We start from the raw sequence: 144,179 nt of genomic DNA, 5'->3' as shown, positions 1-144,179 counted from the left end.
GTGAGAGGTCCAGGAAATATGAGCACTGGTTGGACTGACTAACAGACACACACACACACACACACACACACACACACACACACACACACACACACACACCCTTGATATAACTTAGAGTTACCTGGGAAGAGGAAACCCAAATTGAAGAACTGTCCAGATCAAACTTACCTATGGCAACATCTGTAGGGATATTGTCCTCATTGCTAACTGATTAAGGGGGGCCAATCCCCCTGTGGGTGCTATCATACTATGGGCCCGTGGATATATGCTGACAAGAACTACAGCAGAGGATAAGCTGGGAAGTGGTGCAGTAAGCACGGTATCTACAATGTTTCTGTTTCAGTCCTTACTTAAGTTCCTGTTCTGACTTTCCTCTCTGAGAAGTTGCAACTTGGAAATGCAAACAGAATGGAGTCTTTCCTCGCCAAGCCACTCGTGGTCAGAGTTACAACAGCAACAGAGAAGCAGATTAGAACATTATCTGTCTGCAAATTCAGATCTATAAGGACAGTTGCTACCTGTGAATACAAAAATCTTTACTTGAATTGAGCAAATAGGTGCAGAGAAGACAGAGAAGTCACACCAGAGTCTGGGTCATGGGGTTTGTGAGTGTATTCACCGCTCTCGGCAAATTTGCTTTTGCATTGATGATGATGGTGACGAGGAGTACTATGACGACGATGACAACGACAACGGCAACGACAGTGTGTGTGTGTGTGTGTATGTGCGCGCTCGCACGCGTGTGCACACGTGATATGTTGTATACAAAACTGTGTATTTCTCTGTACTCTATGCTCACTGTGGAGAACAGGCTATGTCCTACTTTGAAGAAAGCAATGTCTTTCATGCTGTGCCTTGCCCTAGGAGACTACATTTTACAAGCTAGCAGTTGGCTCCATTTTAACCTCAACTACAGATTAATTCTACATCTTCTTTGCAAAGATACCATTACCTGCCTCACAGGAACTATGAAGCATGGACTGATAAATAACTTTTCCCTACAGGCAAATAGGTACCTGATCCAAAAGACAAGAACACAAAGGCCTTTTAAAACTATTAAGGAAGGAAGGAAGGAAGGAAGGGAGAGAGGGAGGGAGGGAGGGAGGAAGGAAGAGTGAGTTTGGTTCATGAATCTATCAAACAATAGGTCAAAAAGAGTTCAATAGATGCACCTGAACTACATAAAAGAGAGGATACCTAATACTGCAATGTCAAGGCCGCCATTGCCTTCCAGGTGATGTGTGTGTGTGTGTGTGTGTGTGTGTGTGTGTGTGTGTGTGTGTGTAGTATGTCTGTGCATATTTTGTATGTGTGTACTATGTATAGTATGTATGTGTGTATTGTGTATGTGTGTACATGATCTGTGTATGTGTATATGTGTTTGTGTGTGTATATATGGTGTATATGTTTGTGTATGTGTTTGTTGTATTTATGTATTTGTATGTTATATATATGTGTATGTGGATTATAAGTGTTTATGTGTATGGGTCCATGTAGTGTGTATGTGTATGGTAGACAAAATTATGTATATACTGTGTGTTGTATATATATATATGTATATATATATAGTATGTGTGTAGGTGTGATATGCTTATGTGGTATATATATGCATGTTTGTTGTGTGCATGTGAATATGTGGTATGTGTGTGTTGTATCTGTATATGGTTTGTTTATGACTTATGAGTGTATGTGATATGTCTTTGTATGGTTTGGTTTGTGTATATGCATGTGTGTGTCTGGCATATGTGTCTGTGTGCAAAGGTACAAAGACATTATTGTGTGACATATAGTGTGTGATCTGTGAGTTAACACTAATAATTTCCACTGGTATGAAGGAGCCTGTGATTGACGGTGGCCATGCTACTTAAGAAAATCAGGATTGCTGGGCAAATTTCAACAAACGAAACTACTGTAGCTTGTGAAGTTAATATTCTGTAAATTTTGATATTGCAAAAGAGCAAAACCATAATTGTCTCTGTTGCTGATATCGCACACTCATCACACACGCACAGGCACACGTGCTCACGCAAACCGACATAACACTTGGAATCTACTTTTTGAAACAGTTTTAAAGACTTACAGGTTTATTGGTAAATACGCAAAAATCAATATTTATATTTGCATTAGGATTATGAATTTACTGTTTGGGAAACATCATTTTATCGGTTTCAGAGTTCCGCCACGGGAGCCTCAGCGAGGTCACCTGGGAGCTTAGGTTGTTGACACATCTGACTCATAGGTTTTCTAACCCTCGGTTTATATTTCTTCGTGTTTTATTACTTTCTTCCCCTCATATTTAAATATCTTGAGAAAAGCCTGAATAGCAATGAATGTTAACCTTTGCTGGCACTGGGCATAGTGGTAGAAGCTCTGCAGTTAAAGCACTGGCTACGTTTCCAGCAGACCTGGGTTTGATCCCCAGCACCTAATACAACTCACGACTGCTGTAACCCCAGCCCTACGACATCTGTTTGTCCTTCCCAGTGTCCTCAGGCGCAAGACACACATGTGCACACAAAATACCCACACAAATAAAACTCTAGTTTAAAATCTTTTCTGACATTGGTGTTTCCATAAGCCTCCACACTAATTATGTGTGAGAGGCTGTGGTGTGGTTTGCGTAGTATGATAATTTATTCTACCACAGCGACAACAGTGATTAGAAAACTGATTTTATGCTGTGACTCTTCAATGATATCTGTCAGATAGATAATAGAAATCCATTCTCCGACAAGAGAGAAGAGACAGCCAATCTGGTGTATACTTTTGTTTTGTCTTGTTTCCATTTGTGTGCTCAGATTAATTACAAATGTTGTGTCCACTGATAATAGACAGGTCTTAGAGATCTGAACTAGAAATTTTTGTGCTTCTAATTTAGTTTTGACCTTTGCGTGAGGTCAAAATACTATCAGTGTGTTGCTGGTGTACCTACCTCTCTATATGCCTGGAACTGAGAAAGACCTTTGTGATCCCAACTATTTAATTATGGAGTGCCTTCTTGGTTATGATGAATTGCAATAAATTAAATTTTAACCTATTTTTAAATCAAGGCTTTTCATTTTGTTGGATTTTCTAGGTTTATCCAATCAGAAACGTCCATGCCTTAGGCTACATTGGGCTAGACTATTCTACAACTAAATAGCAAAGCTTATGGCAATACAACTGAATAATGTTTGGATATATGAAACTTTTTTCTTTTTGCAAGTGTAGGTGTTATTGGAACGTGACTTAGTCAGTGTTCTATTGCCATGAAGGGACACCATAAGCAAGACAGCTCTTACAAAAAGAACAACATTTATTTGGATGCTCATTTACAGTTTTGGAGGTTTGGTCTATTATCGTCATGACACTACTGAGCAGTGGCTGTGAGTTACACCCTAAACTCTAGGGAGAGAGAGCAACAGAGAGACTGGGACTGGCTTATGAAACCTCGAAGCCCACCCGCAATGACACACTTCTTCCAACAAGGCCATTTCCTAATCCTTCTAACCCTTTGAAATAGAGTCACTCCCTGCTAACTAAGCATTCAAACATGTGAACATATTGGGGTCATTCTTATTGAAAATACCACATTCTCTCCCTGACCTCCATAGTCTTACGGCCATATCATGCCAAAGCCATTATTCTAAAACTCTTCAGTTTAGCATCAGGCAGATTTTGGACAGTATGAGAAAGCAGTCATATTCTTTGCTAAAATATCATAAGAATGGTTTCTAGGCTACTTACTAATATTCTTCCCCTCTAAAACTTCTGGAGGTGAGCCCCCACAGTTCAAATCCCCTTCAGAACTGTCTCTCACGCCATTACTGAGGTGGTAATTAAGCTCGGCCTGAAGCATCCCAGAACTTTTCTAGCCCAAAGTCCCAGAGTCTTCCACATTCCTCCAACAAAGAGCACGGTCAGTCCTATTACAAACGTGTTACACTCCTGGGTGCAACTTTCTGTCTTCATCACTGTTCTATTGCTGTGAAGAGACACCATGACCAAGATAACCCCCCCCCAAAGTAATTTTCTCAACAAATACTTTGCATTTATACTGCTGTGTAGTAGTTTCCTCTGAGATTAAAAACTGGGTTTTAGAGGTAAACTCATTAAGAGAAGGGCTGTTAAGAGAGAAGGAAAACAACAGGCTGTCCCAAGGAGAGGCAAAATATTCCACCCTAAAGGGAAGCTCCTGAAACTCAGGACCATGCATTCAGAAGTCCCTGAAAAAAAAAAAAAGACTAGGCAGGCCCTCCCTCCCCAAGCTTATAGAAACTGTAGGAACAGTGAACAGATACTCTCAGACAACAGTGACTGTATAGAGGAGACCAGACTCACTGACCTACCTAAAAGGAACAATTTCCAGTCTGCTGCTACAGGTTGCGAAATAGGTACCAGATTCCCAGTGTCCATGACTCAATATCCATGCTGCGGTGGTTTTGGTAATGGAGCTGTCTTTGAGTCATTTCTGCTCTGTAAGTGACCTTCCACCCATATTTCTGTAAGTTGCCACGGTGAAACGCATCGACTCACCAAGGTGAACTTTAGCAATAGCCATAGGTAAGTCTGTTTGTTTGCTCTTTGTGTAGGGTGACTAGAATTTTGTTTCTGTCTCATCCGGGATAATGTCACACTTCTGGACATGTGCATCAAGTTGCATATCATAATAGATAGATAGATAGATAGATAGATAGATAGATAGATAGATAGATAATTTAAAATGTTCCACATTTTCATTATCCTCTTAAACGTTACTCTTTGGTCTTATTCACTGGTTTTCTTTTCTTTTTTTTTTTAAATTTATTTAATACTTAATAATAATTCTTTGGTTTCCGGGCAAACATCGCCCTCCCCCCTCCCCTTCCTTATGGGTGTTCCCCTCCCAACCCTCCCCCCATTGCCGCCCTCCCCCCAACAGTCTAGTTCACTGGGGGTTCAGTCCTAGCAGGACCCAGGGCTTCCCCTTCCACTGGTGCTCTTACTAGGATATTCATTGCTACCTATGAGGTCAGAGTCCAGGGTCAGTCCATGTACAGTGGCCCAGACCCTGGAAGCTCTGGCTGCCTGGCACTGCCGCACACATGGGGTCCCGAGCCCCCTCAAGCTCTTCCAGTCCCCCCTCCGACTACCTCAACGGGGGTCCCACTAACAGTTCAGTGGCCCGCCGCCAGCATCCGCCTCTGCATTTGCTGTACTCTGGCTGTGTCTCTCAGGAAAGATCCACATCCGGCCCCCGCCCGTCTGCACCTCCTTGCCTCATCCATCCCGTCCAATTGGGCGGCCACATACATATGGGCCACATGTGGGGCAGGCTCCGAACCGGAGTTCCCTCAGTCCCCATCCCAATCCCTGCCTCTCTCTTCCCTGCCAAGGGTATTCCTGTTCCCCCCCTAGAGAAGGAGTGAAGCATTCACATTTTGATCATCCGTCTTGAGTTTCATTTGTTCTAGGCATCTAGGGTAATTCAAGCATTTGGGCTAATAGCCACTTATCAATGAGTGCATACCATGTATGTCTTTCTGTGATAGGGTTAGCTCACTCAGGATGATATTTTCCAGTTCCAACCATTTGCCTACGAATTTCATAAGGCCGTTGTTTTTGATAGCTGAGTAGTATTCCATTGTGTAGATGTACCACATTTTCTGTATCCATTCCTCTGTTGAAGGGCATCTGGGTTCTTTCCAGCTTCTGGCTATTATAAATAAGGCTGCGATGAACATAGTGGAGCACGTGTCTTTTTTATATGTTGGGGCATCTTGTGGGTATATGCCCAAGAGAGGTATAGCTGGATCCTCAGGCAGTTCAATGTCCAATTTTCTGAGGAACCTCCAGACTGATTTCCAGAATGGTTGTACCAGTCTGCAATCCCACCAACAGTGGAGGAGTGTTCCTCTTTCTCCGCATCCTCGCCAGCATCTGCTGTCACCTGAGTTTTTGATCTTAGCCATTCTCACTGGTGTGAGGTGAAATCTCAGGGTTGTTTTGATTTGCATTTCCCTTATGACTAAAGATGTTGAACATTTCTTTAGGTGTTTCTTAGACATTCGGCATTCCTCAGCTGTGAATTCTTTGTTTAGCTCTGAACCCCATTTTTTAATAGGGATATTTGTCTCCCTGCGGTCTAACTTCTTGAGTTCTTTGTATATTTTGGATATAAGGCCTCTATCTGTTGTAGGATTGGTAAAGATCTTTTCCCAATCTGTTGGTTGCCGATTTGTCCTAACCACAGGGTCCTTTGCCTTACAGAAGCTTTGCAGTTTTATGAGATCCCATTTGTCGATTCTTGATCTTGGAGCATAAGCCATTGGTGTTTTGTTCAGGAAATTTTTTCCAGTGCCCATGTGTTCCAGATGCTTCCCTAGTTTTTCTTCTATTAGTTTGAGTGTGTCTGGTTTGATGTGGAGGTCCTTGATCCACTTGGACTTAAGCTTTGTACAGGGTGATAAGCATGGATCAATCTGCATTCTTCTACATGTTGACCTCCAGTTGAACCAGCACCATTTGCTGAAAATGCTATCCTTTTTCCATTTGATGGTTTTGGCTCCTTTGTCAAAAATCAAGTGACCATAGGTGTGTGGGTTCATTTCTGGGTCTTCAATTCTATTCCATTGGTCTATCTGTCTGTCTCTGTACCAATACCATGCAGTTTTTATCACTATTGCTCTGTAATACTGCTTGAGTTCAGGGATAGTGATTCCCCGGGAAGTCCTTTTATTATTGAGGATAGTTTTAGCTGTCCTGGTTTTTTTGTTATTCCAGATGAATTTGCAAATTATTCTGTCTAACTCTTTGAAGAACTGGATTGGTATTTTGATGGGGATTGCATTGAATCTGTAGATCACTTTTGGTAAAATGGCCATTTTTACTATATTAATCCTGCCAATCCATGAGCATGGGAGATCTTTCCATCTTCTGAGGTCTTCTTCAATTTCTTTCTTCAGAGTCTTGAAGTTCTTATTGTACAAATCTTTTACTTGCTTGGTTAAAGTCACACCGAGGTACTTTATATTATTTGGGTCTATTATGAAGGGTGTCGTTTCCCTAATTTCTTTCTCGGCTTGTTTCTCTTTTGTGTAGAGGAAGGCTACTGATTTATTTGAGTTAATTTTATACCCAGCCACTTTGCTGAAGTTGTTTATCAGCTTTAGTAGTTCTCTGGTGGAACTTTTGGGATCACTTAAATAAACTATCATATCATCTGCAAATAGTGATATTTTGACTTCTTCTTTTCCGATCTGTATCCCCTTGACCTCCTTTTGTTGTCTGATTGCTCTGGCTAGAACTTCAAGAACTATATTGAATAAGTAGGGAGAGAGTGGGCAGCCTTGTCTAGTCCCTGATTTTAGTGGGATTGCTTCAAGTTTCTCTCCATTTAGTTTAATGTTAGCAACTGGTTTGCTGTATATGGCTTTTAGTATGTTTAGATATGGGCCTTGAATTCCTATTCTTTCCAGGACTTTTATCATGAAGGGGTGTTGAATTTTGTCAAATGCTTTCTCAGCATCTAATGAAATGATCATGTGGTTTTGTTCTTTCAGTTTGTTTATATAATGGATCACGTTGATGGTTTTCCGTATATTAAACCATCTCTGCATGCCTGGGATGAAGCCTACTTGATCATGGTGGATGATTGTTTTGATGTGCTCTTGGATTCGGTTTGCCAGAATTTTATTGAGTATTTTTGCGTCGATATTCATAAGGGAAATTGGTCTGAAGTTCTCTTTCTTTGTTGGGTCTTTGTGTGGTTTAGGTATAAGAGTAATTGTGGCTTCATAGAAGGAATTCGGTAGTACTCCATGTGTTTCAATTTTGTGGAATAGTTTGGATAATATTGGTATGAGGTCTTCTATGAAGGTTTGATAGAATTCTGCACTAAACCCGTCTGGACCTGGGCTCTTTTTGGTTGGGAGACCTTTAATGACTGCTTCTATTTCCTTAGGAGTTATGGGGTTGTTTAACTGGTTTATCTGTTCCTGATTTAACTTCAGTACCTGGTATTTGTCTAGGAAATTGTCCATTTCCTGCAGATTTTTAAGTTTTGTTGAATATAGGCTTTTATAGTAAGATCTGATGATTATTTGAATTTCCTCTGAATCTGTAGTTGTGTCTCCCTTTTCATTTCTGATTTTGTTAATTTGGACACACTCTCTGTGTCCTCTCGTTAGTCTGGCTAAGGGTTTATCTATCTTGTTGATTTTTCAAATAACCAACTTTTGGTTCTGTTGATTCTTTCTATGGTCCTTTTTGTTTCTACTTGGCTGATGTCAGCTCTGAGTTTGATTATTTCCTGACTTCTACTCCTCCTGGGTGTATTTGCTTCTTTTTGTTCTAGAGCTTTTAGGTGTGCTGTCAAGCTGCTGACATATGCTCTTTCCTGTTTCTTTCTGCAGGCACACAGCGCTATGAGTTTTCCTCTTAGCACAGCTTTCATTGTGTCCCATAAGTTTGGGTATGTTGTACCTTCATTTTCATTAAATTCTATAAAGTTTTTAATTTCTTTCTTTATTTCTTCCTTGACTAGGTTATCATTGAGTAGAGCATTGTTCAATTTCCACGTATATGTGGGCATTCTTCCCTTATTGTTATTGAAGACCAGTTTTAGGCCGTGGTGGTCTGATAGCACGCATGGGATTATTTCTATCTTTCTGTACCTGTTGAGGCCCATTTTTTGACCAACTATATGGTCAATTTTGGAGAAAGTACCATGAGGAGCTGAGAAGAAGGTATATCCTTTTGCTTTAGGATAGAATGTTCTATAAATATCTGTTAAGTCCATTTGGCTCATGACTTCTCTTAGTCTGTCTACGTCTCTGTTTAATTTCTGTTTCCATGATCTGTCCATTGATGAGAGTGGGGTGTTGAAATCTCCCACTATTATTGTGTGAGGTGCATTGTGTGTTTTGAGCTTTAGTAAGGTTTCTTTTATGTATGTAGGTGCCCTTGTATTTGGGGCATAGATATTTAGGATTGAGAGTTCATCTTGGTGGATTTTTCCTTTGATGAATATGAAGTGTCCTTCCTTATCTTTTTTGATGACTTTTAATTGAAAATTGATTTTATTTGATATTAGAATGGCTACTCCAGCTTGCTTCTTCTGACCATTTGCTTGGAAAGTTGTTTTCCCAGCCTTTCACTCTGAGGTAGTGTCTGTCTTTGTCTCTGACGTGTGTTTCCTGTAGGCAGCAGAATGCAGGGTCCTCATTGCGTATCCAGTTTGTTAATCTATGTCTTTTTATTGGGGAGTTGAGGCCATTGATGTTGAGAGATATTAAGGAATAGTGATTATTGCTTCCTGTTATATTCATATTTGGATGTGAGGTTATGTTTGTGTGCTTTCATTCTCTTTGTTTTGTTGCCAAGACGATTAGTTTCTTGCTTCTAGGGTATAGCTTGCCTCCTTATGTTGGGCTTTACCCTTTATTATCCCTTGTAGTGCTGGATTTGTAGAAAGATATTGTGTAAATTTGGTTTTGTCATGGAATATCTTGGTTTCTCCGTCTATGTTAATTGAGAGTTTTGCAGGATACAGTAACCTGGGCTGGCATTTGTGTTCTCTTAGGGTCTGTATGACATCTGTCCAGGATCTTCTGGCCTTCATAGTTTCTGGCGAGAAGTCTGGTGTGATTCTGATAGGTCTGCCTTTATATGTTACTTGACCTTTTTCCCTTACTGCTTTTAATATTCTTTCTTTATTTTGTGCGTTTGGTGTTTTGACTATTATGTGACGGGAGGTGTTTCTTTTCTGGTCCAATCTATTTGGAGTTCTGTAGGCTTCTTGTATGCCTATGGGTATCTCTTTTTTTAGGTTAGGGAAGTTTTCTTCTATGATTTTGTTGAAGATATTTACTGGTCCTTTGAGCTGGGTTTCTTCACTCTCTTCTATACCTAGGTTTGATCTTCTCATTGAGTCCTGGATTTCCTGTATGTTTTGGACCAGTAGCTTTTTCTGCTTTACATTATCTTTGACAGTTGAGTCAATGATTTCTAGGGAATCTTCTGCTCCTGAGATTCTCCCTTCCATCTCTTGTATTCTGTTGGTGAAGCTTGTATCTACAGCTCCTTGTCTCTTCTTTTGATTTTCTATATCCAGGGTTGTTTCCATGTGTTCTTTCTTGATTGCTTCTATTTCCATTTTTAATTCCTTCAACTGTTTGATTGCGTTTTCCTGGAATTCTTTCAGGGATTTTTGTGTCTCCTCTCTATGGGTTTCTACTTGTTTATTTATGTTTTCCTAGAATTCTTTCAGGCATTTTTGTGATTCCTCTCTGTAGGCTTCTACTTGTTCTCTAAGGGAGTTCTTCATGTCTTTCTTGAAGTCCTCCAGCATCATGATCAAATATGATTTTGAAACTAGATCTTGTTTTTCTGGTGTGTTTGGATATTCCATGTTTATTTTGGTGGGAGAATTGGGCTCCGATGATGCCATGTAGTCTTGGTTTCTGTTGCTTGGGTTCCTGGGCTTGCCTCTCGCCATCAGATTATCTCTAGTGTTACTTTGTTCTGCTATTTCTGACAGTGGCTAGACTGTCCTATAAGCCTGTGTGTCAGGAGTGTTGTAGACCTGTTTTCCTGTTTTCTTTCAGCCAGTTATGGGGACAGAGTGTTCTGCTTTCGGGCATGTAGTTTTTCCTATCTACAGGTCTTCAGCTGTTCCTGTGGGCCTGTGTCTGGAGTTCACCAGGCAGGTCTCTTGCAGGGGAAAAGTTGGTCCTACCTGTGGTTCCAAGGCTCAAGTTTGCTCGTGGGGTACTGCCTAAGTCCTCTCCGCGGCGGCAGCAACCAGGAAGATCTGCGCCACTCTTTCCGGGAGCCTCCGTGTACCAGGGTTCCAGATGGCATTTGGTGTTTTCCTCTGGTGTCTGGATGTGCACAGAGTGCAGTCTCTTCTGGTTTCCCAGGCGTGTCTGCCTCTCTGAAGGTTTAGCTCTCCCTCCCACGGGATTTGGGTGCAGAGAACTGTTCATCCGGTCTGTTTCCTTCAGGTTCCGGCGGTGTCTCAGGCACAGGGGTCCTGCCGCTCCTGGGCCCTCCCCTCCGGGAGCCCAGAGGCCTTATACAGTTGCCTCTTGGGCCAGGGATGTGGGCAGGGGTGGGCAGTGTTGGTGGTCTCCTCCGCTCTGCAGCCTCAGGAGTGCCCACCTGACCAGGCGGTGAGGTCTCTCTCCCACGGTGTTTGGGAGCAGAGAGCTGCTGCGGGCCGGGATCCGCGGGTGTGGGACTTCCGGTAAACACAGGAAGTGCCCGGTCCTAGAGGAATTTTGCCTCTGTGTGTCCTGAGTTCACCAGGCAGGTTTCTTGCAGGGGAAAAGTTGGTCCTACCTGTGGTTCCAAGGCTCAAGCCCGCCCTCGGGGCACTGCCCAAGTCCTCTCCGCAGCGGCAGCAACCGGGAAGATCCGAGGTGCTCCCCCCGGGAGCCTCCGTGCACCAGGGCTCCGGATGGCGTCCGGTGCCCTCCCCCGGCGCCTGGATGTGCGCAGAGTGCAGCCTCCCCTGGCCTCCCAGGCGCGTCTGCCTCTCTGAAGGTTTAGCTCTCCCTCCCACGGGATTTGGGTGCAGAGAACTGTTTATCCGGTCTCGTTTTATTTTCATATTATGACTTCTGGTAACTCCATAGCACTTGCTGCATATCCCACGTGTATGTAGAACATAAGTAAGCTGATTCCTATGAAAAAGCCCTTATTGTTAGAAAAACTGTGTCTTCCAGAAAAAGAAAAAGTTAAAATTATAAAGGCATTCATAAAACCAGGAAAACACACCAAAAGCTCAACGGTTGGGCTTAGCCAGCTAGTTTGCAAGGTCAGTGACAATTCTCTCTAAACTCACCTCAGGCTGTACATCCTAAGGGTTTCGCATGAGTACTCTTTTTGAGGAGTCTCTCCTTGCTTTGTGGGAACTCAGTTTTTTGTTGTAGTCTCAGCTGTAAATGATCCATGTTTCATTTGCTTCATACTATGCAACTTTTTAATTTCCTTAATATCTTAACGCTTTCTGGGAGGTATATTTTTCACAATGAGGAACCAAAACGCCCAAGATTTGTGCTGCAGTTAGGAGAGTGCACTGCTCTTTCAGAGGACTCAGGTTAGACCCACGGCTGCCTGAAACTCAGAACATGTTTTTCACCTCCAAGGGCACTTGCACTCACAAGCACACAGGCACACACGTAGAAATTTCCTTAAGTTCCCAAGTGTTGTAGTGTCCTTCTGTTGGTTCGAGGAAATACTCAGAGTAAAAGCTACTTTGCAGAGGAGTTTACTTCTTCTGAGATGTCCTTGTCACAGTCTGCCCCTGGGGACAGTTAGAGTAAGAAGTAACAGAAGCAGAAGCCATGGAGGGACATTACTTGCTGGTTCACTCCTCCCGGGCTTAGGCTTAGCTTTTCCATATATCCCAGGACCACCTTCCCAGGAAATGATGTCATGGATAGTGGGCTTGAAAGGAAAATTATACAGATTTAAGGTTTAAAAATATGAAGTTAAAAGAGTATGTTTCAACTCAGGATTAAACACTGTGAAAAGCAAGTCCAGGCAGCCCTGCCCTGCCGCTAGAACTAACAGACCATAAAAGGAAAGGAATGCAGAACAGACCAGGAGTACCGGATCTGACTCACAGGCCACCTGGCAGGAAGAGATAAGTCCCCAGCCCCCGACATCCAGGACGCCCCAAACCTGCCAATGTGTGTAGCTATACCTTATTACCTCATCATGTGAAATAGCCAATCATATGTGAACATGTCTATGTGCCTCGTTTGAATCCACCAATCCCCGTAACTATGCATCTGCTTCTGTACGCCCGCTTCTGCTTCCCCAATCCCTATAAAAGCCCCATGCTGGAGCTGCTGGGCGCGCAAGTCCTCCGAAGAGACTGTGTGCCCGCAGGTACCTGTGTTTTCCAATAAACCCTCTTGCTGATTGCATCCGAGTGGACTCGGCTCAGTCATTGGGCGCTTGGGACTCCTCCTGAGGGAAAGGTCCTCTCCGGGGGTCTTTCATTATGGGGGCTCGCCCCGGGATTTGGAGACCCTCCGCCCAGAGATCACCGACCACCCACCGGGAGGTAAGCCGGCCCGTGTTTGTCTTGTCTGTTGTGTCTTGTCCTGTGAACGATCGATCAATAGGCTCAGATCTGGGGACTATCTGGGCGGGCCATAGAAGGAGCTGACGAGCTCGGACTTCTCCCCCGAAGCCCTGGAAGACGTTCCAAGGGTGGTTGGAGGAGAGGGAGATCCGGATCCGTGGCACCTCCATCCGTTTTCGGAGGGATCCGCACCCTTGATGACTCCGTCTGAATTTTATTGGAGTAGAGGATCCAAGACGCTCGCTGACTCCGTCTGAATTTTTGGTTTCAGTTTGGTACCGAAGCCCCGCGGCGCGTCGCGTCTGCTTGTTACTTGTTTGACTGTTGGAATTGTTTGTTTTCTTTGTGACCTGACTGTGGTTTTCTGGACGTGTTGGTGTCTGTTAGTGTCTTTTTGACTTTTGTTTTGTGTTTGAATTTGGACTGACGACTGTGTTTAAAATCTTGGACCGACGACTGTGTTTGAAATCATGAAACTGTTTGCTTTGTTTGTCGAAGAGTTTTACTTGGTCCCCTTAACGTTTAGTGAGTAAGAAACTTAATTTTGTGGACCCCGCTCTAGTGTCGGTGTGTTGTTTGATAGCCAAAGTTAATTTTTAAAACATAGTGTTTTGGGGGTTGGGGATTTAGCTCAGTGGTAGAGCTCTTGCCTAGCAAGCGCAAGGCCCTGGGTTCGGTCCCCAGCTCTGAAAAAAGGAAAGAAAAACAAAACAAAAACATAGTGTTTTATCTGTGCTTGTGCTCGCAGCCAGCTGTGATGAACTGAGAAAGATTTAAATTTTCCTTGAGAGTAAGGAATCTTAAAGGCGGTGTTTCAGCCGGTATGGCACTTAGTGCGTAGCTGCCTAAAAGATCAGAAATGCTGTCAACAGGCTATAAAAAAAGGGACAGGCTGTGTTAGAAATGCTACGGGAAGAACTATCTAAAAAGGCTGAGAGCGAGGTGGGAGAGGACTATAAGAAAAACAAGAAAGGAATTTCTGACATTTGCTCACAGAAGGAGAGCGCTCATTAAGAGAAGTTCTTTAAGGAAGCCTGCCTTATCTGCTGTCCTTATTCCAAGGGAGGAGTCAGTCTCCAACATTAAATTACTTTTCTCGCTGATCATCATTAACATGGAGAGTGACTTTGGTCCTATCCCCACAGCAGCCAGTTCCTGCCCCTATGGTTAAAATGCCCCAGGTTGGGGGACAAAAAGAGCCCCTAAAATAGTTTCAAAGAATCTACAACTGTGAAGAACTTTGTTTTGCCAGTCAGGATTAATGTTTTCTTTTCCATGGGCCTATAGCCCACTGAGACAGTTTGGTAAAGGGCTGCTACTAAAGTCCTGAAAGCCCCAGGTGAACTGGTTACAATTCTTTTGTCAGCTGCTTAGTATCTAGCACCCAGGTTCTAACCATCTCTCCATCCTTTTGTTATTAGTTCTTAGTGGAAGCCTAGTGTCATTTGGAGGCTGGTTCTCTTGAGAGGCAAAACCACCAAGCTGACACTGAAGGGAGGTACTCCTTAAGGGAAAATCTAAGTCCAGAGAGACAGCCGGTAACAGATAGGCTGCCTCTCTGCTCACCTTTCTGTTTCATAGACAAAGCTTGTGCTTATTTGTACAATGGCTTTTTTTATCCAAGAAAGCCTCCTGGTTTAGCTGTGTGACTAAATGCTGTTTGCCCTCTTCAGTAGACCTCTATTCTCAAGATTCTCTTGTTTTCTCACCATCCCATTTGAGATGCTTGTTAGTAACTGTTACAGGTCTTCTTTACCACTGAGGAAAGACAGAATCCTACTAGAGGCCAGAAAGAATGTTCCAGACATGGGTGGAAGGCCCTCACTCCCGACTGACTTCAATACGCCTGAAGGTAGGGAGTGCTCCAGGTCTGCCCCCAGGCTCCAAGGGTGGGTCTCCTAGGGGCTGGAAAATGCCCCACCAATCTGGCTAAGATAAGGAAAGGGTATGAAGAGAAAGTTACAGAAATTTGAAGGGTTAAGCTAAGTTGCTGAGAGTTAGTATAAGTTACAGAGAAAGTAAGGTTAAACAAAGAGAAAGAGAAAAGAAGGTAAAAAGAGCAGGAAGCTAGGGAAGAAAAGAGACTAAAAGAAGAGGAAGCTAGAGAGCTAAAGAGAGATAAAAGACAAGAGAGGAACATATACTGGCCACAGTAGTTAGGGAACCTAGGAAGACAGTACCTGGCAACAGAGGAGAATTCCTGGCTAAAGATCAGTGTGCCTAATGCAAAGAAAAAAAAAAGACACTGGGTCAGGGACTGCCCCAGAAAGAACAAGAGAGGACACTGGAGAGCCTCTCAGTCCTGGAGTGCTGGCTATGTGCAGAGATAGGAGGGAAGCCTGCCCAGTTGTTTTATGGATACAGAGACCCAATGCTCTGTGCTCCTATGCTCCAGTGGGCCAGTATCCAAAGACCTTGGGTACAGGGGCCTACTGGCAACAAACAATACTTATGGACTGCCCGAAGAACAGTGGACCTTGGCGTGGGCCGGGTAACCCACTAGTTCATAGTCATCCCTGACTGCCCCCATCCCTTGCTCATGAGAAAATTGCTCCCCAAAATAACTTGCGTGGGCTAAAATGGCTGGGTGAGGCCATGTGTATGCATATCTACAGACTGTGTATGCGGAGCTTAAGACCTGTCTCAGTGCACCAGTACCTGATGCTGGGAGATGAATGGCTTAGCGCTGTTCTGCTTGGAACATATCACTCCTGCCAGCCGGGCACTAACAATTATCACCCAATCCAGGACTTAAACTGTGATAGAGTGGCTGATGTTTGCCTTTGAATAGAGTGTCCCAAAAGATGGGACCACTGGTCAGCTGCCATGGACTAGATTCTCCACCTGTTGGGGGCAATCTGGTCACCTTGCTGCCCAATCCTGACCTGGAGCCACCACAGCACGAGTGTCAAGCACTGGCAGAAGCCCATGGGTGGAGGAAAGACCTCTGCGACTGGCTGATTGACCCCTGCTGAAAGCCGAGGCTACCTTGTCCACAGATGGGAACAGTTCTCTTCATGAAGGTCAGAGATAAGTGGGTGCTGCCATGGTGGACAACACAATGTCATCTAGGATGGCTGAACCTCAACCCCCCCAGTACATCAGTGCCGCAGATGCCTTTTCCATCTCTTGGATGCCCTGGTGAAGCCAACAACTGTGAGTACTATTCATTGCTCAGGATATCAGGAGGGAAGAGATTCAGTGGCATTGGGCAGTAACAAAGCAGATAAAGTGGCTCGGGAAATGGCTATGTAGGAGCCTATCCTGGTTGCAGGCCTGCAAGAGACAGCCACTGAGAACTAGGATCGGACTAAGGGATGGCCTCACTTAGAAAAGGCCCAAATTGCTTAAAAGATAAAGGACAATGGCACACTTGAGGGGAAAGCTATACTCCCCCAGAGAACAAAGAAAAGACTCACTTTGCCAAATACAGAAATGGACTCATTTAGGAGATAAAAAGTTTGTCCAAGTAGTTACGTGTATGTAATAGACTTTAAGATTTTAGCCAGAGAGGCAGTAGAAAGTATAAGGTATGTCAGTAGTGAATGCTTAGCAAGCAAACAGGGCAAAGAGACCTAGAGAGTTTAGTGAAAAGTCGAAGTGAACTTCACTGAGATAAAACCAGAAAAATATAATCACAAGTATCTCCTAGTGCTTGTAGATACTTTTTTAGGAATAGATAGAAGCTTTCCTCACCAAACGAGAGATGGCCTCTGCAATCATCAAGAAGATACTGGAAGAAATCTTCCCCCGATTTGGAATGCCCAAGGTAATCTGGTCAGACAACGGCCCTACTTTCGTTGCCAAGGTAAGCCAGGGTGTGGCCAAGTATTTAGAGGTCGATTGGAAATTACATTGTATTTACAGACCTCAAAGTTCAGGACAGGTAGAGTAAATAAATAGAACTCTAAAAGAGACCCTGACCAAATTAACCATGGAGACTGGCGCAGACTGGGTGACACTCCTTCCCTCTTGCTCTCTTCAGAGCAAGAAATACCCCTTCCAGATTCAGCCTTACCCCCTTTGAGATCTTAAATGGGGCCTCAGCCCCCCTGACTGTATTAGATGATGTTACTGAACCAACATGTCATAGTGCCATAGTAATAATGATTTGTGTGCCAGGCTAAAAGACCTACAGGTGATACAGAAAGAAATCTGCTCAGAGCTGGCAGCAGCCTATGCCCTGGGGACCCCTGAGACATCTCACCAGTTCCAGGTCGGAGACTCGGCTACATACGATGGCACCGAACCCAGATACTCACTGGAAAGGACCGTACCTGGTGCTGCTGACCACCCTGACAGCCATCAATTCTCAGCCCTCAGCAGCCGTGTACTAGCTGTTGGGTCTGAGAGCTGGGACCTAGAGGGAAACTCAGATCTTCAAAAAGCTCCCTAGACTTAATTTCATGTTTGCCCTGGGTTTTATCAAGATAGGTGTGGGGATAGGCTTGATTTCTATTACAAATGATGTAACATTGCATATGTTAGTACTCCTAACACTTCTTGGGACTGTGCCTCAGGGATCACAATCTGTATAAGTTTAGAAGTTCTAAAAGCTAGTCATGACCTTGGTGTGTAGGTTTAGATAGTGTCCAGATTGGAATCCTGACGCTAAAGACTTAGTAAAAAAAAAAAAAAAAAAAAAAAAAAAAAAAAAAAAAAAAAGAGTTGAGAATTACTTAAGGCTATCTAGGTGCTGCAAGGGCAGCACAAGGACATCTGCCATTGCCCTGCAATGCAAGGCTTATAGAGAATTCAGAACTGCCATTGACTCAGATATAAAAAGAGTGAAAGACTTTTTAGCTGACCTCCAAGAATACCTAACCTCTCTCTCAGAGGTAGTCCTTCAGAATAGGAGAAGATTAGACCTGATATTCCTTAAAGAAGGAACCTGTGTGCTACACTGAAAGAATGTTGCTTCTATGCAGACCATTCAGGAGTAATTAAAGACTCCATGAATAAACTTAGAGAAAGGTTAGACAAAAGACAGAGAAGTATATCAGGGATGGTTCGAGAGCTGGTTTAGTAGATCTCCTTGGATGACTACTCTGGTATTTTCCCTTATGGGACCCTTCTTAGTTTTGCTTCTGCTTCTGATTATAGGTCCATGTGTGTTAGAGAAACTAGTTAATAGGTTTGACTCCTACAAAAAGATAGAGACGCTCAACAAGGTTGGTTTGAGTCTTGGTTCACTCAGTCTCCCTGGATGACTACCCTACTCCCTGCTATATGGCTGGGCCATTACTAATAATTTTCTTGGTTTTAGTTTTTGGACCCTGCGTGACAAACAGGTTAATTGCTTTTGTTACAAATCGAGTGAGTGCTGTGCAGTTGATGGTTCTGAGACAACAGTACCAGTCAGTTTGGACAACTGGTGAGACCAAATATGAGACTTGATATCAAAATTCTAAGATTAGAATTACTTAGTAGAAGAAGAGGGGAATGAAAGGAAAATTATACAGATTTAAGGTTTAAAAATATGAAGTTAAAAGAGTATGTTTCAACTCAGGATTAAACACTGTGAAAAGCAAGTCCAGGCAGCCCCGCCCTGCCGCTAGAACTAACAGACCATAAAAGGAAAGGAATGCAGAACAGACCAGGAGTACCGGATCTGACTCACAGGCCACCTGGCAGGAAGAGATAAGTCCCCAGCCCCCGACATCCAGGACGCCCCAAACCTGCCAATGTGTGTAGCTATACCTTATTACCTCATCATGTGAAATAGCCAATCATATGTGAACATGTCTATGTGCCTCGTTTGAATCCACCAATCCCCGTAACTATGCATCTGCTTCTGTACGCCCGCTTCTGCTTCCCCAATCCCTATAAAAGCCCCATGCTGGAGCTGCTGGGCGCACAAGTCCTCCGAAGAGACTGTGTGCCCGCAGGTACCTGTGTTTTCCAATAAACCCTCTTGCTGATTGCATCCGAGTGGACTCGGCTCGGTCATTGGGCGCTTGGGACTCCTCCTGAGGGAAAGGTCCTCTCCGGGGGTCTTTCAGGCTGAGTGCTCCTACATCGATTAAGACATAACAACAGCGGTTCACTGACATAGCCGCAGGGCAAGTTGAAAAAGTCAATCAGTCAATTGAAATTGTTTTCTGCCTTTTTGGTTTTTTTTTCTGGTGAGTCTATACTGTGTTACAATTACTGTCAGTGCTAATTAAGACTCAAAGTCATATATATATATCTGTGTATATATATGTATGTATATCTGTGCGTATACATGTATATATACATATATATATTCAGCTAATATATATTAGCTAAGATAAAATACTTGGTTACGTTTTTTTATTAGTAGGATAAAATGTTAGGATCAAAATTAGCTTGGGGAAGAAAGAGTTTATCTCATTTTACAACCTGCAGCTGGTGATCAAGAGGAGTCAGATCAAGAAGCCGAGGTTGGAACCTGGAGGCAGGCACTGGTGCAGATTTCATGGATGGGTGCTGCTTACTGGTTCCTCCTCGTGGTTTGCTCACCCACTTTCTTATAGCACCCAGAACAGCTGCCCAGAGGAAACGCCATCCACAGTGACCTGTGCCTGACAATATCAATCATAAATTAGGAAAATGCACCGTAGGCTAATCTAGTGAGGGACATCTTTGCAATTGAGGTTACCTCTTCCAAAGTTATCTAGCTTGTGTCAAGTTGACATAAAACTAGCCAGCACATCTACATAGAAGGCTAATTTATGACCCACTTGTAAAAATCAACTATGAAATAACATTAAACATAACTCAAAATGTAACGTTTTTATCTAAGGATACCTGAGCCAATCTATATTTTAAGTGATTAAATATGATCTATTTGTAGCCATCTGTAGTGTGACCATTGAACTTTCTAAATATTCATAGGTACTAAGAAGAAAGCCATTCTGGCTGCAGATTGCTCAGAGAAAATGTTCAGATTTTTTTTTTTTTTAAGCAATAAAGGCAAGGAAAATCTTTCATTATATCAAAGATTTTTTTTTTAAAAGCACCTCTTCTGAGTATTTTTGGTAAGTTTTTCTCTTTGCACAAGATCTTAACCTTAAAGGAAAATGGCAATTTAATATAGTAAGGAAACAAAGAGTGAAGCTAGGTTACTCCTTCTGTGGAAGAAGCACCAAATGGCCAGTTCTAAGAAAACCAAAATGACCACCTAGACTGTTACTTTCATAGGCATCAATGCCATTTTAAAGTGGAATAGTAGCTAGTAATCTGTTGTATAAATTTATTGCTTCAGACAATAAAATTCACAATATTTTTGCCATCAATGTTTTAAAAGAATTGGATTAGTCCCTCTTCACTCCTGTTTTAATGAGAGACTTATTTATTTCTACGTGGGTGTGTGAGTGTGTATATATGCACGTCCACTGAATGCATGCCTGGTGTGTTTGTAGGCCAGAGAAGGTGCCATATTCCCTCAATCAGAGTTCTGGTTGGTAGTAAGCCACCATGTAGATGCTAGGAATTGAATCACCATCATCTCTCTTCCTCCACCCCTCTCTGATGTCTGTTTCTCTAAAGCACACACACACACACACACACACACACACACACACACACACACACACACGTACATGTGTGTGAGGGTGCCCCCAGTAGTTAGAAACCATTGTGAGCTCCTTACTCTAGGTGAAAAATACTATTTCCATCCTCCTGAAGAACATCAAGCTCTCTTATCCCACTGAGTCACCTCTACCAGCCAGTTCATTCTCCTGCCTTCATTATGATCAGCACTGCAAGGTCAAACTTGTTAGCATTTCCTTTCCAGAGACACAAGACTCTGCCCTGCAAAGTTTTCTTGCTGTCCTCTCTGGTAACTCCAATCTGTACAAACGTGGGGTCTCCTAAAGCAACTTGCATTCTTTGGTGGTACCCAAGGTGCCAGAATCACAGATCATTTGTTAGGGAGCTGAAGAGATATGTAACCAGCGGCCATCAAGGACCAACCGCCAAGCACCTCCTTTCCCAGCTCCTGCGTCCTTTCCTCACTTTCTGAACCAGCTGACATCCTGAGACACCGCCATTTTATAATGCAAGCCAACATCCTTGCCTGATTTCTAAGGTGCGGTAGATATTGGACCAATGTGTTTATACCCTCTGGAAGCTGCGGGTGTGTGGCAACTACTTGAAAGCAGCCCTGATCATCACATACCTAAGATTTGGGTCTTCGTCCAGCTGCTGCTGCTGAGATTAAGTCTCAGCTCAGACCGTATGGGGTGATGGTTTAGGTATAGTGGTTAGACATGACTGGGTCTAAGCTTGCTGCCAGAGTGACCAGACAGTCTCTAAATCCCTTAGAGTACCATCTGCGTGTAAATGTCACACCAGGGCTGTGACTGTTGACAACTGCCAATCGAAAACCCCAGCTGAAAGAACCAGAATAGCGGTGGTGGTCTTTAATTCCAGCACGAGGTAGGCAGAGACAGACAGGCAGATCACAGAGAAATCCTGCCTCAAAAAAAAAAAAAAAAATTGAAACAAAAAGTTTAAGGAGAAAGAAGGAAGACAAAAGAAACAAAAAGCAGTAGAGCCCAGACTCCTGGAAAAATCTCCACAAACTTCCAAAAAGCATCCGCACCCTTCCACGTTGTTAGCTCTTCCGCCCACACCCGCCTTTTAGCTTTGGAGTTTTCTAACCAGGAGGATCTCGCACCCGATTTGCCTCCCCTCTCCCACCTACAGCCAGGAGTAGCCCTTTCTTCACGGACACCCTTCCCCCAACCCCAACAAGAAGGAGCCGAAGAAACAAAAGCAACTTCACATATTTAATTCTAAGCTTTCCTTCTGTTGTCTCCATTAACCTTTCTATCCCCGTCACCTGCCTCACGCATCCTGCCTTTTCTATTTTTCTGATACCGTCCCTGAACACCCTGTAGCTTTGGGATTTGCTTGGATTTTGTTTGGTCAGGGATTTCAGCGCGTTCAGTTTGGGATGCACGTCCATTTAGGGCGACTAGAAATTCCCCAAAGCTAGTAGGACTGTGCGGTCATAGGAGCCCCCTTTGGGTTGGCTCTCTGAACTCACTACCTTTTGTTACCTGAGATGAAACGCTTGAAATGTAATACTCTACACATTGTTTTCTGGGTATTTTGATGCTGTTTTTCTTTCTTCCTGTCTGTTTTTCTTTTCTTTTCCTTCCTTCCTTCCTTCCTTCCTTCCTTCCTTTCTTTCTTTCTTTTCAGATGTATGTGGGGGGCAGGGTGGGGTAAATTTATTACCTGAGTCTTCACCTGGATTAAAATTGGAAATCCCTGCTAAAAGCTTTTAAAAGTCCCTTCCGCTTCGCTTCGCTTCATCTTCCCCGCTTGGAAAGTACGCGGTTAGGGCAAAACAAGGAAAAAGTGTTCCTGTGTGTCCTTGGGATGTTTTGCGTCTTGAATTGTCACAGAGTTTGCTGTGATAGGCAACGTGACGAACATCCAAGGGAAACTGGTTAGTAGAACGAGTCTGCTAAGTTCTTGGTGGCACATCAGAGACCCGGGGAAAGTAAGTCAATGGTGGGTGTTAAGTTTCAAACCCAGGCCAAGTGACTAAGGTGCTTATTTAACATATCAAAGCAGACTGGCCTCCAGGTTCTCCCAGTGTCCCTCAGTCCCTACCTGTTACAGGGTAATGCTGCCATACCCTGTCCTCTACACCGAACACTCCAGCCCAGGGACTGGGCTGCGTTAACCCCAGAGGGCCTTCCCTATATAACCCAGACATTTTGGGTTGACACCACTTTTTGTACCTTTTGTACTTTTGACCTTCTGGGTAATGTACTTGGTTCTCCTCTCTGTCTCTTCCCCTGACCCTCTCCCTTCCTGGTTCAAGGCTCTGACCACTCTGGACTTTTTCATATGTGTCTTCATGAGGCTTTGTCTCCCTTATATCTGTAATACTCAATAAAACTTTATATCTATAAAAATCAATTCTCTTCAGGTAGAAGAGGACTGCCTTGTCTGGCCTCAGTGGGAGAGGATCTGCCTAATCCAGTAGAGACTTGATGCCCCAGGCAAAGGGCACCCTCTCAGACGAAAAGAGGAGGGGGTACAGGGTAAAGAACTCTGGGAAGGGGTACCAGGAAGGGAGGCAACATTTGGGATGTAAATAAATAAAATTATTACTTAAGGAAAAAAATGAAAAAAATTCGTGTGGAAAAGTTAAAACAGAAAATGAAGTTTCTAATATGCAACTGTTTTAGCTAGATTCACTCCAAAACGCGTGGCTGAAACCAGACACCAATAGCCTGAACACAAAACATGCTACCTAAAATAACATAAAATAAAAGCAAAACACAAAATAGAATAAACTTTCTCCTCTGCCATACCTAGGAGCAGTCGTTTATTTCTTTTCCTTCCGTTTTTCTTTCTTTCCTTTTTTTTTTCCCCATTCAGTGGGTACAAGATTAAGCCATGACCGTTGGGCTCAGTCCCATAAGGGAGATAAGGAAAGGCGGTCCCTAGGATAGCCAGGTTTCTGGAGAGAAACAGACCCCATGGATAGTAGACAGGCTGAGTGAGTATGAACAAATGGCACTTATAATGGTGGATAATTAATTACCTGGCTCTGTACTCATCGTGGAAGGGCCGGAGAGCTGGGATTATGTCCTGTTGAGTTAGAGGGCCTGAGAGCCAGGAGAGCTGAGGGAAGACATTCCAGTCTGAGGCCCGGGAGGGCATAGGCACCGGTGTCTCAGATTATGATAGGCAGAACAATTCACTCAGCCTTTGGTTCTACTATGGTTTCCACTGGGTTCTGCGCTGCCCACTGTGGCAGCACAACATGGTTCTCTAAGCATAGTGGCCATTGCCACCTTAACTTGAGTGACTGGGGTTATTTATAAGAAAGGGTCCAGATCAGGCCTGCTAATGTTTCTTTACAGAGGAAGGGTTGGCAGTGGTCATCAGACTCTCCTCTGTGATCTCAGCCACTTCCTCCTGCATTTCTCCTTTAGCCAAATGCAATTCATCCCCAGGCATCCTATGATCTCACTCGGAGGTGTTAGATATTTAAAATAAGGAATGTTAACCAAGTGGGGATCCCATAGATGCATCTGAGGTTATCTTCCCTGCTGGGTTGAGACTTTCCAGTGATGTGGCCCTTGTGGTAACCCCTTCACTTATTTTCTATGCCAGGAAGGATTCATGCAACACCCACCCATGCCAGAAAAGGCAATCTGCTTACTCAGTGTACCAAGGGGAGACATTATCTTACCCAGAAGCATTCTCGAGGCGTACAGTAAATGATATTTAACCAGATGTTTGCATACCTAGGGCCCAATCTCAAGCCAACACACAAAATCAATCACTGTAGTTTGACTTAAAAGCCTATGTCAGAAAGATGCAGTAAGGACACCCTCCCTGTGCATCTTGGATCACCGATGCTCAGGGAAGAGGGATGTTCTTTATTTTATTTTATTTTATTTTTTTATTATCTTGAGTATTTCTTATATACATTTCAAGTGTTATTCCCTTTCCCGGTTTCCGGACAGACATCACCCTCCCCCCTCCCCTTCCTTATGGGTGTTCCCCTCCCAAACCTCCCCCCATTGCCACCCTCCCCGCATAGTCTAGTTCACTGGGGGTTCAGTCTTAGCAGGACCCAGGGCTTCCCCTTCCACTGGTGCTCTTACTAGGATATTCATTGCTACCTATGGGGACAGAGTCCAGGGTCAGTCCATGTATAGTCTTTAGGTAGTGGCTTAGTCCCTGGAAGCTCTGGTTGCTTGACATTGTTGTACTTTTGGGGTCTCGAGCACCTTCAAGCTCTTCCAGTTCTTTCTCTGATTCCTTCAACGGGGGACCTATTCTCAGTTCAGTGGTTTGCTGCTGGCATTCGCCTCTGTATTTGCTGTATTCTGGCTGTGTCTCTCAGGAGCGATCTACATCCGGCTCCTGTCGGTCTGCACTTCTTTGCTTCATCCATCTTGTCTAATTGGGTGGCTGTATATGTATGGGCCACCTGTGGGGCAGGCTCTGAATGGGTGTTCCTTCAGTCTCTGTTTTAATCTTTGCCTCTCCCTTCCCTGCCAAGGGTATTCTTTTTCCTCATTTAAAGAAGGAGTGAAGCATTCACATTTTGATCATCCGTCTTGAGTTTCCTTTGTTCTAGGGATCTAGGGTAATTCAAGCATTTGGGCTAATAGCCACTTATCAATGAGTGCATACCATGTATGTCTTTCTGTGAGTGGGTTAGCTCACTCAGGATGATATTTTCCAGTTCCAACCATTTGCCTACGAATTTCATAAACTCGTTGTTTTTGATAGCTGAGTAATATTCCATTGTGTAGATGTACCACATTTTCTGTATCCATTCCTCTGTTGAAGGGCATCTGGGTTCTTTCCAGTTTCTGGCTATTATAAATAAGGCTGCGATGAACATAGTGGAGCACGTGTCTCTTTTATATGTTGAGGCATCTTTTGGGTATATGCCCAAGAGAGGTATGGCTGGATCCTCAGGCAGTTCAATGTCCAATTTTCTGAGGAACCTCCAGACTGATTTCCAGAATGGTTTTACCAGTCTGCAATCCCACCAACAATGGAGGAGTGTTCAAGAGGGATGTTCTTAATCTCTTGTGGTAGCTTCTTCACTGTCAAATTATTTCATAGCAGAGAACTAGGGTGACCTGTGCTTACCTGGAATTCCAGGCTTTTGGGAGGCTAAGGCAGGATGACCATGAGTTTAAGGCCAGGCTGGACTGCATCCTGAAGTTGAGAGGCTATGTGAACAACCAAAGCACCAAGAACTGAGGGCCTCTTGAACTGCAGTGGGAATATTAAGTCCTTAGAGATTATGGTAAAATAACGATTTTAGGTCAATGGATGTTGGCAGCAATTCAAGCTGATGCCTTTGATGCTGGTTTAGTCCTGTGAGGTCTGAAAAGGAGAGATGGTTGTGTTGCCTCATCTTACCTTATACACAGTTCATCCTTTTAGAACACTTTGAGTCTACATAGAACATCCTGCAGGAGAAGAAGCCTGGTAAATCTTATTGTGGTATCAACCAGACTAAAATTTAGATCAGTTGTTGTCAAACATTTCACTAAAATCCAAAATAAAAAATCTTCTGGGATTGGGGAGTAATCTCAGTAGTAGAGCCCTTATCTAAGAAGCAGAAGGCCCTATATTGGGTTCTCTTTTCCCAGAAAACACACTAACACACACACACACACACACACACACACACACAGACACACACACACACACACATACACACATACACACACACTGTAATTACACATATGCGTATTTTCACATTTTAAACAGGAAAGAGCTTTCCCTAGAACACGTTCTATTTTCCACTCTATTATTGTATTCTTTCTATCTGATAAGCAAAGATAGTTTCTATCTGATAACTACTACTACTAGTTAGTGTGTAGTGTGAAACATGACCCCATATGGTAGAAACAGAACTGAGATTCTTGCAATGTATTTCTGATTCAAGTATGAGAAATTATATTCACTTATTCATGGTCTTCCACGGTCTGCCTGAGACATGTGAACATTTGAAGGTGACCAGGATTATGGAAATCTCTCAAGCTTCCATCTATAAATTATTTGCTCTTCTTTTATTTAGACTGGAAGCTGAGATCTACCCAGAAGGGTGGTGAAGGACAAATGAAACCATGCTTCGAAGCATCTCTGTTGTGCTCAAAGAAACAAAGGCTTTACCCCTCCCTCCCTGGAACCCGGTACTCTAGCTGGCTACCACTGTCCCTCCACGTGCACCGTTCTTTTCAAAGTCTTTCCTCAGTCTCTGCCCTGGTCCCTTGTATCTTTTCCATATGTTTCTTCCAAATGCTAATCTCTTTGAGAAAATTCTAAATTTGTTTTTCTGTTTATGGTCTTTCTGTGTCTCTTACAACCTGATAGATGATAAGCTATATTGTGAGATGATGTGGCCTACTCACCTTACTAGATCCTAAATTCTTTTGCATATCATGTTTGTTTTGAGCACAGTTGTGTCAGGCAACCAAGTCACATTTTACGTGTCCTAGATGTATTCCTGGAAGCTGCTTACCGTGAGGGTGACAGAGAAGAGTGAACACAGGGTCCAGGCACTGACCTTGAGTACAAATTGAAAACATTTAAAAGGTAGGTCATCAACCTTTTTCCCCTCTGAAATGGGAGGTTGTAAAGGTTTAGCTCTTTGTAGTCTCCTTTGAAACTATTCAACTCTCCAAAAGCAGTCAAAGAAGTGAAAGAAACCAAGGAACATGTTAATTTCTGAGTGAAACCTTATTTAAAACAGACAGTCAGGAGCTGAGAATTGCCTTAGACCTTGGAATCCAAACTTCGCATCTATAAAGGTCTGGGGAAGGAAGGAAGAGACTTTCTAGAGAAACTTTGAACAGAGTTTGCAAAGTAGTGTGGATTCCACCGGAGGTGAGGGGACCAGGACACGAACAACGAGGGTCACGTGGAAAGAAAAGAAAGCAGCTCAGAAGAGTATATCCTCTGATTTTTCAGGGATAAATGCTTTTTCCCTACACTCAGAGTCTTGGTAGAATTCCTCATCTATGTTGACTAAAATGACAGACATTTGTATTCCCAGACTTTCTGCTTGCTCAGGCAGACAGGTAGGTATTCTAGGCTCCGCCAACTGAAGACGGCTGAGGAGTCGTAAGCTCACAGCTACGGAAAGACATTCATCAGTTCGTCTTTGTCTGTCTCTTTCAAATCCAGCTTAGACTTAAAAGTATCCAACTTCGACATACATTAGGTAATACTTGACGTAAACCAGGTAAGAAAAGGATTTGTGAAATGCGTAATGACTTTAAAGTATTTTTTTTCTTTTTTTTTTATTGGATTGTTTTTTATTTACATTTCAAATTTATTCCCTTTCCCGGTTTCCCGGACATAAGCCCCCTATCCCATCCTGAGGACCCAGCTATACCTCTCCTGAGTGAGCATATACCCAAAAGATGCTCCAACATACCACAAAGACACATGCTCCACTATGTTCATAGCAGCCTTATTTATAATAGCCAGAAGCCGGAAATAACCCGGATGTCCCTCAACAGAGGAATAGATACAGAAAATAGTACATCTGCACAATGGAGTACTACTCAGCTATTTTTCTTGTTTTAAGAATGTCTGAGGTCTACTTATCACACCGATTATTAAAGGTCGTGTACAGATGTGGAGGGTTTTTATTTGTTTTGATTCTGTTTTTGTTTTGTTGTTTTGCTTTTTGGGGTTTTGAGACAGGGCTTCTCTGTGTAGCCTTGGCTGAGGTGGAACTCACTCTGTAGACCAGGCTGGCCTTAAACACAGATTCACTCTCCCTTTGCCTCCTGAGTCCTGGGATTAAAGGAATGGGCCACCACTACTCAGCTCTCAAATCTAGTATTAATGGTGGGCGCTGTGCTGCACGTGAGTCTGCAGGGCTGTTCACATACAGCAATGGAGGGTACTGTGCCGCACGGCGAGTCTGTAAGATTGTTCGCATACATTAGTAATGGTGGGTGGCCCTGTGGTACACAGAGAGTCTGCAGGGTTGTTCCCAGTGCTGAGCTGAAACCTTATACTCACTGTCTGGTTACTCCCTCAGCTACCTCAGCTAGGCTGAGCAACATTCCTCTCCAAGTCGATGACTTTACTGTTTTAGCTACATCATACAAATGGAATCGTGTGGAATTTTTTTCTCTGACTTACTTCACTTACTTAGCATTCCGTCTTTAAGGCTTTTGAAGTACTTGGTGAATGAATGGAAGAAAGGGCTCACAAGGCAGGTTCCTGTGGCAACCAGAGTGATGAGGACGGGGATCTGGCCTAGGTTAGAGTATTCAGAGAAATATGCGATTTCGAAAGACGGATATACAGGAGGTCGGATCTAAATAACATACATAGAAATTACACATTAATATTTTAAAATGCAAATATGCTTTGAAATTAGATTAAGCTAACAAGGGCACGAGCTTCAATAATTAAATGTAATATTAATAGGAAGGAGTACAGAGAAGCATGCGTTCCATTTTTACATCTCCCTTAGGACAGCTTTAGTGACACAGATAGCTGTGACACCGGGGTGGGGACTGCATACAAAACCCCTTCCACACAGGAAGGCAGGCGACCAAGGGGTGTAAACAAACATTCTGTGCTGGGGCGATAAACATCACCTCCACTGCAGCCTTCCATTCTCCGCTTGTCCGCATTACACGGGTTACGCTTGCTGCTACTTCTCTAACAAGCCTAGCAGTGGATTTAGTTAAGGAGATGAGGAGGATTTAAAAGATAAAACCAGACTGGCATTCAACCCTTCTTCCTTCTAAGCCCACTGGAGATGACTTAATAAGAAGGAGACAGAATATTAATTTTTCTGAAATTTTGTTTGGCTCAATGACCTTGGTAAAAGCCAGTAGGAGAATCTGGAAATTAGTTTAATTGACTGTTATTACTATTCTGCTATTTTACTGGAATAATTCACAGGTCATTCGAGTTGATTCACTAATGGAGCAGATAGATAAGGTGTGCGGGGACAGACTCTCCACTGGAGTTCAGTCATTTCCCCCAAGCCTGCTTCACATATCGTAAAGCATGGGATTACACTTAATGCTCTCAAAACAACACTCAGTAATGGACAAAATGGGGGTGTCAGAGAGCTGTTTGCCTAATACCCTTTTTGCTCCGATGTCCAGAATTGATGTTGGGGGAGGGGGAGGGGGTGATATACTCCGTCCTAAACCAACCAGACTCTTAAGATAATAATACTCTTGGATAAAATGGACAATGAATGCGGTCTAGGTAATAATGACCAGTGGGTCCTCAGTCAATTGTGAAGAAGACATGGGTTCTTCACCTCCCTCTGACTAATCTACATCAACAGTCTTGTCAGTTTCTCTGGCTCTCATCCTGCTCAAGTCTTGCTGATGCCAACATCACTGGTCATTCCCACTCTGATCCTCTTTTACCAAACAAGGAAGGGAGGCCATGTCACATCCAGACCTCCTAGCAACCAAAGGCACATCTCTTCTCTGCTACAGGTGTGTGAGGGAGACATCCTGGAGAGGTATAAATGAGCATCCTGGTGCCTGGAACCTCGGTCTCCAGTTGCCTAAACAACATATTTGGTCTTTTACATTTTCAAAGTTTTGGAAACATTGAGAATGAGGTAAGCTAACTGTTGTGGTAAAGATTCAAAATAGGTGTGACCGGTTCCCGTGTGTCACTGCTCCATGCTGGTACTCTCAGACCTGGACGGTCGCTCCCTGGCATTAGTTCTGGCTCCATAGGGCCATATGGAACTAACCTTAATTTATTTCAGCGGTGGCTGGCTTCCACGCCACGGAGGCTTAGCTATCTTCTAGTCCCAGCAGCCTCTCTGTTCCCATTGCTGGTCACCCTGCCCGGACTTGGCCAGCCATTCCACCTGGTAAAATCAAGACTCAACAAATTGTAACCCAACAATCAGATTTACATGTTAAATTCTCAATCCACAATACAGCCACAGAATAAATTCGCTGCCAATTAATAAAGATAGAAACCGCCCACCTAGACGAGATGAAATTGACCTAGACCGCCTGGATGGAAATCATCTTCCTCCGCATCTCCAGCTTGATTTTCCTCACTGCTCCTCCTCCTTTCTCCTCCCTAGGCTCTACCCTTCCCCATGTACCAGTGCTCCTCATCCAATGATGCGCTGGACCTGCCTTGCTGCGTAAGGACATCATCCTACAGCTATTAATTTTTTTCCTTAAAATAAGATTTGTGTGTGAGTGTGTATGCTTGTGTGTGTGCATGTGTGTGTGTTTGAGAGAGAGAAAGAGAGAGAAAGAGAGAGACAGAGACAGAGAGAGAGAGAGAGAGAGAGAGAGAGAGAGAGAGAGAGAGAGTGCTTGTGCACAAGACCACAGATGCCCACAAAGATCAATGATGTCAAACTCCTACAGAGTAACATGCAGTTGTGAGCCACCAGGCTGGGTGCTGAGAATCTAATCTGGATCCTCTGGAAGAGTGATAAATCCCTTTAAATTCTGAGCCATCTCCCAAGACCCTAAATTAACCACTCTTAGCAGCCAGCAGCATATGGACCTAATATCCAGGTATTAAGCGGGCAGAGATCATGGTGTCTAATATTATGTCACCAGAAAACGAACCGCAGTGCTCTCAACCACTGGCAAGCTTGTGAGCAGCATCTCCTGATGGCTTCTCTATTTTCTTTGAGAGTCAATGTTTTGAATTAACATACTTCTCAGACCGTTTACATGGAGATTAGCCTATAAAAAAGAGGGAATTTTTGCAGCAGGAAGGCAGCTAGGAAGCAAGGCGGAAAGGAAGATGGCTCCCCCACAGCCAGGTTTCATCAGCCTTGTTTGCAGACTGTGTCAGGCTCCTTGTGATTTATCCGGTGAAGGTCAGGGAGAGTACACATTAAATGCCTTAACTTGAGAAATAAAGCAGGGGACTTGGGTGTACCACTCCAATAAAACAACAGGCTGAAAAGGGGGAAATTTCACACAGCCAATAATTTTGTCTACCTGCCACCAACTAATACGTTGGTTTGTTTTCACTGGGAAGACGGATTGTTTGTGCCTCAACCACTATAAATACAGAGCAGTGCCATCATTAACATGCTTGGATCCCTGCAGCTAGCACGGTGTCTCACAATAAAATAAAGCCAAGTAAATACATTTTGAATGAGTGTGAAATGTTGCCTTCTGATTTTCATGCTCTAAAATTTCACAGTCCCTTATCTAATCTGCGCCTTTAACAGCGTCCGCAAGGCGTCTTGTTTTGCTTCTCTCTCCCTGGCCTTTTTTTTTTTTTCCTTCACTATAAACATCCCTAGCCCATTCCTGTCTGTGGAAGAGCTGACCCCACCCCATGACCTGTCCTCTATATGTTCACTTTCAAGGCAATTCTCATATACTGCAAATTCACTTGGACCCGTATCCAACTTTAAGTCTTCTCCTGCAGTTGAAAATGCTCCTGGTTTTGTTCTCCAATGTGTTCACTGGTTCTCTGCTCCCACTCTTTGACACTGGCCTGGTGTTTCTCATGTTCTCTGTGTCCTCTGCCTCTTCCCTGTCCCTTTTTGCTTATGTATGTATGAGTGGCATACGTGTGTGGCTATGTGTGAACCCACATGCGTGAGGTCTGATGTCTTCCTCAGAGGCTCATGAATCATCTAGTAGCCATCTTGCTCCGGTATTTGTTATCTGAGAATCCATGCACTGGGACTACAAACTGACCACCACGTCCACTCAGCTTATACCTGGAACCAGGAAATCACAACTCTGGTCCTCAAGCTGGACACTTGTGAGGAATTACACTTCCCCGACTAAGCTACTTCCTCAGTACCTGTGCCTGCCCAACTCTCTTTCTCAACATAAGAGAAAATAACCCCCACCACACACACACACACACACACACACATACACACACACACACACACATACACACACACTCACACACATACACACACACTCACACACACATACACACACATCCACACACACTCACACACATACACACACACATACACACACACTCACACACCACACACACACTCACACACCACACACACACACACACACGCACAATTTTAATGACCTCCATAGCTCATACCTTTCCAGCAAACAACATTCCAACCCCACTCAGGATTTCACAACTTAGCAATAAATCAGGACAGAACATGAAGTTCAAAGACTACATGTGAAGACACAGTGAAAGAGAGGGCTGGAGCATCTCAAACTCTGAGAAGTGATTTTGTGCTCTCGGTTATCTCTCTCGGGTGCTTGCAATGATCTTGTAAAATCTTCCTAATGCCCTCGGGGGTTGACATTGATCTCCCAGCCCCCAAACTTACATAAATCCACCTCCGAGTTACAATCATTTTATTATTTCAACATTTGACTGAACATATCAATGTACACTTGCCAGAGGGACTTACTGACATTTCAAGTCTGACCACTTACCTCTTGTCATGATTTGTTTCACCTGTCAACTGTAAGCCGTCTAGAATTGCTTGTGCAGAAAGGGCCAAGGACGGCTGGTCTGGATAACGTTGGCCTGTAGAGTTGCCAGTGGGAACTGTCCTTATTGCATTGCATTGATTGATGACATTGAAGTGAGAGTGACCGCCACTGTAGGTGCCATTCCCTAGGCTGTGACTCCTAGTTTGTAGAAGAGTGGAGACCGTGCTCTAAGCAGTGGTTAGGTCCACACATATTGGTTTATTTCTCTCTGTTCTCCACTTGGCATGTGAAATGACCAGCTGTTTTGAATTTCAGTCGACTTGACTTCTCCACGTTAATGACTATAACCTGAAATTATGAGAGAAAATAACTCTCTTTTAATGTTGCTGTCCGTCAAGGCATTTTGTCAAAGTAATCGATGAGTGATCAGAACACCCACCAACTGCTTTGGTTACCGTAGTTAGTATGAGCTGCTGGAACAAACATAATCAGCATCTCAGTTCAGACAAAAAATTTGCATCTCACAGCCATATCACAGCTCTGGGGTCCCTGCAGAAGTGGAAGAGGCTCCATTGAAGACGTCCATGATGGTCAGGCACAAGCGACATTTGTATTCTTGTCATTGCTCAGAGGATTGCATCCTTCTGCTTCCCCTTGGCAAAGGGGGTGGGGGGGGAGTGCAGGGTTGGTACAGGAATACTGTGTGCCAGAGTGCTGTGGAGCATGTGACAATGACGTCAGAATACTCTTTACCTTACTTGCTTGGATAGTCTTTGTTAACATCTGGCAGTCAAAAGCCTTCAGGGTATAGGCCTTTAATGTGGACCATAAGCCCACACCTCTCCATTCCATTTCCTGTCTCTCTTCTAACTCTACTTGGACTTCTGTCTTCTATCATTCCCTTTCCCTCTGCTTTTCCTTTAAGACAGTCTCAAGAGACTAGAACGATGGTTCAGTGTAAAGGGCATTGCTTCTCTGCTGAAGGACCCAGGTTCCCTTCCCAGCATCTTTAACACCAGTCCCCGGGGATACAAACCCTCTCTGAGCACCTGACTCACATGTGGCACACACACATTCAAGCAGTCAATAATCCATCACATGTAAAAGTAAATGGATCTTTAACCAATAAAATATATTTAAAAGTTCTATACATGCCTTTTCTAGGATAGATTTTTCACGAATGTGTATGTGTATTAAAAATGACCCACTTCTAACAACTTTCTCTTTTAGATGTTAGACATATCAACATCTACAGAAACCTTTGTTTAAGAAAGACTTTGTGTTTTGAACCCTTCCGCATCAAATGCTGATTCAATGAAATGTGTCTAGTTGAAAACTTGACAACTCACCACTTCAGGCATATTTGTTCAGGACACTTACAGAAGATTTACAGATGGCAAAGCCTGCCCCTGCTTGACATGGAGTCCTTTTCAAGCTGGCAGGAACAGAAAAGGATGCTAAATACTTGTGCTACTCCTTTCATTCAATCACCGGGGTAAGCACACTACATGTTTAGAATTAGGAGCGTGCTCTGGGTAAACCTGTCACCAGTCTCCAGAATCAGTGGCTTAGACTTAATCAAGGCTTTGCCTTTCCATATGGAGACCCCTATGTAAGGCCCTCTTGCCTAAGCCTTATGGATAGAACTGTTATTTTCCCATAAGCATTGGGTTTCGCCTAGATTAGCTTCTTAATGAGCCCCAGAGTCCTTCTGTTTCAGCCTCCCAATACTGAGCACTAACATGCCCATCATTTAAGGTGGGTACAATGTATCTGAACTTAGGTTCTTGTCCTTAGACCGCAAGACTATTCATTACCAATTGACCCATTTCATCATTCCTGATGTTTACATTTTTAACTTTGGTCATACATGTTAATTTCTTGGGGAAATTAAAAAATATACAGATTTGAGAATACTTCTCAAACCAGGTAAATAAAAAAGAAACCCGGATCTAGAGAACAAACTCAGAATTAAAAAAAAAGTATTTCCTAATTATAATTTGTAGGCAGGTTAGAATAAGTAGACTAAATTTTAAATTCCATCAAACTTGTGAGGGATGTCTTAACCATTGGTGTTGTTTTGTCATGAATATACTTTAGGCTAATTTTATTATCCAGAATGAATACTGAAAATGAAAAATTAACATGCACATGAAACCCACAAATACTTTATGATTCTGACAGCCCGAGTCACAGAAGCTCTGAAGTATAAATATGTCCTTGTGCCAAACAGTAACACTTTGAACAGTTACAATTCAAATGACGCAAATTATATTTTTCTGGGAAAGTGGCCATATTCAATATTACTAGAAAATATTAATTATGTATTGAATATAGCTTTTATGACTAATGAATTTATATTGAAAGAAAGAACGAAAAGCACGCCTCATGTTTACTTACCCAGGGTCTCATTACTAAATAGTTGGGAAATTCAACTTGTTTCATTACATATTCCCACAAACAGTTGTATGAAACAGCAGGATGGCAGGAGGTGCAAACATCCCTTCACAGATGAAACTTTGTAAATGATGGGATCTAAGGAGAATTTTCATAGTTGACATAATCTTCCTTTCAGGGTTGAAGTCACTGCCTCTGTCACTGGGGTGCGTCTTGGATTCAGAGCTTGCCCAGTGTAGGAAATACACAGTGAAAAACTCTAGCAATAAACCTCTGCTACTTAGTTCAAGAACCAGAAAAAGTCATATGTCAATATGTGTATTTTTTCACCAAGTAAGAAGGACAAAGGGAAATTCAAGGAGAAAATTCACCGTCTTAACGATGATGTTCACTGTAAGCTCACTATGTAGTCTCATTCCTTCTGTTAGTGAGGACTAGTTATAAAGTAATGGCACACCCATGCTGTAAGGGAGGCTGAAAGTTGTCTCTGTCATCTTCGCACATTACCAGATTGGAAGGCAACTTGCAGTCTCTCTTAGAGAGAAAGGTTGAGGACTTAGGGTCTTTGAAGTTACAGGACACTATGGAAGGAACTCCTTCAAAGGGGCCATCTGTTCCCAAGATCAGGATTGACAGCCCAGGAGGGAGATTCTGGTGATGCAAGAAGAGGTTATATGGAAACACCTTTGTGGTGCTGAAAGGGAAATCAAAGGAAGGGACAAAGGAACCTCCTGAATCTTTCGGGTGTAGGAATAGGAGCAAGATCAACTAAACCATCACACCACGACTGAATACAGGCGTGGAGTAAGAATTTCAAGTAACAAGCAGGCACAGTAAGAGGTGGGTAATGTGTGGTGTATACACATGGCTGTCATGTCTGCTTCAAGGAGAAACAAAAGAAATACAAATACTCCAAGAACAAAAAGTATAGTGTGTTCTGTTAGAGATGTAGGGGTGTGTGTGTGAGCATGTGTGTGTCTGTGTGTGAGCATGTGTGTGTGTGTGTGTGTGTGTGTGTGTGTGTGTGTGTGTGTGTGTGTGAAGTTTTCTGGAATACTTGGGAAGGAAGAAATACAGGAAGAAAAATTCCTACTGAGTGTTAAAGTTGAGGTAGGATTGTTCCAAGTGGCCAAAAGGAGGAAGAACACTAATATGAGGTAGTTATGGGAAAATAGAGCTTAGAACAGGAGCAGATGCAAGCAACATTCTTTTGAAACTTGACCCAAATTAATAAATATAAATTAATGTTTCTTAAATGATGAAATGCTACAACAAATTACCATAAGCATAGAAATGATAAATCTCCTTCTTTCAAGACTAAGTTAGGAAATGAACAGAAATGCTCTCATGAAAATATTTCCTACTGGCAATCAGACTTTTTTCCCTTCCTGTTCTATCTGAAAATACCCAGTCACTTTCAGCATAGAGAGACAGGATGGCTGTGTTGTCTTAAATTTAAGGGCATGAACTCTGGGTTTTAGAAACTCCAAGTTCCATGACTTTTCTGGAATTCCAGATGGATGGGAGCCTAGGTGGAGCTGAGGATAGACCTCCAGCCAGGTAAAGAAGGATCCTATCTGCTGCCCTATGGATCTTGAACTATCTTGTAGAATTCCATGAGCGAATGCTGTATGAAGAAGTTTACATGTTATGAAAGTCTGAGAAAAGATCCATTGGGATGCCTCTGGTATTTGTTGGTGAAAAGTGCTTACTACTTTTTCAGAATACCTTGGTTCAATCTCCAGCACTCAAATATTGATTTATAACTGTCTGTAACACCAATTCCAGGGAGATCTGGAACCCTCTTCTGGCCCCTGCATACACAGGTTACACATCCATACTTGGAGACAAAACTTAGATACACTAATCAAATCTTACAATAATTAGGCAGAAGACAAGCACTTAACATAGAGAGAACGACTGAACTAAAGAAATAGTCACAGAATAGGATGGAAAGATCTACATCAATGGGAAAATATTTAGGAGGGACTGGATAAATAAAAACGTCCAAGTAAATCCAAATTGAAACAAATATTACATTATTTTTTCTCTTACTGCTGTGATAGAACACCATAACTGACATAACTTATAGAAGGAAAAATTTATTTGGGGCTCACCGTTTCAAACGGATAGGAGTCCATCATCATCGTGGCAGGAACAAGAGCATGAGTCCCTCCATGTGGACTCTTTGGTTAGTGGTTTAGTCCCTGGGAGCTCTGGGGGGTCTGGCTGGTTGATATTGTTGTTCTTCCTATGGCATTGCAAACCCCTTCAGAAAGCTGACATCTTGATCCACAAAGAAACAAAGAGAATCTGCACAGCCCTCGCCCAGTGACACACCTCTTCCAACAAGGTCATACCTCCTAATTCTTCCCAAACAGTTCTACAAGATGGGGAACAAATATTCAAACATGGAGGTCCTGCATATTCAAACCACCCCAGGTGATAACATCCATTGACATATTAGGTCCTTATTTTGTATTCATTAAAATTAATATCAATTTTATTGTTTAAAACATCAAGGTTTCCATTTTGTTTTTATCTTCATTTATCTCACATTTGTGAGAGAAGTACACATATGGTAAGAGGTTAGAGAAGAAACATGTACCCAGAAAGGTGAGATTGTAATCTTTCTGGCAGAGAGAAAGCATCTGTCTACTTAGATACTGTGTTCTTTGATGAGGAGAAAAAATACTACATAAATATAATTATTATGCAATTTGACACATAGTATAATATCTATGGTGTATCTTAATAAGCATGACAGCATTCATTACAGCTTAGCAAGAGAAAATAAAAATTAGTTTTAGCAATTAACCTTATCCACATGTAAATGAGATTAATTAGTAGTTTTCCCTTTCTAATCTTTAGGGGAAAGCAGATAATTGTAATTATACTGTTTATGCAAATTTGTAACCAAATATGCAAAAGGACACAATAGTTGGCAAATTAAAGTTCAAATAAGATTATTCTAAAATTTACCTTTATAATGCTAAGATAACCATTTATAGCATGTTGACAACATATTAAAAGTAAATATAAACATTTTTTCATCAAAAGAACTAGCTTTTTTTTTTTAACTTTAAAAATTTGGTCCTCAATTTAGTTACAAAGTAAGTTTAAACACATGACTTGAATCTCTATTTTAATTGTAATAAAAGTAACTTTGAAACTATTGGAAGGCAAATCAAATTGTAAAAGTTATATATCTTCTCCACAATAATTGTTTTTATTTGAAAGAACCTCAAAATGTGAGGTCAAATGTAAGATATATTCCCACCTCAAAAAGGAAGGAGAATCAAATTTGAGAATTCTTCTCTTCTCTCTTCTTTTCTTTTCTTTTCCTTTCTTTTCTTTTCCTTTCCTTTCCTTTCCTTTCCTTTCCTTTCCTTTCCTTTCCTTTCCTTTCCTTTCCTTTCCTTTCCTTTCCTCTCTCTCTCTCTCTCTCTCTCCCCCTCTCTCTCTTTCTTTCTTTTTTCTTTCTTCCTCCTTTCCTTTCTTCATTTTTATTTATGTTATTTATTTTGTGTGTGTGTGTGTGTGTGTGTGTGTGTGTGTGTGTGTAGGGGGTGGGGGTGGATTCAATACAGGGTTTTACCATGTAGCCCTGGGTGTCCTGGAACTTACTTTGTAGTCCACGCTGGCCTGAAACTCAGAGATTTGCCTGTCTCTGCCTCCCCTGTGCTAGGATTAAATAGGAGTAAGTGTGTGTGTGCCACCACAAGCCAAATGTGAGAATTCTAAAAATTTACAACACTACTTCAGACAGGGTCTCTTTTTCAGTCCTGGCACCACTTTGCCAAGTTTCACTTACCTGAGATATACACAGTCCCAAACTATTACCTGGAAAATTTTCTTTCCTTGTGATGTTATAATCGTTTGTTTGCATATGAGTTATGGTTGTCAATTTATCCTATCCATAGTTTATAAATTAAACTTTCCCATGAGCATGTATACTCTGAGCCATCTCGTACACTCAAGTGTATGCAAGAGACACAGAATGAGACACTGGCTTGTGGCCTTTGGGCTGCAAAATGAAGAAAAAGCAGCTGTCCTCGTCAGCTTTTGTGGGTTTGTGTGAACTCGCTTAAGTTTTCTCCTGCCTGGCATTCTTGTCCTGGGAGAAATGCATGCTGCTTGTGCAGAACAAAGGAGAACAATTCTTCCTAGTCCTTGTGGAGACCCTCAGAGTTCCATTCTGACTGGTAGGATTCAGACCCAGGACAAACTGCTGAGGTGTACATTTTACATAACAAAAGGGGCCTGCACTCCAGGTTCTCCCAGCATCCTTCAGTCCCTACCAACCTCAGCATGACTGGCACACCCCACCTTCTATGCTGAACATTCCAGCTCAGGGGCTGGGCTTCCCCTCCAGTAGAAGCTCTTTCCTATATAACCCAGACATTGTGTTCTCTCTGCCTTTCCCCTTCTCAGCATTTTCTCTCCCCCTGTATGCTCACACTCTTTCTTTCTTTCTCTTTTCCCTCCTCTCTTTATCCCTCCCTTTGGAACAGTGAACCCACCTAAGAGCAGATTCCCAATAAAGCTTTAAATGCATTAATTGGGCTTGAATTGGCTCATTTTCTTGGTGGAGATAACTTACCAGCCTTGGAGTGACATCACTGGGTTATATATTTTTTAATTTTTTGTTACTTATTTACTAAATAACCTTCTAACTAATATTTCCTGGGTAATAATCTCTGTACTGTTATGTAATTTGTGACACAAGCTACAGTCACCAGAGAGGAAGGAGCCTCAATTGAGTAGGGTGTTTTCTTGATTGGTGATTGATGGCAAGGTCCAGCCCATTGTATGTGATCCCATCCTCTGACTGGTGGTCCTGAGATCTATAAAAAAGCAGAGTGACCAAGCCAGGAGGAACAGTAAGCTGCTAACCAGCGCCCTTCCTTGACCTCTGCATCAGTTTCTGCCTCCAGGTTTCTGCCCCGCTTGAGTTCCTGTCCTGACTTTGTCCACTAAAGAACAATGATGGTGGAAGCATAAGCTAAATAACCGCCTCTCTCCAGAATTTTCTTATGGCCAGGGCGTTTCACCACAGCAATAGTAATGTAACTAACACAGAAGTTGGTATCCGGACAAACATCCCCGGAAGAAAGGCGAGTACAGCAGGCTCACCTCTTTAATGTCTACAAAGACTGTATACAGTGTGACAAATTCTGTAACAGAGAAGTGAGCTGCAGGCATCTTTATCTTTGCTGCCTTGGTCTGCTTCCAGGATGGCCTGAAAACCCAGTCAGGAAGGACATGGACAAGAAGTATCCTGAGCAGGCATTTCATAAGGACAATATGAGTTTAAGGCGGTCCCAGTTACTGAGGAACCTGTCGCACCACACCTCATGCAGTCGAACATTTCTTCAACCAGAGATATCAAACCACCCGATTCCCCCGTGCCAACCTGTGAGCTAATCAAACCCTTAACAAAATCTGCACCAGTCTTTGCCCTGTCCCATAATGAGTTGCCTCATAACACGCTGAGGACTGGTGCCAGCATTTTGAGTAGAGATTGGCAAGAAAACAAGGGCTAATTTGAGACCCCAGAGACATGCATTTTCTGAATGAAAATATGACGTTCCTGACACATCAATGAGGCTACATTGATGCCAAATCCCAGGAAAGGAATGTGAGTTATTAGGGGCCCAGGCTTCAAGAAGTTGCAACAGGTGTACTAGAGAGAAGGCTAATGTCGTTGAAGTTGTAACTTGAGCTCAACGGTCCACGTTTGCATTTAGGTTAAGAGTTATTACCAAGACCATTCAGCCTGGGCTGTGGATTGCTCTCCCCTTCCCATTCTGAGGACTTTGTGCTATGAGACTCCGGTATTATGTGTGTAGTACATGGCAGAGGGCTCTTTGGGGACTGTTACAGCTTGGGTTCGTCTGAAGTTCCACAATGGAACAGACCTGGGTTCTATGTACTTCATGAAAGATGGTACCTCTTCTCCTGTTCCTAGCCTGTGTTTTCACATGTCCAGGAGAATAAAAGATAACACACTGGGTCCTGATGCATTCAATGGAATAAGATCAAGAAAAAAATTGTCACAGGAGAGAGAATCTTGCAAGGGATTACACTAAGTTGTTGCCAAACAGGTCATCATAGCTGATATCAAGGTTTTGCTTTGATCTGAAGGGAACTTAGATGAAGCAAAGAGAAACTTTTATGTTCCCCATGATGGCTACAAAACCAGGACATCAATCTTCAGAAGTCCTTCCCCTTCCTTTACTTTATGACAAAGGGCGGAGCTGTTGTCTCTACAGACAAATCAACAGACAATTTTCTTGTAATAGGTTTGATTTGTTGTATCTTTTCTCTTCTTTTCTTTATTTGGTTCTAGAATAACAGAGTAGAGAGGGTTCCCATATACTGCCCCTTGTGTTCAGGCTCCACTTCCTCACCCTGCAGTTATGTGATAAGCTACTAATACAACCAGTGGATGATGAAAGGGAACACGGCAGGCCAGCTGGAAGCCAAGAGACCTCAGACAGTGTGAGCTAGATGAGAAAAGACTTTCAGGAGACAACTTCCGTGAGACAGCTCAGTTTAATGGGGTGTGTATGTATGGGAACCCAGGCTATTTTATGTGGGGGGGTGTGGTGGGGGGGTCGAATGGGGCCAGAAGAAGCACAGGGAGGAGTTTCAGTGAGTTGTTAGAGTGATATGTTGTGACCAGGAAAGGGTGGCTCAGATCTCCTTGGTGAATTTGATTGCCACGACGTGTTGGTCGACTAGCACTGGTTCTGAAGCTAGAATGAGTTGTCGGAAGTGTATAAGCCAGCGGCAGGGTATTGAACAAATAGGCAGGAATAAACATGGCCGACTACTTCCATCTCCCAACATTCATTCTAGGTCTCTGGGGATTTCTTTGTTGCTTCAGGTACATCATATCCTGACATTCCCGTTCTGTAATTCCAATAGCAACAGCCCCCACAGGTGTCAGCATCTTGGAGACAGGATTCATCCCTGTTTGCTTGCCTATATGGGAAGCACGCAGGCACAAGGTGATTAAGGCCAAGAGAATCTGGATGTGTCAGAATTCCTAAAGGCTCCTAGAACTCTTTCAGAGGGCAATCCCCTGTTTCTATAACTTCATTGTATCCATAATGGGCTTCTCTAGCAAAAAAAAAATTTTCCAGGGGTGGGTGATGGGAAGGATAGGGACAGGCGGGGTTAGAATGGAGAATAACAAAGACAGCAGTAAAAATGGTGGGGAGAGAGGCCTGTGGGAGGAACATGGCCTAGACAGTGGCCACCAGGTCATGGATGTCCTTCCAGAAGAGCTTGCTGTCCCATTCAGGGTAGCATCTTCTTTGCCTCCTCCAACGAGACATGGGTCATCTTCTGGTTGGTGGGGTGATATTGGACCTTTCTGGCTGGCACACAAATAGGCCTGGGCAGGTTGTGTGGAAAGACACAAACCAAGTCCCTAACTTGTCATGAGGAGAGGGTCAATTGAGAAGGATCATGCCAATGTACCAGGATGGGCAGAGTTACTCCTAGTGTGTGTCAGTGAAAGGAGATAGGAGAATTTTGGAGCTTGTAAGGTATTAAATATATTTAGAATTGCTAGGGTCAGTGTTAATTGAGTGTTGAGGGGTGGAGGGGAGTAGGAAATATGTTTTTTATTTTTTTATTTTTTTTTAAGTTGAGCCTTTAAAGTTTGCTGTGTTCTTTCTATGATTCTTTGACTCTGGGGAGTGTAAGAAATCCCAGTGAGATTAGCAATCTCCCATTGTGAGCAGAAAGTCTTGATTTAGAAGCTAGTAAGAGTAGAGAGGGCCATTATTAGTTTTTGTCTGTTGAGGAATGTCCATGATGGCAAAGGTGGAGAACCTGTGTGAATTAATCTTTTGGAGCCTTCTCCCATCTGGGCTGTGGCCCATTTGAAATGGAAATGTGTATCAACAGTGACAAAAGATATACTTTTCTTGTCCCAATTGGGGAACATAAGTGACATCAATTTGCAAGAGAGCATTCATAGTATTTGAGACCTGGGAGTTAGTATCCATGGTTTGTAAGGCTGAGGTAGTAATAAGGGATGCACAAGAGAAACATATTTTGTTTTGTTTTTAAATATTCCTTAATTCACTTTACGTCCTCATTACAAATACCCTCACTCCTCAATTCTCAGTCCAATTCTTACAAATTCCACCCCCATTGCCCCTTAGGGGAGACCCTTGGGTATCACCCAACCCTAGAGCATCTAATCTCAACAGGTTTAGGCACATCTTCTCCCACTGAGATCCAACAAGGTAGTTCAAGTCAGGGGCAAGGGAACCTAATGGTAAGGAACAGAGACCAAGACAGCCTCTGTTCCACTGATTAGGAGAACCAGAGAAACATCAAGCTGTACATTTTCTACAAATGCATAGGGGATCTAGGTCCAGCTCCCATGTGTTCCCTGGTTGGTGGCCCAGGCGCTGTGAGACACCACGGTCCAAGGTTACTTGACTCTGTGGGTCTTCTTGTGGTGTCTTTGACCCCTCTGACTTGCTCACTTCTATCCCTGACTCTTCTACAAGACGCCCTGGGCTCTGCCCGATGTTTGGCTGTGTGTCTCTGCATCTGCCACCATCTGCTGCTAGATGAAGCCTCTCAGGAGACAGTTTCGTTAGGTTCTTGTTTGCAAGCATAACAATGTATCATTACTATTATCAGGGGTTGGCTCTCTCACATGGAATAGGTATAATGTTGGGGCAGCCGCTGGTTGGCTGTTCCCTCAGTCTCTGCTTCATCTTTATCCTTGAGCATCTTGAAGACAAAACAAATTTTGGGTTGAAAGTTTCATAGATGGATTGATGTCCCCCTCTGTCCTCTGGAAATCCTGCCTGTCTATAGGAGGCAGTCATTTTAGTCTATATATCCCCCCTCTGGTAGGAATCAAAGCTAAGGTGACCCTCATAGACACCCCATTGTGGTCTTCTAAAGTTGAGCAACAGAGAAGTAGGGAAAATGTGTGTGTGAATATAATTTATCTGCTTGTTTCTATAATAGAGGTCTGATAATCTCAGGTGTTTCCCTCAGATATTAGACCTGGCAGGGGTCTGTGAGATCTGACATGATGGAGGGAGAGGACAGTGGCTCTTCCCTGTAAGAGGGTGGAGACACAGACAAGCAGAGGAAATAGTGGGTCTAGTTTGACAAAAGATCTTGATACCACGGGAAACAAATTAACAGCACATACCGTCTGAGGAAAGGTTAAGGGGCCATTCACTTCTTTGAGGGCTACATAAATAGCATATAGTTTCTTATATGGGGGGAGTGAAGGGGAAACTCTCTGAATTGAATAATGGGAGACTCATCCCAGGGGGGTAGTATGTTATTGCTGTGGCTACCCTCTTTCTTTTATCAGTAAATATTGAGGGAACCTGGGTGATGGGTTTTGTTGCAAAGCATGTATGTGGAGTGTATAGCTACTGAAACAGAAGTAGGGCAGAAACCTATCTTTTGTTAGGATAATGATTATCGATTTGCCCTGGGAACACTATTAGGCTGATAACAGAGTGGAAGTGATTTCTTAGTAGCCGTTGCATATTGGAGAGAGAAAAGGGGGTAGCAAAGATTTTGGATTCTTTCCCTAAGGTTTGTATGGCTCTGTTCCTGCCATTTTAAATCATAATAGTGAGTGCATCAATCTCAGAATTTTAGGCATACTACCTACTTGGGTGTGGAGGCATTCTTGAACTCTCTGGGACTGGTGCAGTGCCCCCAGGAGAGTATGGGAGGAGTTAAAAAATAAGAAACTATACAGGCATTGTTGGATCATATAAAATGATTTCTATGTCTTTTAGGGATGTATAATGGTGTAAAACAATTCAACTTCCTTAGAGGAGAGGTTGTGTGTGTGTGTGTGTGTGTGTGTGTGTGTGTGTGTGTGTGTGTGCGCGCGCGCGCACGAGCATGCATGTGTATCAAGGAAAGGCTGTGGCATACTCCTGGGAAGGGAAAGCCACAATAAACACCAATTAAGGTTCCCCAAAAATGCTTGGAAGGAGGTTAATGTTTGAGGGAAGGATATAAGAGGACATATTGAGGTGGGGGAAAATCTCTCTTTCTATGAATGCAATCAGTAGAGTGAGCTGTATCTTGTGAGGAGCTATTTTAAAGTCTAGGGAGGATAGGGAAAGTATTTAATTGATCCTTAAATTGGATCGGGAGGTGGAAGATTCCCCCTATATTAAGACATCATCCATATAATGATAAATGTGGAGACTTTTGTCTAAGTAGGGCTTAATGGCCTCCTAGCAGAGGTAGGACTCTTTGCCATTTTTTTTTTTTTTTTGGTGGAGGATTGTCCCTTCAAATCATAAGGCCAGCCCAGAGTTGTTAATGTGGAGGGGGTTCCTGAGAACACAAAACTTTGGTAATCCTGAGAGGAGGGGGTGTGGGGGGGAGAGCACAATCTTAATGCCTATTGCTAGGAGAGGAACATGGTGGGACTGGCATAGATGAGGGGTAACTCGTTTGGGGGTATTACCTCCAAACTGACATGGCTTTATTAATTGCCCCTAAATCTTATAACAATCTCTATTCCTCTGAGTTACTTTTTATACAAACACAGGGGTATTTCATGGACTGTGACGGAAGGGCAGTTGTGATGGATTTGGAGTTGTTCTTGTATTATTGTATAAGTGATTCAAGTTTCTCCATTGATGGAGGCCACTGTTCAATCCAGATAGGATCACTGGACTGGCAGTCAAGGCAAGGAGTGCTATATTTAACAGCAGTCCTTAGAATTGGAGGTAGCTTGGGGGTGGGTTTTTCAATTTTTTATGAGTATCATTATTACCTCAGGTATAATCATTTACCCTACTATGATTTTTTTTTTTGGCTGACTGGTGAGGGTAACCTCCAGAGACTCCAGGATATCTATTCCTAGAAGATTCCTGGCAATGTTGGCTATAGGAGGGACTATCATGCCAGCAGACCCATTGGGAGCCTTCCATTTGTAGACTTGTTTGTTGTCGAAGGCATGGGAGCAGCCTCCTATGCCCAGAAGCAGGGGCCAGGGAACTAGTTCTCAGTCTTGGGGGACCCCTTGTTTCAAAATTGTTCTGTATGCTCCTGTATCAATAAGTCATTTGAATGGTTTGTCACTTATTTTCACGATTATCTTTGGGTAGTAACCTTCTGAGATGCTGGAAACCCATAAAGCAATTTTCCCTCTTATGATAGGGGCTAAAAATAGCCACATTCTAAGTTAAAGGCTCTGGGGGGCTTGCCATCCTTATCATAACAGGAGTGATACTCTCTCCTCCAGTGAAAGCCCATATGGGAGCAGAGACAGATTGTATTAAGGATGGTGGTATTTCTGTTGGAAGGGGCCCCCTTAGGGCATTCACTTTTCTAGTGCCCCTTTTCAAGACATTTAAAGTAAGCCCCTTCTTCTTTTTATCACTGCAGCAAAGGCCTAGATGAAGGAATCTGCTTGATGGTATGCTGTTCCAACTTCCTAAGTGGCCACAATGCTCACCTTTAAGGCCTTAGCAGGCGAGCCAATGGTGTTTTTAAGGAAAAGGCTTGTAGACTTTGGAATTCCACAGAGTAAAAGCAGGTAGGACACAGGGTCTTGGGACCTGGATGGTGGAGTAATTGTGCCCCAGGCTTGAAGCATGTATTATAATATCCGGCTGGCTGAGCTTCTTGCTGGGATCCCATGGAAAAAGATCCTTGGCTAAAAAGCTCATCACAGCCCCATGTGATGGAATTTCACCCCTGATTCCACCTGACCTTCTGGAGGCATTTGTCTCTGTAGAGGATCTCACACTGTAGGCAAAGTGGGCCTGCTAAAGAGAAGCAGCAAATATCTCTCAGCTAACCCTGGGGCGTGATGTTTAAAGAGACAATTTGACTTTTGAGGAGGGATTTCATTCAAGGGGCATGGATGCCGAGCCTCCTTTATGGCCTTCCTGATAAGGATACAGATTTAGAGGCTTAGCCTGGGTGGGGGTGAGTGTTGGGTGGTGGACACTGACTGGGAATACCTGCACCTCTGGAACTGACACAAGGTCCTAGAGGTAACAGAACTGCTGGGTGGTAGAATGAGGGGCAAAGAGAGAAGTGTCCTGAGGCACAAAATGTGGAGGCAAAGGAAGGTACAGGCAGATTGAGTGGGTCAGAGTGTGTGGAGGATGACAAGGAATCAGTTGTCTTGTAGATCTCCTCTATGCCCTTTTCTAGCTATTAGGTCTGCAACAGGATGGTCCTCAGGACATTCAGCAAAATCATCATCATCATCATCATCATCATCATCATCAGCAGCAGCAGCAGCAGCAGCAGCAGCAGCAGCAGCAACAACAACAACAACGTTTGATTGGGAGAGAGAAGGAGCGAAGCATCCTTGGTGGTCCTTGGATTAGAGGGACTCAAGCATTGGTGGACAGCAGATGTAATGGACAGAAAATGGAGAGAAGGGGCCTTTCTTTACTGACTTTCTCTGAGGCTGGTGAGAAAAGCAACCCAAGTTCACATATTTGGGTCATAGGGATCACGCACTGCCACCCATGGTGCAGCTTCAAGGTCCGACCTCTTTCCAGAAGGAAGTGGCTTTCCTTTGTGTAAGTTTCATTGTATGGGTATCGAGCAAGGTCCACAGCCCTCTCAATTGAGACTCGTTTTGATGTGATGAGATATTTTCTATAATAGAGAAATTTTGGGAGCATGGAGGTCAGAGAGGAACTTTCTTGGGTGGCCATGCAGCTCCGTGGAGGATTCCTCAAAGTTCCAGAAGCAAGCTTGCCCAAAAATTTCAGAGAAACCAGTGATTACACAAAGAGCTTTTAACTGGTCAGGGTAACTGGTGTTTTTCAAGAAAACAAAAAGATACAGGGTTATGTTCGATGCCCAAATGGGCTGTGGGGGTCTGGGCAGAGGACTGGGGTCTTTTTACCAGTGCCAAGCAATATCCTCGTTCAGAAGCGCTAGTTGCTCTTTCACAGTATCCAGTCCCTTGCTATGGTATAAACCGGAAGGAAGTAAGAGAGAAAAGGAGGAGACGAAAACAAAAACAAACAAACAAATAAATAAAAAAACCAAACAAACCAAACTTCGAGCCCTTGTCCCCTGTTGCAGGGGTGCTGCTGGGGCTTGGATTACTCACCTTCCTCCTGTGCATCCGGATCTCAGTGCTCCAGCTACCATTCAGGCTCTGCTTCTCTATTCATAGGCACCTGATGGACCAGGACCACAACCACTGTATACAGAGAGGGGAAGCAAGGCAGGATGACTGGGACCTCAGAGACCGGAGGCCGCAGTGAGTGTTTCCAGAACAGCTCCAGTGAGACAGCTCATTTGAATGGAGTGAACAAAGGCTATTTAAACCTTTGGGGTGAACAGGGGCTATTGGGTGTGAGTGTACATCATTGGCTAAGACCAGGTTGCTGGGGATGCCTCATTAGCATAAGGAGAGATTTCAGGTGCTGCTACTCATGATCTTATAAGCAGTAAGGAATTTTAACCTGGCTTCAGGGCTGATTGACCTCTTTCAGGGGGGCAACAACGGGGATACAAGGCTATCTGCCCTCGGTAACACAGGCCAGGAGACTGGGGAGTGACCCTATTCCTGCCAATCTGAGGCCGAGATTTCTGAGGTTTGCACGCATCTAGAGCCCGCTCTTCGGTCTGGCTCTCCATGATCTCACACCCCCTTAATCTTTTTCTTCTACTAAAATCTTATTGTGGTTTGAAAACAAAGGTAAATATGACAGAAGGAAGCAGGAAAAAGTAGATTTTGGGAAAAGGAATGGCAGAGAAAGCTTGATAGAAGAAAATGGGCATAGGCGAAGAACCCGTGAGTTCCCTGTGTCATGTGGGAATAACTGTAGGTTGTCACATGCTTGGGATGTGAAAGTAGTTTGGTCTCACCACCCTTGAAGGAAGCAGTGTTTCTAGCCACTTTTTCTTCCCACTTTAATTGGTTAGTTAATTTTTTTTCTTTTTTTTTTTTTTTTTATTAACTTGAGTATTTCTTATATACATTTCGAGTGTTATTCCCTTTCCCGGTTTCCGGGCAAACATCCCCCTCCCCCCTCCCCTTCCTCATGGGTGTTCCCCTCCCAACCCTCCCCCCATTGCCGCCCTCCCCCCATAGACTAGTTCACTGGGGGTTCAGTCTTAGCAGGACCCAGGGCTTCCCCTTCCACTGGTGCTCTTACTAGGATATTCATTGCTACCTATGGGGTCAGAGTCCAGGGTCAGTCCATGTATAGTCTTTAGGTAGTGGCTTAGTCCCTGGAAGCTCTGGTTGCTTGGCATTGTTGTACTTTTGGGGTCTCGAGCACCTTCAAGCTCTTCCAGTTCTTTCTCTGATTCCTTCAATAGGGGACCTATTCTCAGTTCAGTGGTTTGCTGCTGGCATTCGCCTCTGTATTTGCTGTATTCTGGCTGTGTCTCTCAGGAGCGATCTACATCCGGCTCCTGTCGGTCTGCACTTCTTTGCTTCATCCATCTTGTCTAATTGGGTGGCTGTATATGTATGGGCCACATGTGGGGCAGGCTCTGAATGGGTGTTCCTTCAGTCTCTGTTTTAATCTTTGCCTCTCCCTTCCCTGCCAAGGGTATTCTTTTTCCTCATTTAAAGAAGGAGTGAAGCATTCACATTTTGATCATCCGTTTTGAGTTTCGTTTGTTCGAGGGATCTAGGGTAATTCAAGCATTTGGGCTAATAGCCACTTATCAATGAGTGCATACCATGTATGTCTTTCTGTGATTGGGTTAGCTCACTCAGGATGATATTTTCCAGTTCCAACCATTTGCCTACGAATTTCATAAACTCGTTGTTTTTGATAGCTGAGTAATATTCCATTGTGTAGATGTACCACATTTTCTGTATCCATTCCTCTGTTGAGGGGCATCTGGGTTCTTTCCAGTTTCTGGCTATTATAAATAAGGCTGCGATGAACATAGTGGAGCACGTGTCTCTTTTATATGTTGAGGCATCTTTTGGGTATATGCCCAAGAGAGGTATAGCTGGATCCTCAGGCAGTTCAATGTCCAATTTTCTGAGGAACCTCCAGACTGATTTCCAGAATGGTTTTACCAGTCTGCAATCCCACCAACAATGGAGGAGTGTTCCTCTTTCTCCACATCCTCGCCAGCATCTGCTGTCACCTGAGTTTTTGATCTTAGCCATTCTCACTGGTGTGAGGTGAAATCTCAGGGTTGTTTTGATTTGCATTTCCCTTATGACTAAAGATGTTGAACATTTCTTTAGGTGTTTCTCGGCCATTCGGCATTCCTCAGCTGTGAATTCTTTGTTTAGCTCTGAACCCCATTTTTTAATAGGGTTATTTGTTTCCCTGCGGTCTAACTTCTTGAGTTCTTTGTATATTTTGGATATAAGGCCTCTATCTGTTGTAGGATTGGTAAAGATCTTTTCCCAATCTGTTGGTTGCCGTTTTGGTTAGTTAATTTTTAAAAGTAGAGTTTTACTCATAATTTAATTGGTTGACTCTACATCCTCTCCCACTGAGGCCAGACAAAGCAGTTAGAGGAATGGACCCCACAAAGAGGAAACAACTAAAGTTGTTAGGGAGAGCCTCTTCGATAGTTGTTGGAGGATCCACGTGAAGGCCAGGCTTTACATCTGTGAAATATCTCTGGGGTACTTAGGTCCATCTTGGGTAACTACCGTGATACAACACCAGGACCTTGGCAACTCTAATAAAAGTAATCGTTGACTTTGGGGCTTGCTTGCCATTTTAAACGTTTAGTTCATGATCATCTGTAGGCTTAGATTTTGAGAGCTACCTGTAGGCTTAGATATTTCAAAAGCTACTTTATTAAGAGTTCTGAAATGCTTTAACTTCCCTTCCAGCCCATCAACCAAAGGTAGGGGAGAAGAAAGGTTAATTGGAAATGGGTATGTAGACCTACTTAGAAGTAGATTTTTTTTTTTGGGAGGGGCGATTCCAAACACGAATCAGTATCGGCAGTCCAGTCCGATTGCAAGCATCAGACAGGAATCAACAGCAACAGCCTGATCCAGGAGGAACCAAAAGGCTCTGTTGACTTGGCATGAGTCCCCAGAAGGGTCAAGAAGCAGCTGGAATATCACAAGGAATCCTTTCTCTCTGAAGTCACAGTGAAGATCATGGGAGTTCAGCAGAGCATCGCAAGGTGAACCAAGGCAATGATGTACTCTTTGTATCTGTGAGGCTATGTTTATGCTATTTTTAAGCACCATGTGTGCTCTCAAGATGTCTGCTTCAGCAAACTATCACATGCACTCTCACAGGACAGCGTCCAGAAAAACATCAAGTGACACAACTGAGTCTCCAGAGACATTTCCACTTCAATTAACATGGCAGGATCATGGTAGCATGCAGGTAGGTGTGGTGCTGAGGTGGGGCATCAGGGAGGGAGAGAGGCGAACGGGGTGGGGGGGTGGGCAGGCCTCCCTGGGCCTTATCATAAGCTTTTGAAACCTTAAAGTCCACCTGCCAGTGACATAATTCCTTCAACAAGTCCAAACCCTCTAACCCTTCCAACTACTGCTGTTCTCTGATGGCTAAGCATTCAAGTTTATGAGTCTATGTGGACCACTCTTATTCACACCAACTGTGATGGTTTATATATGCTCAGCCTAGCGAGTGGGACTATTAGAAGGTGTGGCCCCATTGGAGTAGGCGTGGCCTTGTCAGAGTAGGTACATCACTGTAGATGTGGGCTTGAAAACCCACTTCCTAGCTGCTTGGAAGTCAATCTTCTCCTAGCAGCCTTCAGATGAAGATGTAGAACTCTCAGCTCCTCCTGCACCACGCCTGCCTGGATGCTGCCATGTTCCCACCTTCATGATAATGGACTGACACTGAACCTGTAACCCAGCCCCAATTAAATGTTGTCCTTATAAGAGTTGCCTTCATTTTGGTGTCTGTTCACAGCAGTAAAACCCTAAGACACCATCACAAGCAGCAATAAACAAGATATGCGAGTATTTCTGTGGTAAGTTGTAGCATCCTTTGGGTATATGGTCAGGAGGGATACAGGTGAGTCATATGGATTCTTAATTGTTAGTTTTGAGAATCCTCCACCCTGATTCTGTAGGATCATCACTGGATTGCTTTTACCAGGGAATGAGGGCTCTTTTCCCACATCTTCATCACCACTTTTTGTGATTTTCTTTTGTAATTTTTTGTAATAAATGTGTGTGTGTGTGTGTGTGTGTGTGTGTGTGTGTGTGTGTGTGTGTGTATGTGTGTGTGTAGGAGCTACATATGGAATGGCCTCTTGTGGCAGAGTCCAACTTTCAGGAGTCTGTTCTCACCTTCCACCGTGGCTTGGAAGGATCAAACTCACATTGCCACTCACATCACCTTTTCTTACTAGTCCATCTTACCAGCTACTCATTTAGTTTTGAGTGATGGTCATTCTGACTGGGGTTAAATGAAATCTCAAAGTAATTTTTGTTTGCATCTTCCTGACAGCAGGATATTGAACATGCTTTATTTTAAAATAGTACTTTTTATTTTTATATAATGTATTTTGATCGTATTAATCCTTCCCTGATCTCCTCCCACCTCTCTAAATACCCAACTTTGTGTTCTCTAAAAACTATTTGGTGTGAGGCCTGGCAAGAAGATGACTACCAGGTGTCAAGCCCTTAAAAAACTCCTCCCACAGCTATCAAATGACAGTAGTTCCTTGGCTAAGTGTGAGACCTCTTGACCAATGTCCTCTTAACATACCATGATTTTGTCTGGCTTACACATGTACAAGGTTAGTCTTCTATGCATCCATATGAGCAAGTGACCTGTGCTGTCCAGAAAACAGGTTCCCATGTAGTCATCCACCACCTCTGTCTCTTACTATCTTTCCAATGCATCCTCTGAGAAGATACTCAAACTTTGGGAAGAGGGATGTGAGATATATGTGTCCTCTTTGGGGCTGAATGCTACTAAGTCTCTATTGTCTACACAGTGACCATTGCCAGTCTCTATGTTAGTTGCCATCTGCCTCAAGAAGAAAGTTCTCTGATGAGGGGTGACAGAGATACTGATCTATTGGCATAACACTAGTCACTATATTTATTTGTTTCAGTGATAGGACATTGTAGCAGAGTAATTGTCGCAAGTTCTCTGCCAGGACATGGGATCCATCTAGCCAGAGGATTGACTTGATGTACTATTGCACTAGTAGGGCAGTCTTTACTGTAGCTCCATAGGGTTCCTAGCTGGGTAAGTCCAGCAATCCCTTTTCTCCTCTGGCAGTGTATATAGCATCTTCCTGCATGTTGAAAACTAGCCATTTATCTTTCATCCACATCTGAGAGAAAACACGCTATGTTTGTATTTCTGGGACTGGGTCGTCTCACTTAGAGTGATTGTTTATGGCTCTATCAATTTTACTGATAATTTTATAATTTCTTTTTTTTTTTTTAGGGAGGAATGGTTTATTTGGCTCTTAATTGGTAGATACAACCCATCGTGGCCAAGAACTCAAGACTGTAGGAGCTTGAAGCGGCTGGTCACGTTGACTCCACAGTCAGGAAGCAGAAAGTGGTTGATTAATGCTTGTGCTAAGTTCATCCCCTCTTTTTTATAAGATCTAGTATACTAGCCTAGGGTATGGGGCCACATGTGGTTTCTGGGTCTTTGAGACAGACTCTTACTATATAGCCAGAGATCACCTAGAATGTACTCTGTGTTCAGAGTTTTCAGTTCAAGAAGCTCCTGCCTGAGGCTTCTTTTTTTTTTTCCTCTCTCCCAAAGTAATTTGAATATAACCACCAAACTCATAACCATATGCCTTTTGATAATTAAAACAAGTCAAAGCAAGCAAGGTAATCTAAACAAATAACCATTGAGACAGTACTTCTTTACAACTTCCTGATTATTTACTTATAATTTAGGATGAAATGCCTCAATATATTATACATTTATGCATATTTAAATCCTCCCTACTATTGAGATTAATATTTCTGTGGGTACATATTGTAATATGCCCTTTTCATTTTATATAATTCTTTTTTTTTTTATTAACTTGAGTATTTCTTATATACATTTCGAGTGTTATTCCCTTTCCCGGTTTCCGGGCAAACATCCCCCTCCCCCCTCCCCTTCCTTATGGGTGTTCCCTCCCCATCCTCCCCCCATTGCCGCCCTCCCCCCAACAATAACGTTCACTGGGGGTTCAGTCTTAGCAGGACCCAGGGCTTCCCCTTCCACTGGTGCTCTTACTAGGATATTCATTGCTACCTATGAGGTCAGAGTCCAGGGTCAGTCCATGTATAGTCTTTAGGTAGTGGCTTAGTCCCTGGAAGCTCTGGTTGCTTGGCATTGTTGTACATATGGGGTCTCGAGCCCCTTCAAGCTCTTCCAGTTCTTTCTCTGATTCCTTCAACGGGGGTCCTATTCTCAGTTCAGTGGTTTGCTGCTGGCATTCGGCTCTGTATTTGCTGTATTCTGGCTGTGTCTCTCAGGAGCGATCTACATCCAGCTCCTGTCGGTCTGCACTTCTTTGCTTCATCCATCTTGTCTAATTGGGTGGCTGTATATGTATGGGCCACATGTGGGGCAGGCTCTGAATGGGTGTTCCTTCAGTCTCTGTTTTAATCTTTGCCTCTCTATTCCCTGCCAAGGGTATTCTTATTCCCCTTTTAAAGAAGGAGTGAAGCATTCAAGTTTTGATCATCCGTCATGAGTTTCATTTGTTCTAGGCATCTAGGGTAATTCAAGCATTTGGGCTAATAGCCACTTATCAATGAGTGCACACCATGTGTGTTTTTCTGTGATTGGGTTACCTCACTCAGGATGATATTTTCCAGTTCCAACCATTTGCCTATGAATTTCATAAGGCCGTTGTTTTTGATAGCTGAGTAGTATTCCATTGTGTAGATGTACCACATTTTCTGTATCCATTCCTCTGTTGAAGGGCATCTGGGTTCTTTCCAGCTTCTGGCTATTATAAATAAGGCTGCGATGAACATAGTGGAGCACGTGTCTTTTTTATATGTTGGGGCATCTTGTGGGTATATGCCCAAGAGAGGTATAGCTGGATCCTCAGGCAGTTCAATATCCAATTTTCTGAGGGACCTCCAGACTGATTTCCAGAATGGTTGTACCAGTCTGCAATCCCACCAAAAATGGAGGAGTGTTCCTCTTTCTCCACATCCTCGCCAGCATCTGCTGTCACCTGAGTTTTTGATCTTAGCCATTCTCACTGGTGTGAGGTGAAATCTCAGGGTTGTTTTGATTTGCATTTCCCTTATGACTAAAGATGTTGAACATTTCTTTAGGTGTTTCTTAGCCATTCGGCATTCCTCAGCTGTGAATTCTTTCTTTAGCTCTGAACCCCATTTTTTAATAGGGTTATTTGTCTCCCTGCGGTCTAACTTCTTGAGTTCTTTGTATATTTTGGATATAAGGCCTCTATCTGTTGTAGGATTGGTAAAGATCTTTTCCCAATCTGTTGGTTGCCGTTTTGTCCTAACCACAGTGTCCTTTGCCTTACAGAAGCTTTGCAGTTTTATGAGATCCCATTTGTCGATTCTTGATCTTAGAGCATAAGCCATTGGTGTTTTGTTCAGGAAATTTTTTCCAGTACCCATGTGTTCCAGATGCTTCCCTAGTTTTTCTTCTATTAGTTTGAGTGTATCTGGTTTGATGTGGAGGTCCTTGATCCACTTGGACCTAAGCTTTCTACAGGGTGATAAGCATGGATCGATGTGCATTCTTCTACATGTTGACCTCCAGTTGAACCAGCACCATTTGCTGAAAATGCTGTCTTTTTTCCATTGGATGGTTTTGGCTCCTTTGTCAAAAATCAAGTGCCCATAGGTGTTTGGGTTCATTTATGGGTCTTCAATTCTGTTCCATTGGTCTATCTGTCTGTCTCTGTACCAATACCACGCAGTTTTTATCACTATTGCTCTGTAATACTGCTTGAGTTCAGGGATAGTGATTCCCCCTGAAATCCTTTTATTGTTAAGGATAGTTTTAGCTATCCTGGGTTTTTTGTTATTCCAGATGAATTTGCAAATTGTTCTGTCTAACTCTTTGAAGAACTGGATTGGTATTTTGATGGGGATTGCATTGAATCTGTAGATCACTTTTGGTAAAATGGCCATTTTTACTATATTAATCCTGCCAATCCATAAGCATGGGAGATCTTTCCATCTTCTGAGGTCTTCTTCAATTTCTTTCTTCAGAGTCTTGAAGTTCTTATTGTACAGATCTTTTACTTGCTTGGTTAAAGTCACACCGAGGTACTGAGGTACTTTATATTGTTTGGGTCTATTATGAAGGGTGTCGTTTCCCTAATTTCTTTCTCGGCTTGTTTCTCTTTTGTGTAGAGGAAGGCTACAGATTTATTTGAGTTAATTTTATACCCAGCCACTTTGCTGAAGTTGTTTAACAGCTTTAGTAGTTCTCTGGTGGAACTTTTGGGATCACTTAAATATACTATCATATCATCTGCAAATAGTGATATTTTGACTTCTTCTTTTCCGATCTGTATCCCCTTGACCTCCTTTTGTTGTCTGATTGCTCTGGCTAGAACTTCAAGAACTATATTGAATAAGTAGGGAGAGAGTGGGCAGCCTTGTCTAGTCCCTGATTTTAGTGGGATTGCTTCAAGTTTCTCTCCATTTAGTTTAATATTAGCAACTGGTTTGCAGTATATGGCTTTTACTATGTTTAGGTACGGGCCTTGAATTCCAATTCTTTCCAGGACTTTTATCATGAAGGGGTGTTGAATTTTGTCAAATGCTTTCTCAGCATCTAATGAAATGATCATGTGGTTTTGTTCTTTCAGTTTGTTTATATAATGGATCACGTTGATGGTTTTCCGTATATTAAACCATCCCTGCATGTCTGGGATGAAGCCTACTTGATCATGTCGGATGATTGTTTTGATGTCCTCTTGGATTTGGTTTGCCAGAATTTTATTGAGTACTTTTGCGTTGATATTCATAAGGGAAATTAGTCTGAAGTTCTCTTTCTTTGTTGGGTCTTTGTGTGGTTTAGGTATAAGAGTAATTGTGGCTTCATAGAAGGAATTCGGTAGTACTCCATGTGTTTCAATTTTGTGGAATAGTTTGGATAATATTGGTATGAGGACTTCTATGAAGGTCTGATAGAATTCTACACTAAACCTGTCTGGACCTGGGCTCTTTTTGGTTGGGAGACCTTTAATGACTGCTTCTATTTCCTTAGGAGTTATGGGGTTGTTTAACTGGTTTATCTGTTCCTGATTTAACTTCGGTACCTGGTATCTGTCTAGGAAATTGTCCATTTCCTGCAGATTTTCAAGTTTTGTTGAATATAGGCTTTTATAGTAAGATCTGATGATTTTTTGAATTTCCTATGAATCTCTAGTTATGTCTCCCTTTTCATTTCTGATTTTGTTAATTTGGACACACTCTCTGTGTCCTCTCGTTAGTCTGGCTAAGGGTTTATCTATCTTGTTGATTTTTCAAAGAACCAACTTTTGGTTCTGTTGATTCTTTCTATGGTCCTTTTTGTTTCTACTTGGCTGATGTCAGCTCTGAGTTTGATTATTTCCTGCCTTCTACTCCTCCTGGGTGTATTTGCTTCTTTTTGTTCTAGAGCTTTTAGGTGTGCTGTCAAGCTGCTGACATATGCTCTTTCCTGTTTCTTTCTACAGGCACTCAGCGCTATGAGTTTTCCTCTTAGCACAGCTTTCATTGTGTCCCATAAGTTTGGGTATGTTGTACCTTCATTTTCTTTAAATTCTAAAAAGTCTTTAATTTCTTTCTTTATTTCTTCCTTGACCAGGTTATCATTGAGTAGAGCATTGTTCAATTTCCACGTATATGTGGGCATTCTTCCCTTATTATTATTGAAGACCAGTTTTAGGCTGTGGTGGTCTGATAGCACACATGGGATTATTTCTATCTTTCTGTACCTGTTGAGGCCCGTTTTTTGACCAATTATATGGTCAATTTTGGAGAAAGTACCATGAGGAGTTGAGAAGAAGGTATATCCTTTTGCTTTAGGATAGAATGTTCTATAAATATCTGTTAAGTCCATTTGGCTCATGACTTCTCTTAGTCTGTCTATGTCTTTGTTTAATTTCTGTTTCCATGATCTGTCCATTGATGAGAGTGGGGTGTTGAAATCTCCTACTATTATTGTGTGAGGTGCAATGTGTGTTTTGAGCTTTAGTAAGGTTTCTTTTATGTATGTAGATGCCCTTGTATTTGGGGCATAGATATTTAGGATTGAGAGTTCATCTTGGTGGATTTTTCCTTTGATGAATATGAAGTGTCCTTCCTTATCTTTTTTGATGAATTTTAGTTGAAAATTGATTTTATTTGATATTAGAATGGCTACTCCAGCTTGCTTCTTCTGACCATTTGCTTGGAAAGTTGTTTTCCAGCCTTTCACTCTGAGGTAGTGTCTGTCTTTGTCTCTGAGGTGTGTTTCCTGTAGGCAGCAGAATGCAGGGTCCTCGTTGCGTATCCAGTTTGTTAATCTCTTTCTTTTTATTGCAGAGTTGAGGCCACTGATTTTGAGAGATATTAAGGAATAGTGATTATTGCTTCCTGTTATATTCATATTTGGATATGAGGTTATGTTTGTGTGCTTTTCTTCTCTTTGTTTTGTTCCCAAGATGATTAGTTTCTTGCTTCTTCTAGGGTATAGCTGGCCTCCTTATGTTGGGCTTTACCATTTATTATCCTTTGTAGTGCTGGATTTGTAGAAAGATATTGTGTAAATTTGGTTTTGTCATGGAATATCCTGGTTTCTCCATCTATGTTAATTGAGAGTTTTGCAGGATACAGTAACCTGGGCTGGCATTTTTGTTCTCTTAGGGTCTGTATGACATCTGTCCAGGATCTTCTGGCTTTCATAGTTTCAGGCGAAAAGTTTGGTGTGATTCTGATAGGTCTGCCTTTATATGTTGCTTGACCTTTTCCCCTTACTGCTTTTAATATTCTTTCTTTATTTTGTGCGTTTGGTGTTTTGTCTATTATGTGACGTGAGGTGTTTCTTTTCTGGTCCAATCTATTTGGAGTTCTGTAGGCTTCTTATATGCCTATGGGTATCTCTTTTTTTAGGTTAGGGAAGTTTTCTTCTATGATTTTGTTGAAGATATTTACTGGTCCTTTGAGCTGGGAGTCTTCACTCTCTTCTATACCTATTATCCTTAGGTTTGATCTTCTCATTGAGTCCTGGATTTCCTGTATGTTTTGGACCAGTAGCTTTTTCCCGCTTTACATTATCTTTGACAGTTGAGTCAATGATTTCTGTGGAATCTTCTGCTCCTCAGATTCTCTCTTCCATCTCTTGTATTCTGTTGGTGAAGCTCGTTTCTACAGCTCCTTTTCTCTTCTTTTGGTTTTTCTATATCCAGGGTTGTTTCCATGTGTTCTTTCTTGATTGCTTCTATTTCCATTTTTAATTCCTTCAACTGTTTGATTGTGTTTTCCTGGAATTCTTTCAGGGATTTTTGTGTCTCCTCTCTATGGGCTTCTACTTGTTTATTTATGATTTCCTGATATTCTTTCAGGGATTTTTGTGTCTCCTCTCTATGGGCTTCTACTTGTTTATTTATGTTTTCCTGGAATTCTTTCAGGCATTTTTGCGATTCCTCTGTGTAGGCTTCTACTTGTTTATTAATGTTTTCCTGTGTTTCTCTAAGGGGGTTCTTCACGTCTTTCTTGAAGTCCTCCAGCATCATGATCAAATATGATTTTGAAACTAGATCTTGCTTTTCTGGTGTGTTTGGACATTCCATGTTTGTTTTGGTGGGAGAATTGGGCTCCGATGATGCCATGTAGTCTTGGTTTCTGTTGCTTGGGTTCCTGGGCTTGCCTCTCACCATCAGATTATCTCTAGTGTTACTTTGTTCTGCTATTTCTGACAGTGGCTAGACTGTCCCTATAAGCCTGTGTGTCAGGAGTGCTGTAGACCTGTTTTACTGTTTTCTTTCAGCCAGTTATGGGGACAGAGTGTTCTGCTTTCGTGCGTGTAGTTTTTCCTCTGTACAGGTCTTCAGCTATTCCTTTGGGCCTGTGTCTTGAGTTCACTAGGCAGGTCACTTGCAGCAGAAAAGTTGGTCTTACCTGTGGTTCCGAGGCTCAAGTTTGCTCGTGGGGTGCTGCCTACAAGCTCTCCGTGGTGGCAGCAACCAGGAAGATCTGCACTGCCCTTTCCGGGAGCTTCCATGGACCAGGGTTCCAGATAGTGTTTGGTGTTTTCCTCTGGCGTCAGAGATTTGTGCAGAGTGCAGTTTCTTCTGGTTTCCCAGGCGTGTCTGCCTCTCGGAAGGTTTAGCTCTCCCTCCCACGGGATTTGGGTGCAGAGAACTGTTTATCCAGTCGGTCCTTTCAAGTTCTGGCGGTGTCTCAGACGCAGTGGATCTGCTGGTCCTGGGCCCTCCTCTACCCCCGGATACCCAGAGGCCATATACAGTTTCCTCTTGGGCCAGGGATGTGGGCAGGGGTGGGCAGTGTTGGTGGTCTCTTCTGCTCTGCAGCCTCAGGAGTGCCCACCTGACCAGGCAGTGAGGTCTCTTTCCCAAGGGGTCTGGGAGCAGAGAGCTGCTGCCATAATTTCTTTTTCTAAAGAAATGAGTCATATTTTATTGCATGAATGGAATGCTTTTCGTTATCCATCCATCCATCAGCTTATGGACATCTAGTCTCCGTTTCCTGACTACTATGAATAGAACATGGATGAGGAAAAATCTCTGAAGTAAGATATCCTTTGAGTAGACAGGCAAGGGTGAGATAGCTGGATCACGTGGTAGATTTATTTCTAAATTTTTGAGGTCCTTCCACACCAGTTCTATAAGATAGACATTTGACATGTCTATCAGCAGTGTTTAAGGGCTGCCCTTTCCTGACATCCTTACCAGCATCTGCCATCATTTTTGTTGTTGTCCTTGTCTGTTTGTTTCTTTGATTCTAGCTATTATGACTGGGATAAGGTGGAATCTAAGCATGCTTTAATTTGTATGTCCTTGATGGCTACAGAGCATATATACTTATTGGCTATTTGTATTTCATGATTGAAGATTGTTCAATCCAGTATCTGCGACCTGGCTGGCAGTAATTTTGTGCTTCTTTTGTCATACTCTGTATATTCTAGGTACTATCCCCTGCATGAAGCATGGTTTTATACCACTCCTTCCTATCTCCCAAGTCGTTTATGTAACATGTCTATCTGGCTAAAATAATACCTTTTCTACAGAACACTGTGAAGATCTTGTCCTTCTACTGACTCAATTCATTCTTTTTTTTTTTTTTTTTTTTTTTTTTCGGAGCTGGGGACGGAACCCAGGGCCTTGTTCTTCTTAGGCAAGCGCTCTACCACTGAGCTAAATCCCCAACCCCTCCATTCATTCTTTATATCACTTCCAAATTATTCTTTATGCAAAAGGCAACAAATTATACCACTGACTATTTTCATCTCTTTAATTATCTCATAATCAATAATTAGATATGGGGTGTCAGTGATTACCTATGAGCGCAGGATGCTGACAGTAATTTATTTCACTGAGATCATAAGGGTTTGAAACAAATATGGGTAATGAGAGACCCCACTAACACTGTGAAGCTACATCTCCATTGGAAGATCATCCCTTGGGTTGAAAAGGGAACTAAAGATGACTTTACCTCTCACATCTAGATGTGAGATTTTCAAAGTTGCTGAGATTGATCATCTAGAGATTATGCCAGTGTCTAGCAACTTCAGGGCAAACTTCTACCTCTCTAAAGTGTCTGGCAATGGGCAAACCTCTGCTTCTCCTAAATTCAGTAGACTGTCTGAATTACAGGCCAGTACACTGGGTCAGCTGGCATGGAGAACAGAGAAGGGTAATCTCCCTATAACAAGAAAGACAAATTACTAGAAACTGAGTGATGTGAAGAAGTGTTTGATCTCAAGTCACACTATTTACTGAGTTGTGCTTCAATGTCATAAACCAGCAATGACAGCATGCCGATGGTTTTTTGTGGTTGTATGGTCTCTGATTGTAAGTTGATTTCTCTACTCAGAGGGATAAAGTTGGACTGACCGGGACATTAAATTCCAGTAGATGCTGGCTTTGAATTTTATTTCTCAGGACTCCATGTTAGCATACAATGTCCTCATGTTTTACCTGGGAAGATTTTTTATATCACTTTTCCCTCTACAATATCAAAAGCTCTTGGAATCCACTATCATTTCTATGATTCTGGTCTTTCTCCCCGACTTACCCAACTTCTCAGATCCCCACTTGGAATTACATGGCCCACACATACCTTGAGAGAGTTTGAACTCCTGAGGACTGTGCACTGTTCCTTAGCACTTTGGCATGTTGAAAGAAATCTTAGCATTTGTCCTTCACTATTCAGCTCCAAATTCTTCACATTTTTCTGGGACTTTCTGCCAAAAATCCAATTTCAAATAAGTATTAGTATTATTTGATATTCTTTGAATAAACATCTTGACACTAGCTCTACTGAGCTTCTGAGAGCTGACTAGGGGAAAGCTGCCCAAAAATGTGTAAGAAAATGGCCTATCATCCCTGAGTTGTCCCTCCATTTGCCTGAAGGTATGTGTGTAAGGTAAGTAAACTGACCCTCTATACACCACAGTAACAAGGTATCTAATCAATACATGTTTTGATTATATATATATGTGTGTGTATATATATATATATATATATATATATATATATATATATAGTATTATTACTGCAGTATTTCTACTGTTGGCATCGAGGCTATGTTTTTTATGTTTTTGGTCTTTGTCCTCAAAACAAAGGATAAATGCTTAATTTTGCCCATACTACTACTACAGTTAAAAATTATGTCCAAGATTTATTTTTACTGTTTTAAACTGTGTGTGTGTGTGTGTGTGTGTGTGTGTGTGTGTGTGTGTGTGTGTGTGTATACGAGAGAGGCCAGAGGTCCCAAATCCCTTGGTGCTGGATTTACCAGCTATTGTAAGTTACCTAATGTGAGAGCAAACTCGTGGTCTTGGAAGAGCACCGAATGCTTCTATGTATCTGTTATATAAAATATACTGAAAATGTGTGAAGAAGGCAGAATCTCAAGTATTCTCACCAAATTCACACAAGGTTTACCTACAAAAACACAAGATTACTCTGTTACAATAGCTCTTTCAATTATGTTGATTGTGGTAATCACCTTACATGTATGTAAAACATCACATTGTACACCTTAAGCATATTAATTTGTGAATTGTATAACAATAGAACTGAAGAGAGCTGTTGTAGAATAAGGAACAAAGCCAAACACCTCTGTGAAGAAAAGAGTGTATGTCTGCAGAGGAAATTGGTCACAAAAGCACTCTTTTCCCGATGAAGATGGGAGTCATGCTGGCCTAGCCAAGGAACTATCAGAAACTCAGAGGCCAAGAATAGATCTTTCCCTTGAGCTTTCTGAGGGAGTCTGGCCCTGTTACCACCTTGATCTCAAACTGCAGTCTTCTGAATAGGGAGACAATACATTTTTTCTTTTTGAAAGCTATCTGGTTTGTGGTCCATTGTTATCATAGCCTTAGGAAACTAATACAGACGTGACACTTGGGACACACTGGCAGCTCTGTTTGTCCCAGGTGCAAAAGAGGCATGCAAAGACAAAAAGGCATCAGCGTGTGGGGATGTACGTCTGCAAAAGCTGGAGCAAAGTCCCCGGGAGCCTTCGAGAGCCACATCTCAGGGTTATGAATTTCCCTGATCTTCAGACATTTCTTCAACTTTTCAAAGAAAAGTCATTTTCCTGCTCCCTTAAATGTCAAGGTAATTTCAATTCTTATCATATGCAAGTCAAAAAAAAAAACTGTCCCAGTATCTCATTTTGTATTTTCAATTATTTTGGTGAAATTTGATTTGGATTGTTTAAGAAATTGACATCGTTGTAAAATAGCCTTTCAGTTTCATGCACAGATATAGTCTTCCAGAGGGGTCACTGGGACCCGGCAACACTCATGCTGCTCAAAATCTCACTAAAGACATATTTCTATTATTGCATATCAGGTCCATTGTCATGGCTTGAAGTGTTGGAAAGTGTCTACTGACATGGACACAGAATCAACATTGCTTTCCTTGCTTCCATCCGCCCTTAGATTCTTTTAAGATAAAAATGTTTCTCTTGCATGCCAGTAGAAATAGTCTCTCTCTCTCTCTCTCTCTCTCTCTCTCTCTCTCTCTCTCTCTGTGTGTGTGTGTGTGTGTGTCCGTCTGTCTGTCTGTCTTGCCCCTCTGTGTAAATGTCTGTGTATGTATGTGTGTGTTTGTGAAAACAATATTTTTTTTTTATTAACTTGAGTATTTCTTATATACATTTCGAGTGTTATTCCCTTTCCCGGTTTCCGGGCAAACATCCCCCTAATCCCTCCCCCTCCCATTCTTTATGGGTGTTCCCCTCCCCATCCACCCCCCCCATTGCCGCCCTCCCCCCAACAATCTAGTTCACTGGAGGTTCAGTCTTAGCAGGACCCAGGGCTTCCCCTTCCACTGGTGCTCTTACTAGGATATTCATTGCTACCTATGGGGACAGAGTCCAGGGTCAGTCCATGTATAGTCTTTAGGTAGTGGCTTAGTCCCTGGAAGCTCTGGTTGCTTGGCATTGTTGTACATATGGGGTCTCGAGCCCCTTCAAGCTCTTCCAGTTCTTTCTCTGATTCCTTCAACGGGGGTCCTATTCTCAGTTCAGTGGTTTGTTGCTGGCATTCGCCTCTGTATTTGCTGTATTCTGGCTGTGTCTCTCAGGAGCGATGTACATCCGGCTCCTGTCAGCCTGCACTCCTTTGCTTCATCTATCTTGTCTAATTGGATGGCTGTATATGTGTGGGCCACATGTGGGGCAGGCTCTGAATGGGTGTTCCTTCTGTGTCTGTTTTAATCTTTGCCTCTCTATTCCCTGCCAAGGGTATTCTTAACAAGAATTCTTAAAGAATTCCCCTTTTAAAGAAGGAGTGAAGGGGTTGGGGATTTAGCTCAGTGGTAGAGCGCTTGCCTAGGAAGCACAAGACCCTGGGTTCGGTCCCCAGCTCCGAAAAAAAGAACAAAAAAAAAAAAGAAAGAAAAAAAAAGGAGTGAAGCATTCACATTTTGATCATCCGTCTTAAGTTTCATTTGTTCTAGGCATCTAGGGTAATTCAGGCATTTGGGCTAATAGCCACTTATCAATGAGTGCATACCACGTGTGTTTTTCTGTGATTGGGTTACCTCACTCAGAATGATATTTTCCAGTTCCAACCATTTGCCTACGAATTTCATAAAGTCATTTTTTTTGATAGCTGAGTAATATTCCATTGTGTAGATGTACCACATTTTCTTAATCCATTCTTCTGTTGAAGGGCATCTGGGTTCTTTCCAGCTTCTGGCTATTATAAATAAGGCTGTGATGAACATAGTGGAGCACGTGTCTTTTTTATATGTTGGGGCATCTTGTGGGTATATGCCCAAGAGAGGTATAGCTGGATCCTCAGGCAGTTCAATATCCAATTTTCTGAGGAACCTCCAGACTGATTTCCAGAATGGTTGTACCAGTCTGCAATCCCACCAACAATGGAGGAGTGTTCCTCTTTCTCCACATCCTCACCAGCATCTGCTGTCATCTGAGTTTTTGATCTTAGCCATTCTCACTGGTGTGAGGTGAAATCTCAGGGTTGTTTTGATTTGCATTTCCCTTATGAGTAAAGATGTTGAACATTTCTGAAAACAATATCTTAATACTAGCTTCTAGACTAAGCACAAAGTATGTTGCTATGAGAATTAGAATTCAGTCTTTACTTTTAAGAACCTTAAACATTTGGGAAGCAAGATTTTATATAAACAAATTGGTCACTGTGTTGGTTAAATGTATTAATGATAACCCAGAGACATTAAAATGTGTCACTGTTACATTAAGGGATCAAATCACATATTTCTTTTTGGATTAATTTGACCAAGACTGAGCATAGTTTGAACTCTCTCCTCTCTGTGTCTTCTGGTTGTCTATTGTTTGTGGTTGCTGGCCTGTTTGTGTCATCTGCCTGATGTATGTGTCTGATTTGCTCATAATGCCCGTGTGTCACTACCAAAAGATTGCTTTGCAGTTCTTGATGGAATAGAAATCATGGCACGAGAAAGGGATGAGGAACTTTAAGAAAATCTTTAATAGGATTTTTATAAGAGATTAAGTTATTTTGCTGACCCAAGACAACTCAGAAGATCTCAGTACTGCCAACAGTCTATATGCATATATCATTTCTAATATTTACCTTGAACATTGTTTGTATAAGGTTGCACTCAGTCTGCTGACTTGATTCAGTAAATTTTCACCACATACAAGTTAACACACACACACACACACGCACAGGCTACACTGCACCAGCGGTATCAAATAGTATGTAACTTAAGATTAAACAATTTATTAGCTTAAGTGGTATAAACTAATTACATGTTATATTCCAAAAATAAAAGTGGTTATTACATTGATTTCTTAAAGACAGATTAAACAAATAGGCTATGTACACAGTAGGATATCAAGCTAAGTCTTAGGTGGTCTCAAGGGTCACTATTAGCTTGATTATGAGGTCCAGAAAAGGTTAAATCTCTCTGTGTGAGATACTTTCATAAAATCCTATTATTACAAGGTGCTATTAAAAATATGTGTATATATGCCAACACATCTCTTTTGGTAGAAGCTTTCAATATAACAACTTCTCATTCTGTATGTGTTTTTTTATGTTAAAAGTAGAGTATTTGTTTTATATTGCATAAGAAAGTTCATCTTGATGAGAAACAAATCAATTCCACAGACTAATCTAGTGAAACTCTATGGCATTAATATATGTAGCACTTGACCGCAGTGCATTCTCCTGATGCCTTATATACACTACTTGAATATTTTGATCCTTTCAATTTGATTAACATATAGACATTTCATATATTGTTCATTCATTTGACAAAATGTTATTGAATACTTCTCCATTGCCAGAGGGGGGCCATCATTCAGAGCACAAAACAGTGCTTTGTTTTGTGGGCAACACAAATCAATATTCCTCTCCTCACAGCACTTAGATCTAGCAGGAAGAAATACAATGCAGAGAAACAAAGGCTTGAGATAAGAGAAGGCAGACGGATGCATTTTCTACTGACAATGACAGTTTATGTTTCCCTTTATATCTGCTCAGTTTTTTCTCTCATAAACTCGCTGGTTACTTTTTTCTGAACTGTGTTCAAGACTACTTATCGTAAAAGGGATCCTTGACTTTTTATTTGAATGGAGTGTAATGTTGGCAACTGCTTGCGATGCATGCTTTTATCACTGGAAGTAGGATATGTTAATATTTCTCCTGTGTCTTAATAAGAATATTCTTTATTTTTTATAGCACTGTGTGGATGTCTGGGTACCTTGATATTTACTGTGAGAGCCGAGAAAGGATGAGTTTGTGGCTCACTCTCCAGTGGTATAAAAAATTATGGTTTTGTGGTCTCAGTCATAACTCTCAGCCCCTTTCTGATATGTCCTTAGGATTCTAGTAGGCTCGTGTCACTGAGAAGGCATCTAAGAGGTAATTGTCTATTTACTTCTACTAAGAAAAATTTACCCACTGAACATTAAACTCGTAGGAGATTAAGAAGGAAAAAGGTAAGCGATGCTGTATATCTTTGAGACATGGACAAAGAATAAATTTGCCACAAAATTAGTAACTAATCTGACTGTTATCCGTTGAGTCCATGGCAACTTGTCCCCACTCTGGATGTGCTACGACTAGTTAGTAGAACAAAGCGTCATCCTTCTTCTACTATTGATTGCTCCCTTTCCACACAGGAAAATGCTTAAGCTTTAATTTAGCAAAGGTGAAAGCCATTAACTATGCGGTGGTACAATACTCTATCTTTCGTATAACAATGCATTTTCGACTTTTTCTTTTTGTGATCTTGGATATAAATTTTGTTATTCATGAAGACCCGTTCCAAACTGGGTTACCCCATTGTGCCTTGTCCTGATTGGCTAACTCGACTGGGGTTGGCATTTGTTTATTCTATTCCTATATTTGTGAAACAAAATCCAGCGATCCATGAAAAAAAATACCTCTGTGTTAGACCGTGGAAGCCTGGTCTCCTTTGGGAATTTGAAGTTTCCACTCAAGCTTTTGAATCTTATAATTCACCAGACTCTTGAAGAAACTCCAAGGATCTAACATTGTCGATGCTTTCTACATTAAATCCTAAGTCTCAAAATATCTGGGTTAAAATGCTCAATATTTTTTACTCCCATGAATGCTTTATTTTAATAATTTCTTACCTGAGGTAACAGGTGTCATGTTATCAGTCAGTTTAGAGAAATTTTTCTTCTCCTAAACTCTACAAAATGATTTCAGTTTTTCACTTTATTTGAAAATGACCTGATTGCAGCTGTGCAGGGGCAAGTACTTTGCAGACGGGCAGTGCCTCACCGTTTCTTCAGGACGCACCTTCATTCTTGACTTAAGCGCCATATTGACACCAGAATGTTCATTTTCCTTATGGAACTCTCTGCATGTTATTAGGTCTCGCACGATTTCCATCTTTTTCTCCTATGTCCTTGCAAGGATTATGGTGTCAAATAGCTGCTTTACTAAATTTTACAGTGGAAGTCTGAGAGGTAAAATTCTCTAATAACAAACACAGGTGTTGGCTTGCAATGGTTTTGTTGTGAAGAGTTATGGATTCGGCGTCTCTTTCTCTAGAATGAAAGATTACCGTTGCTATTCCATATTTTAAATATTGCCTTTTTATTCCATGGAAATGAAATTCTGAACTTGGCTTGAAATGCTGTATACCTGACTCCTGAATACATTACAGTACCTCCGATAGGCCATTTGCATATCTTTAACTGTTGGGTAAGCTTTCCCCTGTAAACAATGATATCCTGTTATGTTAGACTTTCACTTAGACCTTCACTTTACTCAGGGTTCACTGTGCCCTTGTAACTTCTTATAAGGCATGGACTTTCCTTAGGAAAGAGACTTTTTGGAGATGCTGAGGATGTTAATTGGTGAGTTTGGCCGAATATAAAGAGGATGAATATTTTCATTTAGAGAGAATTACTTGGGGGATTATACTTTGTATTTTGGTGTCTACTTCCTTTGTTTGTTTTTACAGACTCTGTGGTTCACCAGGAAGCAGTACTCAACACGGTCTGATTTGGGTTGATCTTCTGGGAATAACATCTAGACCAAGGTTTACAGCAGTCATTAATTTTTCCCTAGTCATGATGTAATGTACTTGCCACACATGCTTTAAGGCAGCTGTTTCCCAGTTTTGGATATGGATGGAGAGGGATGCTTTTGTTTGTCTCGTAGGTTCCCTTTAGTCTTACTATTTAGGTTACATCCCTTTCTCCATCCCCACTTAACCAAGGTAGTTGCCGTATCAGTACACAGCCTAGAGACGAATGACAATCTGGGGTTAAAGATCTCAGCCCTTGTCATTATTCTGAATGGAGAAGCTGTGCTAGGAATTTTCCCATCATGACCTCTGGAAAGCAGAGTACCCCATCCTGCTTCAGAGAAGGTTAACAGGAGATACCCACCAGCAGACAGAGCAGAGAGAACCCAGGCTACGGAATCACTTCATTTTGAAGATCAGCTCTACCGTTCTGCTGTCTTTCAGAGCTATTTATTATTTTGTTAATATAGTGCATATTTTGCCTAACCTGGGTTTCTTTGCTACTCTATGCCTACAAAGCATGTTGTTTTCCTTATTTAAATTGAGAAATCTGTCGTTATGTTGTTCTGAGTTATGTTGTAGTCATGTTACTATGCTGTTAGAATACAATTAAATATCACTCTTATTGGTATATTTCTATGTTTATAAACATTTCCAAAAGTAGAAATAATAGTGTTTTTATAACTCATACATATAGTATAAATGATTTTAAAATTTATAATTATTTGGCCAGCTCAAAATGTAAACATATTCACTATTTAACCATCTTTTGGCACTGGAAACAAATTAGGTAGACTAGTGGGACGGCTCAGTTAAGGAAATGCTTATTGTGCAAGCATAAGACTTTAGTTGGGTCCCCAGAAACCATAGAGAAAGCCAAGCATGGCTGTGTGAGCCTGTAACCCCAGAATGGCTGGGCAGAGAAAGGAATATCCTAGGTGCTCACTGGACAGTCTGGCTAGCCTGTAGGGCAAAATTCAGCTTCACTCAGAGAACATGCCTCAAGAAATAGGGTGAAAAAGTGAAGATAGCAGATTTCCAGATGTCAGCCTCCGGAATTCACATATGTTTGCACGCAAACATGTACACATGCTCACACACTGCATCCCATGTCACAGGAAGGAAAGTAAGTCACAGGAAAGCAGAGGGAATGGGATCCAGATAGCACAATATGAGTGAGTGTAAGATTATTTTGATAGTGAAAACTGGAAGTCATTTTTATAAGATAAAAATTGGAAGTGAATGAAGAAGGGTTCACTCTTTAGAGTCATTCTTTCCCCTGTGTCATCATGTTAATAATGTTTTATAAGACACATGACTAATAAGGAGAAGTTGTTTTTGATTAAGTCCACCTATGTTTGAATGTTTGCAGAATCCTCTTTTGTATACTATGTGTACATCTCTTCTCGTCAGAGGTGATCTTTAATGATAGCTTCCACATTTCTCTGTGTGTAGGAAATCCTGGGATTGTGGAGTTCTTGCTTTGTTAGTGTTTTAAAGGTGTAGATTGCCCAGGGATGGGCACTGGCGGTCTTTGACTAGAAATTACATCCGTTTGTTGTGCTTGCTGAAGGGCTAGATACACCTTCTCATCTGAGTCTAATTACTTTAGGGTCCCTGTAATGGCCTGGATTGTAACATGAATCCAGGAGAATCTTACAGTTCCTGAGAGGCCTTTGACAAAGCAGCAGTGAGAGTGAGAGTGAGAGTGAGAGAGAGAGAGAGAGAGAGAGAGAGAGAGAGAGACTCATTTTCTATTGTGCGGACTGCGCTGCGCCATGAAAGTTGATGTGCATGCAACATGTCAGGCAGTCTGAATCATGATGGTGTTTTTCACTGTTAAGAACATTTAAAAAAGGAGTGTCTCTCTCCTTTGCAATGGCATCGCTTGCTTCCTGAAGGCCTTTCTAGCAGCTGATAATATAGGGAAGTGAGAGGAACTCTTACCTGATGTCAGACAGCTGGTGCTTCAGTCTTGGCCACTCCTTTTACCTAGAGGAATGTTTAGGTATCACCGAACCTGCATTCTCATACATAAATTAGAGAGAACAATCCTTGTCGGAAAGCTATTGGAACAATTAAGTGAGAACAGTTACTGGTTATGCACTCATTTTCCCAACAAGTAGTAATAAATCAAGCATGGATAGTAACAAGGAGGAAGTCAGAGTATGTCACAAAGGACTGGATCCTGCCTCGATCTCTAAGTAGCAGTGTGACAAGAATGTAGAGATATAAGGGTGTTGAACCAACATGAACACTAATTCTCACGACAATGACACGAGACACTACAACTCCCATACCCATTTTTAGCTGTGTAAGGCCTGCCCGGAGATGGAATGTCTGACTCAGTTTATCGTATACCTCCAAGCAGCCACATGCTTTCTGTGCTGGTTAAATAAACAAGCTACTGGCTAACTAAGCAAAGGAGCCTCTTGCTTTCCGTCAGTCCGTTCAGGGTAAGTCCATGCTTCTGAACTTGACCTTAAAAAATAGCAATAATTGCTGTTGCACTTGAGTCTCTCAGTCAGTGCCCAACTGGGGCACTGCTACAAGAACCTTGAGTCTTTTAAGGTGCTCTGACCTCCTTCCTGTGTGCTGCCTTCAGTCTGGCAGTCTTTTTTGCACATAGCCATGACCTAGAGTCATGAGTGCTGGGTGCAGACCAGCAATAGTGTCTCCTCACCATGACTCAGAACAGGCCAACTCTGAACTGTAGCACTCAGGTCTCTAAGACAGCTAGAGTCCTCTTTCCTCTCCAGTGATTCATACACTGAAGGAGTGTGAATCCCCACCAGGATCAAAGAACAATGGCTTGTTCTCCACTGCTCTACTAATTCCGGCATTTCTCTGGCCTACAGAGGGTCATTGTACATTTTTTGTTTGTTTGTTTGTTTGTTTGTTTGCTTTGAAAACTCTTCTGGCACCAGACAGTCTGTGTATCTTCTTGCAGCCCAGACAGGAAATGGGGAATGGTAGAAACTACCTTCAGGGAGGCCATGTTGTTTTCTGAAAAGAGAAATCCTGCTAGTCATATAGTTTAGTTCAACTAATTTTCCGTAGCATCAGGAGTTGCCATCCATCTGTGCGTAAACTGATGTAGCCAGCTAATCCCTGGTACATCACGCCTTTCCCTTCCAGGCAAATTATGCTGGCTTTATATTGCTTTAGGAAATCCTTAATTATAATTTTAATTTCAAGATTTACCCGTTCACAGCTGTCTGAACAGCTCTCAGGTATCATCTCCCGCCAGTCTCTACTTTGGTGAGGAGATTTTATTGTAAGTAACTGTAGTAGTTTGAATAAGAATGGCCCCAGAGGCTCCTACATTGGAATGCTTTCTCATCGGGGAGTGTCACTTTGTGAAAAGATCAGAAGGATTAGGAGGTATGGCCTTGCTGTCCCTAGGGGTAAGCTTTGAGGTTTCAGAAGCCCTTGCCAAAGCCAATTTCTCATCCTCTATTTGTGGATCAGGAAGTAGCTCTTAGCTACTTCTCCAGCACCATGTTTCCATGCTGTCTGCTATGATAATGGACTAAGCTTCGGAAACTGTAAGCAAACCCCAGTTGAATGCCTTTTTTTTTTTTTTTTTTTTTTTTTTTTTTATGATTTGCCTTGGCCATGGTGTCTCTTCACAGAAATTGACAGTAGCTGAGCCAGGAACAAACTTAGATCCCCTGTGGATTCATGACATTTCTGTCTTCTGTACAGAAGCGTTTGGACACTCTAACTCCTTCTAAGTAACTTCATATTTTCTTCTCACTCTGACTTCCATAGACCCAGATTTTGTTAAGGTGAATTGTATTCAGACTGGAGAGATGCCTCAGCCATTAAGAGCACTGACTGTTCTTCTAGAGGTCCTGAGTTCAGTTCCCAGTAAGCACACGGTGGCTCACCACCATTTGTAATGGCTTACAGGCATATGTGCAGATAGAACACTCATATCCATAAAATAAATAAATACATTTTTAAAAAAGATAAATTGTATTCCTGAGTACTCAGCTGGGGTATTACTCCCTCTCGCAGCCTTTCACAGTTCCCTCCCCCGGAGACTGCTCTCTCTCCTATGTGCTGCCGTGGTCACGTGTATAGACAGCGGTTACTGCACTCATTCTATCATACTCTACTGATTTAACTGTGTGCTTCCTTACAGCATTGCTATCTGAGGAGCATAGATAATCGAATATGTTTTGCATGGCTCTACCACAGTTCTGAATAAAGATGTTAATACTTCTTTGACGTGCACCTACAGTAATGAAGCTATAATTATTTTTTGATGATATTTGAGCAAGTAAAAGCAATCTTGGTCTCTATCCCCTTCACATGTGACTTTCTGATAAGAGTTAAGTCTTTTTATTACCCTGACATTTTCCTGTAGTTCCCCCTAAAGCATCTGGCTCCTCTTCACTCTCCCCAACCTCACCGTGTGCTGACTGTTTGTTGGTCAATATGTATCCCAGCTCTGAATGAAAGGCCTTTCCTTTCCACAGCAGAGGAGGAGAGGGGATTTAGTAGAGTGCGACTCATTTCTCCTCTTTCCTTCTTGGCTATATTTGACCCACATCTTAGAAACAAACACATTTCTCAATGACTTGAACTTTCTCAAAGGTACCTAGAGGAAACCCATGTGTGAGCGAGAAGGGACACTGTGGATATGCCTAGGCAGCTGCCCTCCCAGGGTGTGTTCCTCCTCTCTCCAAATCTACTTTCTAGAGCTCTCTCCCAGTCTGTCTCCATGGCAATCTCCTCTCGGTCCACCAAGCATGTTTCCACACCTGGATATAAAGTGGAAGAAGAAAGGAATTCTCCATTAATTCCATGTGTGCTTTCACCTTAGATGTTGACACTACAGATGTGATGCCTCCCAGAAAAATGCCACTTCTACAAAGACAAGGAGCATTTACCCTTCACATAAACCTAGAGACGGCACATCTTTTTCAACATATCCACATGCGTGAAAGAAGGTCCACCTAAGTGCTTAACTATTGTGTATTTTTGAGCAGAGCAAGAGCACAGGTTTCCCTCATCAGAGAAGTTACTACATTTAAAGAAAGAGAAAACAAATGTTTAACCCACAGTGCACAAAATTCATGTATTCCTTGACTGATATACAAAAAAACTAAACTACCCTTTAAAATATTTTATTCCTTACATGTTTTTAGATTATATGTAATTGTTGGCATTTCTTCTAGGCTCCACCCCACTGTGACCTGGTAACAACTAGGTGTGTCTGACTCATTATTAAAGGTATATACTTCCCCTGTCCTCACTCCTCTCCTCTCCTCTCCTCTCCTCTCCTCTCCTCTCCTCTCCTCTCCTCTCCTCTCCTCTCCTCTCCTCTCCTCTCCTCTCCTCTCCTCTCCTCTCCCCTCCCCTCCCCCCTCTCCTCTCCCTTCCCTCCTCTCCCCTCCCTTTCCCTCCTCTCCTCTTCTCTCTTACCCTCTTGTCCCTCTGTCCCTTTTCTGTCCATACCTTTCCCTGCTCTCTCTCTTTCTGCTCATGGCCAGCCTCCTCTCTCTCTTTTTCTCTCTCTCTTTCTCTGCCTTTTTCTGTCTCTACTACCCCCTCAATTCCCTTCTTCATTCCCTAACTAAACTCTGTTTTGTACTATACCATGTGACTGGTGCCTCGGGGGCAGGGATACCTCAGCATGGGCCCACAGAGGCACCCCTTTACCTGTCACCATACTTCACCACCAGCAAACATGTTCCTGGCTTCTTTTTCTTTTTTATAAAACAAACAATAATGACATAAATTCTTTCTCTTGTTTTATCTTCATGAAAATGCCTCTTGTTCTGAAAAGATGTTTACATTCAGGTAAAGAGTATATTTCTTATTTGAGCAGAATAGTCAGGTAAAGAGCAAGAGTCGCATTGGTAGCCATTCACCTTCTCATATCTCTGTGTGGCTCATGCTCAAAGATGGCACAGACAACCAACACGTCTGTCTTAAGAATCTCTAAGTTTCTTTAAATTTCTCTAAATTTCTATAAATACCCTCGTATGAAGAATAATACTTCTGACCATTGTGGTCAGATGAAGAGCAGAGTATATGTGTGCCTTCTGTTTTCATTGCATCCATCTAAGCAACATGGCATGAATGAGAACTTGACTTCACTGTCTTGAGCAAGGAATGGATAGAACTGAACACTGTAGACACAGGAAGCAAGGCCATTGACTCAGTAACAGATTCATATGCACACTCTCTCTATAGGACAAAATAAGAGTTGCTTCTGCAGTCAGGAGTAAATCCTGGATAGGAGACACAGATGCTTCAGTTGGTCTAGGAGGTATTCTTCATTCATTTATCCATCCACCATTGCTTCTTCTTCATGCATGAGTTAGAGGAGTTCTTGAAGATTGTGTCATTTGAGCAACTGCCATCCACCTCGGTTAGTTACAGGAATTAAAAAAAAAAAAAAGACACGGCTGCAACCAACTTCAGCTTACGATGGGAAATCAAATGCAAAGTAAAAGACATTTAGAGAAGCCTTGTAAGAACAAAGATCTCCCTGGCTCATGTGAGTTCTGGGGATCATCAGGAACTATGCTATCCTTTACTCATTCTGTGAGTTGCAGGATATTTCTTAACCTCTCCAAACCTCATGTTATCATCCGCTACATCGGGACAATAAACTCTCTTTGAAGGGTTGTTCTCAGAAGGCACATTAGTGAGTCCCTGCTCATGAAGGGCAGCAGCGGATCTTTAAAGGGCATCCGGTTATTACATTACCACCACTATTTGCAGAAAATGACAATTATGTTTATGTAATAGTTTGACAAAAGACTCGTTTGATCCCAAGTGAACCTCTCATTACTAGGCTGACACTTTGCTTGAATAGACATTCACAGTCTCTTCAGATTTTTAAGATATAAATGCAGTTTCAGAGTGAGAAGATCATTGCTGGCGATAATGTCTCAAATTTATAAAATCAGCTCAGTGTTTGAGCCGATCATGCAAGGGCTAGTTGCTCCTTTTGAAGTTTTGAAGATTTATTCCCAATAAATTCTAATTTATTGCATATGCATTTCAACTAAGTTTATGAGAAATTCATTAAAAAACATGAAAATGTCAACATAGAATTTTAATTATTGTTCTTACCAAACACTTGAAATGTCACAAAATATCAGGATTATATGAGGCAAGCACAGGGAAAGCCTCTTTAGAGAACAACCATTTCCAGCATGAAGTCATCTATCCTTATTCCCTTAATGATTCATTGTTCAATAATGCTAATGGATGATGATACACTAACATTTTACAAAGTTAATAATCTCAGGCTCCCTTCACCCAGGGAATGTGTGAAAGTATCCTTTAAATGAGTCTTTGCTTTCGTTCATCAACTTCCTGTTTACAATGACTTGGGCTTTGAAAGTGATTTCCTAACTACATTAGCCTTAGTGTCTTAACCCAGAGCTTTCTAACCAATGATGAACGATGCACCCAGAATTATTTGGAGGATGCTTGGGGAGGATTTTCTAGCCTCAAGTTGGTGTGTGCGGTCTCAGGGACATAGTAATTGGGCTAACACCCACGAGGCACTGGGTTTAATCCTCAGCATGGGAATAGAAGTATAACTTTCATGGCTCTTTTTCTTAGGTGTTTTTTTCTGTGATGGTTGCAATTACATTGTTTTTCTAAGAAGGCCATGAAGAAGAAACTCTAACAGTGGGAAGCATCAACTCTGACGGTGAACGAAGTAATAAGAACAGAATAGAGTAAGACTGGTATAATTTCTAGAGACTATGCTTAATTTAAAAGCTTTCATATCAAATCATATTTTAATAATTCATTTATTTTAATTTATTATTAATATAACAATGCTTTCTATTAAAATCTTGTCTTAGAATTAATTGCTTTCAAAAGATTTCCTGGAGTATATAAGGCAGTTACAATGACATTTTATGTACAGATTTGCATCATGATTTAAGTTTTTATTTCTGCAGAAATTTTCACTTTATATGATAGAAATAAAACAAAACATTTTGTGAAGAACCAGTGTGAATGAAATCTGAGTGTTTATGGCTAGCTATAAGTTAAATTCTGTATGGAAGGCCAACATAACACAATGTTTTAATTCTTCGACAGGTACAGAGAATGAATATTATTGAGACTTCTCTATGCTGACTTAAAAAAAAAAGCAACATTAACTGGACATATTGGTTCATGTCTGAATCCCCAGCACAGGGATGTCTAAAGCAAAGGTATCGTGAGATCAAGGCCAACCTGGGCCTCTAGGGAGAACTTTATTTCAAAAAAGAAAAGGAAACATAATCAGAACCAAATACAAACATTGGATTTGAAAAGATCCTTTCTTCCTGTTGGAGATAAACATTGTGCTGATGTGGAGGATTAAAAACAATATTGGTGATTTCTTTTTTTTTAAAAAGATTTATTTATTTATTATACACTGTAGCTGTCTTCAGACACACCAGAAGAGGGCATCCGATCCCATTACAGATTGTTGTGAGCCACCATGTGGTTGCTGGGAGTTGAACTCAGGACCTCTGGAAGAGCAGTCAGTGCTCTTAACCACTCAGCCATCTCTCCAGCCCCGTTTGGTGATTTCTTTAGCACTGTGAGAATACAATGTCAGAAAAATAAGCAAATATGTTTGCTTCTGTTCAGTGAATGTTCTACTGCTGTGAAGGGTCACCATGACCAAGGCAACAATTATAATGGAAGACATTTGAACGTGGGCTTGGTTACAATTTCAGAGCTGTAGTCCGTTATCTTCATGGCAGAGGGCGCGGCAGTAGCAAGTGTGGTGCTAAAGAAGCAGGGAGCTAAAATATGATCCTCAAACCCAGAGTGAGAGACTGGTTCTAGGTGTGGGCTTTTGAAACCCCAAAGCCTACCCACAGTGACACCCTTCCTCCAACAAGGCTGAATCTCCTAATCCTTCTAATCCTATCAAATCAAAGAGTTCCACTTCTTGGGGACTAAGTATTCGAATATATGAGTTTATTGGGTTTTTCTTATTCATATCACCAAAGGGCTGTTTTGTAATTTAAGAACTTATTGAAAATAGCAATAAATTCAAAAGCTACATTGGTTTTATTGGCAATTAGTGATTAGACATTTTTTTCCTCTGCTTTCCTTTGATGGCCAAATGACACAAACATGGGGTCTTTTATATGAATCTTAACTAGTAATGTTAACTCTCAGAAGAATGTGAATTACACAACACACAGTAAATCTGTCCATCCATCCACTCACCATGTTGGTTACAGAATGTTTGGGAAAGCATCAAAGAGGCTGCAAGAAATTTCAAAGATTTAGAAGGAAGCCTCCCTTTGAAGGCAGACACAGGAAGTTTATGTAGATAAAAGGAGACACTGTGGGTGGTTAGACAAGATGCTAAGGAACACAGTTGGAGGCATGGGTCTAAGAGTCAAGCCAAACCCCAGAGCTGCGATAAACTGTGATGTTTAGTAGATCTATCTGGGGGAGGTGCGAGGCCATCAAGGCCATGTGAAATCTCAGATACCCTTAAGGTCCAGGCACAAACTGGGTCCAGATGAACAAATACATAACCTACATTAACAGTGAGAAAAAAGAACAATAGTCACCTCTCCACCCCGAGGTTAGCACCAGGATTTGAACATGAGGATTAGGTTCAAATGGCAAGAGATATGCAAAGCTAAGCAGTGTCAGTCAAAGTGTGGTTCAGTTCATCACAAGAGGTCACAGTTTCATCTCTAGTCTTTCATGCAAGGTTCTCCAACAAAGTGTGAATCTTTCTCCTCTAAAGGATAATATCCCTTGCTGGCTGGTCCCAGGGTTTTAAATCTTTTCTTCTCCTATCATGATATTCCTGAGGAAATTCCAATTTCTTGGGCTCCACAGTTTGAGTAGTCCGATTCTTGCCAGGAGAGTTACAATATAACGCTTCCACTGTGTTGGGTGTTCTTGTCTCTGTGGGAATCCCATACTTTCTTCATCTGGTGTGTGCAATAATTTCTTAGGTCTCACTTTCCTGATAGGATTTAGGGCATCCATGTGTGCTCAGGGTCACAATTTACTTTGATAATTTAAAAGGTGGCATCCTTTTTATTTTTAGTAATATATTGGTTTCCAGTCCATGTCTCCCGGGTGGTACAGACAGATGATATTATTTACACACCTAAGAAGGTATCAGACAGTTGTTGGGGTAAAATTAACTAAATGCTTTCTTGTAACCCACACTAGATCAGGCACCATAGTGTCCCATGACATCTGTTTGATATTTTCATCTCAGTCAGCAAAGCATCTCAACTGCTTTGCTCCATCCCATATCACACTGCCAATGGTTACTTTCTGAGCCTGGCATCAATCTCTCTACCCATTTAGTTCCCAAGGCAGGTTGCCACCATGCCAGACATACACATCCCAATTCCATGGCGGCCCAGTGTCTCCAGCCACCACACACTCTCTTGAATTCAATTAAATTGCCACATGAAAGAACATACAACACAATAACCTCTGATCCTATTGATAGGATATAATTGCCCACTTAACTAAGATATAATTTGCTCATGGCCATACAAAGCCCTGTACACATCCATCCCTTAAGAATAATCATAACAACCTGTAAATGTGCAGAGAGGAATCTTAACATCAGCCTCCATGTTCTTTCCTCCACTCTCCTCCTTCGCTCCAGTCTCCTCCTCCTCTCTAAAACTTTTCTCCCTCCCATCCTTCCTTCTTGTCCAATGACAGGCCTCATTCTATCTTGTACCTGCCTTCCCCTGCATAATGACCTCATCCTACAGACAGTTGGTGCTGTTTACATACATAACAAGGTGGAGCACCATCTTGCCTCTGTATTTGCACCCAAAATTGAATCAAATCCTACCCACAAAATGGGATCTCTCATGGCAAGGCACTGACTCCAATATGCAATGCAGAGTAGTTTGGAGCAGGGCAGAGCATCATCTCAGTCCTTGACTGAGATAAAAATAACCCTGCTGCTGGTCCTGATGCAGCAATATTAGTGGAGGTCCTAGCAAATGATACTCTTCTTGTTGAGGCTTGGAGACACAGGCTGGATGTTGTATAAGTTGAGATGTGTGAAGTCTAAAGTGAAGATTTCCATAAATGATGATGTTCTCGACATTTGTGGGGGAAAATAATATATATATATATACATATATATATATATATATATATTCTGCCAGACACTTTAAAAACATGAAATATTTTATGAAGTTGACGTGAGTTTGACAGTAAAATCTGACAGGACCAGAAGTGACTCATGCATGCCACAGTCATGTAATTATGAACAATGATGCACAATTCTAACTAAAATAGTAACACATTAATTTCAGCAATGTACATTGAGAAAGATATTATATAATGCAAAAGGTTGGCAAGTATATTCTACAATGTAAAGTTTGTTCATCGCTAAACATTCCCTACACATTCTTCTAAATATTCTTCTTATTTAAAATTCTGGGACTGGAGAATGACTCCATGGTAATAGTTCTTGCCTGGCAAGAATGAAGACATGAGTTTGAATTCTTAGCACTGACATAAAAACTAGGCATGACTTGACCAAGCTTGACTAAAACCCCCGCATTTGGGGGATAGGGATAGGTGGATACTGGTACTTTCTGGCCAGTTAGCCTAACCTGAAGAACAAACTCCAGATCTGTGAGAGACTTTATAAAGAAACAATGCAGTGTCATAGACAAGGCCATTCAGCATCTTGATCTGGCCTCCATATCCTCCACATAGGCATGGGCACATACACATGAACACACACACAGACAAACACACACACACACACACACACACACACACACACACACACACACCCTTACACATATACACACAAATACACACACATACACAAATATACACACATACACAAATACACACACATACAAACACATATGCACATGTACCCATACACAAATACACACACAAGCACACATATACAAATTCACACACATACACAAATTCACATGCATACAAACACATACACACACATATACACACACATATACACATACACAAATACACATATAAACACACACACACACACACACACATACACACACACGTCCTGGAGAACATAAACATAGTTGCTGAAAACACTGCATAAATGCTCTTAAAAAATTGAATTACTATTATAGAGAAAGCTATTATAAAATTAAGGCTAATTAGGGATCCAAATAATGTGATAAAGGACATCCAGAGAAACAGACATGGTACAATCCCCAGTGGCAGCAACACACTTCACAGTTATGAGCATTCACTTTGGAAATGGAATGAAGATGTGTGCAATGACTCCTAGTCTTCAGCATTGGAACCAAACAGAAAGAATATTGCTTTAAGTTGAAGAAAATACTAACCTTGGAAAAGAAAGCAGTGGTTTTACTACAGGCAAGGGAAAACCTCTCATTGCTTATGTAATCTTTGTAACAACTGAATTTCAAGTGAAATAAGAGAAGATTTTTACAACCAGCGTAACTAAACATTGTTCATACTTCATAAAACTCTGTAAGGAAAACATACACTCAGTTCAAAGGTGGGTAGAGAGTTTGAAAAGATAATTGTAAATGAATGTCCACACATATAATAGGAATGCAACAAAAGAGAATGACTGCTTTTATTAAGTCATTGGGAGATACAATCTATAATCAATAAATATGAAATTAAAGGAATGTTTTAGAGTTTTTATTGCTGTGATGATGTACCTTGGCCAAAATCAACTTGAAGAGGAAGGAATTTATTTCATCTTGTAGCTTGTAGTCTTCATCCAAAATAGTAGGGCAGGAACTTAGGCAAGACCCCGAGGGCAGGAACAAGAGCAGAGATAATGAAGGAATGCTGCTTACCAGGTCGTTCCAGCCCTGCTTATTCTGCATTCTTTTTTTTAAAATACTGATTATTTATTTATTTATTTATTTATTTATTTATTTATTTATTTATTTACTTTGCAACCTAATTGCTGCTTCCCCTCCCTCCTCTCCTCCCAGTCCCAACCCCATTCATCTCTCTGCCCCACCCACCTCCCCTTCCCATTTCAGAAAAGGCGAGGCTTCCCATGGATATCAACCAGCCTTAACATATCAAGTTGTATTAAGACTTCCTATATGGAGAGACCCAAGTCTCCAGTTGCATATGTAGAAGAGGATGGCCTTATTGGGCACCAATGGAAGGGGAGGTCCTTGGTCATTTGAAGGCTTGATGCTCCAGCATAGGGGAATGATACAGCGGTGACAAGGGGATCAGAGGATGGGAGGAAGCACTGTCATAGAAGCAGGGATTAGGGAGAATGGGATAAGGAGTTTGCAGAGGGAAAACCAGGAAGGGGGATAACATTCAAAATGTAAATAAATAAAATAACCAATAACCAATAAGATGTTTGAGAGAGAGAGAGAGAGAGAGAGAGAGAGAGAGAGAGAGAGAGAGAGAGAGAGAGAGAGAGACTACTTGGGGGAAAGGGTCCCAAAGGCAGGCATTGTAGTCAGAGACAGCCCTTGGTCCCTCTTTAGGAGGTCCACCTGTAGACCTATCTACCCAATGGTTACATATGTACAGAGGGCCTAGCACTGTCCCATACATCCTCTCTGGCACGTCACTCTATGTCACTATGGGCACAGTTTAGTTAATTCTGTCCTTGACTTCTGTGGTTCCCTCAATTCTTCCTCTCCCATTTCCACAGGATCCCCCAAACTCCATTTAGTTTTCAGCTGTGGGTCTCTGCATCTGTTTCCATCAGTTGCTCGGGGAAACTTCTCTGATGACAGTTTTGCTAGGCTCCCATCTGCAACAGAATAGCATTAATGGAGTCAGGTTTGGGTCTCAAGCCGGGCCAGTCATTGGTTGCCTATTCCCTTAAATTCGGATCCATCTTTTACTTCTGTACATCTCGTGGACAGGACATAATGTGAGCCTAAGGTTTTGTAGCTGTGTTGGTGTCCCAGTCCCTCCATTGGAAGTCTTTCCTGGTTATAGAAGAGGGCAGTTCAGGCACCATCCCCCGACTGCTAGGAGCTTTTGTGAGGGTCACCTTCATAGGTTCCTGGGGGTTTTCCTTGTCCCAGGTTTTTAGCTCATCCCAGTGATGCCCTTTTCTAATCTAGTTGTCTCTCTCAGAACTCTCATTCCATCCTCACCCCACCTCATCACTCCTGTTCCCATCTCCTTCCCTTCCCCGACCCAGGCCCTCCCTTCATCCACCCTGATGTCTAATTTATTTCCCCTTCTCAGTGAGAATCAAGCCATCTTACCTTGTTAGTCCCTCCTTGTTAGTTAACTTCTTTGGGTCTGTGGCTTATAGCATGGTCATCCTGTACTTAATGGCTAATATCCATTTATAAGTGAGTCCTTACCATGCATGTCTTTCTGTGTCTGGGTTACATCACTCAGGATGAAATTTTCTATATTGACTCATTTGCCTACAAATGTCATGATGTCATTGTTTTTAGTGGCTCAGTGGTACTCTGGTATGTAAAGGTACCACATTTCCTTTATTCACTCTTCTCTTGAGGGACATCTAGGTTTTTTCCAGTTTCTGGCTATTATGAATAAAGTTGCCATGAACCGAGTTGAGCAACTGTCCTGTAGTATTGTGGAGCTCCTTTTGGGTATATGTCCAGGAAGGGGAAAATCTGGGTCTTGAGGTAGTGCTAGTCCCAATTTTCTAAGAAATTGCCAAGTTCATTTCCAAAGTGGTTGTACAAGTTTGCACTCCCACCAGCAAAGAACAAGTATTCTGTTGCTTCACATCCTTGCCAGCTTAAGCTCTCACTTGAGTGTTTGATCTTCGTTATTCTTAGTGGTATACAATGGAATCTCAGAGTTGTTTCGATTTACATTTCCCTGATGACTAAGAAGGTTGAACATTTAAGAGCATCTCAGTCATTGAGAGTCCTCTGTTGAGAATTCTCTTTTTGTCTCTGTATCCTATTTTTAAATGTGATTATTTGATTTTTTTTGATTATATCATTTCTTGAGTTCTTTATATATTTTGGATGTCAGTCCTCTGTCAGATGTGGAGATGGTGAAGATCTTTTCCCATTCTGTAGGCTGCCATTTTGTCCTTTTGATGGTGTCCTTTGCCTTACCATAGCTTTTCAGTTTCATGATGCCCCATTTATTAACTGTTTTCGTACTTGAGCTGTTGGTCATCTATTTAAGAAGTTTTCTTCTGCCAATTTGTCCAAGCCCATTCCCTACTTCCCCTTCTTTCAGATTTAGTCTATCTGGTTTTATGTTAAACTCTTTAGTCCATTTACACTTGAATTTTGATCAGGAGAGATATGGATCTATTGCATTTATGGGGATGTTCATATCCAGTTAGACCAACACCATTTGTTGAAGATGGTTTCTTCTATCCACTGTACAGTTTTGGTCTCTTTGTCAAAAATAAAGTTTCCATAGGTGTGTGGATTTACTTTTGGTTCTTTTGTTCGATTCCATTGATCATCCTGACTGTTTTTATGCCAGTACCATGTCTTTCTTTTTACTCTTGTCATGTAGTATGGCGTTCTACATTCTTATCCCATCCAGGATACTGCCCAGAACTATTCAGGTGATGGACATGCTAATTAGCTTCACTGTGTTAATTATTTCACTCTGTGTATGCATGTCAAAACATAATGTTTGTGTCAACCATATGTCAATGAATCCCAAAGGTAAAAACCAATAATATCAGCTCATACAACAGTTCATCACGTATGTTTCTTAATGAGAATAAAGGATTAATAAGATTAGTAACTGCTATCAAACTTAAGTAGGTGTTATGAACTCAAATTAGACTTGTGTTATTTGGCATAACTTGTTTGGGGAGGGAAGGATTCGTCCATACTGCCTTTGACTTAGCCGACTCACATGAAAGAAAAGACCCCATGTCCCATCCATGCTCAGGTCCACACAGATATCTGAAGGCTATGGCTTCCTAATCCTTTACTTTTTCAAAGTAACTTTTTCTTTCAAGGCTAGAAAGTTGATATTTTAAAGAGATGAAAGCAGCGTTAACATTCTCATATTTGATGTGCTTATTTTATATCTATACTTTTATAGAAAGCTGTTTGAAGTTAATAATTTTCCCTCAGAAATACATGCCATCATGAAGATTTAGCTTCGCGAAGAAATGTAAAGGCACGTGCTTTGTTCTATGTTTTGGATCTCAAAATGGCACATTTTAGACTAGTGGAATTACTTTCCTTTCACAATCATCTTCATTTTGATATCTTATAGTTTTATTGTGAGCTGGTAATTAAAAATAAGAAAGGCCCAGCAAGCTATTTTCACCCAGCTGACGCGAAATCTCCAGTCAGTACTCAGCACGGAGTGAGATGGTGGTTTTATCACTATGATTTAATCAGCTTATAAGCTCTAGTTTAATAAACAGAAATATCTCATAGCAGAATATCTAAAAATGATAGGTAAAATGCAATATGGATATATCAAAGTGCACATGTGGACCAAAAGGAAATTCCGTAAGTATCCAGATGCCCGAGTGCAGAGAAAACAGGAGGGCAAACCAAGCAGCTGACAGGACCCCACAGGGGTGTTCCAGGGAGTTTTGCTAAATGTTTTTCCTTAGAAACTCTCAGTACTCAGAAAGATGTGCTAGACATCTAGGCCTTAACATGGCACAAGATAAACCCCTGATGTGAATCAGGGTCTTTTAAAGGCTATCATCTTGGATCACTGAAGGAAGACACCAGGAAAGAAAACTTGCTTATGTGGTTCCTTTACTTAGCCAGAAAAAGTAAATTAAAAAAAAAAAAAGAGTGCAGTCAACCAATGTTAGTACTAAACAAGAAAATTAGATACATAAACCTCACTGTGGCAAACTGTGTCACTCTATAATGATAAAAGTAGTTCTTAGAACATTTTGGGGATAACATTTCTAATTCATAACTCTTGATACAGGTAAATTGCCGATGGAAACAAGCATAGCTGAGCTAACAGATGAGCTACAACAGGAGATTGCTCTTTCAAATATCCTTCCTACCAACCAAGCAGCAAAAAGGAAAAAAAAGAAACCCATATAAAACACAAAACAAAACAAAAAATTTGCATTAAAAAAGCATGTTCCAAGATGCATATAGGTGTCAACTTCCACACTTAGAAAGTGTGCCTTTTCAATGACATAAGGCATTTGCAAATACTGATTGTGTAATAACCAACAGACTACCAGTAAATAGTAATGAACTTATATCATCAAATCATAGGCTTTGGGCACAATTTTGTTCAATTTGAAATAAAAAATAATTCAGGGTCAAGTGTTTGGGTATTTAAAACTCCACTTGTACATAATTGATAAACCCACCAAGACAATTGAAAATATGGAAAATGATGCAACACTGAGATTATTATATACAGCATTTTGTGGTAAAAATTAATATATAATCCTAAATTATTCTTCTAGAGAAGAACAAAGACCAGATGTCTATGCACACAATCTGATCAAAAGAATAAAAATGGAGTAAATGCACAATACCAGTTGTTTGGCAAAAGATCTAGAGGTACAATGTTCTTCATTAAAAAGACCGGTAAGTACTGTTTTATTAAATGATAAAGCTGATTGTATTTTAGAGGAAAAAGGAATGGAACAGTCTCAGCTGGGCATGGCACTGCACACCTTCAATTCCAGCACCTGTGTAGCAGAAACCCGTGCAGAAGATTCCCGTGAGTTCAAGACCATCCTAATCTACACAGTGAGTTCCAAGACAGCCAGGGCTACACACACAGACTCTACCTTAAAAACAAATGTGCAAAACTAAAGCAGATTCCTAAGTAGTCACGCAGGTCTGTTGTGAATTTACAGTAATTCCAACTATGACATTTGAGGGATGCACAAATCAATGACTGAAATACTAGAGAACGCAAGGAAAAAAAACCTATAAATGTGATAATACTGACAAGCCAACAGAGATGTTACTAGAAATCAGTGAGAAAGAGGACTGAATGTATATCCATAGAAACATGGGAAAGGAGAAAATCAAAGAAATGAAGAAACCAAGGGAAATTAGTTAAGTAAAGGCCTAAATGTGATAGGAAAAACAGATCACATGTTCTGTTAAAGTAAAAGGCAAAATGCTAGGTTAGGGCTGGAATGGGTTATAGCTTATGCCAAGTCAAAATAATTATGCAACAAAATACTTGTAAATAGTGACACACTTAAATTAAGCTGCTACAAAAGAGAGAAAAGACAAGAGAACCAGTTGGAAAATTTGCTTGCGATGTGTCTTTCTGTGAAAGAACTATAGTGTATAAAGAATCTCCACAAATTATCAGGAAAAAATTCAATTTAAAATTAGTTTAAGTTGTACACATTTTCATGTGCACACAAGTACATAGTTAGAAATAAGAATTGCTTTTAAAAACAACTTTGATATATTATAGAAGTAAAAAGAAGCAAATTAGATTCTTGGATAAGAATCTAATTACTACATGAAAACATACGCAATTGCATCAATTTTCAAGAAGATATCAGTTAAAAATGTCTTTGACATATCATTATCTAATTATAATACTCAAAAATACCAGGCCACTGGCCAATCCTGTGTACAGTTGAAAGCTCGCTGTGTGCAGCAGTGTGTTCTTGTTACCCCAGAACTTAGGAGATTGAGAGGAGGATCCAGAGGCCAAGAGTAGCTTTGACTTCATGAGGTCATAGTAAATGACTCACTGTTATTTATCAGGTCTAAAGGTAAGTGTCTCATGAACCAGGAAATCTACTTACAGGTGTAGAAGCACAATTTCATTATAATATCCTTGGCTTAGCTTGACTTGCTCCTTGTTCAAACAAATAAGCAAACCTCAGGAGATTGCAAACACCTCTCTTCAGAATTAATCAGTCATTTAGTAGAACTAGCTAATAAAAACAATGAGAGCTATGGTGATATGAGTCAACAGGAATGAATCTCATAGATAAGATGCTAAGAGATTGTCTTCCCCAATGAATTACATAATATCATGCCTAAAGAGATTCTACTTGGGCAAAGCTAAGCAGTACTTGAAATGACAGAACAAAGAAACATTTGTAAAATTTATCAGAGTGGCCATGGTGAGTGTTGTGGAGGGCAGAGGAAAACTGCTGAAGTTAGGGTGTGGTTTGTTAACTCAAGACATGTTTACATTAAACAGGGCATGTGCGTGCTGAGAAACTCTGACTGTGGTTTTGTTAACCTGACATGCTTCTAGCCAGGACAACTGATGGCCTAGCACCCATTCCAAGACCTTAGGGATGAAGGCAGTAATATACAGCTGAGCACTAGAATGACTGACCTCTGACGCGAGGCCTGGAATAAGCTGATCTCAGCTCTCTGGGAGGGGGACACTCAGCTACATTTGTTCTCTGGTCCCAACTAACTGGAACCTGGCTGCCCTTGTTGAGATGAGTCTTCCTCATGTAGTCTCCTCAAACTAACATGCTGCCTTCTGGAAATACGCTTACAGATTTGTCCCAATGAGAGTTTTACATGTTCCCAGGTATTCCTTAATCCAGTTAATAAGACATCTAAAATTTTCCATCACTTTACAACATCACAGTGAAAAACTACTTAGCATTCACAAGACATGAAAAACAGTCAAAGTGTTTGGTAGGGACCGAATGAGTAAGCTGATAGCTTCTGGTGTTGCAGAGGAAAATCTACCTAGAATGGGCATTTTGTTGTTTGCTGGATGGCCACATATTATTTCAATAGAACAACAGAGGCTGTGTTTTCTTTAATAAGTTCATAGCATACCTTCCCTATTTGTTGTAAATATTGGTTTGCAGGGCTGAAGAATTCACGTAGTTATTAAGAATGCTTACTGCTCTCCCAGAGGACTCAAGTTTGGTTCCCAGCACTTCTAGGCAGCTGACTACAGCCTGTGAGTAGACCTTGAAGAGATTTTTTTAATTAAATAATTAATTAATTTATTTATTTTATTAACTTGAGTATTTCTTATATACATTTCGAGTGTTATTCCCTTTCCCGGTTTCCGGGCAAACATCTCCCTCCCCCCTCCCCTTTCTTATTGGTGTTCCCCTCCCTATCCTCCCCCCATTGCCGCCCTCCCCCCAACAATCTAGTTCACTGGAGGTTCAGTCTTAGCAGGAACCAGGGCTTCCCCTTCCACTGGTGCTCTTACTAGGATATTCATTGCTACCTATGAGGTCAGAGTCCAGGGCCAGTCCATGTATAGTCTTTAGGTAGTGGCTTAGTCCCTGGAAGCTCTGGTTGCTTGGCATTGTTGTACATATGGGGTCTCGAGCCCCTTCAAGCTCTTCCAGTTCTTTCTCTGATTCCTTCAACGGGGGTCCTATTCTCAGTTCAGTGGTTTGCTGCTGGCATTCGCCTCTGTATTTGCTGTATTCTGGCTGTGTCTCTCAGGAGCGATCTACATCCGGCTCCTGTCGGCCTGCACTTCTTTGCTTCATCTATCTTGTCTAATTGGATGGCTGTATATGTATGGGCCACATGTGGGGCAGGCTCTGAATGGGTGTTCCTTCTGTGTCTGTTTTAATCTTTGCCTCTCTATTCCCTGCCAAGGGTATTCTTGTTCCCCTTTTAAAGAAGGAGTGAAGCATTCACGTTTTGATCATCCGTCTTGAGTTTCATTTGTTCTAGGCATCTAGGGTAATTCAAGCATTTGGGCTAATAGCCACTTATCAATGAGTGCATACCATGTGTGTTTTTCTGTGATTGGTTTACCTCACTTAGGATGGTATTTTCCAGTTCCAACCATTTGCCTACGAATTTCATAAAGTCATTGTTTTTGATAGCTGAGTAATATTCCATTGTGTAGATGTACCACATTTTCTGTATCCATTCCTCTGTTGAAGGGCATCTGGGTTCTTTCCAGCTTCTGGCTATTATAAATAAGGCTGCGATGAACATAGTGGAGCATGTGTCTTTTTTATATGTTGGGGCATCTTGTGGGTATATGCCCAAGAGAGGTATAGCTGGATCCTCAGGCAGTTCAATGTCCAATTTTCTGAGGAACCTCCAGACTGATTTCCAGAATGGTTGTACCAGTCTGCAATCCCACCAACAATGGAGGAGTGTTCCTCTTTCTCCACATCCTCACCAGCATCTGCTGTCATCTGAGTTTTTGATCTTAGCCATTCTCATTGGTGTGAGGTAAAATCTCAGGGTTGTTTTGATTTGCATTTCCCTTATGACTAAAGATGTTGAACATTTCTTTAGGTGTTTCTCAGCCATTCGGCATTTCTCAGCTGTGAATTCTTTGTTTAGCTCTGAACCCCATTTTTTAATAGGTTTATTTGTCTCCCTGTGGTCTAACTTCTTGAGTTCTTTGTATATTTTAGATATAAGGCCTCTATCTGTTGTAGGATTGGTAAAGATCTTTTCCCAATCTGTTGGTTGCCGTTTTGTCCTAACCACAGTGTCCTTTGCCTTACAGAAGCTTTGCAGTTTTATGAGATCCCATTTGTTGATTCTTGATCTTAGAGCATAAGCCATTGGTGTTTTGTTCAGGAAATTTTTTCCAGTGCCCATGTGTTCCAGATGCTTCCCTAGCTTTTCTTCTATTAGTTTGAGTGTGTCTGGTTTCATGTGGAGGTCCTTGATCCACTTGGACTTAAGCTTTGTACAGGGTGATAAGCATGGATCAATCTGCATTCTTCTACATGTTGACCTCCAGTTGAACCAGCACCATTTGCTGAAAATGCTGTCTTTTTTCCATTGGATGGTTTTGGCTCCTTTGTCAAAAATCAAGTGCCCATAGGTGTGTGGGTTCATTTCTGGGTCTTCAATTCTGTTCCATTGGTCTATCTGTCTGTCTCTGTACCAATACCATGCAGTTTTTATCACTATTGCTCTGTAATACTGCTTGAGTTCAGGGATAGTGATTCCCCCTGAAGTCCTTTTATTGTTGAGGATAGTTTTAGCTATCCTGGGTTTTTTGTTATTCCAGATGAATTTGCAAATTGTTCTGTCTAGCTCTTTGAAGAATTGGATTGGTATTTTGATGGGGATTGCATTGAATCTGTAGATTGCTTTTGGTAAAATCGCCATTTTTACTATATTAATCCTGCCAATCCATGAGCATGGGAGATCTTTCCATCTTCTGAGGTCTTCTTCAGTTTCTTTCTTCAGAGTCTTGAAGTTCTTATTGTACAGATCTTTTACTTGCTTGGCTAAAGTCACACCGAGTTACTTTATATTGTTTGGGTCTATTATGAAGGGTGTCGTTTCCCTAATTTCTTTCTCGGCTTGTTTCTCTTTTGTGTAGAGGAAGGCTACTGATTTATTTGAGTTAATTTTATACCCAGCCACATTGCTGAAGTTGTTTATCAGCTTTAGTAGTTCTCTGGTGGAACTTTTGGGATCACTTAAATATACTATCATATCATCTGCAAATAGTGATATTTTGACTTCCTCTTTTCCGATCTGTATCCCCTTGACCTCCTTTTGTTGTCTGATTGCTCCGGCTAGAACTTCAAGAAGTATATTGAATAAATAGGGAGAGAGTGGGCAGCCTTGTCTAGTCCCTGATTTTAGTGGGATTGCTTCAAGTTTCTCTCCATTTAGTTTAATATTAGCAACTGGTTTGCTGTATATGGCTTTTACTATGTTTAGTTATGGGCCTTGAATTCCAATTCTTTCCAGGACTTTTATCATGAAGGGGTGTTGAATTTTGTCAAATGCTTTCTCAGCATCTAATGAAATGATCATGTGGTTTTGTTCTTTCAGTTTGTTTATATATTGGATCACGTTGATGGTTTTCTGTATATTAAACCATCCCTGCATGCCTGGGATGAATTCTACTTGATCATGGTGGATGATTGTTTTGATGTGCTCTTGGATTCGGTTTGCCAGAATTTTATTGAGTATTTTTGCGTCGATATTCATAAGGGAAATTGGTCTGAAGTTCTCTTTCTTTGTTGGGTCTTTGTGTGGTTTAGGTATAAGAGTAATTGTGGCTTCGTAGAAGGAATTCGGTAGTGCTCCATCTGTTTCAATTTTGTGGAATAGTTTGGATAATATTGGTATGAGGTCTTCTATGAAGGTCTGATAGAATTCTGCACTAAACCCATCTGGACCTGGGCTCTTTTTGGTTGGGAGACCTTTAATGACTGCTTCTATTTCCTTCCTTGAAGAGATCTTATGCCCCCTTCTGGCCTCCTCATGCACCTGCACTTATGCACAAATACGTCTGAATGGATGCACACATGTACATAATTGGAAATAAGGATACTACCTTATATGGATCTAATATCCAGTGTAAAATAATAAAAAGAAAAAATAAAGACACATCAGCAATGCCCAAAAGAAATTACGGAAAAAATATCCTTTAGCATTAAGGATTGAAGTGGGATGATGTCCTGTGAAATCTTGAGGAAATTATTCTGCTGCTTCATTCCTCGTGCAGAAACCTGTCTTTGTCACTCCAAGATAATTAGTCCTGAGCAGGAAGGGAAAAGCCAGCCAAATACTTTTTTTTTCATTTCTCCCAAAGTGAGTAATTTGTCCGTTAGCATCTCTTTTACCCCAATTTCAAATTTCAAATCATGTCAGAAGTGTCAGGCTAATGGGACGTCGGGGTTTAAGAACTGAACAATGAGAACAAACAGCAAAAACCACACAGGTGGGATAGAAAGACAACATCCCTTTCCAGAAAACCGTGGCTGTGTTTTGTAATTCCTTTTTACACTATTATCGTCTATGTCAACAACATATTTGTGCTTTGAGAGGTGGTGTTGCTCACCGGTCGATATCAAAGTCTTTGGATTTACATAGAAGAAATTTATAACACTCGTTGACATCAGTGAGATATGGGCCAGAAGAAAACACTGGTTAGCATTGAACTTGAATTTTTGTTTTGCATGGACAAGTTGCAAACACACACGTTTATAGATACAGTGTGAAGTTTTGGAACGATTTTACTCAGTTTCACCGATGTTTCATCACCTCACATCCTTACAGGCTCCTTTCGTTTCCTTTACTGAGATATTTAAAAATCTAATCGAGCGATGTTACATTGAGCTTCCTTTGCCTGGCTCACTTATGGAGTGTCCCTCAGAATAATTATCTTTACTCTGAATTACACAGTCCTCTCTCTTCTTTTTAAAGGTAGATTGCATACAAATACTTCATTTTCTTTAGCCAGTCATCCAAGGGCAGTATAAATTGTGTCTATTTCTTGATTATTACAAATTAATACTGAAAAGAACACAGGGCAGGCTCACTCTTGAAATACTAAAGTTGTTTCCACTAGATACATATGAGAATCCTATGCTCATTCTACATTTAGTATTTGGGGCTACACTAGTTTATATCCTCACCAAGACCATGCCAGGGGTCCTGCTCCTGTCCAAACCGGCCAGCACTTGTCTTCTGTCTGTTTGATAACAGCTGGAGTTAGGTCATTAGATCTCCTGTAACTGGAGTTACAGGTGTGTATGGACACCCATATGGGTCCTGAAAGTGAACCTACATCTTCCACAACAGCTCCTAAGTGATGAGTCACTTCTCCAGCCCAAGACTCATGGCTTCTAAGAAGCCAAGTTGCATGTCTAAGTGGGGTTATAGAAATCAGTTCTAAGCCGGTTGTGGTGGCGCACACCGGCAGGATTTGCTGAAGGAGGCAGAGGCAGGAGGATCACGAGAAATCAGTTCTAAAAGGAATAATTGGGAAAGTTATAATTCACAGCTGGTGTGTTAGGGAAGATGAAGAAGTATTGATAAAGATGTAAAAGTAACTGAAAAGTTAATCTAGATATACACACAAACACACACACACTCACAAACACACATGCACACAGAAATTACAGATGTCTCTATATAACCAGAAATACATAGTGTATAAATGATAGTTTATTATCATCAAAATATAGCCATAGTCTTTTTCCTTTTGTTTATTTGAATTTTCTGACATTCTATAATCCATAAAGTCCATTGAGATTCAAGAAAACCTACAATGCCAATGTAAATAAAGAAATCTCTAATAGTTTTTGAGATAAATAGCATTCAAAAGGCTGTGGTATTTGACTCTATTGATTATTTATTTGTATTTCTCGATTGGGAGTTATTTAAAATGTACATGGGTTCTGGTGAATAGATGGTATTCACACAACCCTCCCTCCTAAGTGCATCTGTCCAGACAAAGCCTGCTCAGTCTTTGTCAGTTATTTACTCCCATCTTGTCTATCACTGGGAATTATTAAGGAATTTAGTTAAGTATACAGCACAGAAAGTAATAAGCAACATTGTTTCCAATTACTAATGAAATTACAATTTTACCAAGATTTCTCCGGAGAACACATTTCGCCTGGCATTTCAATAATTAAATAAATTCAAATGGCACTGTAAATTGTTTTTATGTAAATCATCTAATAAGGAATGGTATTTTTTTTTCATAAAATGATTACCGGGAAATTGTAACATGTCTAACTTGTCACAAGTCTTTGGAATATAGTTGCCAGATCTCTCTCTGGAAAAACCCGAAACAGCAATGGCATGTCTATTATGTTACAATTACACATATTATTCCCTCTTAACGATTCTATTGTTTTTCAAAAAATGAAAAATAAGTATCTCAAAATATTGTGTCTATTTCATGCAGTTTTGGATTCTTTGTTGTGAAAGAGTATTTATTATTTATCAAATTATCTTTAAGGATCTGGTGCAGTTGGAATTTCAGGATAGAACTCTGTTGTTTCCAGCTCACTCATCAGCAGGGAAAGCTTTTCAGTCAGAATTAGACCCATGAAGGAGACACAAACTTATATTTAATAATATTCATAAATGCTGATGCATTTGAATCCAAGTTGGCCTTAGAAAAAATTATAAAATAAACCTCCATGGAAGTATTTCTCTGTAAGGCCTCTGAGAGGTCCTATCAGAATCATTTTCCTGAATGATCATGGACTATAAGGAACTAACAAATTGATCTCTTTTTCCCCCTCAGGCAGCCAAGGAGAGAAAGGAGATGAAAGGAGGATAGGATCTGAGATTCTTTTAAAGCATTTTGTAATGCTTAACCGTATACTTTACTGCGTATTGTGGATTTGAGTTTTCCTTATCTTAGTTCCCTTTTCAGCTTAAATATCCTGTCTTCTAGACTCATTGCTTCTCATACGACAGTTACACAGAAATTAAGTTCTCTCTCCCCCACCCCCCACCCCAGCCGGAGGTGCATTTGTGCATTTGTGCCCATCTCCATACAGGGAAGCCAGAAGCCACAGATCTACATTGAGTGCCTTCCCAGGTTGCTTGCTTTCTTTCTTTCTTTCTTTCTTTCTTTCTTTCTTTCTTTCTTTCTTTCTTTCTTCCTTTCTTCCTTTCTTCCTTCCTTCCTTTCTTTCTTTTCTTTCTTCCTTCCTTCCTTCCTTCCTTCCTCCCTTTCTTTCTTTCTTTCTTTCTTTCTTTCTTTCTTTCTTTCTCCCTTCCTTCCTTCCTTCCTTCCTTCCTTCCTTTCTTTCTTTCTTTCTTTCTTTCTTTCTTTCTTTCTTTCTTTCTTTCTTTCTTTCTTTCTTTCTTTCTTTCTTTCTTTCTTTCTTTCTTCCAAACAGGGTCTCTCGCCAAACTAGAGTTCACTGATTTAGCTAGATTGGCTGTTGACTGAACAATTTAGATCCACTTGACTCTGAGCTGTGGTTACTGTGCTGTGAGTTTCTGCGATCCACCATCTTTGCTGTAGCTAGAGATATGCTGCTGGACCCAGCTTTTATGTAGGTGCTTAGGATCCAAACTCAGGTTCTCACACTTTGACTTCAAGCACATTATCTACCCATCCATTCGTCCATCTGCCCGTTCATTCATCTGTCCATCCATCCATCCATTCATCCATTCATCATCCATCTCTCAAAATTATTTAAAAAGTACTTCATCACCTCTCTCTCTACATGTGAACATGAGTTCCATACACAAAGGCCTTCCCTACTTATCTGCTTTTTATCTCTAAGGTAGAGAATAGCTTTAGTCTCACTAGATATTAACAAGTTATGGCTTTTACTAATAGTAATCTGTTCCCCATAATTGCTGCTCTAGATAGCTTCAGTTAGAATTAAAATAAAAAGCAAAGCACAGAAGCTGTTACAATTTGAGTAGCCAGAATGTATCTTAGCTCTTTCCATGATCCAGTGGTAACCCTCACTTTGCAAAATACTCATGCTTCTCCCTTCATGAAATACTGAATGCAACTGTAATCCCTGTACCAATAAGAAGTACTCATAGCTTCAGAAGAGCTATAGAGGGGTGGACATATCAAAGTATATGAATTCTTGCATTGATTAAGCATCCTGTACTGATGGCTTACATGCTATTCTTTTCTCTCCCTCTATACTGGTGGGTTTTATGTCAACTCACTACAAGCTACAGTCACATGACAGGAGGGAGCCTCAAGTGAAAAAATCCATCCATGAGATTTGGCTTGAGGCAGATAAGCCTACATTGGTGATTGCTATGTGAGTACCCAGACTCTTATGGATGGGCACACCTATCCACAGGGAGGGTGTTCCTGTGTTCTCCAAGAAAGCCGGCTGAGCAAGCCATGGGGAGCAAGATAGTAAGCAGCATTCCTCTGTAACCTCTGCATCATCAGCTCCTACCTTCAGGTTCCTGCCCTGATTGCCTGTGGTAATGAACTGTGGTATGAAAGTCTAAGCAAAATATACCCACCTTCCCCACGTTGCTTTTGGTTATGGTGTTTCCTCAGTGTAACAGAAGCCCTAACCAGGACATCACCTCAGTAAACAGGAGGTAAACATATTTGTTTCATGTGAGTGCTGGAGAGTTGTGCTAAATATCACATGCTCAGTCCACGATAGTAGTAGATTTAAAACTTGTTTCCCTCCAAAGCCCAAAGCATAGTCCACACATTTAGATCTGCTTTTCTATCCTACCTATGTCCAACCTCTGAATGTACACCACTGTCACCCAGACCCAAGTACCCTCAGTCCATGAGATTTAACTCAACAACATTGACTCTTTTTTCATCTTTCTGTTTCTTTGCTGTACACAGTGCCATATGGAAAAAAAATTTCATGCTAAGTAAACTACCCTCAGCTTTAAATTTCATGCCCGTGCATGATACCATCTCAAGAACATTTCCCTGCCCAGAGAACTCTGTTCTGACACTCCTTCTCTCCAGTTTTAGCTCCTTTGAAACCTCTAATTCTATGACCTAAGTTATTTTCTGCCTTAGGATAAATTACAGGATTTACTTCAAACCACCTCCTAAGATTCTTAATGTGTACATAAGTGTTTGGTAATTGGCTATAATACTAATATTAATGTTCATAATAATACTAATAATATTTATATATTATATTAAAACATTCACATGAATTTGTTTATTAATTTGCTTAAATATAATGGATTATATATTATATTTATATAGAATATAATACATTGCACAACATACTACTATGCAATGTATTAAAATATAAATTATTATACTTATATGCAAATATCCATTGTGTTTTAGTTTTAACAGTCAAGGCCTTCATTCATTGGGACTTTCTATTGACCTTGGTCTATTTTCTAAAACAGCCGTTACTTTTCTCAAACATGTGTGTTAAAGTACTCAGAAAGTCTGGTTCAAACATGGAAGTCGATAGGTATATAAATCTTAACTATGTGTGATCACATCAAATCACCATATTTGACACCTTAAACTCATATATTAACATTTATTTTCAGGCCTAGTGAAATGATTCTGAGGTAAGATACCTATTGCCAAGCCTCATGACCTGTACTTGATTTCTGGGATCCACAAAGTGGAAGGAGTAAATCTACTCTCAGAAGTTGTCCCTTGACCCCCCCCCCCCAAGAGGGCTTCTGCATCCCATGCATACCAATGGATACAAACATACACACACACACACACACACACACACACACACTCACACTCACACGCATACACACTCCCATACACACATACACATGAACTCACACTTTCACACACATGCATATACACATACACTCACATACATACACACGCCCACATGCAAACGCACACATGATAATGCATGTGCGCGCACAGACACACACACACCCAGACACACAGACACAGACACAGACACACACACACACACACACACACACCCCTTCCAAATTTCACGTTAATTTCTGTCACGTTAGTTAAGCAGAGCAGCCGCAAGCATAAAATAATCTATCATGAAATTCTGCTCTCTGTCAAGGAGAAGATTCAAATGCAACTCCTTCACTCTCGCTCTTCCCCAGTGGTCAAGTTTTACATTTTGCTTCACCTGGGAACTGTAGAGCTAATAATCACAGACCGTTGTAGCGCTGCAAGCAGACTTCTCTCATTAGACCACACTTGACTCCGCTCCTCTGTGGATTAAGCGGTCAGCTGCCTCAATGTTTTTCCTGCCAGGATTTTACACCTACTTGAGGGCCCTTCCTGTTTTCGGTCTTGGAATGCTCTATGATAAGCCTTCTGCTGGCACAGAGAGAACTGCTGGAGAAGGCCGTGTGGCGTGGCACAGCTGGCTCCTTGGTAGAGCTTGCCGTGCAGGTTCAGCATGGCTGGCTTCTTTTGGGTTCTCCACTCCCTCCCTCACTGACACACAGCACCGTTGGACATAGAGACTTTCCACTCCTTGATTTACATCTCCTGGAACCCTATTCCCACTAGGTTTCTCCCCTTTAATCAGTCCATCTGTTTTTACTTCTTCATTCATTCGTGTCTCAGAGGCAGATACGTTTTGGCAATAGTCAACTTAATTGGTGACTTTGCAAACCAAAGACCCACACACTGTGACCCCATGTTTTCTCACTTGGACAGGTATTCATTTTGGCACTTATATACACTGCCTACCTCCTCAGCTCATGCCCCTGTTCCCACCTTGGTCTTGTTCCTAACTACTTCAGTTTTCTCTATGAAAGTGATTTTAAAAAATGTATCTTCTGATCTCTTCCAAATATCATTGTTTTCTGTTGTCAATTAGTCTTTGGATGAATGACCCTGTTCCATTTAATTAATGAATTTCTACAATAACATCTTTTCTCCTCAACTCCAGAGACTTGGATGGAGGCCCAGTCACCCTGTGAAAACATTTCCCTTGAAGCTGCTAATGGCATAACGGTCTCCCTGTTTGTCCCAACAGAGCTGAATGTATGTTATCAGTGTGGACTCATTTTGTTTTCCTGATACTTTTTATTTTAAACTATTTATGTCAACTTACCTGTATTTTTGGAGACAAGGTGAAGAGTTTTGCATTATGAATGTAGCGTGAGCTTTGCAGATTAACGGTAGACTGTGACATTTTTAGAGTTGTATGTGGGTATCAGTTGACCAAACATAGTTTTAGGATGATTACCAAATTGACTGACATGAAGAAGGTATGGGAACTAGTGAAGAACTCCTCAGGGTAGATCCCTATGGGTATTCATACAGAGGATTTGTTAAGTTGACAAGATTAATTGGAAATCCTGAATTCTAGCAACACAACAGTTGTGTGAGCTTTCTTGAGAAGATAGGCACAGATCTCTATTTCCCCACAGATAGGATACCAACAATAGACATGGTAAATGATTCTATTTAAGACTGGTTTAGTAAATGGGTGAGGCTGTAGGGGTTTCCTAGAGGAATGTAGTTAACTACTTGGGGGAACACAGATGACACAGGGCAGCTACATCACTGGAAAGCTTCCTCACCTGGAGCTCCCTGAATGATTGACTGACAGCTCAGCTGGTAGGAGAGTCGTCCTGCCCAGGAGTTGTAAAACCTTTGAGAGTAACTTCATGAATTTCAGTGTACTGAGACTAAGAGTTGCTTATTAGGTGTTTCTGATCAAGAAAACAACAAAGGGTTCCGATTCTTCACCCACAGGCAATTTTAAGCTAAATGTAGTAAAAAAAAAAAAAGCCTCCTCCTTTTTTATGATTCACAAATAAATACTTTCTCACATAGAAAAAAAAGTAGAGATTATCATAATTAGTTTTATTTTTTGTTTTGCATTTGCTAGTGAAATCAGGTATTCAATAGCTTCAAAGATTATGACCTACAAAAGCTGTTTTAGCCCTTTGGAAGTAGACATTAGCTATACAAATGCTTTAATATTTTGTTTCTACAAATCAGTGTTCTGAGCCTGCTTCTCTCTTCAGGAGTGGATATTTCAATTCAAAGGAAATCACTACACAACATGGCTCAGTAAGCAGGGCAGATGATGTAGAAATAGAAAAAAAATGAGGGGATGTAGTCAGAACAGGCATTGTTTCTGTGTAGTGACCACTGTAATGCAGGCCTCTGTGCTGTGCAGTTTCAATAATGCACTGAAACCACGAGCATAGAAAATCCTCTCTCCCACGCACTGTGTAGCTCAGCATCAGCTCTTGGTCCCAGTGGCAGAAAAGCAATAAACACAGCTATCAGTTACTATTTTTTAGTATAGTGCTGGGGATTGAACTCGGGACTTTCCTTAAAATACCAGGCAAGCACTCTGTGGCTGAGATACATAACTCATCTTCTCCATCACTTTCTACAGTATTGCATTCTCGTTCGTTTTTAATCTATATTTTCTCTTCTCCAGCTTTGTGTTATTTTTAGCGCTGCAGTCTTTTCCTAACCTCACCCAATACTTTCCTTAGGCTCCGGAGGGCATCATTCCCTTATCTAAGCTTTGGAGTGAAATCCTTACGTTTGACCTTAATCCGTAACACATAAATTTCTCTGTAGGAATTTCCCCATGCATTTGTCTGTCTTAGTCAGTGTTGTATTATTGTGAAGAGACACCATGACCGTGGAAACTCTTATGAAAGAAAGCGTTTAATTGGGTTTTACTTACAGTTTCAAAGGTTTAGTCCATTATCATCATGGCAGGAAGTATGGTGGCCCACAGACAGACATTGGTACTGGAGAAGTAGCTGAAATTCTATATCTGATTCTTCAGGCAGCAGGAAAAGAAGCCAGGGGACCTGACTTGGGCTTTTGAGAATAAGTAGGGACCATTCTTATTCAAACCACCATGTAACTTTTATTTGCCAGATGTAATTGTTATCTTAAAGGATTACTAATAAATATGCCCAACCTTACTAGTTCTTTCTGAACTCTGACTGGGTGACTCAGTTTTTTTGGCTCAAACTCCTCTCCAAGCTGACTGATTACAACTGGCTTCTTTCTGTTCTGACTGGATTGCTCTGCTTGACCTCAAACTAAATATGGCAATCTGTTGTAATCTTCTGGTTTTTCCTATTCTCCGGTTGTATCCTGTCTCTGTAGAACTGTCCCAGTAAAACTGCCTCCTCTCTTTTTCTCTGCACTGCCCTCTTCTTGCCAGAGTTGGGGGTATGCTATCCTCATTCTGTCAAGTCTTTCTCTGATTTGTCACTTCAATTAGACATCACTTCCAAACATGGCTTCTTCCTACAAACTAACCTTACCTTCATTGTTTGGGATTAAAGGTGTGTACTAAATGGGTGTCTCTATTCTAGTGAGATCATACTGTAATCTAGAGCATGTCTGCCTGGCAGCCAAATCACATAGATATTGAAGGTCTTTGGATGTGATCCCTTGCCAGAGCAGCCAAGTTGCTTGATTAAAATTTCTCTACAGCACCACAAGGTCAAAGTTCAGTTTCTTCCTAAGCAACACGTTCTCCTTCCTAATATCTTCACTATTTTCTTTCTGAAGCAATACCATTTAGTCAAGACCATGCATGGCTTTGTGGCTCCTGGTTGACTTATACTTTCCAGAGGCTGCCAATAACAAGATTCATTTAGTGCCCTAGAGTCCCCTTTCTTCTTTTCTAACACCTCCTTCTATCTTTTTTGACCATGTCTGCTTTTCTCTAATAGCCACTCATTGTAACTCAATGCACCTTTCTTTGTATTAAATCATTAACTCTAAAAGTCTATACTAAATCATGTCCAGACCTTTATGTTTATCAGTCTGTGGCCAAGCCATGCATGAGCTAGTGAAACTCATTCATTTGCCTTTTGCCTTGTTCTTCCAAACAGCTGCCTCTGTGGTCAGCAGGTTGCCTGGTTGTTCCCACATTTGCGTTTTAACTTTATTTTTTATTTTTTATTTTTTTTGCCTAGAATTAAACTGTGTTGCCTCTCCCATTCCTCAGACTTTCCTCCATAGTTAAAGCTTGTGCTCCCTTTAAAGACCAGTTCTTCTTTCTGCAGCCTTTACCTGTTACTGGGTTGAAAGGACATTCCTTTTGACTTCCTTCTCTCACCGAGGATCTCACATTAAATATGTACTCACCTGAGCCCTTCCTTAGACATCCTATACATCAGTTCTCCAGTGAAACACTAAATGCATAGTCTTGAAGGCTATTCACTAATTCAAATATGTATTATGCTGATTTTCTAATAATTCATGGCTTTGTTTTGGGATTTTATAATAAAAGGGGCATAAAACTGGTTGCCTTGAATTATATAGAAAGATTTAATTTAATTTGGGTTCTCAAGACTGATTTTTTTTAATTGCAAGGTATTAGATAACCATTATTCATAGCTAATTCTTAGTTTAACACTATAAATTGTATCAACATTGCTGTTATCACAAATACAGACTAAAGACACTAGTAACATGCAAGTCATAAAAACTTACAAAATACACTTTGCATATTGACTCTTATCCACCTCCTTACTTTGCTCTCCACGTCATTTATCTTTCAGAATGTAGCAGACTTTAAGAGAAATGAAGCCTCAGACCTATTTTTTCACCACATTCTGATGAACTATATATTTTTAAAATACAGTAAAATCAAAACAATCTAGAAAGGAGATGCTGAGCTTTTGGAAGACATAAAAACCTGATAATAATATTACAATAAAAGTACTTTACAGTTATGATTCTTGGAAATGAAAGATTACAACACTGTTTAATCTTTGCTTTCTTTTGATCTGTTAAAACAGCCTTTGTTCATTACATTATTTGAAGGGTGATAGTTACTATTCCTTTAGCAAATATGGTGGAAAATTAAACTAAATACAATAAACTAAATTTTTCTCCAGGAAAACTAATTTAATTTATGAGGCCCAAAAGACTGAGTGATAAGTTGCTATGCTTTTCTTTAAATGACCATTAGATGAAGAATACAGTCTTTTCCTATATCAGCACTACATAAGATCTGAATTCCTGCCACTGACCTGTCATGGCCACTGGATGTCACTAAGACCAATAACATGGTCACAGAATGTCAGATGTTCATAAGGGATATGTCTTAGTATGTTTTCAATTTACTTTATGTAGCAAAACAGATTAATATTTATAAGCAATCATTGATTTATATAAAATAAAAGACTGCATGAGGGTGTAAACAAAGAAAAAATGGCAAAGGCAGAGAACTTCCATTCTCTCAGAATGAGATGGGTTGATGGGACTCTAATAGGGCACTGACTAACCTTAATGACGCAGGTGAAACGTTGATTCCATTTCTGCCTCCTGTTGCTATGACACATGCAGGCATTTTTCTGTGCCTCTATAAGTCCTTGTGGTAATGGACAGAGAGTTAAAATGTCTTTATTATTGATATTAAAACTTCTATCTTCAGATATGACTTTTCTTGGTGACAGGGGCTTTACACAGCTTTTGAAGTTAATGTAAGGTCATTAGTGGGGGGCATAATATCACCAATGTTCTCACAAAAATGAGAATTAGGATAGTTATTCATAGGACTGTGATCATGGGAGGAGGATTTGGGAATCTGGAAAATCTAAAAACAAATAAAGCCAGCCTGGAGTGGGTCCTTTCCTCACAACCCTCACGAGGACATTGATTCCATCACACTCCTGCACAAATAGTACAGCGCTGTTAAAATTTAGATGTCAGTGAATTGTCAAACAGGGATTGTCAAAATCCAAACATAAACTGCTTTATGATGTTGATTATGTTTTCTTCACTGTTAACACTCTAACAGAAAACAGACAGGTGAATTCTTGTGAACGCTGCCACTGAATTTTCTCATGTGAATGTTGCCACAGACATTTTTACTCATATTTCTAATTTTAGTAGGAATAAACTAAAAATATCGTGAGCCACGATCCAAACAAAAACGTGATCATTTCAGTGACAGCCTCAAAAGATTACATTGGTGCAAGAAAAGTCGGCAAGTGTTTACAACAAGAATTATCAATATCAATCATTGTAGTAGACGGGAGGCTTCCACATGAATGCATGCATTCTAAAACAGGAAACACAGCAGTGACAAGTCTACACTGTGCTAGAGGTTCTTATTATAGTCCTTTTTGTGCATGGTCCTGGGGATTAAATCCAGGGCTTCGTACGTGGTAGGCAATCACTTTAGTAACTCTAGTACCTCCATTCCTACTTTTAAACATTGAGACTGAATCTTGCTAAGATAACCTTCCAGGTTTTCAGTTTACTGTAGCCAAGGGAGGTCTTCAATTGCAACCCTCTTAGCCCAGCTTTTAAGGTAGCCAAGATTATAAGATTGAACCACCAGAATGGACTTATAATATGCTCCATTGTCTGAAAGTGTCAGATTGACAATGAGAGTTGGAGGCAAAAAAAAAAAAAGTGTTGCCTATGAAGGGATTCATATACTGTCAAAGAATATGTAAATACTGCTGTCATAAGTTTTGACGCCATAGATTAAAAACTTATACGTTGTGAATCATTGTGAATGAATAAGTATTTTGGTGCTTGAGGGACTCTGTTTAGAAAAACAACAACAAAGCCCTTATAATCATGGGAATTATATTCACTCAAAGAAGACCAAGATAACACGGGAAATGCAAACAGCTCTGCCTTTGTGATTTGACTGTACACTCAGCCACCTGTTACCACCTCTGCTGCCAGCCAGCTAACTTCACGCCAATGCCCAATCCACATCTCAGGTGCTCCTTGTAACCAGAGCTAATATAACAGCATCTGTCAGCCCTTCCTCTTAATATTTTGGTCTTAAAAAAAAGACTCAGCCATGGGTTCAAGTATGTGCATTAACATAATGTGAACATGACTCGACTTATTTATAAAGTTTTCAATAATTCTTAAAAATCTCAACTGGAACTGGGCTGATGTTGCTCCGTTCTCAGAGTGCCTTTATTGATGAAGAGAAAGCCGCTGTGACTTGAGGATCATCGAAGATTATGGTTTTTCTCCTGGTGGCTCCGTTTTTAATGTTTGCATCTAGATTATCGTACTTGCTGGCATCAGAAAATGCCGACCCATCTTCTATCGTCAGAATTCTCATTTTCACCAAACCCATTGCAGTGTACGGATTGACCTGGTCATGCAGTCTCTCTGTTTATGATAATAATGACTATTCTATTTCTCAATACAATTCAGCTGCATACCCTTGTAATTTTTAGTCACTGAGAAATATTTAACAAGTAGTAAAATACATTAAATTATTTTCTTAGTTTAGAACAGTTTTACTTCATGACACCGGGTCACAGTAACTTTAATGCACGTGATTATATCCACTTCTGTCAGATATATTTTGAAACTGCGCTAGACACTTGAGGAGGATGCATTATTTACTTAGGAAAGCGTTGTTGGTTTGAAGATCCCCAGGAAGAAACTGAAAGCAATGAAGAATTCCCTAGTTGTCAAGTCTTTTTCCACCATGCTCTCTTAATTGTACCTGATAAATGTTTCTGAAGATAGATAACTTGTGAGAACGTCTGGCAACTCATGATCTATCAGAAACTTGGACTAGAGGTCAGAGTATCTTTTTTTTTTTATTTTAAAGATCTTTATATCTCAACCTACATTCTCAGACAAAAAATTAATGAAAAATATCTATCTACAGAGTAGTCCACAGTACATGTTTCATGATACTGAGTATTAATGTGAAAACGCATTGTGTTATGCAATTTTTTGGTAAAAACATAAATGTTATAGATACCATGCATTGGTCTGTAATTTCAGAAAGTTAATAGGTGTGGTGCTTCCTTAATGAGGCCGTGGATATAAATATCTGGATGAAGAGAGAGCAAGAGGTGTCTTTATGTAAAGGTCAATTAATGATTGATATGTATCATATGATATCATGATATATATATGTGTGTGTGTATCACACACACACGTATGTATATATACACATGTTCATGAAGCCCATTAGAAGTTTGAGAGTTGCTGAAGATAAACACCGGGTCTCACAGTTGGTCAAGGTCACATTCTCCTCCTGTCCTCAGGTATTGTGTTAGAGAATTGTTGAGCGTTTCATTGGGATTCTGTTGTGGATGACAGTCACAATAGAATAGTTATTTTCATGAATGCATTTGTTCAATCAAGGCTACGAAGCATTGCCACCGGCATTAGCAAACCTGACATGCTAAACCTTCATGTTTTCTTTTTATAGGAAAGATAAAGAAGACAGCCTAGGTATCTGCTCACCCTCCTGACCTGAGACGAAAAGACAACAGTTTACAACTAAGATCAGGCAGGTCTTTGCTCCCCACTAGGACCCCCACTGCCTGTGGACCAGTTTGACAAGTTCAAGGCCAGATGCAAGGTTGTGGACCTATCAGTTCTGTTGTCTTTGTTCAAACTCACCAACCCTAAATTGGAGGACCCCTTGAAACACCCCTTGAAGAACTTTAAAACTCCCAGACCTCAAGGAATGACTGGGCTCTGGCTTCCAGAGGCCTCCTTGGCCTTCCAGACTTTTTTTTTTTTCTCTGTGCGGGTTTCCTCTCCTGTAATACGTGCCCTTCTTTACTAGTTGGGAAAAAGGCAGCCTACACATTAGCTTCTTTATTTTTAACGGAAGTTAAAGCCAAACTTTTCATGAGGCTTGGGGATTCAGCTCAAATGGTGCTTTGACAGGTAAACAGATACTTGCTATTGTGCTACTGCAAACTTTATAAACCACAGGCTTTTGCTCACACCATGGACCCTAAAATGAAAAGTCTCGTGCTATTGCTGAAATGCTCTCTCAGCGACGCATCTCAGTTTCTGGAAGCCAGCCTTTTTCTAGAGCCATCTGAATGTTGACACAAATCCTCATGACAAATGGGAGCTAGTGCTCAACCAGACTTTAGCGAGTGTCTGGATGTTTGGCCTCGTGTACGGAAATTCCAGATGGTCGACTAGATTTCTCACTTTTCATTTCTATGTGTTCCCCAAGAGTTTCATTCAACTCTAATGTTCATACGCAGAGGCAGCTTGTCACAGACCCACGACTTTCTGGGATATTCTTATCTTTTATTAACAGAACATGAGGTGCTTTTAGGTGTACCATATTTTTCTTGTAGATTAAAATAACATTAGCATACAATTAAATTATTTGTGGGCTTGCAACCTGTGGTCTGTGTGGAAAAAAAAGTAGATTTTCTTCTCTAGTCTCATACACAATGCAGAATAAATCTCTGGCAGGGTGTGTGTGTGTGTGTGTGTGTGTGTGTGTGTGTGTGTGGTGTTTCACCAAATATCAAGAATTACATTCTCAGTTGACACTCCTCAGCTATAAAATAATTTGATGCTGGTTTGTGTCATCCCAGTGGCTAAGTTCATCCTCTCAAGACTGAATTTCTCAGACACTGATTATAAGTTCAATGTTCTGACCTGTCCTACTGTTTTCAAAAATAGATTTACTTAATTTTATTTTATGTATGTGACTTTTGTTTTTTTTCCCTGCTTATCAGTTAAATACAATGCATGTGTGCTTGGTGCCACCCCGAGCCAGAAGAGGGCGCTAGATCCCCTGGAACTAGAGTTGTGGAAGGTTTAAGCCTAATGCCGGTGCTTGAAAAACCAACCAGGGTCCTGTGTAAGAGTGGCCAGTGCTGTTAGCCACAGAGCCATCTCTCCAGCCCCAAACTCAAAGTGGTTTTAAACAGAAGCATCCCTTGACTTATTCACTTTCAATCACTGTCCTAGAGCATCTTAAAATAATCCTGGAAAACCCTTGTCTGAAATCTCCCATTTATTTGGGACTCTAGACATGAAACAATGGAGGCGTAGGGTGACGAATGTTGGTATGGACCCAAATTCTCACACCCTCTCTAAGAGCAACATCCCAGGCAGCACCAAGTCTTCATCATCTGAAATCTTTCTGACTTCTGGCTGCCACTTTTGGATTTAATGACTGTATCACATAGGCATGGATAACTACAGCATTAGCTACTGATTATCAGACAGTCTCATCTTCTAACCATGGTCTTTCTGTTGACCAGCCTCTGCTTTGGGGCTTTCTGGGGACACACAGCCCCTGATGAACTGTGGTTCATTCATCTTGGTCATTTTCTGTCAGTCTGAAGATTCCAAATGTCTCGGGAGCTTTCACTAGAAACAGTAGGAGAAAATGAATAGGTATTTCTTTCTAATCACTCCTGTCACCCGTTTATTGCAAATAGATGTTTTCTCATGAAATACCTTGATTACAGCAATGCCTTTTTATATCCTTTCACCTCACCCCTTCTCATCTAGATCCACTCTTTCTGTCTCTCATCACAAAATAAAGGGCTTTTAAGAATTAGTGTATGATAGTACAGAAATGAATACATCTGAACTGGACAAAACAAGAAAACAGAAGGAAAAGATCTCAATAGAAGGTATAAGAAATGGAGAGTCACTTGTTTAGACACTCAGGAATCCAATAAAAAATAAACTATAACCCACATACAGAGGACTGGCTGCAGACCTTTGCAGACCCTGTGTACTCTGCTTCAGTTTCTCCGAGTGCCCATGTGCTTTGATCAGTAGAGAACCTTGATTACTTGGTGTCCTTTGTCCTGTCTGACTCTTAGACTCTTTCTGTTTTCTCTTCCACAGCATTCTGCAAGCTTCAGCAGGAGGTTTCTGATAGAGTCACCCTGTTGCAGGGCTGAGGGTTCCAAGGTTTCTCATTCTTTGCATGATGATAAAGCCTGGCTGTGACTCTCTGTGTTTGTTCACATATGCACAGAGTTTAAGATGAAATAAGTGATCTTGATTTGCATTTCCCTGATGATTAAATATGTTGAAATCATCAGTGTTTCTCAGACATTTGAGTTAACTCTTTTGGCTCTGTACCTCATTTTTAAATTGGGTTGTTTGCTTGACGTCTAGTTTATTAAGTTCTTTGTATATTTTGAATATTAACCCTCAATAGGATGTGTACTTGGTAAAAATCTTGTCCCATTCTGTAGGTTGCTGTTTTGTCCAAATGATGGTGTCCCTTGCTGTGCAGAAGCTTTTCAGTTTCACAAGGTCCCATTTATTAATTGTTAACTTTAGCGTCTGTGCTAAACACATGTTCTATTCCCGAAGTCTTCTGTGCTGGCACACTCCAGGCTGCTGTTCACTTTCTCTAATACTGGGCTCAGTGTATCTTATTTTATGCTGGCATCTTTGATCCATTTGGAGTTGAGCTTTGTGCAGGGTGCTAAGTATGGCTCTGTTTGGATTCTTGTATACAGAGCCATCCAGTGTATTGAGCACCATTTGTTAAAGATTCTGTCTCCTCTTCAGAGTCAACTTCTGGCATGTTTAACCCAAATCAGGTCTCCATCAGTGTGTGCATTCATGTCTGTGACTTCATTTCACTTTAATTGATTAATGTGTTTGTGCCAATACCATGCTATTTTTATTTCTATACAATTGAAGTACAACCTGGGACAGTGCATGTTGATACCTATGGCAGGTCTTTATCACTCAAGATTATTTTAACTATCCTGATTCTTTTTAATGTTTCCAAATGAGGCTGAAAGTTGTCCTTTTACAATCTGCAAATAATTATGTTGTAATTTTGGTGGGGATTGCTTTCGGTAGGATGGCCATTCTTACTTTATTAATCATGAACAAAAGAGATATTCCTGTCTTTTGATATCTTCTCCAATTTCTTTCTTTGATGACTTGAAGTTTTTGTTATCCAAGTCTTCTCTTACTTGGTCAAGTATACACCACAATATTTTATGTTGCTTGAGTCTGTCATGAAAGATGTTGTTCCTCTTATCTCATTTTCAGTCTATTATTTGTAATAGGAGAACTATGGATTTTTGTGAGTTAATTTTATATGCAGATACTTTGCTGAAAGTGTTTATCAGCAATAGATGTCTTCTAGTGGAAACTTTAGGATCACATATTTATACTGCCATATCATCTGCAAATAAAGTTTTTATTCCTTTTTAATTATTCATTTGGTTATTATTATTTTTATTCCTTCCTTTCTAGCTTTTATCACTGTGATCTCCCTTTATTGTCTTATTGCTACAGCTGAGACTTCAAGCACTATGTTGAATATGTACAGAGAGAGTGGACAGTGACGACTTGTCCTTGATTTGGTAGAAGTGCTTTGAGTTTCCCTCCATTAAAGGTGATGTTGGATGTGGGTTTGCTGTATGTTTTCTTTATTATAATGAGCTACTTCCCTTATGTCCCTGATCTGTCCAGGACTTTTATTGTGAAGTGGTTTTGGACTTTGTCAAAGGCTGTTTCTGCATCTAATCAGATAATCCTGTGGTTTTTGTCTTTGAGTTTTTTCATATAGTGGATTACATTTACTGAGTTACATGTTGAACCATTCCCTATTCTGTGGAATGAAGCCTACTTGATCATGATGGATGATCTTTTTGATGTGTTCTTGGATTCGGTTTGCAGGTATTTTATTATTTTTGCATCTGTGCACATCAGGGGAATGGCTCTGTGATTCTCTTTTGCTGTTGGTTCTTTATGTGATTTAGATATCAGGATAGCTGGCCTTATAAAACTAACTAGTCATTGTACCTCCTGTTTCTATTTTGTGGAATAATTTGAGGAGTATTGGTAATAGTTCTCCTTTGAAAGTCTGGTAGAATTCTGCTCTAAAACCATCTGGCCCTGGGCTTTAGAGCTTGGAAGACCATTAATGACTGGTATTTGACTCGGGGGTTTTATGTCTGTTTAAATTGCTTATCCGATTTTGACTTAAATTTGACAGGCAGGAACTACTGAGAAAATTATCCACTTTTTATATTTTCCTATTTAGTGGAGTACTGTTTATTTTTAATTTTTCATTGTATTTCTTTTATTTACATTTCAAATGCTATCTCCTTTCCTGGTTGCCAGTCCATAAACCTCCTATCCCATCCTCCTTCTCCCTTCTTCTACGAGGGTGCCCCCCCATCCACTTACCCCTTCCTGCTCCCAACCCTGACATTTCCTTACCCTGGGGGTCCAACCTTGTCAGGACCAAGGGCTTCTCCTCCCATTGGTGCCCAACAAGGCCATCCTATGCTACACATGCAGCTGGAGACATGGGTCTGTCCATGTGTACTCTTTGGTTGGTGGTTTAGTCCCTGGGAGCTCTGGGGTTTATGGCTGGTTGGTTTTGTTGTTCTTATGGGGTTGCAAACCTCTTCATCTCCTTCAACCCTTTCTCTAACTCCTCCAATGGGGACCCTGCTCTCAGTTCGATGGTTGGATGCAAGCATTTGCCTCTGTATTTAGAAAGAGGAACACTCCACCATTGTTGTTGGGATTGCAAGCTGGTACAACCACTCTGCAAATCAGTCTGAAGGTTCCTCAGGAAATTGGACATAGCACTACCTGAGCACCCAGCTATACCACTCCTGGGCATATACCCAAAAGATGCCTCACTATGTCACAGGGGCACATGTTCCACTATGTTCACAAATAGTGGCCTTATATGTGATAGTCAGAAGCTAGAAAGAACCTAGATGTCCCTCAGCAGAGGAATGGATACAGAAAATGGGGTACATTTACCCAATGGAGTTCTAGTTTTTAATGTATGTCCTCACGATTCTCTGGATTTCCTCAGTGTCTGTTGTTATGTCCCTGTTTCACATCCAATTTTGTTAATTTGGATATTCCTTCTGCCTTTTAGTGAGTTTGGATAAGGACTTTTCTATTGTCTTCATTTTTTTTCAAAGAAATTACTGTTTCATTGATTCTTTGAAATTTTTTGTTTGTTTCTATTTGACTGGGTTTAGCCTCATATTTGATTATTTTTTGCTATATACTTATTTGGGGTCTGATTTCTTCATTTTGTTCTAGAACTTTCAGCTGTGCTATTCTCTTACTAGTATGAGATCTCTCATTCTCCTTCCTTCCTTCCTTCCTTTCTTTTATCTTTCTTTCTTTTTTTTTCATGTAGGCAATTAGTGCTATGAAATTCTACCTTGATCGTGTCCCATATGTTTGGGTATGTTACATATTCATTTTCATTCAACTCTAGAACAGTTTTAAATTTCTTTCATACTATTTTGGTAAAATAAAAGAAACACACAACCTCACATAAGAGTTGGGAATGTAAAGGCACTGAATTAAAAAAAAGATTAAATTTAGAGAAAAGTTTTTACCTCATTTTTAATTCAGTAGTGAGTTGTAATGTTTCCATGACTTTGTAAACTTTGCATTGTTTCTGTCAATGACACGCAGCTTTAATTTGTGATGGTGTGATAGGATGCAGGGTGTTATTTCAAGTTTCCTGTATCTGTTGACACTTGGTTTGTGTCCAAGCATGTGATCAAGTTTGCACAAAGTTGCAGGAATTACTGAGAAGAAGGTGTATTCTGTTGTGTTTGGGTGAAATATTCTGTAAGTATCTGTCAGATCCGTTTGGGTTATAACTTATGTTACATTTAGTATTTCTTTGTTCAGGTTAGGGTTATCTGAGACTGGGATTGCAGTCTCTCACTATCCATGTGTGAGGGTCAGTATTTGATTTAAGCTCTAATAGTTTTTGTAAAAGTGGATGCTCTTATGTTTGTACCATAGTTGTTAAGAATGGAAATTTAACTTTGGTGGATTTTTCCTTAGACCAGTATAAAGTGTTCTTCCCATTTCTTTTGATTAATTTTGGTCTGGAGTATATTTTGTCAGATATTAAAGTGACTATAGCAGCTCCTTGCTTCTAAGGGCTGTTTGTTTAGAATATCTTTTTCATCCTTTTATCCTGAGGTAATGTTTATCCTTGGTGTTAGGATATATTTCTTGGATGCGTAGGCAGGATGAATCCTGGTTTTTCTATCCATTCTGTTAGTCTGTGTCTTTTTATTGGGGAATTTAGAAATTGAGGTTGAGAGATATTGAGTGGTATTTCTGTTATTTTGTTGTTTATATTATTGTTGTGGTGATGGCAGTGATGGCAGTGTGTATGTGTATGTGTGTGAGTGTGCATATGTATATGTATGTGTGCACGTGTTTGTGTTTGTGGTTTTGCATGTTTTGATTTGCTGGTCTGGGATTATTCATTCTTTGTGGTTTTTTTGGGTGTGGTCAACCTCTTTAGGATGGTGTATTGCTTCTAGTATGTTCAGTGTGACTTATTTTGTAGACAAGTATTGCTTAAATTCGATTTTTGCATGGAATATCTTGTTTCCTCCATCTATTGTGATTGAAAGCTTTGCAGAGTATAGTAGTCTGGACTGGCATCTGTGGTCTCTTAAAGTCTGTAGACTTTAAAGTCCAGACGCTTTGGGCTTTTAAAGTCTCCTCTGATAAATCAGATATTATTTTACTAGGTCTGCCTTTGTATGTTACTTGGTATTTTCCCCTTGCAGCTTTAAATATTCTTTCTTTGAATGTATGTTTATTGTTTTGATCATTTTGGTCTAAGAGGATTTTCTTTTCTGGTCTCATTTATTTGTTGTTCTATAAAGTTCTTGTACTTTTATGGGCTTCTCCTTTGCTAGGCTAGAAAATTTTCCTCTATAATTTTATTGAAAATATTTTTCTGGGCTTTTGAGCTGCTATTCTTCTCCTTCTTCTTTCTTTCTTATCTCCATAGTGTCCTAGATTTTTCAGATGTTTAGTGTCAGGATTCTTTTTTTAAAGATGTTTTTCTTTGACCAATGCATCCATTTCTTCTGTCATGTCTTCAATGGTTAAATCCTTCCTTCCATCTTTTGTATTCTGTTAGTGAAGCTTGCCTTTATAAGATTATTGTTCAATTTTCTAAAAATTTCATCTCTTGTTTTCCCTTAATTTGGGTTTTTCTTATTTGGTTCTCCTTTTACTTTAAGGTCTGAAACCTTTTTATTCATTTCCTTCCACTGTTTGTGTTTTATGTATTTATTTAAGAGATTTATGCAACTTAATTTTTAAGGATGTCTATTATATTCATAAAGGGTATTTTAAAGTTTTTCTCTTGTGCTTCAGCTATGGCGTAATATTCAGGATTTTGCTGCAGTAGCTTACCTGATCTGTAGTAGAGATATATTATCCTGGCTGTTATTGATTTGTTTTTACACGGGTGTCTAGGCATCTGATTTGAGGAGATTGTCATTCAAGGTTCTAATATCTGATCCTGTCTTTGGTGTTTGTGTTTTGTTCCTTTGTTTCTGTTGCCCACTCTGGTGCTTAGGAGAGTGCATAGTCTATGTGTCGCTTAGTGGGGAATTTTTCTAGGATACTGATAGATGTGAGCATAGAGGGCTTCAGGTAAAATGCTTTTCTTAGTATTGGGAGCTGATGTGTTGGAATGGGAGTGGCCTTGGGGGGTGATTGGGGGATAAACATGGAAACATAGACAATATAACAAAGAAAAGATTCACAGCACTAAGGGGTGTACAGACACCATATTTTGCCTGACTTGCTGCTTACAAGTGCTGTGAAGTACTTAGGCGTGACATGAGTCAAACATCTGATGGTATTCTGTTTGCCTTTTGGTGTTCTGGCTGATGGCAAGTGCAGCAGATTATATTTAGAAATATATGTTCATATGTAAGTAATAATATTAACAACTGTTTAATTGGGCTTTTGTGGGAATAGGAGTGAGGGAGAACTTTTTGTTAAGAATTATTGAATTGTGTATAGGTAACAAGCACACTGAAAAAATGCATAGCCTGCTATCCAAAAAGACTGATTTGGACTAGTGAATTAATATTATAATTGAGAAAAATGCATTCTAAGAAAGACATTAGATATTTATAAAGGATGACTTATTTTGTCAGCTGTAACATGCGTTCTGTTTATACATCCTTTCTAGAATACATAAAATTGCCCATTAAATGCAACTGAAAGGTACTTGAGTCCTGTTATAGTTTACATTTAAAACCTAATGCTTTCCAGAGGTTCATGAGTGAAAAATTCATCTGTGGCTATTTTTGCTGTTGAGATGTGGTAGACATATTGGGAGGTGGATCTTCATTGGAGAAGTTGAATCACAAGGGTGGGACTTTGAAGAAAATATAGAGCCCCTGACCTCTTTCTTTCCTCCTATTATTTCCCTCTCCTCTTTTTTCTTTCCACCTCTACTCCCTTCTCTTTTCCTCCACTCCCCTTTCCACCCCTCTCCTGTCTTCCTCTTCCTTTCCCATTCCTCCATCCCCTCCCATCCCTTCTCCTCTCCATCTTCTTCTCTACTTTTCTCCTTAGCTTTCATGAGATTAGCAGTCTCCTCCAACACAAGCTTCCATCATGATTTCCTGTCTTGCCATGGGCAATAAAACAATGCAAGTCAGCAGACAAGCAACTGAGACATCTCAAACTCCTAAGCCAAAATCATTCTTTCCTCTGTTGGTTGATTCTGTCCAGTGTTTTGTCCCAGTAGCAGAATGGTCTCTCCCCTCTCTCCAGTGTTTGCTATCTGCTATTAATGTGGAAGATTGTGTAAGGCAGTATCGGAGGCTTATTCTTCATTTTTCTCTAGATTAATTTTGTGAGGAAATTTGCAAGCATCTCACAATTCACTGGTCCCTACTACTTCTGTTTAAGGAGCTCATACACATTGATGTGCGAGTATCACCTTTCCCGCAGCATACAGCCAATGGCAGGCAGTTGACTGGCAGTAGTTTCCAGCCAAAGGCAACTTTGCACAACTCATCATGATAACTGGCTCTTACTAGATGCTAAGTTACCCAGCTCGCAGTTCAGTTAATGCATGATTGACACCTCTTGTTAGCTTCCAAGCTTTAGTACTGCTCATCCAGCAGCCAAGCATTATGCACATTTCAGTTATTTTGGCCGTTAACACATCACATGCGCATTTGGCATTGGTAACTGAGGACAGGAACGAGTAAGTAGGTTGGATTCCAGTTAAATCCACACTGCGGAGAAGGCCAGTGTATGACCTGTTACTGAGACCAGGAACATTTCTGATATTCTTGTCTGTGTGTGAAGTAGCAAGAGTGAACAGCCGTATAAAGACATTTAATCAATACGTGTCTTCAAAATTCATAGTTTAAGATGCAGGTGGAAGATGTGTGTATTTAATTTGAAAATGAACAATGATCACTATAGTAATCCGGTTCTTGGAGACATAAAGATGAATGTTAAAAAAAATCATATACCTCTAGAGTTGCTGGAAGAAAGTTTGTGGAATAATATAACTGATAAATATTAAATAATCACATTTTGGAAAATAAATGGTGGTTTGGGTGTGGTCGTTTAATAAATTGCATGCTGATATAAGATCACTGATAGTAGCAATTCTTGACCGCAGACAAACCATAAAAGCAGTAAACAAACCCTTCAATTTCCAGAACACAGGCTGAACTCTCTTAACAACATCTAGTGAATCACCTTAGCCAGAAGAGAGGGAAAGGAGGCAGCTTTTCACTTCCTACCTCAGGCCATGCACAATAGGCAGTAAGTTTCTTCATGTTTGTCTCTTTAGTAGTTTACCCCATCAGCCCAGAGGATACTCTAACAAAATACAAAAACAGCCAGCCTACAAATAGCAGAAATTAATTGTCCATACTTCTGAAGTCTAGGAAACCCAGGATGAAGTACAGGCAGATTTCGTGTCTGGTGAAATATTGCTTTCTGGCTTATAGATGGCTCCCTCTGGTTGGAACACGTCGGGGAAAGACAAGACAGTTCTTTTGATCAGCCCGAGTCCTGACGGGTCTGCCCCCATCAACTAATTACCTTCCTAAAGCAAAGCCCAATCTCTCAATATCATTGTGCTAATTATAGTTCAACAAAACCATGGGAGGTGCACAAAATATTCAACCTACGGCACTTATGTGTTTTCTCATTAGCCATTTGTTTTTGAAGTTGTGGTTATTCTTTGGGACTTTCATACATGTATACAGTATCTCAGTTGTGTCTGTCCCATTCTGCTTCAATACCACCATAACCTACCCAGCGCATCTTTCTCTCAACTCTATATCCCCCCTTTAAACTTTTATTAACAAATGAGTCTAATTACTGTTGTCCCTATGAAGATAGCTGTGGGGTTATCCCCTGAGTTAGGAGGAACCTACCAGTGGTCACAATCTAAAGAAAAGTGACTCTCTTCCCAGAAAGCAGCAACTGCCAATTGCTCCACAGATATAGGTGGCCAAGTGAGTCCCCCTCTTGCTCCATTTGTCCAATTCATGCTCTCTTCTTGTGGAAGCCCAGCCTTAATCCGCAATGCCATCCCTTATTTCCTACACTGCCCCTTTGTATTTACCTGTCCTCTGGAAAATTTCCATGCATTTTATTCAATTGTCTTAGCAATGAATAACAGATCCTCAGATTATTTTTTCCATGGCTATTTTTTCCTGACTTCACCATTTGCTTCCCCCCTTCAAGCTCGTCCCATGAACTTCATCCCTCCTTGATGCTTCTTGCCACCTTTTATATGTGCCAGTTAAACATGCCATCCATTTTATTGAGCACAGCATATTTTTAATGTCTATGAGACTAATTTTTAGGATAGGGTTATTATACTATCCTGTTGACCCTGTAAACTTGTATTCTAAGGTCACCCCTGTTAGAAATGTCTTCTACATCGCCTGCTTGCTTGTATGATCCAACTAAATTCTTCTCCATTCTACTTTGACACCATTTTCCACACTTCTCATAGCTTTTCTTTCTCTCCCATGCATTGATTAAACAGAAATCGATATAAATTTTGGCTATATTCAATGCACTCCATATCCATGCTTGCATCTCTGGCATTAAACTCTATCCCAAGCATCTGGTGCATGCAAGCAGAAAATAACAAGCAAATTGAGAAAAAATGGTGACAGTACTTCCTTAGTCACAAGAGCGTAGGATCTGCGTGAAGAAGGAAAGAGAATGCTGGAGAGTTAGGGAGCAATTAGGTCATAGAAGTGGTTTGGGGTTTTGCTTGTTTTCTGTGCTATGAATCAAAACCATGGCCTTGCACATGCCAACATGGAGCAATGTCTCCATCTCCCTTCCATTCTTTACATTCTCTGTTGAGACTAGTTCTTGCTAAGTTACCCAGGCTGACTTTGAACGTACTCTCTAGCTAACCACTGACTAGATTTGTGATCCTCTTGGTCTAGTCTTCTGAATAGCTTATAGGCATACACCAGTAGGTCCCACTGGACCATGTTCGTCATGCCAATATTTGTGCCTATTTGATTCTTGCAGGGTGCATGGAGAATTTTCTAAGAATCGGAGTTGTGTTAAATAGAGCCTTTTGGAACCATTCCTATGGTAAGTTTATTTGAAGTGAGTATGTCTGGTGCTGGGAAGCCAGTTCATGCCAGTTTTAAAGGTAAGATAAGTGGCTGAGCCATTAGAAGTCTAGTGCAGTTGGGTAACATTATAAACGAGTGATGGTCATGTTGTAGGTAGGGTAATGGAAATTGAAATGGAAAAGAAGCGTTTAAAAGAGAGGCTGAAGTGGCTGGAAAGACATACCTGAGTGCATGCTTTGTTATGGTAAGTGGGGAGTGCAGGGACCTGGAATAACACCCAGATTTCTAGTTTAGACCACTGAGAGAAGGGAAGCCTTTATGTAAGACCGTTCAAAAGGGATGACAGACAGCTTCAGGCAAAGCGATAGAAGACCGGTGGGGAATCTGGCTCATGGAAGCTAGTGGGCCACCAGTTGGATATACCCAGGGGACAGTGCAGTATGACTGTTCTGAGATCATGACAAAAGAGCTGCGGTACACGATAAAGAGTGTCATGATAGTTTTTGCCCACTTTCTGCTCTCTGTCCTGGGATTTTTGTCTGCTCTGAACTTGTGTTGGTCTTTTGCATGATACTACGGTCTCTGTGCGTTCTTATGTGCATCTCCTGTGTTGTGTCTGTAAGATGTTATTTTGGTGGATTCATTAGTCCCCTCTGGTCCTTACAACCTAGCTCTCTTCTCTTCTACATGCATCCCTAGGCCCTGATTCAAGCAGGGGCTTGATGAAAACAACCCAACTAGAGCAGAATGCTCCAAAGTATCTCTGTGCACATTGTTTAGCTGGCTTCTATATGTTAACTTCCGTCTACTGCAGGAAGTGGCTTTTCCAATGAGTTCTGAGCAGTGCACTTGCCCTCTACCAGATATATAGCTGGCATTGATCAGTTTGGTCTTCGCAACTAGGTTCTCTGAAATTTAAAAAAATCCCAGGAATTCTCTGTTTCCTGTCCATCTTAATGGTACGGTGGCAGATACGTAGGCTACCTGGAATTCTTACGAGTCCTGGGTATTTGAACTCAGGCCCTCATATTTGTATAGCAAGTACACTCCTACCCACACCACCCACTGAGCCATCTTCCCAGCCGTTCACTTCTTGACAGTGCTAATTTAGCTGTTATGAAACGAAACTCAGGATTTCCTCCCAAGACACGGAGTCGGCCACCTGTCTCACTTTTGGGTTTGGAATAGTGACTCTGTCTGCTCGTGCCAAGGCAGTAGATTCTATTTGTGCTTGGCTGTGTCTGCTCCATCTGTCCTCACTTTCCCTTCCCATCTTCACTATCTCATTCCGTGTCTTATCTTCCTTGCCGTGATACTATAATTATGTCCCAGACAACAATCTGAAAAGAAATATCTGAAGGGTATTTTGATTTCTGAGGCGTCACTTGGTTATATGCAGTCTCTTTTGGAAAACTGGGAATGATTGACTATTGATAATACTGTATATGATAAGGTTGACCTTTGAGAAACTTCTGTAAAGCCAATGATGCCTAAACAGCTTTATAAGTACGAGAGTCAATAAAGGATCACAACTTTTCATAAAAGATTTAGAAAATTGCAAAATAATGCTACTCTATAATTAACTCTGTTTACAAGGAAAAAAATCATTCCTAGACATCATGGCCATTTACCTGAGGTGTTCAGTGAATGGTGAAGAAGAAAGCTTGTCTTTCGCTGCCATTACATGTTCCTCATTTGATTAGTTCACGCCATGCTCTGAGGTGCCTCTCACTGTGCAAGATGAATGCTGTGGGCTATGAATCTTTGAGTATCTACCTCTTTGTTCTTCTACATCGAAAGCTCTTACTCGGGGTTCCTCAGACACAGTCCCCCGAGAGCTACCATCACAAAGTCTATCCGGTTGTTGGTGTTTTGTTTTTCACTTTCCCACTACTTCTCCTTTTGGGTAACCGTGACTTTACCTTCTTCCTGGATCTCAATGTTAAAATCGCTTAGATTTGGTCCGCAGCATTGTCCCTTTTTTGAATCTTCTTTGTATAAATTTGGTATTTTAAAACACATGACCTTCTAAGTGAGATTGAAGCATCCTCTCTGTGCCTTACTTCTTTAGCTCCTTTGGGTCTGTGGAATCTAACATGGCTATCCTGTATTTTATGACTAATATCCACTAACAAGTGAGCACATACTGTGCATATCCATTAGGACTGGGTCACCTCACTCAAGATGATAGTCTCACTTAGAAGCAGGAATAAAATAAAGCAGATGGAGGGAGGAAACTCCTGGATGGGAGAGGGACATGGAGTGGGGTTCAGGATTACGTGTGGGGAGGGACAGGAGAGATAGCCAGATGGCCATGAGAATGAATGGAAATCTGCAACTGACTGGGGTGGGGAGGTGAGTGGTTTCTCTAGGAAGAAAGGGAGAGTCCTGGGATAAGGGAGGTATCCAAGAATCAATGAGGGTGTCCTTAGCTGCTACTTACAGCACTGGGGATATGGAACCTTTTTCAGCCAGTGGAGCAATATGGACACCAACCCACCCACAAAACTTTTGACTCAAAATTTATCCTGTCTACAAGAAATGCCGATATGGGGGATGTAGCAGAGACTGAGGGACTGGCCACCCAATAACTGGTCCAACTTGAGACCCATTCCATGGGCAAGCACCAATCCTTGACATTATTAGTGATACTTTGTTATGCTTGCAGACAGGAGTCTTGCATGGATGTCCTCTGTGAGGCTCCACTCAGCAGCTGACTCAGACAAATACAGAGCTACACCACCAAACAGTGGATGGAGCTTGGGGACTCTTACAGAAGAATAGGAGGAAGGATTATGGGCCCTGAAGGGGATAGTAACTCCACAGGAAGACCAAAAGAGTCAACTAACCTGGACCTTTGGAGCTCTCAGAGACTGAACCATCAACCAAAGTGCATATATGGGCTGTACCCAGGCCTTCCAGAATGTATGTAGCAGATGTGTAACTTGATTTTGTAGTTGCCAAGCAACTGGAGCGAGGGGGCTATCCCAAGAGCTGTTGCCTGTATGTGGGATACATTCTACTAGCTGGGGTGCTTGTCTAGCCTCAGTGGGCGAGGATGCACCTAAACTTGCCAGGGTTTGCTGATATCCTGGAGGGCCCTACCCGCTCAGAAGAGAAGGGGAGGGGAAAAGGATTATGGAAGAGGGGGACGGGGAGTTGGGCAGTGCACAGGATGACAAGTGAATAAATAAAACAAAAACAAAAACACATGACCAACCTTGAATCTATCTCAATTTGTGTGCACATCCCTTCAGTTTTTCTCTGAGAATCCTGTAGCACATATGTTGGCCCCAGGGTATTACTAGAAGAGCAACATCTTGAGGTAAAGTGAGCTGATTGGTTCTAAGCTTCAGGAACAGACTCACTTAGGGACTCTAATGACTATGTCTAGCCATGAAAAGGCAATGAGAGATCCCTGCGTCATGTGCCTATGGAGACTTGGAGACTCTCACCTCTAAGCACCTGTAATCAAACACTGGCAAGTGGCTAACATCTGGGTGACAAAGTCAACTGGTACTTCAAACATTTCTGTGAAACCAATGAAAGGTAGTTAGGCTACTTGGTTCTGATGTGAATTCATGACAGAGCTGGGAGACATGAAACCCAGTGTCTCCCCTTCCTTTAACTGCATTGCAACATCATTGAATTGCCAGCTTTATAAGGCATCTACTGTTTCAGTTCCCTTTCCTCCGTTCCCAACCTTCCCTCCATCCTATAGGTTCTGTATCTGTGGACGACCCTTGACTAACCCAGTAAGCATGACATGTGTCTACCAAGTCATGCTATATACAGATAAAAGCATATACATGGCCACCTCCACATCAAGCACGCAAGATGCACTTTTCTTCTGAACTGAATTTCCCACAAATGACTAATCGACTCTGGCTTTTCTAAACCACTTTACTCAGTGCAGCTGGAGTACCTCCTTCCCAGAAGCACAAATGTGAAGATGTTTATTTCAAGATGACTTTTGGATAACTACACTCTTGAAAACTTCAAATGCCTCAGGATATCCTACATATTCCCTTATCTCCTGCATTTTATGATCCAGAGGAAGTGAGTGAGGCAATGACCCTCTCCCCACGCATAAGCCTCCTTTTACTGTGAGCTGCTGCCTTTGCCTATATATGTATTTGTGTGTATATATATGTGTGTGTGTGTGTGTGTGTATGTGTGTGTGTATGTGTGTGTATGTATGTGTATATATATATTTATATATATATATATGTAAACTGTGACCTGAGAGATATACATCTTCAGTAAGACACATTGTCTTTTCCTCATCTGATGAACATTTCTATCCAGTTTATCTTTGTTTAAAAACATCTCATTTTTGTTCAAAACATACATCTACCTATTTGTATCTTAATATCTATCTATCTATCTATCTATCTATCATCTATCTATCATCTATCTATGTATCTGAGGAAATGGCAATTCTTTTAAGCATCAATCGTTGAAGGGAAGGGTCCTAGAAGACATGTGTTTGCTAAGTGAACGAAGGTCCAGCAGCCAACGCTGGAGACTTATCTAGCCAGCCTCTGGTTGAGCATCACAAAAGGGAACTTCTGTGGTTTCCAGAGGCTAGAGAATTAAAGAAAGGGGAGTTTCCCTGTCCTCGTTGATCTTTCTCTATTGTGACTCCTTGGTGAGAAGCACATCAAGTTACCTCATTTGACCTGGACAAATATAAGAGGTAAATACCAATGTCATTGTGAATAGGCAAGGAAAATCAGGTTCAGGGGAGCCAAACAGTTGTTCAGTCTCCTTTCTTTTTAGCAGCAGACTTCTGAAATGCAGACTTCGCTAGTCTGTCTCTAAAGACTGGCTGTGCCTGTCTAAAATCCTCGGCAGGGTCCCTTGTCCCCACAGCCTTCATCCTGCTCCATCTGCTGTCTGCCACCTCTCTTCCCATGCTTTATCTTCTCCATTCTCAGCCGTTAGTAAAACCCTTTTGTGAGTTAGCTTAGCCGAGTATCCACCCTCAGGATGACTGACATGGTGGGCGGATAGTTCATTGTTGTGGGGTCTGCCTGTAGAGTGTGCGGCAATCAACAGTGTTGAACTCCACCCACAAAAACATCAGTTTGCCCCAGTTTATGACAGTAAATGTACTTCTAGTGTGGCATCTTTCCCTTTGGAACACAAAGTCATCCCCACTTGTGAATGCCTCATCCACTGTCTCTTCTACACAAGTAATTCTATTTCAGACTTACACACCATCCTACATATTTATGGCAGAGGGCATGTTATTTTAATACATGTAGACACTGTATGATATTCAGATGAGGGAAATCGGAGTATCTATCACTTTAACCATTTATCTTTTTTTAAAAATATTTGAAATGGTCTTTTACAGACATCTTGAAATATAAGACTCTTGTCATCCAATTATAAAGTTATGCTATGGGACACGAAGAGAGATTCAGTCTCTCATGGTCCCTGCTGTGGTCTTTAGCCCTCTTTCTAATGCCCTTCTCTACTCTTCCCAGCCTCTGGTAAGAGGTTCATTTTCCTCTCAGAGTCCTGCCTGAGTAAAAACTTTTCTTGTCAATTCCTTTACTTGGGGTGAAAAATGAAGGTAAACATGCACTTCTTCTCTTACTGAGTTTTTCCTTATTCTATGCGAATGTTAAGCTTTTCATATATGCAACTATCTCTCTAACTTAAAACGAGAAACAAAAGTCGGTACTCAATGTCATTATGCTCCTTTGGTTTCCGGTCTGACAATCAAGTACTTGCTGATTTGATTGTGTTGTGACATGAGCGTATGCATGATCAGATGCTGTGGACTCATTGAAGAGACCCCATAAATCTCAGTGGCTGTAGTCACAGGTTTTAGGTCACACTGGGGCAGCTACAAGGGTCATGTCCTCTAAACCCTTATAAAACCATCTGCTACAAGAACCAAAGCTGGAATGCCCACGTGATTTCTCTGTGACATCGGAGAAGGTTAAGAGAGGAAAAGCTGAAGTGAACCCATAAACGATGAGAGGCTCAGTATTCTCATCCTACTGCAGCCGAAGCCCAGTGCCTGAGGCGTGCTTAGAGAAGCCATTTCCCATGAACTTACAGCTTCCTTACCTAAGCGGAGCATGCATTAACCTTTCAGCATTTCACAGGTGTGGAAAACACACAGATGTTAACATTTGTTCACGAGCCCGAGCTGTCTTCGGTGGAGCTTAGGAATCTTGGGTTGAAGTAATACTGACTTTTTAAGTTTCAAACAACCACTTTTAAGTATTTGGTGAAAATATCTTCAGGCGTGAAACAAAAGAACACTACTAAGTTTATTTCATTACAAAAATGATTGTGCTGGCAAAGAAATGACTGAGTGTGGAAGAGAGCTTGCCACCAAGCTGAGACTCGGAGTTTGATCCCTGAAAGTCACAGGATGGAAGGGAAGACTGACTCTTGGAAGTTGTCCTCTGACCTCCACATGTACCATAGCGCACGCGCGCACACGCGCACACACACACACAACTGTAAAAAAGTTGTGATGGATTATGTAATATTTATTCTCTGGATTATCGTACATTGTATCCCAGTAATGCTCGGCCTTGCTGATTCTCCATATATTTAGATACTACATCTTTGGATTTGGGTCCAAAATAAGTGGGAATGTAGGTTGCATCCATATCAAAGTATGCAGATAACTTCTCTTGTCATAATTCCTCAAATAACACAATGAGGATTCAGAAGGCAGTTGTGTTATCTTGGGAGTCAGAAGTAACTTAGAATAGATGCAAACTTTCTTGAAGATATTCACAGATTAAATGTAAATGCTATACCATTATGTGTAAGGAAAGAAAACACCTATGCATTCTGGGTACCTGCCAAGGAATGAGTAACCAATCCCCCACCAGCACATAATGAGCTTATTGACTAAACACACTACAGAACTCTGTGCTCTTGTAAGATTTACTCTCTGGCTATGAAACAGCACTCTGCTCTCTTTACTCAGGACTCGTTGGTCCTCACCACTCTGTTCTCTATCTCAAGAAATAGATACTCTTTGGTGCACTTCATAATTGAATTTTAAGAGGGTTATATTCCTTGTCTGGATTAATTTTTATGTACCACAATGTGTTCAGAGGTTAGCCATGTTGTATCATGTATCAGTTGTTTTCTTTTAAGGCTGACTGATAATCATCGTATGCATTTGCTACATTTTCTTTATTTATTCAATGATCAATGGATTCTGGGGCTGTTTCTATCTTTTGAGATGTAATGCTGCTCTGAAAGAATGTGTAAAATAACTATTTTAAATTCTGCTTTGAATCTTATGGTACTCTTGCTTTAGCTTTCTGAGAAACTGCGAGACTGTACTATGCTTTAAGGATTCACATTTTGCCATCAACAGCACTAGCCATCATAATTTACAGATGTATTTATCTTTATTTTACGTGTATGACTATTTGGGCATGTCTATGTGAATTGCACCAGAAGTGTTCAGTGCTTGCAGTGACCAAGGAGAGCAGCAGATCCATAGGAACCGTAGTTACAGAGGGGTGTGAGATAACAGGAGAATGCTGGGAACTGAACTCTTTCCTCTGTATGAGCAGCAAATATTCTCAACCATCCAATTCCCCAATCAGTATTACTGTTGTAGTTGTAGTTATTATTATTATTATTATTATTATTATTATTATTATTATATAGGTGTCATAACAGCTTTGAGATGTTTTTGTGTGATTTTTAAGTCACATTGAACCAAATATTAATGCTTTTGAGCAAAAGAGGCTCGTGCTGCTGCCATTCGTAGATTATCTGCAGAGAAATACTGATCCCCATTCTTTGCTCATTTGTTAACTGGGTCACGGTGTGTCATTGTTGTATGTGTAGTTTTATATTGAAGGATTGGCCTCCACTTCAAATACTTACAAGTATTTCCTCCCATTTCTACTCATTCTTCCCATTGAATACATACCTTAATGCAAAATAATACTTCAGCTAGCCCAATGTGTCTATTTTCCCATTTGTTATCTTTGCTTTTGTTATCTGAGCCAGGATGTAAGTGCTAAATCTGAAACCAGAAAAGACACTATGACATTTGTATTCTTTGCAAGAAGTAGAACTCGTGAATGGCTTCCTTGAAGAGTGACAGGAATTTTTAAGTGTAACCACTGGGTCAGTCTTCATAAGTTTGTCCTATGGCAATCACACGGTCTTCATAAGTATAATTCATTTTAAATACTGGAGTGGTTTATCTCTTTCCCTCCCTTCTCTAGTTATGTCTTCCAGAGCTGTTTCTGTCCTGGTTCTTGTGGGCTTTGTACACTGTACACTTCAACTGTCTTCTAATTTTTCAAGGGCAAGTATGGCTATTTCCATCAGAGCTATGCCTTTTATTCTTTGCAAAAAAAAAGAAGTCTGTACCACATGATGCTGTACAGTGGTTGAAACCACAGTGCAGTTTATATCCAATATCTGTCACTATATCAGGCCTGTTTATCTGTGGTGTTCACTCTTTGGCACGCACTGAGAGCCGAATAACTGCCTAGTGAATTAATGCTGACACAAAGTGGGAATGCTACCTAATTCATAGAAACGTTATTAATATAGAGGCAAGCTTCCTCACTCTGATGGAAACAAATTAGAATTACTCGTTATCGTCTAGGACTTTGAGAGCCTTAAAGGAGAATTAAAGGATTTTTAGTCCTGACAATCCTTAGCAGTAGTGGGCCTCCTTTAGTGATACCCAGAAGCCATCTGTTATGAAACATCAGTGACTTCCAGGTCCCAGGAACTGTTGACTAACAATTCTCGGATCTGTGTGACTTTGTTAGAAGAAAACTCTTTGAGAATCTTACTTACACTCATGTCAAGGAGACAGAGCCAGATAAAAACACGCACAGAAGGAAACATGGCTATGCCTGAGTGAAGCAAGCACGGATGCCTGCTACTGTTCCCAAGAAGGTATTCCTAGGAGACTGAGCCACCAGATGGAGCTCTGTAGAGATGACGAGGTTGAGCTGCTCCTTGATGGACAGCTGAGTGTAGATGACAGAGGCAGAAAAGAACAGTGTGCCAGGGCAAGGGACATCGCAAGTAGGCTTAGTCTCTCAATTTGCTTTCATAATGTGCAAGCCCTTGAATGTCTTGCAATGGGATTTTGGACTCTGTCTCCCAGGGCTGAGCCCGGTCAACTTGCTAACTTCTTATATAAATGTCCGGTTAGTAACTATTTTAGGGTCTGTGGCCACAAGGGCTCTCTGTCCTATTCTTCAATATTTTTTTCCTTCATTTTACAGCCCTTAAGAATGTTTTAAAAAAAATTAAGCTTTCAGGCTATATTAAAACTGGCCGCAGGCTGGATTTAGCTTAATTTGCTGACCACACAAGCCTATCAAAACCTGAGTGGTTACTTGACCTGAGGCACATTCTAGGGTAATGGTTGTGAGAATGGACGCACCTTACCCTTGTATTCTGTTCTGTGTAGCTTTTCATGTATTTTTGCTCACCGCAGAAAACACATTTCTGTAAATAAAATAGAGGGATGAAACTTCATGTTTGCTGGCCATGTGGAAGGCAGAGAGCATGCTTCATGAGAAAAAAAATCACAGTATATATGATATTTAAGGTGATATTTCACTGTGTGTCATCCTCTGCTTGCCGACTTGAGTTGGTATCATAATTGCTATTAATAACATTACAAATGTGCACATTGTAGGCACTTAATGGCTACTCCAAGAGTTGAATTTAGAAGGTTCAAATACTTTATGGAGTCTATAATAAAGAAGTTTTATGGCGAATAGTTAAGAAACAAATGTTAGGAGAAGTGCAGATTCTCCTAGAACATGTCGTAAAGGATGACACTTTATGTTGCGGCTTAATTCTACAAGCCTCCTGTGTTTATGTTTAAAGAGCCTTCCATCCAATCATGATACAGAACCAAGGACATGTAGTGTCCCTTTACACATCTCGAGATTGATGATTAACAAGGGGAACTGGGCCAGTCTTAAAAGAAGCCTAGTCATTTTATTGTATGAACCAAATTCCATTTCTTTGTATATTACAGAAAGAAAAAAAAAAGACCTGAATGCTTGGAATGTAGAGTTGTTTCAGGGCTCACATTCTTAGCTAAGCATTATTCTAGATGCTTCTGTGAAGATTTTATTAAGGGATTAGCAATTGAAATGAGTAGAATCAATGTAAAGCTGGTTGTTGTCCATAGTATGAGTGGGCCTTATGAAGCCAATGAAAGGTGTTACCTGAAACATTAACCTCTCAAGAAGAAATCAGCCAGCAGATGGCCTTTGGATTCACTGCCCTACTCTCTGAGACTTCATTCTCTAGAAAGTGCATTCATTTTAACAATGACACTGGTCATTTTCTTGACTCAACCAGTCAGTCAGTCAATCACTCAGTCAATCAATTAGCCAGTCCACTTCCCCTTCCCATCCTTTCTTCTTTTCTTCCTTCCTTTCTCCCCATAAATAGACCTGCACACATCTTTTACTTACCCCCACCCTACCCCCACCTTGGAATTACACATACAACCAGAGGATAGCACACAATGAAATATCACTTTAAATATCCTGCATGCTGTGATCTTCATGAAGCACTCCCTGCTTCCTTCACAGCCATCACAAGGGAAAAATACAAACTATGGTTGTGTGCTTGCATGTGGGTAAGATTCTGAGTGTATGGTGTCTGACGTGGAATATAGCGGTGTGACAGATATGGAAGGGTAAGCAGGCAGTAGGAAGATTCTCAGTGCAATTGAAATCAAAGACTTTTGACAGAAAAACTCTATTTATTAAGCTAATGGACAAAGGAAACAAGCAACTTCTTCAGTTTTCACCAGAAACAGTTAAAGTTTCAGGGGCAAATGCAGGAATATTAGATATGATGCTGGTTGTTACTCATAGGGTGTAGCTAAGTGTGTTCCTAGGGAACTTGAGGCATGGGGTTATTTCTTCACAAGGTTTTTCAGAAGGTTCTTGACTCATAGCCATCCAAGAAAATAAATTTTATAGGGATTTCCCCCTATGCATATACTTTTAGCTTCAATCCAGGACACAGAGTCTTCGTTAATGGCCACGATCACGTCCTAAATTAGAGGTGATTCTAGTTAACTTCAACCTCAATTTATTAAATAAATACTGTGTTCTATTATTTTTAGATGTGGCTTGAGAATGAATCAAAAGTTTCCTTGAGAAATATAGTTTCATGGGCTTTATTGTTTACTTCCAAGACAAGAAAGGAATGTTTTTGAAGACACAGAGAAGGTGGGAGAATCTGAATAGCCAACTATTCATGATGTGTGTGTAGCTTCAGGGAAAAACCAAAGCAAAAGAGACCTAGAAAGGTGACCTCAAATATGAGAGGAACGTGTGACTTTTGGAAGAAGATGCAGGCAGGGGAGGACTGGTGATGGAGGCAGGAGTAGACAAGTGCCCCATGGGTAATGATGCCCTTCAAATATCAACCATGGACAACCGTGAAATCTGTCATGAAGGAGGAGAAGCAGGCCTTTATTGTTTCCCTTCCAAACTCTCACTGTAATCACAATGTTCTCTTCTTGCTCTTGTTACAAGGAATTTACTTGTTTTTTTATAAAAGGTTATTTAAAAATATTTTTATTCATGTGTCTATGTCTTGTGTTTGTATGAGTGAATGCCAGCCATGTGTGCGTATGCCCACAGAGGCCTGACCAGGAAGTTACTCCCAGGATTGGAGTTACAGGGTACTGAGAGCCACCTGGAGTCCTTTCTTGCATCTGAACTCAGGTCTTTTGGAAGAGCAAGAAGCATTCTTGACTGGTGAGCAATACCTCCACTTACCACGTGATTTATTTTTTTACTGATAGAGTGAGAGTGAGTTTAACTGATAGAGTCTGGAACTCTTATGTGGTTTGTAACTGTAGAACTATCTTTTCAGAATCAACTTCAAAGAAGCCACACCATTCTAGCCCTTCACATTTAAAAAAAAATGAAAAAGAAAAAAAAGTAGCAATTGCAATTTTATTTGTAGGACATTGAGGCAGACAGGAATTATTGCTTGTCCTCACAGTTTTGACACGACCTGTCTTGCTATTTGAAACTTGGGCATAATGACCTATTTTCTACCCCCCATTCAGCAGAAATCTAATTGTAAAGACAGAACACTGAATGTCAAAATGTATTTTCTCTTGAAGGCATGGTATGAGGTATAATTAATGAGGATCTGCAAATAACCACAATTTCGCACTGTTCAACATTCATAAATAACCTCTGATGAAATCCAAGGAGCAATTCTGCTCCTATTGTACTGCGCTTATGAAGTGTGCATGTTTTGTCAACATCAAAGTGGGCATGGGTCAACTGAAGGGAGGAATCTGATGAGCGCAGCACTTTGAGCCACTGATATCGGCAGATCACTTAGGGGTGTAGCAGCATTCCAGCTAGGCTTGCTTCCCTTATGCTGCAAACAAAGGCTTTTGCCTGCATTAGAAGTCTACCCTGGCATACAGGATGCATCCCAGGAGGCTGCTGGCTGACTTAAGTTCAGGAGTCACTTTCTTCTGTTGGTGTTTCATGGTATTTGTATCCATTTGCATTTGAATGTTGCTCCTTTTCAAACTTGCTCGTTGACATCTAATATGCAACAGTTGGTACAAAGAGGTTGGTTGGGGGGGGGCAACTAGATCATGAGAGCAGAGAGCTCCACTATGTAGGGTTAGTGTCTTTGTCAAAGACTCAAAGGAGCTTCTAGGCCCTTTGTATTTGTGAAGTTGCAGGGGAAGGAAATATCTCAGAGGGAAAGCACAGGCCATGCTGCACGCTATATTTGAGAAGACTTTGGTCTTGAAGTTTCTTGTCTCTAAGACCATCACCTAACCTATGATGTGCTGTGAGCACAGCCCTCACTGCAAACACAACGAGAGCACAGACACATATTTAATCCCCTTTGTTAGTTTTGGAATGACCACAGGTAACGGTTCTTATTTAGCTATGCTCAGAAATCAGTTTGGTGGGTTGTGGAGAGTGGATCTCCTTTTATATATCAGACAATGAAGAGGGCCCTGTTTAATTACACGATGTTGTATGACATCTGTTCCTTAACATCATTATGTCTGATTTTAATATTTCCAAACTGAAATTGGGAAAGCCTAGCTGTTATGAGTTAAATTAGCATTGCTGGTAGCCTCAGCTGTAGCAGTTTCAAATTGATACAATAATACTCAACCCAAATGGTGGAAAGATTATCAGTAGGATTCTTCTTATTACCCAAATTTCAGCTTTAGTGAAATCTTAGGTCCTGAACTGCAATTCTTTGGGTTGGACTTCCTTCTGTAAGTAAGTTTCTACTATGAGTTCATTTTCCTATGTTTTACCTTTTCTTCACTGTTTCCAGCCTTCTCTACTGCTAAGAAGGCATGAAGCCATTGCTTGAGGCACAGGCTGCCCATCATGGAATAACATAATTCTAGATTTTGTGGCTGCACTGTCATTTGAGTCTTTCATTGTAAAGATGCATGGCTTTGCTATAGTTCTGCATGCTGTAGAAGAATCACAGCTTGACCTCAGACTACCAAGAGCACTGCTTTACTTTTCGGGGTTGTTAAAATTTGAGTTTAGTATCCGATGGCTACATATCTGGAAGGTTCTATTTATAAACATTTTAAAGAAGTAAACATCTCACGTGCCACAGAGTTTGCTACCATGCAATTGTTTAGACAATTACACAACATTAAAGGTGTTAATGAAGGATGAGGCACGGTGATAATGAAAGATGTCATTTGAATCGATATAAATAATCCAGAAAGTTTTTGATAAGGTTTTATAAAAATCGTAAAATACTCTCTTGATCTAGCTTGGATTTAGTGGCATGAATACCTTTGATTTTTCTACATTTCTCTAAATATTTATTAAATAATTATTTATTAAATAATAAATAGGACTGTATAACATTTTAGGCATTATATAATTCCTTTTTATCCGTAAGGATAACTGTGGTATCATTCAAGATTTCTAGATTTTTCCCACTCAGTTTCTACATGTGAAACCATTGGAAGAGCTAAACATGTATGTAAAAAAAATAGACATCTATTAAAGAAGTAGAAATTGGTGACCATTAACAGAAAAATAAATTGCATTATTATGTCTGTAATATATGTCAATTGTAATGTGGGTGACCTAATTTCAAGTAAATCCCAAATACACCTGCCTAAGTGTCCCATGATTGCAGTTCTGCTAAGGGAACAAGTTAGAATTAATGGCTGCAATAAAATTATATCTAGTTACTAGAGCACCATGATTTCCGCTGTAACATAAATGAAGTTTCGTGTGGTGTGGAGCCAGAGATAATTTCATATCCAATCTAGCATACAACCTATGAGCACAACAAACATAAACTTAAGAAACAGTATTCCAGAAGAGCCAGCCCTTCAGTGTCTCTGCAATGCTCCATTGTTTCACGAAGGATCATTTCCAATGATCCATTGTAATACATTTCTGTGTAGAAAAATGTTAAAGAGATATGTTTTGCCCCTTAGTAGATTTTTTTTGTGTCTTTATCAGTTCATTGTTTCTGCCAAACTTGGAGACACATGCTCTACTCTTCATTGTGCCTGTGATGCGAACCTTGTCTGCTACTTGTCTATATTAATAATGACATCAGGGATAACGGATGGTCTGAAAGGGCTCCCAAAACAGCATGAATAGGAATCTCATAATATCTCAACTTTCAGAAAGTAATGCTATAGTTGGGTCTAGTTATACAGACCAGTGAATTCAAAATGCTTTAACATCTAAGAAACCCTTTGATTCAGACTACCTGATGGGTTGATAATTCTCTGCTTAGAAGAAAATGCATAGAATAATCTAGAATTTATTAGCCTGAGTGAATATTGTTAGACGGGTCTCAGAGCTGATTTTAACACCTAAGTTACACTTTTAGGCTTGTGATGTAGAGAACGGGATGAAGGAAATTGAAAGAGCGTGATTTGAAAGAGCCTGTGTGAGACCAGTTCAAAGAAAATCACGGAGCATTGACTGAGGAATATCTGAAGAGAGAATGACACACATTCCAACTGCAAAAGGTCCTGAAGTGGGAGCTACCACATCCTTTAACAATTTGACACTGAAATCTAAAAGACTTTAAAATTTAGGAGTCTGTGTTCGCAGTATCCATCCAATATAATTTAAAAAAAAATAGAATGGGTAAAATTTCTAAAAATTCCCCCCTTTTTAAACTTTTTAAAGGACAGTGGTACAGGAAGTTTGGCCAGGTTAAGCAATACTGGGGTCTCTTGATTTTAGCTATTAAGCATGACAAATAGCATGTGAACATAGAATCAGTCTGAGTTTTCTTCCTATGAAGCTCCTGTTTATGATCTGAATAAGACAACACACTGTCCATGTAAATTCTGTGGCTGGTCCATGCCTACAACCTGGGTGCTGAGTCTTGATTTGGAGCTCTTTTAGCCCAGTGGCTACTTTGTCTTTCGGGCTTTTTCAGAGTTCAGGGAGTTGTCGGACAGGGTGTGGATTCTCAGTGAATTGTATCCTTTCCATGCCAGGGTGTGTGTGTGTGTGTGTGTGTGTGTGTGTGTGTGTGTGTGTGTGTGTGTGTGTGCTTTGGAAAGAGTGAATTTTGAGAGACAAGTGTCTACTACCAGTGTGTGTGTGTGTGTGTGTGTGTGTGTGTGTGTGTGTGTGTGTGTTTGTGTGTGTGTGTGCTTGCAAAACTCTGCCCTAGGGCCATAGGCATTGTCTCTGAGTTCACTCAAACAGATATACAAAGGATTTTCCCACTTTCATTGACTTCCTGTTTTTAAACTGCTCCTTAAGCAAATTAAGAAAGCTTTCTTCAGCCAGCCTTCCAATCTTTTAGGACCAATTATTTTGGAGTGTGATTATTCTCAATTCTACATTTGTAACTACATGACAGTTCAGAAAAAAAAAAAGTTGACTCCTGGGTCTCGGGCCCAGATAGTCTTTATCTTTTTTTAATGGATTTTTTAAAATTTACATTTCAAATGTTATTCCCCCTTCTTGGTTTCCCATCCATAAACCCCCTATCCCGTTCCCCTTCCCCCTGCTTCTATGAGGGTGTTTCCCCACCTACCCACCTACCTGTTCCTGCCTCCCTACTCTGACATTCCCCTACACTGGGACATTGAGCTTTGGCAGGACTAAAGGCTTCTCCTCCCATTGGTCGCCAACAAGGCAATCCTCTGCTACATATGCATCTGGAGCCATGGGTCTGTCCATGTGTACTCTTTGGATGGTGGTTTGGTCCCTGGGAGCTCTGGTTGGTTGATATTGTTGTTCTCATGGGGTTGCAAACTCCTTCAGCTCCTTTCTCTAACTTCTCCATTGGGGACCCTGTTCTCAGTTCAATGGTCATGCACTGGCAGAGCTCACCACAGAGGTGACTAGTCAGGGAAAGTGTCTCTGGGGATTCCACAGCACAACAAGATGACTCAGTGCTCACCCAGGGTGGGTGAGCCTCATACTTTAATCTATCGTGACAAATTGGTAGAAATAAAAACAAATAGCATGGAAATGTCTTTCTCTGCCTCTTGTGGTAGCCAGAATTAAGTTGAAGATCAGGGAGGAAAGGTCCATGAGCTGGAGCACTGTTGACTTGTTTGAGGTGTTCACAACTTGCTCTAGCATCACATGTAGGGTGAGGTGCAGGGTGTGAGAGACCATAACTGGGCCTTCGTAATTTTAATCTCAGGCTAGTGAGATGGCTCAGGCAGTAGGGTGCTTGCTGAAAAAGCATGACAACATGACTTTGATCTCTGAACCCCACAGGAAGGTAGAAGGGGAGAGTTGACTTTGAAGACTATCCTCTGACCTCATATATGTGCCACGGCACACATGCTCTCAGTCTGCAATAAGGAAACAAATTAATATCAATAATCAACATAAACAAAGATTATAGGCATTTTGTCACCATTTCAACGATTGCTTATTTAATTAATTTATTTATTTTGCTCTGTGTTTGTTTACGTGCACACTCGTGCATTCATGACATGGGATGTAGAGGCCAGAGGACAGTTCTCAGGACTTCAATCTCTATCCTGTGGCCTCCAGGTATTAAGCTAAGTCTTCAGACTAATTTCAGTTGTGTCTACCCATGAGTCATCTTATTGGTCCCTAAATTTCATTTTCTTTCCTGACATATTTAACCTAGGCATAAATACTGACTCATGGCTGTTCTTTATAAAATGTTTGCTAATGTGATATAAACTTCCATTTTCTTGGTCACTTCCCTGGTCTTCAGGTTGGGTTCTGGTAAGAGTTATTCCAGCTATCTGAGATTTGAGAATAATGCATCATCATGATCTGTTCATTCTTGAGATGTAAAGACTCTAGTTTTTTTAGTTTCAGTGAAAATTCTCCTCCATCTGGCTCTTACTGAAAATCTGTATTTTTACAACTTAATCAGCTTGCATTCCTTTCTTTAGAGGCCATTTTTTGGTCTACCTCATCCCATTTTCACTTCCTTTTGATTTTTAAATCAAGATTCAAACCAAGTCTTACTCATTGACGAACTAAATAAACTGTTCTCTAGCAAAGAGGCTGCTTTCTAATTAGCTGCAGGACATAATTAGCACATTCTCTGGGCCAGTAAGAATTGGATTTACCAGATGCCAACAGCTGACAATCTGAACAATATTTGTGGCAGCCAGGCAGGCAGAAGAAGGCGGGAGTGTAGGTGGAGTAGTGGGGATAAGGGAAAGAGACTCTTTACTTTAGGGTATTAGGCTGTCAGAGCTTCAGTGTGAATTACTGACAAGTTATTCACTTGTACTATTAAATATAGTACAGCTTCAACTTTCAATATGTGAAAGAATTTCTTAAACCAAAAGGCATCTCGGAGAATTCGGCATTGACGATCAAGTATTACAGCAATTAATCCAGAAAGTACATGAATGCTGCGACAGATAGAGAACATCTTAGCTGAGAGCCAGGATCTTGAATCTGTGTCAAAGGTCAGGTTTTGATAACAGCCTGCTCTTGGCTGCAACATACATTTAGTGTCGGGATACATCACCCATGATAAAATTATATTATTTCCTAATGAAAAACACACACAATAACTTAACTCTACATGGATTTTAACGATGTTCCAATTTATTTAATCTAACCTCAGACAAACCCATGAAGATGCAAATGGAAATCTCAGAGCCTTTAGAGGTATTTTTACGATTCGGTAAGAAGCTGTGAAGAGACACCATGACTAAGGCAACACTTAACAAAGAAAAACATTTCACTGGGGCTGACTTACAGTTTCAGAGATTTAGTCCATTATCCACATGGTTGAGTCACGGTTGCACACAGGCAGATATGGTATTTAAGAGGTACCTGAGAGTTCTATATCTTGATCCCCTGACAGCAGGAAGTGAACTGGCTTGAGCTTCTGAGACTTTCTGGTGGAACACTTCCTCCGACAAAGCCACCTCTATTCCAACAAGGCTGCACCTCCTAATAGTGCCAAGCTCAATAGCCAAGCATTCAAACACGAGTCTTTGGGACCATTCCTATTTAAACCACCACAAAAGCCAATATATATCAGATGCTGTTGTGAAATACAAACAGGTTATTTACGAATAGAGAAAACATCTCATCATCCTTTCCAAAGTCTCTTGTCTCCAGAGATGTGATGTTAAAAACAGGTCTTGTGATCTTATCATGTGTGAATAGAGTCTCTAAGACTGTTTGAACACTTTACTGGACCTCTCATTTTTATCACAAATGGGCTGGTAATAGTTCTGAATTTAGAAAATAGAGTTGACTAGCGATGAAGTAGAAGGTTGTGATCAACGTGCTCTATGACGCTGAAGTAACACAAGCTCTGCCGGTAGAGGATCTACAAAAATACACACAGTCCAGCCACGCCATACGTTTTGAATGAATAAGGATTTTTTTTTGTCCACATACTTACACATTTCAGCTAGGAAAAAGGCAAAATGAACAAATTTTTTCCTCAGTATTCTACATAATCGATTTAAGATCATTCAAAATTTAAAAAAAAATCTAAAAATCCCAACATAATTTTTTAAAAAAGAAACTGGCAAGATTATCTTAAAAGTGGAAAGACTTCAATAAACTATCACATCTACAGTCAAACACTAGATGATCTTTCATAGACATAGAGTAGAAAAACAGAGATGAGAATAGTATCAAAGTTAGAAGTGAGACTCAGAATCAAAGTTTTCAATTTTATTCTTGCAATGTTTCGTTCTTCGTTGAGTGTGGTATGAAAAGGCTTCTTTAATCCCATAGCTGCAGATAATACGGTTTCAATCTAGGGTTGAAAGTATTAACTAGTTGAATCTTTGAAGGGATTTAGAGATTTTTCAACCTTTTTTTTTTTTTTTTTTTTTGGTTTGGTCAGAACATGAACTTTGCACAGGCTAGTCCTCAGTAGCTGTTGACATCCATGTTTTTCCTCCATCTTTATTAACTTGGGTATTTCTTTTTTTCCTTTTTTTGGTGCTGGGGACCGAACCCAGGGCCTTGCTCTTGCTAGGCAAGCACTCTACCACTGAGCTAAATCCCCAACCACAACTTGGGTATTTCTTATTTTCATTTCAATTGTTATTCCCTTTCCCAGTTTCTGGGCCAACATCCCCCTAACCCCTTCCCCTCCCCTTCTATATGGGAGTTCCCCTCCTCATCCTCCCTCCATTACCGCCCTCCCCCCAACAATCACATTCACTGGAGGTCCAGCCTTGGCAGGACCAAAGGCTTCCCCTTCCACTGGTGATCTTACTAGGCTATTCATTGTTACCTATGAGGTTGGAGCCCAGGGTCAGTCCATGTATAGTCTTTGGGTAGTGGCTTAGTCCCTGGAAGCTCTGGTTGCTTGGCATTGTGGTTCATATGGGGTCTCAAGGTTGGCATCCATTTTTACCATCTTCTATCATTATACAAGTTAGTTCAGTTCCATTGTAAATCAGCAAACCCCGTAGCATCTCATTGTCTCATATCAGGGGCTTGGACTATTTCCAATCACTGTAAACTATTGTTCAAAGACCATGAACTCGGGATTCAGAGGATCACTGGTTAGACCCACTTTACACTAATTTATTTGCATTCACATATTTCCACATTCATATCAATAATGGACTTGTGGTAAAACTCAGTATTTTTGAGTTAATATTATTGTCTATAATCTAGGTGAGGTTTCAATTTTCCATTTTCTTTTAATCTAACTTTAAAAATTATTTATTATTTATTTTTGTAAACATTTTCGTTTGTTCTTTTTGAGACAGCATGTCCTTATGTAAGGGCATAAGTCTTTCCTGAAACCATGCAGACCAGGCTGGCCTTGAACTTGCCTTTGTCTTCCACATGCTGGGATTGTGTGCACCACCATGCCCACCCTTTACCCACCTTTTAACACTGCATTGTGTAGAGCTAGTATACATTATATGCATAGAAAATCCACTGACATGAACACACTCAGAGTCATTTGTTATTTTCTTCTCAGTCACATGAAATTTTCCCTTTTATATTTTATCGAAGAGAGTTTGCAAGATAGTGGGACCCTTTAATTGATCATAATGGTTAAAATAAAAACAACTCCTCTCTTCAAACTTTTCATTAAGTTTCAAAGCATATATTTGAGTTCCTATATTTTAAAAATATTATACTGATCATTTTAATGAATCATGAGATATTATTTTAGGCAACATGCTGCTTCATTGTAGGAATAATTTCTTATCTGGTTATTACCCATTGTTGGCTGCTAATGATCCTTTCAGGTTTTGCCTGTAACTTGAAACACCACTTTGCACGTGAGTCTTTAATTGCAATCTGATTCTTTCCTCAAGACATGGAAGTCTAATTATGGGTCAATGACTCTCAAGAAAGTTCCTAAATCTGAATGCCCTTATTTCTTTCTACAAGGGGTTATGACTCTTTGTTCTTTACCTACCTTAGTTGCACTGGTTATTATTTTCAATGAAATGAATTCAAAGGGATAAATACATACTTCCAAATGTTTCAGGTCACAGCAGCATGTGCTACTAGTGGCAGACAACAGTTTTCTTTGTAGAACATTCTCATTATATCCTCATCTTTTGCTTTCTTGACTGTTTTTCTATTGTATCTATAAAAATTATCAACTTGTAAGCAATATTTAAGTAACACAGATATTGAATCAAAGATTGTTTCTGGGGATATTTTGTGAGTTGAGATCTTTATTTCAAGTCATAATATCAGTTCCTGTCCAGTAGAATTATCTGTTCATGTGATCCTCCTGTATAACACAAAGCATAGAAAGGCCCCAGGATGTGGGACCATAAACTGAAACATTGATGCTTCTTTCTCACCTCCAGGGGATGATCTCAGTGGTCAGGATGCCTCTCCTTCCTGGGCAGCCTACAGGTATCAGGAACTTATCCTTGTTACCAATGACTGTTCCAGGAGTTCCCATCCTGGTCAACAGAGACACTGATCTTGAAATGGAAATTGGTTTTGGAAAGAAAACAATCCCATGAGAATGAATGAGCACATGAGTTATAAATGGGTATTACCTGTAGGGAAGATGGTTTCCCTATATAATGTGTCTTTTAATGACACACAGTTGTACATATTTATGGAGTGCAGTATGGTTGGTGGTTTAACTAAACAATGCACAATGATGTAATCAGCATAATTAGCATTTGTCTGTCCTTCCATTTACTTCTTCATGTGTTAAGCCTTCCAACTCTTCTCCTTTACCTCTTCACAAAATATATAATGATTTAGAAGCTGGATCCTCTCACTCTGCTGTGAAACACTGGAGCCTGTTCTTTGCATCTTGAGAGTCATGAAAATTGATTCCATTTTCTTTCCTTGGGCACTGTCATGCCAGCAGATATTTAACTGCTAGCCTGAAGCCAGAGCTGCACAGGGGTGGGCAGAACCACAGGAAGGGCAAGGGCACTGGATGCAGCCTTAAATGTGTCATTCTAAAGACCATACTACATCCAAACTCCAGTTACATAAATAGTCTGATCCTTAGAGTTTTGCCTTGGCTTGACTTGGATTTTCTGGTTCGGACTTGCCTAAATCACACCTTGTCAAATGTTGGTCATGACCATATATGGGATGGCACAACTACAGGCAGGGTTGGAAATGACTGGTCAGCAGTAAGAGGTTTCTGAAAGTGCACTGAGAGACACTTAAATAAAAATTGAAGGCAATGAATCAGAGGGTCTCTTGCAGCGGTGCACTATGTTGTGTCTTGTGACTTCGCCACTGCCTTTGTTCTGAACACATGCCATGTACTCTTTGCAGCAGCTACCATGACACCAAATTCCAGTGAAAGTTATTTGATTTAAATATTGATGACTGAGTTTCAAACTATAGTCCCATTTAAAATAATATTCATTAAATGAATATTGGCTTGGGATTAGGACAGAATTTCCAGTAGTTTCTCAGATGTCCTCCTCTCTGTTTCTGCCATTTGTGACACATATTTATCTTCTTGGAAGTGATAATTTGTAAATGTTTTTAGGTTATGTAAAAGATCAGTGATATAAGTGTTGACTCTGTATTATAGACTTTTAAAATTATTGAGTTATTTTTACAGATTCATAAGTGTTGATTTTGACTACTTTCCACTCCCACTTCCCATGTCTACTCCCACTGTCTACCCTCCAATCTCCCAACAGATAAGAACATCTTTCCCTTGTATTCATCTCCATTGGTTTCATTTTGTGAACCACCAAGATTAAACAGGGCCATTTGTGTGTTTGTGTGTGTGTGTGTGTGTGTGTGTGTGAGAGAGAGAGAGAGAGAGAGAGAGAGAGAGAGAGAGAGAGAGAGAGAGATGGTTGTGATTTGCAGCTAAATGTTGAAGCCTAGTAGGCTTAACAAGAAGATATACAACTACAGACAGTGATCACCTCTCTTCTAGAATCTGTCCACAGATACTAGCTCTAAATATCATACTTATAATAGCTTCGAGTAACACCCAGACATTAGTTCTAAGGATTAGTCAATAATTAAAATGTTTGCTTAATTTCTCTGAAGTGAGAATTTTAGAATTCTCACTGTATATGTCTAGAATGTAAGACCTACACTTGGTTTTAGGATATTGTTGTCCACTAAACTGTTTTATTAAGACCAGGAGGAATGCTACCTGTGGTGTACAGTCTTTGGTAGTCATCGATAAAGGAAGGAGAAATGTCTGGATGTTAATGGCAGTAACCAATAGCAAAGATCAGCTATCTCATGTATCCTTTGCTGTGTGAGTCACTGGTTTGTGGACCTGGGAGGCCACATAATCTGAAGCTTTGGTCAGAAGGCTCTGTTCTTGATTTCTGCTTTGTACTGAGCCACTGCTGTTTGATATGGGTCTATAGAAATCATTTAATCTTTTTTGTGCTTCCTTTAATACACCTAGAAAGCACAGGAGTATCACAAAAGAAAGACTGCACAGAGAAAAAAATGGTCTGTCCATGTTTACAAATTCCCTCATTCAACTTAAAAAAAAAAAGAAAACCTTTAATGGTGGTGTCAAAACATAACAAATAAAATAGGCAGTCTTCGATATATGCCTACTTTTATGTTGAGTAAATAAGCTTAGGGAAAAATACCCTTCTTGTTCACAGTTCCCTTTGTGAGTGAAAGACTCTCTCCCCACCCCAAATCATCCGAATGAGTAAGTCGTACGTCCTAAGCGAATGTTCTCTGGGACAGTCTTTGAAGGAGAGCTAACTGCTTTGTTAGTTGTTAGTCCCTCTTCCCTCTTAAAAAAGATCAACTGGGCACAATTAGAAAGCCAGAGAAGAGGAACTTTAACAAAAAGGCACTCTTGTGGAGAACCAAATGGAAAGCATCAGAATGCATTATTGATTGTCTGGACAAATATGTCAGTTACACTGAGGATATCACAGGAGATGGACCGGATGCTCTCCTGCATTCCCTGAGAAGCTGTGATCCTGACCAAAGCTCTAGGGATGATAAAGATAAGAGAGATAGTGCAAATGATGCCTGCTGTCTTCAGATCTATGATCCTTCAATCACAGAGGTCCTTAGAACATAGCCTACCAACTCTCTACCTCAGCTGCACCACCTCCAAGCTCAACACAGACATATTACTTCATTTACTGCTAAGTTGAGCCTTGTGATGGTGTGAACCATGTCTGTGAACACTACGAACTCAACATTCGGCTTAATTGACATACTAATTAAATACATATTTCTGTATCAGAAAAATAGGAATTAAAAGTTTTCCACCAAAATTTCCCTCAACTAGCTCGAAAGCCAAATCTATCCACCATCATAACAGCAATTTTTCCTTAGGAAGAAGTAAAGCAAGCTTGTTGGAAATGAATCCATATTGGAAACACCAGGGAGTCTGTCTTATTGGATAACAGCATTTCTTATATATTATAAAAAGAGATTACCAAGTCCCTTTGTTTCTAGAGCTGTCTTAAAAAATATCAGATTTTAGAGAAAGATGGGTTTGGAAACAAGGTAAGAACAGAAGGTGAGGAAGGAGGTGAGTGAGTCCTTTGTCTTTGCAGGCCTGCGGGCTGATCTGGAAAATTCTCCTGAGCTTTAGGGCTTTCCATCTGACAGCCCTGATATGTCACCCTTTCTGAGTATACACATCCTAATTGGAAATGTGGCATTTTATGCATACACACGCATGCAGCCAGCATAAAAGGGCAATCCACGTCTCAGGGAAGATTCATCTTATGGAGATAATATGCATGGGGAAGAAATGGGGCAGGATCACGTCACAAATCACATTTTTCTTGTAATACTATGAGTGAGAAAGAAAACTCCCAAATGTCATCTGCTGAGGTGGAGGAAATGCATCTCCAACCCCAATTATTTAGTTTGCAGCACACATCAGTTCATTTATTAAATGAGCCAAACACTTAGGAAGAAAATCTACAACCGGTTTCGTTCCTTATGAAATGGTTCTTGTGTGCTAACATATTGCATCATATCCTTTGAGAAAGGCACACAAGAACTTCTCATTTGCAGCCTATTAATTCAGCGTGGATGGGTTTTCTCAGGTTGTTTTTCCTTTCTTATACTGTTTTTGTTGTTGTTTTGCTTTGTTTTCGTTTTATAAGGAGGAAGGATACAGTGTGTTGGGAAGGTATTAGATTAGCACTGCGCAGGTGACTTTGTTTTCTGTCAGATATGGCCTCCTGGCTTATAACCATGACAGAACGAGGGTTTTGTGTCCATTATAAAACTACTGCAGAGCATAGCAGATGGGCAAACCGAGACTCAGGGTTAGGAGCAAGGCTGGTACTGACGTATTCTGCCAAACCATTTTTGCCTATACCACCCTGTAGCAAATGACGGGGCCAATTTTGATGGGAAGTGTTATAGCTAGCTATAAGTTCCAATTTGATACAAAGCTAAAGTCACCTGGATGAGGCAACATCAACTGAAGACTTGTGTAGGTCAGATAGACCTGGAGTCATGACTATGAGACATTTTCTTAATTTCTGATTGAGGCAGGCGCTTGTGGCTCATTGGTGCTGGTGCCATCTGTAGGCCAGTGTGTCTGGACTGTATATGAAAGGTAGCCGAGAAAGCCAGTGTACGTAGTCCAGTACAGAGCAATTCTCCATGGTGT

Source organism: Rattus norvegicus, chromosome 15 (genome assembly GCF_036323735.1).
Source record: "Rattus norvegicus strain BN/NHsdMcwi chromosome 15, GRCr8, whole genome shotgun sequence".
Taxonomy (NCBI): Eukaryota; Metazoa; Chordata; class Mammalia; order Rodentia; family Muridae; genus Rattus; species Rattus norvegicus.
The sequence above is the reverse complement of the archived record's forward strand: the minus strand, read 5'-3'. Positions refer to the sequence as shown.